The 137,280-nt window shown below is 57.0% G+C and overlaps 5 protein-coding genes and 1 long non-coding RNA gene across 10 annotated transcripts in view; 4 read left to right on the top strand and 2 right to left on the bottom strand.

Moving 5' to 3' along the window:
- SELPLG (selectin P ligand) overlaps positions 1 to 12,166 on the top strand; it is a 17,045-nt gene extending 4,879 nt beyond the window's left edge. The window contains exon 2 of the mRNA XM_062182341.1: positions 9,949 to 12,166. Coding sequence (XP_062038325.1) covers positions 9,954 to 11,210 — 1,257 coding nt within the window. The 5' untranslated portion in view covers positions 9,949 to 9,953 and the 3' untranslated portion in view covers positions 11,211 to 12,166. The remainder of the gene's footprint in view (positions 1 to 9,948) is intronic.
- An 11,616-nt stretch (positions 12,167 to 23,782) lies between these two features.
- Positions 23,783 to 28,537, top strand: TMEM119 (transmembrane protein 119). The gene is made up of 2 exons (XM_062182124.1): positions 23,783 to 23,867; positions 26,714 to 28,537. Exon 2 carries the CDS (start codon positions 26,728 to 26,730, stop codon positions 27,574 to 27,576), a length of 849 nt encoding a protein of 282 aa, XP_062038108.1. The 5' UTR covers positions 23,783 to 23,867; positions 26,714 to 26,727; the 3' UTR covers positions 27,577 to 28,537.
- Positions 28,538 to 37,071: 8,534 nt separating this feature from the next.
- On the top strand, positions 37,072 to 38,776 carry LOC133752213 (uncharacterized). Of its 2 annotated transcripts, XR_009864906.1 has the most exons (4): positions 37,072 to 37,107; positions 37,485 to 37,645; positions 38,354 to 38,473; positions 38,578 to 38,776. It is a non-coding gene; the product is annotated as an uncharacterized LOC133752213 (long non-coding RNA). The 2 variants fall into 2 exon arrangements; XR_009864905.1 differs by lacking the exon at positions 37,072 to 37,107 and having other exon boundaries at positions 37,247 to 37,645.
- A 5,834-nt stretch (positions 38,777 to 44,610) lies between these two features.
- On the bottom strand, positions 44,611 to 50,355 carry ISCU (iron-sulfur cluster assembly enzyme). Of its 2 annotated transcripts, none has more exons than XM_062182311.1 (5): positions 50,210 to 50,355; positions 49,239 to 49,352; positions 48,508 to 48,618; positions 46,543 to 46,621; positions 44,611 to 45,109 (listed from the first exon to the last, which is right to left on the bottom strand). In XM_062182311.1, the coding sequence occupies exons 1-5, from the start codon at positions 50,321 to 50,323 to the stop codon at positions 45,027 to 45,029; spliced, it is 501 nt and encodes a 166-aa protein (XP_062038295.1). In that variant the 5' UTR covers positions 50,324 to 50,355; the 3' UTR covers positions 44,611 to 45,026. The 2 variants fall into 2 exon arrangements, with proteins under 2 accessions (XP_062038295.1, XP_062038294.1); XM_062182310.1 differs by lacking the exon at positions 50,210 to 50,355 and adding an exon at positions 49,457 to 49,647.
- A 1,743-nt stretch (positions 50,356 to 52,098) lies between these two features.
- Positions 52,099 to 91,497, top strand: SART3 (spliceosome associated factor 3, U4/U6 recycling protein). 2 transcript variants are annotated; one of them, XM_062182306.1, is made up of 19 exons: positions 52,099 to 52,451; positions 59,762 to 59,888; positions 61,952 to 62,056; positions 65,938 to 66,122; positions 67,837 to 67,942; positions 69,036 to 69,160; positions 73,289 to 73,444; positions 74,124 to 74,262; positions 75,081 to 75,188; positions 76,367 to 76,444; positions 76,564 to 76,622; positions 77,314 to 77,423; positions 82,693 to 82,805; positions 83,987 to 84,063; positions 84,472 to 84,640; positions 86,769 to 87,217; positions 88,444 to 88,596; positions 89,721 to 89,911; positions 90,513 to 91,497. In XM_062182306.1, the coding sequence occupies exons 1-19, from the start codon at positions 52,134 to 52,136 to the stop codon at positions 90,688 to 90,690; spliced, it is 2,946 nt and encodes a 981-aa protein (XP_062038290.1). In that variant the 5' UTR covers positions 52,099 to 52,133; the 3' UTR covers positions 90,691 to 91,497. The 2 variants fall into 2 exon arrangements, with proteins under 2 accessions (XP_062038290.1, XP_062038291.1); XM_062182307.1 differs by having other exon boundaries at positions 52,100 to 52,451; positions 67,891 to 67,942.
- Positions 91,498 to 92,782: 1,285 nt separating this feature from the next.
- Positions 92,783 to 97,423, bottom strand: FICD (FIC domain protein adenylyltransferase). Of its 2 annotated transcripts, none has more exons than XM_062182308.1 (3): positions 97,332 to 97,423; positions 95,912 to 96,264; positions 92,783 to 95,251 (listed from the first exon to the last, which is right to left on the bottom strand). In XM_062182308.1, the coding sequence occupies exons 1-3, from the start codon at positions 97,376 to 97,378 to the stop codon at positions 94,188 to 94,190; spliced, it is 1,464 nt and encodes a 487-aa protein (XP_062038292.1). In that variant the 5' UTR covers positions 97,379 to 97,423; the 3' UTR covers positions 92,783 to 94,187. The 2 variants fall into 2 exon arrangements, with proteins under 2 accessions (XP_062038292.1, XP_062038293.1); XM_062182309.1 differs by having other exon boundaries at positions 92,783 to 95,248.
- Between the last annotated feature and the right edge of the window lie 39,857 nt (positions 97,424 to 137,280).

The following is a 137,280-nucleotide window of genomic DNA, read 5'->3' as shown; positions in this document are numbered from 1 at the left end:
AAGATGTCAGTTTCACCATCTAGCCCAGGGGGATTTGGGACCTCATGGTGAGCAAGTTCAGCTGTGAAGTTATGATTTAAGCCTTCATTCTGGCTATGCTATCACACAGAAAATGTTAGCCAGTCCTTTCATAAGATCTGAAAATCAAACGGTACCTCTGGGAGACTCGCTGAGCACAGTCCGTTTCCCATCTTAAAGAGAACAGAGAAGTGAGGGACCGAGTCGGGCTTCCCAGGTTGCCACTGACAACAGCAACATCAGATGAAGTCTCAACAGTTCCAACTGTTAAATAACAACTCAGGAAAATATTTACCGGACGGTCCAATGCCTTCTATACATTTTAAGAATACAGGTATTTTAGGCCGGCGCCGCAGCTCAACAGGCTAATCCTCCGCCTTGCGGCGCCGGCACACCGGGTTCTAGTCCCGGTTGGGCACCGATCCTGTCCCGGTTGCCCCTCTTCCAGGCCAGCTCTCTGCTGTGGCCAGGGAGTGCAGTGGAGGATGGCCCAAGTGCTTGGGCCCTGCACCCCATGGGAGACCAGGAGAAGCACCTGGCTCCTGCCATCGGATCAGCGCAGTGTGCCGGCCGCAGCGCGCCAACCGCGGTGGCCATTGGAGGGTGAACCAACGGCAAAAAGGAAGACCTTTCTCTGTGTCTCTCTCACTCTCTCACTGTCCACTCTGCCTGTCAAAAAATTTTTAAAAAAAATTTAAAAAAAAGAATACATGTGTTTGGAAATATCTTTAAATATCTAACATGATATAGCTTGTTTAACCAGCAAACTCAAGCACAAACATATAAAACATTTTTAGTTTCTTTCTACCAACAGATTTAAAACATCTGACAAAGAGATCCAGGTCATGTGAATCAAATGTACCTTCGATTAATTTTATCAGTTTAAATTTATGAGCAATCTTTCATTTATAAGCCAATTAAGAGAGCTCTTATTAAATTTTTCTATGTAGACAAACAATATGCACACACGCATAACACAACATACGAGATAGAACAATAAAGCAGGTTTAGTAATAGTTTCCTAATCTTTAGCTGTTTTTTATTACCATCAACCAATTAGAATTACCTTCTGTTCTTGGTAACCTTGATTAACCATACTTTCTCCCAGTCGGAACCCCTAGGGCGTTACTGGCTTCATCTGTTTACAGAGCCACCCCAAAGCACTGAGTACAATAGCAGTGGCATTAAAGGTCCATTGGAACCCCTAGGAGGACAGCTAAGCACAGAACCAACGATGTTTTAGTTGTATGAGCAGGCGAGCTGATACAAAACTGGATGACAAAGGGTTTCAAATGGCCATGTTTAAAATTATGAACTCATTAACCAACTACAGGCACTTGCTTACTCCCCACAGTATTTTCAAAGCACCTTTTAGGCCTCTGGGCCTTTCTCAGTAAGATAGCCATCACGTCTGGTAACACAAGACCACTCGACTCTTCAACTCTCAGACATTTGTATCAGTAGCATGTTATATTATCAAGACTTAAAAGTTAGCCCCACTTCACATCTTCACAGCACTTCTAACAATCCGAACAGCCTGGCTAGTTGGTGTCCCTGCAAGATGAGAGACACAGGTCCTTTGACATTTCCAGGGGCCCAGCTGGAAATATCAAAGTCCAAATCTTTTGGAACGTTGATTTTTTTGAATGCCTGTCAAGGATGCCAAAGCTTAAAATACGTGGTTGAAATAAGATCCCTTAACATCATGATATAGTATAGACCAGATCTGATCGTTGTGACAAGGTAATACATGTTTTAGAATAAGCATATATTTAACTCCTTCAAAACTCAGTTGTTTTAAAAACAATTAGAGTAGATTCCTTTAACATAACACAAAATCTGTGTCTCTGGTTGTTCCAAAAATCAGAAATAAAACTTTTTTTCTAATTTATTTATTTTTAATTTTTGACAGGCAGAGTGGACAGTGAGAGAGAGAGAGACACACACAGAGAAAGGTCTTCCTTTTTGCCGTTGGTTCACCCTCCAATGGCCGCCGCGGTTGGCGCGCTGCGGCCGGCGCACCGCGCTGATCCGATGGCAGGAGCCAGGTGCTTCTCCTGGTCTCCCATGGGGTGCAGGGCCCAAGCACTTGGGCCATCCTCCACTGCACTCCCTGGCCACAGCAGAGAGCTGGCCTGGAAGAGGGGCAACCGGGACAGGATCGGTGCCCCGACCGGGACTAGAACCCGGTGTGCCGGCGCCGCAAGGCGGAGGATTAGCCTGTTGAGCCGCGGCGCCGGCCAGAAATAAAACTTTAAGAGCTGGTGCATTGAATCAAATGCCATCATTTGGGACCGTTTTAACAGAGTCAGAATTAGGGGAGAGAGAAGAGCTTACTGGAGCTGGCTGGAAAGCTGAGCAGAGTCACCAATTAAACACGGCTATCAAAAGAGATGTTGCAGGTTTTTAAATAGATTCTTAACACTATTTTGGAATATTTACTAACATGCATTGTAAACACCTCATTGTTGTAACAGAGGATCAGATTCTAGTTCTATGTTAGCAGACTTGTAGCTTTTGTCTTCCCTCTGCTGATTTCCTTGATTTACATTTTGAAAGAACCCTTTAAAAATCCTCAAATCAAGACGACATTTTAAAATAAGGTAACACATCTCGGGGCTGGCACCGTGGCTCACTTGGCTAATCCTCCGCCTGTGGTGCTGGCATCCCATATGGGTGCCAGGTTCTAGTCCCGGCTGCTCTTCCTCCTCCAGTCCAGCTCTCTGCTGTGGCCCGGGAAGGCAGTGGAGGATGGCCCGAGTGCTTGGGCCCCTGCACCCGCACTGGAGACCAGGAAGAAGCTCCTGGCTCCTGGCTTCGGATCAGCGCAGCGCCGGCCATTGTGGCCATTTAGGGAGTGAACCAACGGGAGGAAGACCTTTCTCTCTGTCTCTCTATCTTAATGTCTATAACTCTACCTGTCAAATAAAAAAAAAAAATAAGGTAACACATCAAATTTCAAGCTTAGTTTCTTCTGAGTGGTGCTGAGCTATCTTCACATGGACAGTTTATGAAAACGTGCTAGCAAGCCCAAATAGTTTTTCTGTATAGACACATTCATCTCATTCGCTTAACCCAATTTACATACAGCAATTACTCCTAGGTGACCGAAGATGCTGATATTATATCACTGAGGTCAAAGTCACATGTGTGTCAAATTCTACTCCTCTTCATAAAGCCCTAGGTATAAATCAGTGACATTAAACCAGAGATCACAACATTTACTTTAGGGGCCATAGCAAGCCTGATGACCCTTTGTCCCATCACTGGACACCTGTGTTCAGTGACGAGGCAGGGACAATCTGTGACAGTAACTAGAGGGCCAAATTGAAACATCTTTCTCATTTCTGTCCAAACTGGCATCAGCAGGTTGGCATAGGAGCTGGCAGAGCAGGAGGGTTGGGGGGGCCATGGTTGGGCCTGCTGGAGTGGGCACTGCCCCCTTCCCGCAGGGCAGCCTGGGGTCCAGGTGCAGGTCCGAGCGGCCGGAATGCAGGTCGCTGGGTGCTGATCTGCCACCACGTGCCCGGGAGGACTCCACTGCCGCCAGGAGCAAGGTCCCTTCCCCGTGCAGAGGTCGCATGTTGGGGGGAAGCCAATGCAGGTCCCGGGCAGGTCTGCAGGAGCACCCGAGCCCCTCCTTCCCCTCTCCCACCCACAGCCTGGGCGGGGTGGAGAGGGGCGCAGAAGGCTGAGTGTAGGAGGAGGAGCAAAGCAAGAAGACGTGGGCACCCCCTTGTCACCGTGGGGGGCTTGTGACCGCGGCAGACAGAGATCTCTCTCCTATCAGAGTCTTTGGGGCCGGCGCAGGGCAGTGGTCTCTACGAGACGGGGACTCCTCCCTGACAGAGGCCCAGAAGCCCGTGCAGGGCGGGGGTCTCTTATCCCAGGACAAACAGGAGTGTTCTCTTCATCTAGTGGGGGGGGTATCGGGGGCCTGACCGACGGGCGCTGCCTCCTCACCTAGCGGGGGAGGACCCTGCTCTTCACCTGCCTTACACGTTCAGGTCCCTGTTTGGGCGCCAGTTGTTCAAGGCCGCACTGCGGGGGAGAGTGAATGACAGTGTCCTTCCACAAGGAGCACCGGGGACAGGCTTCGGGCCACGTGTCCCCTTTATTCACAGCGACGAACACGTTTAAGGGGCAGCAGAAGGGGAACACTAACTATAGGGCAGAACCGGCACTGGCACCAATATGCCTCTCCTATCAGCTTGAAGGTCAGGTAGCTAAGGTAGCTTTCCAGGTGGGCCTGGGCCACACCTGGGAGCCGTTTACCTGATTGGCCAAAGGTGGGGATGGGGAAATGTGCCTGGGGGTCCCACCGCCTACCAGCAGTCAGGCTAACTGCATGGGCCAGGCAGGCAGCCTCATGGGATCACCCACAGAAAGTCAGAGTTTACAGAGAGAGAGAGAGAGAGCTTCTATCCGCTGGTTCACTCCCTAAATGGCTGCAACAGCCAGAGCTGGGCCTGTCTGAAGCCAGGAGCCAGGAGCTTCTTCCAGGTCTCCCAAATGGGTGAAAGGGCCCAAGCACTTGGGCCATCTTCCACTGCTTTCCCAGGCGCATTCGCAGGGAGCTGGGTCAGAAGTGGAGCAGCTGGGATTTGAACCAGTGTCTGCATGTGATGCTGGTGCTGCAGGCAGCAGCTTAAACCACTGAGCCACAGCGCTGGCCCCTTGCCAGGACTTTTATTGCAAGAGTTAGGGGAGCATTGAGGGTATGGAAAAGAGTAGGGGGTGGGCATCTGGCTTAGCACTTGGGATATTAGTTAAGAGGTCCATGTCCCATATCAGAGGATCTGGGTTCAGTGTTCAGCCCCAGTGCCTGACTCCAGCCTCCCTGGGAGGCAGCAGGTGACGATGGCCTAAGTGCTTGGGCCCCCCCAACCAACAGGGACACTTGGATTGAGTTTTTTGGTTCCTGGCTTCTACAGCCCTGGCTGTTGCAGGCAACTGGGGAGTAAACCTGGGGATGGGAGCCCTGTCTGTCTCTCTGCCTTTCCTATTAATTGATTTTAAAAAGAAAGAAGGGGAGGAGTGGGAGGGCCCTTCTGGATCAGCATGCATATTCATAGTCATACATATTCATGATCATACATATTCATGATCATACATATTCATAAGCTGTGTGTTTAAAACCCTGAGTCAGGCTGGTCTCTGGTGGCTGCAGCCGCTCTGAGTACAAGGTTACAAGCTCCAGGGAGTCCGTGGTGTGTGGCCTCCACCCTGTTCCCGTGTCCCATGCCCTCGGTTACCCTGCCTGGGAACTAAACAGGGGTCTCCCTTCCCCTGGCGGCTGCTTCGGGGGCCACACAGTGCCGGGGTCTCCAGGGCAGGCTGCTCCTCCACACGGCCTGGCTGGCTGGGGCTCAGGGCAGGAGCAACTGGTTTTTGGTTGAAAGCCAGGAAGTGGGCAGCCTCTGACCCACTGAGGCCAGCATCAAGGCCCCGGGGTGTGGCTGCTGTCGCCCCGGTCTCCGAGCCGGCTGGGCAGGCCCCACCGCTGCGGCCAGGGAGGCTTTCCTTCCTCCCGGGGCGAGGAGAGGCGGCGGCACTGCTGCGGGCCTTGCCCTTCTCATCTGTGCAATGGGAATCATCGCGGCCCGCGCTTCCCAGCCGTGCAGGTGAGCGGAGCACCCACGTGGTGAGACCCCGGACGTCTGTGGGAACACGGGGTGAAAAGACGGGAAATGAGCACTGCCTTCGCAACACACATTCTCCGTGCACTTTCTGAAGGCCCTACCGGCCTGCATCGTAGCAAATAGGAAGCAGCCATCGCCCCACCAGCCACGCACGGCGGCCGTTCTGTGACCTCCCTGCCACGCACGTGGCCTCGGCGCAGACGCAGAATCTGGGGGAGCCAGGAGCTTCCTGGCCTCTGTGGCCCTGTCGCCTGTGGGATGGCAGGGACCATGCGGGGGTCACCCACTGTGCCCACCCCCGCCCCGCACCCCAGGTCCACCAGGTGACCAGGGCCCTGTCGGGAGCCTCCCGCGGGGTCTCCCCTTCAAGTCTCCCAACCATGCTGCAAAGCATGAGCACCCATTTTACAGATGAGGCTCAGGGTGAAGAGACCTGCTGAAGGTCTTGCAGCTGCTACATAGTGGTGAACATGGGATTCAGGCCCACGCTCTCTCTTCCTCTGCCTCTGGACCATGGGGATGGGTGCGGGGTGGGGGGCAGCCGACGGCGAGCACCTGTACCAGGAACACAGCCCCAGCCCCCTCCCAGGCCCTCCTCCTAGCCTCTGGGCTTAGATAATCAGGTCCTGACTCACCAAGGTGCCCGCCACCCCCTGGAGCCGGCAGGTGGGGCCTGGAGGCCTCCCTCACACTTCCAGGAAGTGGCCAAGGCCTCTGCCTTCCAGGAACCCGGCGCTGCCCACGTTGGGGGTGGGGTGGGAGCGTTTTCATAATTCGCAGACTGTTTCCGAGGGGGGTGGCTCCTGCCCTGGGGAGGGGGGCCGGGCTGGGGCCGTGGATGCAGCACCTGCTGTGAGCCTGTTGCACCCTCATCTGGTTGCCCTCTCTCAACAGCCTCAGGGGGTGGGTGCTGTTATCCCATTTTACAGATGGGAAAGTAGAAGCTCAGAGAGGCCGGGGTCTGTCTCAAGGCCACACAGCTTGTGAGTGGCACAGCTGGGATTCCAAGCGCCCCTCACAGCTGCCCTGCACCCTGCGTGGCACCTGCTGTGTGTGCAGCTGGCCTCCCTGCGTGGCAAATAGGAAGCAGCCATCCCCCCACCGGCCACGCTCGGTGGCCGTTCTGTGGCCTCCCTGCCACGCATGTGGCCTCGGCACAGACATAGAATCTCAAGCTCCTCCTCCCTCTTACTCGCCCTCCCTCCCCCACCCGGCCTGACCCCAGCCACACCGAGCTCAGCTCTCTCCCAAGCCTGTGCCCCTCCCTGGGGCCCCCTCCACCCCTCCAGAGCCCCCTGAATCCTCACTGGGTTCAAGTCAGATCTGGGCCACGCCCCCGCTGTGTGTCTTTGGGAACGTGGCTCCACGTCTCTGAGCCTCGGTTCTTTTCTATATGAAATGGGGATGATCTCGAGGGCCAAGCGTGCGTGCAGAGGGTGAAGCTTGGTTTAAGAAGTCGTTTTAGGATGTGATCAGATTTGCATTTTAGAATCAGACCTCACTGTCACTAATGTGTCAGAGTTTGGCTCGAGCCTGGAAGCGGAGGGGCCTGTGAGGAAGCCGCAGCCCCCCTCCCCCCACCCAGGGAGGGTGAGCATCATCCATTTGCTCTGTATCGTGTGACTGGCACACAGGGAGGAGGCGGGGAATCACCCAGGCCCCGTCGCTGGGGGCCCGCTGCGCCCCAGACACAGCTCTAGAGGCCGTGTCCACCTGCGACCCGCCCCACCCCGCTGTCACTCACTGCCGGATCCTGCAGAGCAAGGCTTGGAGCTGTATGAACACCAGCCGAGCTGGGGCAAGCGCAGGGAGAGAGAGAAAGGGAGAGGCCCCATCCTGGCTGGCTCCTTGGTAGGGACAGCAGCCCCACTCCCAGACAAACGTGGTGACAGTGAGCTCTGGGGCGGGGGCGGGGCTGCTCTGAACAGGTGGCAGTCCCCTCGGGGCATGGGGGTATTGTTGATGGCTCTAGGCCCTGGAGGACTTAAGAAGAGGGGTGCGCAGTGGCCGAGAGCTTGTCGGGCAGACCGGACGCCCCTTTAATTCCCACTGTAACTCATGGTGCCAGCCAGGAAACAGCCAGACAGCAGGACCAAGCTGAGACACCAAGAAGACGTGAGACAACTGGAGACTCCGAGGACGGGTGTGGGCTGGGGCGGGGCGGAGACGCGGAGGTGGGGGCATCAGGATCTCTTCCACCCGGGGAGCGCTCTGGGGGGCCGCCAATCTGTTTGTGAACTGGATTCAGGGACTCCTGCACACCACCGGTCTCTGTGCCTGGGGCAGGGGCTCCTAGAAACAGTCATGGGAAAATGGAGCGCAAAGATGCGTTTATTTTGGTGCAAAATGAAGTGGAACGCCCGGCGCAGCTTTTTCTTTTTTCTTTCTTTCTTTTTTTTTTTTTTTTTTGACAGGCAGAGTGGACAGTGAGAGAGAGAGAGAGAGAGAGAGAAAGGTCTTCCTTTTTGCCGTTGGTTCACCCTCCAATGGCCACTGTGGCCAGTGCACCGCGCTGATCCGAAGCCAGGAGCCAGGTGCTTCTCCTGGTCTCCCATGGGGTGCAGGGCCCAAGCACTTGGGCCATCCTCCACTGCCCTCCCTGGCCACAGCAGAGAGCTGGCCTGGAAGAGGGGCAACTGGGACAGGATCGGTGCCCCGACCGGGACTAGAACCCGGTGTGCCAGCGCTGCAAGGCGGAGGATTAGCCTGTTAAGCCACTGCGGTGCAGCTTTTTCATAATCCAAGCTTTCCTGGAGCGCTGGGAAGACCCCTCTTACGCACAGACTTCCGGGGACTTTTTGTGATGCGGCCTCCCACAGACTCTCAGGATGTCAATATATGTGGAAACAGAGATTAAGAAGACAATAGAGATTAAGAGGGGCTGGGGATGGTGCTGCCGCTGTCTGGTGCACCCGCATCCCACATCAGAGCGTCTCGTTCGAGGCCTGGCAACTCTGCCTCCAACCCAGCTTCCTGCTAGCGCACCCTGGGAAGCAGCAGGTGATGGCCCAGCTCCTTGGGTCCCTGCCGCCCATGGAGGAGGCGTGGAGATCCCGGCTTCAGTATGGCTGTTGTGGGCGCTTGGGGAGTGAACCAGAGGACAGAAGATCTCTCTGTCTCTCGCGCTCTCTCTCCCTCTCTCTCTCCCACTCTGCCTTTAAAGTAGGTAGAAACATAAGCATTTTAAAAAGGAAACCTGGCCGGCGCCACGGCTCACTAGGCTAATCATCTGCCTGCAGCACCAGCACACCCGGTTCTAGTCCCGGTCGGGGCGCCGGATTCTGTCCCAGTTGCCCCTCTTCCAGGCCAGCTCTCTGCTGTGGCCAGGGAGTGCAGTGGAGGATGGCCCAGGTCCTTGGGCCCTGCACCCCATGGGAGACCAGGAGAAGCACCTGGCTCCTGCCATCGGATCAGCATGGTGTGCTGGCCACAGCGTGCTGGCTGCGGCAGCCATTGGAGGGTGAACCAACGGTAAAGGAAGACCTTTCTCTCTGTCTCTCTCTCTCTCACTGTCCAAAAAAAAAAAAAAAAAAAAAAAGGAGATGTGACACAGATGCTCACTGAGACTGCTTGTTAAGAAGTTCTGATATTTTCTTTCTATACTCTCAATGGATTGTTGTTGTTCTCAAAGCTTTATTTATTTGTTTGAGAGGCAGAGATACAGAAAGGGAGAAAGAGAGAGAGACACAGAGAAAGAGAAAGATCTTCCATCTGCTGGTTCACTCCCCAAATGGCCACAGTGGCTGGGGCTGGACCAGGCTGAAGCCAGGAGCCAGGAGCTTCACCTGGGTCTCCCACATGGGTGCGGGGGTCCAAGCACTTGGGCCGTCTTCCTCTGCCTTTCCCAGAGGCCTTACAGAGAATGGGATCAGAAGAGGAGCAGCCGGGACTTGAACCGGCGCCCACGTGGAATGCTAGTGTCGCAGGCGGAGGCTTAACCCACTAGGCCACAGCACCAGCCCCCACCAATGGATTGTCTGGCCTGTGAATAAGACGTTTGAGCCAAAACTGATAAGGGGGCAAATCAAGTTTCTGTGCGGCGCAGGCAGGAGTGGAAGGACCCCGGATGCTTTTGTTCCCACGGATCAATCACAGTAGTAACAGCTATGGCTGTGCGGGCCTGCCCTGCACCTGCTGGGGGGGGGAGGGGAGGAGAGGGGAATGGGTGAAGCTGCAGTGCCCACCCCCAGCAAGCAGGCCCCTCCCCCCCCCCGCCCCAGCCCCCCGCTGTGGCTGTGTAGAGGTGCAGTCAGGTGGGTTCCTCACTCCCCACTTCCTGTCTCCCCAGGTGCCATGCCTCTGCACCTCCTGCTCCTGCTGAGCCTGCTGGGCCCCGGAGGCAGCCAGCAGTGGCCATCCCCCAAGAGGGGCGACTCCCAGCAGGACTGGGGGCAGAGGCAGAAGGTCCCGGAGGACTCGGAGGACGACTACGCCCTGCACGATGACTACGCCTTGGAGGGCACGGACCCTCCCGATGTGCTTGACAACAGCACCGCGGCTGCGGCCCCAGAGCCCCAGCATCCGACTCTGCCGGGGCAGAGAGGTTCTGAGGGGCCGGGCACGCCCGAGCCAGCCACTGCCGAGGCCAGCACAGGACACGCTGCTGGCCCGGACACAGTGGGGGCGATTGCGGGGAATCTGAGCATGGAACTGGCCACGCAGAACGTGCCTGTCTCCATGGGCCTGCTGGCCACACAACTGGCCTCTGTGATGGTTCCCATGACCCTATCCACAGAGGGGGTTCTGTCCACGGAGCCGGTCACCAAGGAGGCCCAGTCCATGGGACCACCAGCCACAGAGGCAGAAACCACGCAGCCAGCAGCCACAGAGTCTGAGACCACACAGCCAGCACCCACAGAGGCAGAGACCATACAGCCAGCACCCACAGAGGCAGAGACCACACAGCCAGCACCCACAGAGGCAAAGACCACACAGCCAGCACCCACAGAGGCAGAGACCACGCAGCCAGTAGCCACAGAGGCCCTGTCCACAGAGACCACTGCCATGGGGTCCCAGCCCATGGAATCCAGTGTTATTGAGGCCCTGTCCACAGAGCCAGCAGCCAGCACGGAGTCCCCATTCATAGAACCTACTGCGGCACAGGGACTGGCCACGCCCGCGCCTGGCCCCTCTGCCACTCACCTGAGCACCCCCACGGCCACCGGCAGTGTGCCTGCGGTCATCAACATGAAGACAGAGAAGGTTCTTCCCTCCCAGAGCCCCGGGACGCCGGGCCCCGTGGGGATCCCGGACAGCATCCCCGTGAAGCAGTGCCTGCTGGCCATCCTCATACTGGCGCTGGTGGCCACCGTCTTCCTCGTGTGCACCGTGGTGCTGGCCGTCCGCCTGTCCCGCAGGAACCACACCTACCCCGTGCGCAGCTACTCCCCGACCGAGATGGTCTGCATCTCCGCCCTGCTGCCCGAGGCTGGCGACGGGACCCCCGCCATCGCCAATGGGCGGCGCGCGTCCAGGGGCCCCGGCCTCAAGGCGGAGGCCAAAGAGGAGCGCGACGGGGATGACCTCACCCTGCACAGCTTCCTCCCGTAGCCCCTCCCCACACGCATGCCTCCCCCAGGGGGGCCTTCAGGGAGCCCAGTGGTCAGGGCGGTCTCGAGGGACTGGCCCTGGACCATTGCAAACAGAGACGGGAGCTGCCACACGGCACAGGCCCTGTGGCCACCGCCCCTGCCTTCCAGCTAAGAACCCTGGGGGCCCAGGGACACCCTCTCCCCCTCCCCACTCTGCGTGGGGCCTCGGACACCCCCTTCCTCTTTCCTCCTGACCTCTGAGTCTCAGCCCCGCTGGGCTGCCACGGTGGCCACCGCAGAGCCAGGGACCCCCAGGCTACTTGCGTTGGGGCAGTTGGGGTTCTCTTGGGCAGCACTCCGAGGAGCCTGGGGGAGACTCTTCTTGGGGACCGCATGGGCTGATGGAGCCCCTCTCTATCTGGTGACCTTGCTCACCTTCCCCCACGGTCCCCTTCAGGGTGGGCTCCATCCTGTCCACTGCCATGTCCCACTGCCCAGCAGGGGACTGGACGCAGCCCGGGGCCCTTAGTAAATGCATGATCGACAGATGACAGCCTGCCTTGATTTTTCCTCCCCCAGCGCAGGGCGAGGTGTTGGCTCTTGGCTGCTCGCCCTCAGCCCCAAGCCCCCAAGGAAGCCCCTTGGTTGATAGGTGACTCTCAGGAAACAGGTGCACCCAATTACATAAGTGAGGGGTTGGGGAAGATTTTGGGTTGCGGGGTGGGTGGGGGGACCAAGGCTGTCTCCCCCAAACCCACGCCAGAGGTCCATAGTATTCAACTTTCCATGACTCAGATCTGCCCTACAGGAAGTGGTCCCCTCAAAGTCTCAGCCTAGGGCCCCTCTCAGCGTCAATGCCCCCCTCCCGGGCACACCCAGCAGCATCTTGCCATGAGGCAGCGTCCGACAGCTCTGATTGGCTGGCATCTCATAGGTGGGGCTGGTGGAATTTTTCTTAAAGGGCCCGACAACAAATAAGAGGACACCTTAGAAAGTTTATGGGAAAATATAATAAAAAGATGAGTTTATTTTTGATGCAAACATATCTTTAAATGTATTGCTTTTCATTGTATTTGAACCGCAGAGAGACAGGGAGAGGTCCTCCACCTGCTGGTTCACTCCCCAAATGCCCTCAGCAATCAGAGCTGGGATGGGCCAAAAGCAGGAGCCAGGACCTCAATTCGGGTCTCCCACTTCGGTGCAGGGACCCAAGTGCTTGGAAATGAAGTAGCTGCGACACGAACCAGGTGCGCCCGGATATGGAACGTGGGCGCCCCCATGGGGCAGCTTAGCCGCCGTGCCCAGTGCCCACCCTGGGACCCAGCACTTCCAAATCCCTTCTAGTCGGTTTCCCGGAGAGACGAGACAAGACCTTCGGCATGCCCAGGCCTACCCTCTGGAGCAGAAATAAGTTCTTCTCTAGGAAAATATCTGCAGCGGCCCCTTGGGGTAGAGGGCTCGCTGCCTCCCCAGAGTTCACCCAGTCGAGGCTGGCAGGGGTTGGCTGTGGCTTGATGGGGGTCAGTGGGGGGAGCCGTGGGGAGAGGCAGGAGGAACAGGATGGGGGGCCAGGGCCGAGGAGCTGCAGGGGAGATGGTGGCGTTGGCCGTCTCCCCCGGAACCTCTAAGCAGGTCCCCCCACACACAGGGAAGGTGGCTTAGGGAGCTCAGGAGGGCGCTGGGGGGAGAGGGGCAGGGATGCCCAGCCTGGGGGGGGACAGCCAGCCCTGGGGGAGGACTGGTGGGTCAGGAAAAATGGAGGCCGCCTCCTCCTGGGAGAGATCAGAAAATCAGAGCACGAGGTAGGGGGCGGGGTGGGGCCTCGGGGACATCCGAGTGGTCCTCCAGGAGCCTTGTCCCACCGTCCTTCTGGGGTTTCCCGAGCTCCGGGGCTCAGGACGCCATGGGACCGCCCAGGGCTGGGCTTCCATCTGCCTGTCTCTCTCTGTCTCTATGTCTCTTCAAGGTGTGGGATTTAATGCAGTGTGGATGAGGCGGCCTTTTAAGCAGCCACCAGGGGGCGCCCACCATCAGCTCTTAGGCCCATCTGCCTGGTTTTTGAGGACGGGAAAGGGACAGTTCATCTGGGAAGGAGCTCCTAACAGGAGGCGGTGCTGGCCCTCGGTGTCACCTGGTTCCCTGGCGGGGAAGAATGGCCCTGATTCTCATTGCTGTCAGTTTCCTTGGGGTAAACCCTGCTGTGGAGGATCTGAGTTTTGCACCATGTGCAGTAGCTGACTCAAACATGCCAACAACCTCAAGAACACAGAACATCTCAAATCCTTGGTGTTAACAGAATGTAGCTTAATTATTAAAAAAAAAAAAAAAAAAAAAAACAGGGCAGCTCAGTGTCCCACTGGGGGGTACCTGGGTTTCAATGCCAGCTCTGCCTTGTAGCTCCAGCTCCCTGCCAGTGTGCACCCTGGAAGGCAGTGCTGGTGGCTCAAGTAGTTGGGTCCCTGCCCCCCACATGGGAGACCCAGCTTCGGCCCCAGCCCAGCCCTGGCCACTGAGGGCATCTGGGAGCGAGCCGGTGGGTCGATGGAAGGTCTTTGTTTCTCAACCAGGCAAATGAATTCAACTGCAGAATTCTGACAATTTGGCGTTGGCTGCCTCGGGTGGTCCAGCTCCCCCCACGGCAGCCCCTGAGCCTCGCTGTCTGGACCACACCACGCGTGCGCTCTGCTGACCCCACCGGCCCCACGTAGCCACGCTCTCTCCAAGAATCCCCGCCAACAGCCTTGCAGGGAGCTTCTGTGGAGCCATCTCCCCACTTTGCAGAACAGGAAACTGAGGCCCAGAGAAGCGCAGCCCCAGCCTCCCACCCCAGGCCACACGCGAGGATCTGGGATTGAAACCCAGGCCTGAACACCGTGTTGTTACGGCTAAGTCACTCCGTCCTTGCCCTCCCCGCGGGCTTCTGGGGGAATCCCAGCACCCAAACTCCCAGCCCTGGTGACCTGGAAGTCCCCCCTTTGTCACGCTTGGCAACTGGGAGTAGGCACCTTCGCTCAGAGCCAGGCCCCCTCCTCGCAGAGAGCAGGACATAGCAGGGCAGGCGTCTGGGAGCAGGGGCCAAGCAGCTGTATTTACTGAGCGCCTACTGCATGCCCAGCCCCTTGCCAGACACCGCTGCTCTGTCTCACTGAGGCGCCACGACAGCCCCAGGACGCACGTGCGTGACGATTCCACGATTCCACGTGACAACCTGGGGAGCCCAGACTCAGGAAGTGGCACCCCTGGCTCCGGCAGGTTGTGCTGCCGGGGAACCGGAGCCTGCTGACAGCTCTGCCTGCTGGGAGGAAGGAAGTGGGGTAGACAGGAAGTAGGGGGTGGCTCACCCAGCTGCTGGCGCTGGCAGGGGCTCCCCATACTCTCCTATCTGCTCCACTCCACCAAGCTGCGGATGGCTGTGGCAGCCCCTGAGACGCCCCCTGAGCATCCCAGCCCTGGTGATGCTCATCCGGGCTCCTGGCTCAGATCCATCAGGGGACAACCAGGAAGAGGTCTGACAGTGGCTGGGCACAAACACAAACAGTGGCTGGGCACAGGACAGGTGCCGGGGGCCGCGACCCGGCTGTGTGGCGGCTGGGAGTCAGGAGGGCAGAGGCTGAGACTCCACGGGGGCGGGGAGGAGGAAGAATGTCCGGGCACTGAGAATAGCTTGGGGTCCAGGTGCAGGCCCTGGGGGGATGCCCGCGGTGTAGCGGCTGGACCGAGACGGAGGGGCTCAGGGGAGACCGGGAGACTGGGTGAGGACGAGGGCGGAGGTGCGGGGCTGAGCGGCCGCTCTGGAAAGGGAAGGGCAGGAGCTGAAGATGGAGCAGGTGGGAGGCTGAAAAGCCAGAAGCCAGGGCCGGCGCTGTGCCGCAGGGGTGAAGCCGCCGCCTGCAGTGCCGGCATCCCATGTGGGCGCCGGTTCGAGTCCCGGCTGCTCCACTTCCCACCCGGCTCTCTGCTGTGGCCTGGGAAAGCAGTAGAAGATGGTCCAAGTCCTTGGGCCCCCGCACCCATGTGGGAGACCTGGGTGGAGCTCCAGGCTCCCCAGCCCAGGCCGTTGTGGCTGTTTAGGGAGTGAACCAGCAGGTGGAAATTCACTCTCTCTGTCTCTCTCTCTCTCTCTGTCTCCCCCTCCTCCCCGCCCCGTAACTCCTTCAAAAATAAATCTTGGGGAAAAAAAAAAAAGGAATCTCAAGTTCGGCTTCCGCAGCTGTCCCACTGGGCGGCCACGGAGCCAAGGCTCCTCCGGTCGAGGTTTGAGAACACTGGAGGGTGCCCTCCAGCCCCGGGGAAACCCACGGCCCATCCCCATCCGCGCTTCTGGGCCAGCAGGAGGCCCAGGACGGGGCGGGGCAGCCACAGCAGACGCTGGGGGGGGGGGGGGGGGGCCCAGGGCCCAGGCCAGCAGGCTCCTGAGGTGCGGGCGGAGCAGACCCACTCCTGGGCACTCACCGAGGGGAAGTGTGGCCAGACAGAAAATCCCATCTGGGCTACCCTCGGGGGAGGGGAAGGGTCAGGCCCCATGGAACCTTCTGGAATGCGTCACCATGCTGCCCCCCTCCCCCCTGCACAGCCACTATAGACTTCTTGTCACTTCCATTTTTTTTTAGTAACACGTATGTTATTTTAGTGATAAAACATTTATGGGCTTCCTTCATGATAGGATGACAAGATGGGGCACCGGGCTGGCATTGCGGGTTAAGCCACCGCCTGCGACACCAGCATCCCATCTTGAATCTGGGTTCAGGCCCCGGCTCCACTCCTGATTCCCGGTCCCTGCTCATGCACACCCTGGGAGGCAGCAGGGGACAACTCAAGGTCTTGGGTCCCTGCCACCCACGTGGGAGACCTGGACAGAGCTCCTAGGTCTTCCCGGCTTTGGCCTGGCCCGGCTCTGGCTGTTGTGGGCATTTGGAAAATGAACCAGTACATGGGAGATACAATGTTAAATGAACCCCAAGCCTCAGTGTCCTCATCTGAGAAATGGGACAATAGCAGCCTCACCTCCTAGCAGCCTTGGGAGGATCTGGGAGACAGGCGTGGAATGTACTTAGCATAATACCTGGCAGAGGGTAGCTGCTGGATAAATCGCAACTCCTAGGATTATAAAGTGTAGGGGAAAATAGCTCTGAGGGAAGCCCGCCGAGCTATTGTGAGGCGCGGGGGCACCGAATGGAGCATCATGGGTGACCTTGCTTTGTTTCTGCGGATTTTCCCGGGTTTTCCCAGCGTTCCTGGGTGGACAGGACAGAAATATCAAATGCTGGGAAATCGGGGTCACAGCTTCCCTGGTTGCCAAGGAAACCGTGGTCCCGTGGGGATTCTGTCCACACAGCAGTCTGGCTGCCAGTGCTTCTCACCTGGGCCCCCCGCCCCGAGCCCTGGCCATGGTTTGAGGGAGGGGCACTGGGACCCTCGGAATGGGGGTCAGCCACGCTGCTCAGTGTCCAGCTACACACACAGCAGCCCCCAGCCCTGGAAGGATCTGGCCCCAAACGTCTCCCGGGGGAGACGCCTGCCCTGAGGCTCCTACTTAGCCACGTGGAGCCCCCCGAGATTTCTGACCACGGTTCGTGAGCGTCCTCTGGGTCCCCCCAAGGCTGTGGTCATCGCCGCCCCTGCTTTTGCCCCTTCAAGGGGACACTCAACAGCCACCAGGTTCTTGCGATTAAGGAGACGGAGGGGGAAACGGGGCCCCGTGGCCAGGAGCCCCGAGCACAACGGAGCCCCCTGGGGTGAAGGGAGCAGGGTGGCTCCTGGAGCCCGTGGGCCCCTGCCCCAGGACCTTAGCACATGCTGCTGCTTCTGCCTGCCCCTCTCCTGTCTGCCTGGCTGGCCTCTCCTCATCCTCAGAGAGACCCTCTCTCACTCACTCGCACCCCCTCCCCTTGAAGGCACATCAATGATATCCGTTGTGACGTCACTGACCTCTGAGTTGGGGCTGCAGGGGGCGGGGCCTCTGTCCCTGCACATCCCGGGCACACAGGACAGATCCGGGATCCGGGAATCGCAGCGAGGGATGCCCTGCAGAGGCTGTGGGGACTGAGCCAAGGCCATGGGGCTGGCGTGGGCGGAGAAGCGGGAGGCCGAGGTTCCAGGCTTGGGGTCGGGAGCCTGGGTCAAGCCCTGGGCAACTCCCTTGCCCCGGGGCCCTCACTTGCTCACCTGGGAAATGGGGGCAGTGCCCTCCTTCCTACTTGTAGGGCTGTGTGCGCCTGGAGTGCCCAGGACACAGCAGGCGCTGACGAGTGCGCATCCCAGGAGAGAGAGGCCGGCGTGGGCCATCTGAGGGGCGCCGTGGGGGCTTCCGTGTCCCCCCCAGCCCCCTCCCCTGTGGTTTGGGGAGCAAGGCCCCGCCCTGTGGCGCTCTCCATCTTTAGGCCTAAAATTAGCTCACAAATTCCTGGCTGCCTGGCTGGGGCTTGCAGCCGACAATTCAAACCAGATGTTTGCAGCTGCTGGGGCCCAGCCCCCGCCAGCAGCCTCGTGTGTCCCGACTCACGGGGGTCACACCAAGCCTGGGGAGGCCACAGCCTGCCACAGACACCCCTGAGCCCAGGCTGGACCGCGGGGGGCTGGGGCGGACGAGCCCGGGGCCTGCACGTGCGCACCCAGGGCAGGGGCCACTCAATGGGGTGGGGACTGGAGTGGCTCACTGCTCTGTCCCTTCCAGCCCAAAGCCTTATGAGGTGCCTGCTGTATGGACGCCAGGCTTCTGTTAGCCACTACCTGGCTCGGGGAAGGAAGGCTCCCAGCCTCCTGGCCACAGCTGCTGCCTCTGGGACGTGGTCGGCGTGTCGGTTCGGTGCCACGTGCCAAGGCGCGCTGCCTCCTCACAGAAGCCCAGAGGAGAGGCTGCTGTCATCACTCCCATTTTACAGGTGAGAAAACCGAGGCCCAGAGCGGTCACTCAGCCCAGGGTCACCCAGGTCGGGAGCAGGCGGGCGTGGCTGCTCCAGGGTGCTTTTCCCTCCTCTCTCCCCCCCACCCCCGCCAGCCTCATCCAGCTCTTCCCAGCTTGGGGGTGGGGCTGGGTGCTGGGGAGGACCCTCTCTCCCCAGGAGGCTGCCCTGGCTTGTGGTGGCCACACGAGGAGGTGGCGCGGCAAGATTCCAGCCTCTGCTGGCGCTGTGGGCAGAACCGCTACTTGTGACTCCAGCATCCCATATGGGCACGGGTTCGAGTCCCGGCTGTTCCACCTCTGATCCAGCTAGGGAAGGAAAAGGAAGGGGAGAAAGGCTAGGGCGACAGGCGGGTGGGGAAGAAAGCTGGTGGTGTAGGTGACTGGGGGGTCCCTGAAGATCAGCTCCCAGCCGTCCCCACAGGCCCGCCCCTGCTCAGAGGCCATTAGGGTCCCGTTTCCAACCGCAAAGGCTGCTGGGAAGAATCACCTCCACGCATGGTCACGCTGGGGCAGGGGAGGCTCCTGGGGAGGGGTAGCTCCAGGGCACCGAGGGGGCAGCTGGCAGAGCAGGAGTTTGCATTCCCGCTGGCTGCCCTGGCATCTACGTGTGCCTAATAAAACCGTTCCTCGCAGGCCAGGAACGTAAATGTTTACAGGGCGTGCGCAGCTGGCCGGCGCCTTGGCCACAGGAAGCCCAGGACCTGGGCCGTGGCCTGAGAGAGAGAGGGAGAGAGAGAGACACTACGTGCCTTACTTTTTAAAGAGAGCTTTTATTTATCAGGTGCACGCATCTGAAATGCGAAATGAGAGTTTCCTGTTTGAACCCTGCAGCCGCCCCAGGTGCGGGTCATGCTCATCACCCCCCCCCCCCCCACTCCTGAAGGAGCCTCCTGATGACCTCTGACCCCGTTGCCGCTCAGGTTTGCCTTTGTTCTAGAACCATCCAATGTGTGCTGTTTTGGATCTGTGTTTTTTTTTTTTTTTAATTTTTTTCTTTCTTTTCGTTGTATTTGAAATGCAGCCACACACAGAGAGATAGAGACAGACAAGGGATTTTCCACCCTCTGGTTCACTCCCCAAATGCCCACAACAGCTGGGGCTGGGCCAGGCCAATGCCAGGACTGGAAACTCATCCCTGGTCTCCCATGTGGGTGGGCAGGGACCCGACATCACCTGCTGCCTCCCAGGTGGAGCTGGAAGCGGAGCTGGGACTCAAACTCCGTTACCAGAGGAGGGTGTCTCAAGGGGCGTCTGACGGCTGCACCAAATAGTATGACAGAGGGAGAGAGAGCGAGCAAGCGAGCGAGCTTCCGTCCGCTGGGTCACTCCCCAAATGCCTGCAACACGCAAGGCTGGGCCAGGCTGAAGCCAGGAGACTGGAGCTCCATCCAGATCTCCAGGTGGGCGGCAGGGACCCAGCACCTGAGCCCAGAGTCCTCCGCTGTCTCTCAGGGTGCGCGGTAGCAGGAAGCTGGCATTGGGGCTGGAGCTGGGATGCGAACCCAGGCGCTCTGACATGGAATGCGGGCGTCTTGCTCACCAGGGCCAAGGCCTGCCCCGGGGTCTGGTTCCTGTGCCCGGTGCACCTGGGAGACGCCTCCATGGCTGTTCCTCCCACTGCTGAGCCATGTCCCCAAAGGGACAGACCACAGCCTGTGCGGGAGCCCCTGAGGCTGGACGCTCGCCCATGCCTGCTTCCTGCTGGTGTAACTGAAGTGACACGGGTGCTTCTGTGGTCTTGGGTCAATGCCTGGGAGCGACTTTGCCAGGTCACGGGGAAGTGCGTGGCTAATCCGATGGGCGACCTGGTAGCTTTTCTCTCCTAGCAGCCGTGGTGAACATCCGGTGGCTTTACGGGGTGGGAGGTGGCGTGGCACAGGCACAACAAGTGGAAACCTGGCCAAGGATCACAAGGCAGCAGAGCCTGGGGCAGCTGCCACTGACCCAGGCTAGTCTTGGAAGGGAGACTGAGGGTCGGCTCAGAGCCAGGAGCTGCCACGGGTCCCTGGAGAGAACGGAGCCGCATCAGTCTCCTTTCCCCAGAGGAGCTCTCGTGCCAAGCCTTTCCCACCTCAGGGCCTTTGCACCTGCTGTTCCCTGGCCTGGACGCTCCTCCCTCTGCCTTTGCCCGTCTGGTTTCTCTTACCAAGCGAGTATCAGGCCCATTACCTCTCCAGAGAGGCCATCCTGACCACGGTGGCTGCAGCTGCTGCCCCTGTACCTGTCCCACCCCCTCCCCAGCCACTCCCATCCCCCTCAGATGCTCCAAGGTCTTATTTATTTACTTATTAGTTTTTTTATTTTTTGACAGGCAGAGAGACAGAGAGAAAGGTCTTCCTTTTTTTTTTTTGCCGTTGGTTCACCATCTAATGGCCGCCACGGCCAGTGTATCGTGCTGATCCAAAGCCAGGAGCCAGGTGCTTCTCCTGGTCTCCCATGGGGTGCAGGGCCCAAGGACTTGGGCCATCCTCCACTGCACTCCCGGGCCATAGCAGAGAGCTGGACTGGAAGAGGAGCAACCGGGACAGAATCCGGCGCCCCGACCGGGACTAGAACCCCATGTGCCAGCGCTGCAGGCAAAGGATTAGCCTGTTGAGCCATGGCGCCGGCTGCTCCAAGGTCTTGTTCCCTGCTGCTTCCCAGGAGCAGGGGCTGGAGTGGAGCAGGACCCTAATGTCAGGGAATCCCCAGTCCATCCTATCCCCTCCCAGGCCTCAGTCTCCCCATCTGTAACAAGGGCTGATGGTACTGGATGGGTTCAGCCAGTGGCCAGGCCCAGGTGCTGGGGCCCTGGTTCAGACCGGGGAAGCCCGCAGTCTACAGCCATGGTCTAGAGGGGCGCAGGGCTCCAAGGGGGAGCCCAAGGGCTACTGATCTCCCTCCTTGCAGGCTGCGGTTCCCAGGGGGCTTCCTGGAGGTGGTGGTGACTCAGCTACAACCTGGGGAGGGGCGTGGCCCAGCCAAGAAGGCTGGGGCGGGGGTGCTGGGGAATACGTGGACACATCTGGCTTACAGCTGGGGAAACTGAGGCGCAGGGCGGTTTCCTGGCACCTCCAGAGCTCTGGCCTGCCGGGACAGGGCCACTCGGCCACCTCGGAGTGCGGTGCTGGAGGCCGCTCCACGGGCGACCAGTTGAAGGCCGGGTGTCCACCGCCACATGAAAGCCCCAGCTATTTTTGCCCAGGGCAGGCCCTCATGGCCTCGGGGGCTGTGTAATTAGCCCTGGCCCTGGGCCCACCTGGGGCTGGAGTTGGGGGTTCGGTGGCCCCGGGGGCTGCCTGGCCGAGACCCGAGTGCGGTGGGTTTTCCCTCACCCTCCCTGCATCCTTAGCTGGGCGGGGGCTCCGGCTAATTCCGGCTAATTCCACGGAGGGCCCAGGGTGGGGTCTCTGACTTGCTCCTGGGCTGGGCGGAGGCCCAGGCGCTGCTCTGCATCTGGAAATGACAGGTTGCGGGTGGGCGGCCCGGCCCGCCCCACGCCACAGGGTGCAGGCCGTGGGGAGCGTCTGGGCCAGGTCCACAGCAGGCCCAGAACTGGTGAACGGGGCGGGGCGGGGGGCATGCGACCTCTGGGCCGGAGAGGACGTTCAGGGCGAGAGCTGGCCGGCCTCTGGGCGTGCAAGTGCACAGGTTCGAGGGGCCACCCTACAGTAAGCAAGCAGTCGTGGGCCGCTCTGTGGCCCAGGCACTGCCCTAGATGCTAACATCACGGCACGGGTCCCTGGGTGACAGCCTCGGGGGCTGCCCCAACAGGCCATAGTCCTGTTGACCTCGGGGTCTCTGCGTGTGCGGTCATGTTGCTGGGAGCCCTCCTGCATCCTTGCCCTCGTAAATACCTCACCATCTTCGAGGGAAGCCCCTCTGCGGCTCCTTGTTGGGCCCCTGTGCAACCCAGGACCATACCTGGCCCCCCACCGCCCCGACCCTCTCAGGGGCTCCCAGGCCCAAGCCAGCCCCTTCCCACTCTGGGACCTGCAGGGAGAGATCCTCACACCTGTGTGCTCCCCTCTGCCCGGCCCACTTGCTGGTCGCTGTGGCCAGGGCCGGGCTGCGGGCGGGGTGCACAGCGCTGGCTCCATATTACGTGCACCGAGAGACGTCCAGGACGCGCATGCGCAGGGCCTGCGGGCCGGCTACCGGCGCCGAGCGGCGGGTCCGAGGCTTCACTCGGCTGTGCCTGCGGGGCGGTGATCGGCCCAGCTGCCCACAGACTGGAAGCGGGGCTGGGTCGCCGGACGGCTGCGGCTCTGTCCTCAGAGTGTGGACTGGAGCGTTCCATTTAAGGAGAACATGTGTGTGTGCACGCGTGTACTTGTGCGTGGGAGTATGCATGTGTGTGCACGCCTGTCGTTCTGGGTGTGCATGTGTGTTTGTGTATGCATGTTCCTGTACATGTGCGTGTTTGTGTGTCTCTGTGTGGTCGCATCTTTAAATATTTATTTGATTTATCTGAAAGGCAGAGTTACAGAGAGAGAGAGAGCGAGCTGCCGTCTGCTGGTTCACCCCTCAAATGGCTGCAACCGCCAGGGCTGAGCCAGGGCAAAGCCAGGGGCCAGGAGCTCCATCAGGGTCTTGCACGTGCGTGGCAGGGGCCCGCCCTTGGGCCGTCTTCCGCTGCTTTCCCAGGAGCCTTAGCGGGAGCTCGGAAGGCAGAGGAGCAGCTGGGCCCACGTGAGCGCTCTGACCCGGGATCCCGGTGGAAGCCGCTGTGCCACACTCTCCCCGCCCTCTTGCCCACAGCAGATCTGGGCTGCTCTTTGTAGAAGTCATTTCTGGACACTTCCTCTCCCTGGCCTTTTTGGTCTGCGAGCCCCTGGGGGGCTGGGCTGTGTCACCTCCACCCGGCCAGCACCTGGAGCACTCTGGGTGCTCAGGGACCTCTCCTGGATGGATGAATACGTGCATCAGTGAATGAATGCAAGGGGCCCAGAACCCCTGGATTGCTCAGGTCAGGCCGACATCCTGGCTCCAGGGCTGGCCAGTGACTCAGTGCAGGACCCTGGTGGATCCGTTTGAGTCCACTCTGCCTCAGTTTTCCTCGTCTGTGAAATGGGGTCACTACCACAGCGAAGTCCATTTGGGGGCTTTGAGAGGCTGCAGACCCCAGAGTGTCAGAGCCAGAGGGAGCTCAGTGAGCTTCCCTGCCTCCTTGAGAAACGGGGAAACTGAGGCCTGGGGTGAGGAGGGGCCCTGGCCAGAGCAGGTGCCGGAACGGGGCCTCCTGCCTCGGGCCTGGACCTTGCATCAGGCCGGGCCTCCTTCAGCATATCCCGGCCCCCAACTCTGCACTCAGCCTGGAAAACCTGAGTCACAGCTGGAACCAAGGCCCGGGAACTTTCCTTCTCACTTCCAGCGGCCCAGAGCCTCTCTGACCCCGTCCTGTTTGGCGTGTGGGGTGGTGGGAGGGCCCGGCAGGACCCCGGGTTCTGAGAAGGCTGCGGGTGGGCCCCATCTGTCTGTCTGCCTGTCCGTCCATCTCAGCCTGCCCTGTCCCCCACCCCAGGTCAGGGAGGAAGCGCCCCAGCGGGTCCTCCGAGCAGAGTGCACAGCGGCTGGGCCTGCGTGTGGCCCAGCAGCCCCGCCCCTGTCCCCACCCCAAGCCCTCTTAATGAGACCAAGCTGGCCACGAGGAGGGAGCGAGGGAGAGAGGGAGGAGGGGCGGGAGGAGGGAGGGCGCCAGGCGCCAGCCCACAGCAGCCCCGGCAGCCTAGCGGCGCGGACGCTCCCGCTGGCCCCCGGCTGGAGTCCCCAGGCCCGCGCGTGGAGGAGCTGGTGAGTCCCAGGGGCCTGTGGCCGCCGTGGCGTGGAGGGGCCGGCGCCCTCCGGTGCACTTCGCGGGGCCTCGGGAAGTTTGTGTTGATGGGCACACGTGTGTGATGGCCACGGAGGCCCGTGTGTGGGGCTGGTGGCCCTGTGGCAGTGTGTGTGGGCCCGCGTGTGGACGCCAGGGCGTTGCTTCCAGCTCAGGGGGAGGACGGCGGGGCCGGCGTTGTGCTGGGCTGGGTTGGGGGCTGCGCGGCTGCGTGTGTCGTGTGTCCATGTGTGTTCTCTGTGAGTCCACGCTGGGGGCCCAGGGAGCTCTCCTGTGTGTCTCCGGGCTACATCTGGGGCCGTGGGCCTGGGCTGTGTGTCTGAGCTGGTGTCCCCCTGCTCTGCCTGTGTTGTGTGACTGTTTGCGTGTCGTGCGTCCATGCTACCGCTCTCTGTGTGTGGGTGTATGGGGGTGGGTGGGTGTTTGGTTGGAGGGGTTTTAAGTCTTCAGGAACCCCCTCCCCTTCCAGGCCTCCTTTTTTAGGGGCTCGGAGCTCCCCCGTCCCCGGCTGGTGCTCCAGCCATGTCCCCTCCCCCAAGCCACTGATTGGAGCCAGGTTTCCGTGGCCTGCCCCTCCTCCGCTGGCCACAGTCTCTGGCAGTGGGGTGCGCAGCAGCTCCGGCCGCACTCAGCTCTTGGGGTCTTGGGGTTCCCAGGCGTTAGGGGTGGATTTGCATTCCTCTGAGAATCCACAAACGCCAGCGGGGCCCTCTCGCTTCAAATGAGCACACCCCAAGTGAGCCTCCGAGTGTGTGGCACCCGCTAGCCGACACCCATGGTGGCCGGCCCTGCCCTGTCCTGTGCCAGCCACGGGCCAGGAGGTGGCCCTCGTGCCCAGGTCTCAGACATGCTGGCCCAGGATGCACAGCTGGGGTGCGGACTCCTCCCTCCTCCCTAGGGGCTCTTGCTGTGCCGCCCTGGGCAGGCTGCTTGCAGTCTCTGGGCCGGACCCTGCTCCTGATGGCCAGTGAAACTCTGGGCTTTGTAACCAGGAGTGTCCAGGGGCTTGGCAGGCTTCTCCCAGAGGGAGATGGGCAGCGGGTCGATTCCCAGTGTCCAGGCCGGTTCTGCCATCCATGGGCAGAGAGGGCAGGGACACGTCCGGGGCCGCATAGCCATCTCCTTCATGCCCAGCTGGCTTCAGGGTGGCTGGCTGCCCGCACGTACCTCCCCCTTTCTTGGGGAGTCAGGAGCTCATTGCCACGTGCATGTGCCTGTGTTGTGTGTGTGTGCATGTATGTCAGCGTGTGTCTGTGTGTGCAGCTCTGGGCTGTGTGTGCATGTCCGTGTGTGTGTTGCGCATGTCTCTCTCTGTGTACACGTCTCTGTGTGTGTGTGTCCATGTGTGTGCCTGTCTGTGTATGTCTGTGCTGTGTGTGCGTTTCAAAGTTATATGAGTCAGCCCGCCACATCTGTGCGTGTTTCGCATCCGTAACCAATCACGGATCGAAGATATTCAGAAAATAAAAACCATAGGCATCAGAATGCAAGACAAAAACCCGGGAGCACGGCTCGTCCCCCTGGGTGTTGTGGGTGACTCAGGGCAGACTGGGAGTCGGCAGGGGGGTGAGTAGCTGGGGCACCTGCCGGTGTGGGCACCGTGGGGGTCCCTGCAGGTACTGGGGGAGACTGCACCGTTCAGCTCCATCCGTGGCAGGGACTCGAGTCCCCAGAACAAGCCACAGGTGGTGGGCCGGTCTTGCTCCGACCTCACCGGTGCCCCCTTGCTTTGGGAACCGGACCTGAGCTGAGGGTGTGACCTGTCCTCTGAACCTTGCCGGTGGCCGGGGCCAGCCCCTCGCCTGCTCTGCCCGTCCGAAGCCCCGTCCCAGCACCCAGCAGAGCCCCCCAGCCGGGCATCCTAAGGCGTTGCTATCTGGGGCTTCCAGCCCAGCCAGCCTCTAGGACCAGAGATGGGCTCTCAGAGGCAGCCTGAAGGGGCCCCCAGCGAGAGGTCCTGGACTCCCATTGGCCAGGAGAGTCTGTGTGCTCAGCACCCAGCCCCTCCGTGAACTTGGCCGTGAGGAATTTATTACTCAGCCAGGCTGTCTGGGCCAGATGGGGTCTGGGGGTTCACGCCGGGAGCAGCTTTCCCCGCTGCGCCGGAGGCTGGGGCGGGGGTGGGGCGGATGAGGGCTCATCTGGTTCCCATCTGGGGGCGGCAGGAGGGGCGTGGCCTTGTCTCAGCCAGGAGGGTTTCCCCCGGGGTCCTCCTGGCCCGGTGTGGAGCCTGGAGGTGAGGGGCAGCCGCCAGCCGCCCGGCAGCTGGGCTTCCTGCTGAGTTCGGAGACCTCAGAATCTGCGCTCTTGTGGAGCGGGAGGGAAAGTGGGGCTGGGGCAGGGGCCCGGGGAGACTGAAGGAGCCTCTGACTGAGCCCTGTGGCTGCCCAGTGCAGGGGGAACAGCAGCTGGGGGCTGCTGGGGGGCTCTCTTCTGGGCCGATCAGGATTCATGGAGAAATCCCTTGTAAGACATTTGCAGTAGTAGCTGGTGCAGGGCAGTAATTAGATGTCTCCTTATTAACTTCGCCAAGTCCGCCGAGATACATTTATTGAGCGCTGGCTGTATTCCAGAAACGGGGCAAGGCCCTGAAGATGCGGAGGTAAATAAGATTCTGCCCCTTCCTCTCCAGGCCGTCCAAGGATGGCGTTGGAGCTGGCGTGGCCCTGCCCACGAAGAGCTCTGAGGTCAGGGCGGGGTGGTGCCCACACTCTGTGCTCGCTCTGCCTCTACATCCCGAGCCCCTGGGGTCTCCCGAGCCCTCTGGGGTCCCGGCTGACCTCTCCCCTCCCTGGTGTCCCTGCAGGTCCCGGGGACAACATGGTGACGGCCCCCAGCGTCCTCGTCCTCTCTCTGCTGCTGCTCCTGACGTCCGTGCCCGCGGGCGCCCACTCCATGTTCCTGGAGGACGTGGTGGGCAGTGGAGAGGCCGAGGGCTCATCAGCCTCTTCCCCGAGCCTGCCGCCGCCCCGGACCCCGGCACTCAGCCCCACGTCACTGGGACCCCAGCCCACGCCCCTGGCCGGCCCCTCCGCCCCCACCAGCCTCCTGGACGGCATTGTGGACTTCTTCCGCCAGTACGTGCTGCTCATCGCCGTGGTGGGCTCCCTGGCCTTCCTGCTGCTCTTTGTCGTGTGTGCCGCCCTCATCACACGCCAGCAGCACAAGGCCTCGGCCTACTACCCGTCCTCCTTCCCCAAGAAGAAGTACGTGGACCAGAGTGACCGCGCGGGGGGGCCGCGCGCCTTCAGCGAGGTCCCCGACAGGGCTCCGGACAGCCGGCCCGAGGAGGCCTTGGACTCCTCCCAGCAGCTCCAGGCTGACATCCTGGCTGCCACCCAGAACCTCAAGTCTCCGGCCAGGGTGGCCCCGGGCAGCAGGGAGGGAGCCAGGCTGGTGGAAGGCAGAGCAAAGGAGGAGGAGAAGGAGGAGGTGAACGAGGAGGTGGAACAAGGAAGCCAGCAGGTGCACCTGGAAGCCCAGGGACATGGGGTCCCAGCTGAGAAACCAGAGGCGGAGGAGGAGCTGTGCGTGGGGGTAGCCGGGAGCGCCGTGGCAGCCAGCGAGGGCCAAGGGGAGCCGGAAGAGTCGCTCTCGCTAGCGCAGGAGGCATCCATGGGCCCCCCTGGAAGCCCCTGTGCTTGCAGCACCATCTCCCCCAGTGTCTAACAGCCCCCAGGGCTGCTGGCCCGGCTGGCAGAGCCCTGGGGCATGCAAAGGCCTTCAGTCCTGCCTGCTGCTCCCTGTCCCTTCCTGTCCCGTCCTGCAGCGGGTGGAATGCTGGTCTCTGGGCTACCCCAGGAGTCTCACCGAGGGCCTGCAGCCCCGGGGGCACAGCTCCTCCCAGGAGGTAGAGGAGGCCTTGTTAGAGCGAGGACTGGCCGTGCCCGCCAGTCCTCCAGAGGGCGTGGTCGTTGCTGCTTTCCGTCCAGCTGGCAAAGAAAATCCGTGTCACCGGGAGTTTGGGAGAAGGTCCAGCGAATGCAGTCCAGCCCCAAATTCAAACGGTGTCATCCTTGGCCCTGGCATGCCCGTGTCCCTCTGCCTCTTCTTCCGCCGGAAGTGGACCTGGCTGGCCAGTTAGGGAGATTCTGGGAGGAACCCCTGGGCTCCCCAGTGGAAGCAAGATCAAGGTCAAGGCGTCTCAGGAACAGCACCCCAGCCCCCCAGGGCTCTGCCACGTCCGGAAGCGCAGGCTCTGGTCGACTCTGGCTTTGTTTAGTCTTTGCCAAACTTTTAAAATTAGCCACAGCGGGGAATCTGGCCCTGCCCATGCGGCAAAGCCCGGCTCTTAACCATCCCAAAGGCACCCCCGGTTTCTCGTGGGTCCAGGTTAGGGCGTGGGGGGCAGGGGGCAGGGTCTCTTGAGGACAGGGCTGTGTTTGAGGGGCCCGCACCCTGGGGAGGGTCTCTGACGCCCGGCCCGGGGCAGGGGGCCTGGCTGCCCCCTGTGCTCACACGCGTGAGCTGGCAGCCACCTTCAGTCGACAGGGAGCCTGGGCGCCGTCCTCACAAGGGGAGGTTCTGGGGGGGTCTTCTCCCTCATCCCTCTGTCTGGGGTCCCCCAGTCTCTGCATAGCCCTCTGGGCACCGAGATATAACCCACTGGCACAATAAACCCTGATTCTGGCCCCAGGCTCATTGGTTTTCTTGGGTAAAGGGGTGATGCTGGGGGTGGGGGCGCATCTGCAGGGCAGGGGCTGAGCTGTCTTGGGGAGACATCAGCGGTGTCCCAGAGGTAGAAGGCGGGGGTGGGGGACAAGAAGGTGCCCACGGGTGGGCGTGGTTGTCCCCAGGGTACAGCACCAGCCACGTGGTAGTCCCAGATTCCACACCCGCTCTAGGACACAGGAGCAGGGGAGTGGTCCCAGCTGCCTGTCCTGGGCGGGGTGGCCGGGCACTGGTCCATGCCAATGCCACCATCACCAGGCTCCTCCCTGCTCCTGACCGCGCATCCCCGCCTGTCCCTGCTCCGCCCTGGAGCCTCCAGCTGGAACCCCGATGTGACCAGAGTGGGAGCTGCGTCCTTGGTCGTGGGGGTGGGGAGGCCATCCCCTGTAGAGCCTCGCTTCCATGGACCCCACATCCGCCCGCCCGAGGGGACCAGGGTCGGGCTCCATGACACACGATGGCCTGTGTCTAGCTCTGTGGGGCCAGGCCCTCCCCTCTCTGGAGAGCAGAAGAGGAACGCCCTGGACCCCCGCACGCTGTGTGGCTCTGACCGAGTCGCTCAACCTCTCTGGGTCCCGGGCACCTCTCCTCATTCCGGAGCCTTCTGCAGGGCCTCAAATGTCTCCGTGACAGAAGAAAGCCCGGGAAGACAGAAGCCAACACGGGAGACCCTTGGGGAACAAGGCAGGGCCAGTTTCCCTATCAACAGCTTCCCCAGACTCACCGCGGCTGGGCCCTTCCCAGGACTGGTGGAGGCGTGGGGGCCTGAGCAGGAGCCATGCTGCTCTCACCTCTGAACTTTGACCTTTGAGGGGCACTCTTCCACCTCCCGCCCCCCGCGGCTTCGATGTCCCCTCCTCCAGGAAGCCTTCCTGACAGCATCCGCCCAGCTTGCCTTCCACAGTGCCCCGGGCTCCGTTGTATGAGTTCATAGGTCCCGGGCCCTTGCTTTGTTGGACCCTGCCCTGAGCACCTGACATCATCAACTCAGACTCACAACCCCACAACATGGGCCCTGTTGTCATTCCCAAGCTACAGATGTGGAAACTGAGGCCCAGAGGGGCACAGTCAGTTGCCCAGGTCACGCAGCCAGGACTCCAGCCTGGTGCTCCAATGTAAGCATCTGAGTCTGCTGGGCGCCTCTGGTTCCGGCAGGAATGAACGAATGAACGAACAAGTGAGTGCCTCCCTTGGGGAGGTCTCAGCAGGGCTGCACCCCAATCTGGGATGGGGGCTGTGTCATGGGTGTGTGTCTAACCGGGTCCCAGCAAACCGTGAGTCACAGCTGGGTGTGTGGGGGGCTGGGTCAGGGCGCGGGATAGGGGTGTCCCCTGCTCCCAGGGGCCCTAGGAGTCTTGCAGGCCCTGACCAATCCCTCCCCACCCCCCGCCCCAGGACTCAGCTGCCGCCAGCCTGGGAACCCGGCCCTGGGCCAGGCCTGCTGTCACCATAACAGGGGAGGGGGGGGAGCGAGATCGGCTCAGGACGTGACCCCGGGCTCAATGTGGGACCTGGGATGGGGTGGCCCCTGCCCTGCTCTGGATGGCTGGAGTCTTGGCTGGGGTGGGGGCGGGAGGAGGCAGAGGGCGTGTCTCCTTCTCCTTTCCCCTGGTCTGCCTCCTACGGCTGTAGCAGAACCTGTGGGGCAGGGCCATTTACTAAGCTGTGCAGGGACTGGGGCTCCTGGGCAGGCCAGGAGCATGGGGCAGGCATCTGGGAGGGCCTCTCGCTGCCTTGGAGCATGGCAGAGCAGGTCCCCATGCGACAGTCAGGGTGCCCGCCCCACCCTCTCTTCCTCTTCTCCAGCTCTGCCATCCTGGGGCCCACCCCCACGACCCCATCCAAGCCTAGTGAGCTCCCACCCCCAATGCAGGAATGCACAGGAATCCGAACTCCGGGGGACTTGCAGGGGGGCTTGCGCCCTGGGGTCCGACTGTCTGGGTGTGTGGCCCTGGGTCCCCGCACTGGGCAGAGGTCTCCACCCTGCACATCACCATGACCTGCCACTTTCTAGAAATGCTGACTTCTGGGGCCAGCCCTGTGGCCCAGCAGGTTAAGTGGCCATTTGTGATGCCAGCAGCCCGTATCAGAGCGCAGGTTCCAGTCCCAGCTGCTCTGCTTTTCTTTTCTTTTTTTAAAGATTTATTTATTTATTTGAGAGTCAGAGTTACACAGAGAGAGGAGAGGCAGAAAGACAAAGAGAGAGAGAGATCTTCCATCTGATGGTTCACTCCCGGAGCTGTGCCGATCTGAAGCCAGGAGCCAGGAGCTTCTTCTGGGTCTTCCACATGGGTGCAGGGGCCCAAGGACTTGGGCCATCCTCTACTGCTTTCCCGGGCCATAGCAGAGAGCTGGACAGGAAGTGGAACAGCTGGGACTTGAACCAGTGCCCATATGGGATGCCGGCGCTTCAGGCCAGGGTGTTAACCCACTGTGCCACAGCGCTGGCCCCCGTGTTCTGCTTTCAATCCAGTACCTGGGAAGATAGTAGAGGCATGATTGGACTCCTGCACCTACGTGGGAGGCCTGGATGGAGTTCCTGGCTCCTGGTTGCAGCCTGGCCCAGTCCTGTTGCCAACGGAAAGTGAACCAGTGGGTGGAAGCTAGCTCTCTCTCTCTCTCGGACTTTCAAATAAATAAATAAATCTTATGAAAGAAAAAAGTACGGACTCCCCAAGGCAAGTAATGGTCACGGCCAACATTCAGAGTCCCTGGGAAGGGGTGCCTCCCCAGCCGAGCTCCTGGCACACACAGGGTGCACCCGTAACCACATTCAGCCCACGTGAATGCAAGAGGAGCAGCGTCAGGACCTTCATCCTGAAGAGGAGGAAACGCAGCTCAGAGGGGTCCAGGGACTTGCCTGAGGCCGTTCAGCCCAGCAGACTGGGGATTCGGACCCGGATCTGACCAGCCCCTCGGCTCGGGCTCTCCAGCACTGAGCTTCCTGCTCCATTCAGAACACAGCCAGGACCCGAGGCCTAGTCCCTGTGCAGACAGGGGAGGGGCATCTCCCTGCGGCTCATCCCCCGCCATCACTTCCTAGTTGCAATACCGCGTGCCCCTCTCCCCACCTGGAAGTTCAGCTGGGACCCAGCCTTTCTTGGCTCTCGTTCACCGAGGCCTGGAATGGTCAACTCTCCCTCAGTCGGTGTTAGTCAGGCGTCCAGGTTTGGAGGTGGCCTGGGAGAAGGTAGCAGGTGCACTGGCCGCTCTGTTTCCCAAACACAGCTACATAATGAGCTCCTACTATGTGCCTGGACCCTGGGACACACTGTGCACACAGCGGACCCGTGCTGTGTTCCAGTGGAGGAGACGAAAAAGGACCAGAGAATCACCCAAGTGCACCTGCCCTGACCAGCTACAGGAATAGTGGTTGTGTGTCCGACGCTCCATCAAGATGGTTTTCACGGCTTTGCGGAGGGTAACTGACACACAGTAAAAATATTGACCGTGTACAATCTGCTGCTCTACCACACATGTGGATGCTCATTAAACCATCACTGTCACAAGTTCATGAGTGCGTGGCACCTCCAAGTGTTTCTTTGTAGCCCTTCATAATCTCTCCTTACTCCTCCTCCCTTCCCCAGCCCCTCCCTGAATCCACAGGAAACTATTGATCTCCCTTTGTCACTGCGTTTTTATTTTCTGGAACTTTATGTAACTAGAGCCATCTAGGGTGTGCTTTTTTGGGGGCCAGGGTCTGGATTCTTTCCCTCCCTATAATTATTTTGAAGTTTCTTCATGTGATTTTTTTTAAAAAAATTATTTTATTTAGTTGAAAGGCAGGGGCCAGCACTGTGGTGCAGTGGGTTAATGCCCTGGCCTGAAGCACCCCATATGGGAAGCTCCACTTCCGATCCAGCTCTCTGCTGTGGCCTGGGAAAGCAGTGGAAGATGGCCCAAGCCCTTGGGCCCCTACACCCGTGTGGGAGATCCAGAAGAAGCACCTGGCTCCTGGCTTCGGATTGGCGCAGCTCCAGCCGTTGTGGCCAATTGGGGGGTGAACCAGCAGATGGAAGACCTCTCTCTCTCTGTCTCTGCATCTCCTCTCTCTGTGTAACTCTGACTTTTAAATAAATAAAATAAATCTTAAAAAAAAGAAAGGCAGAGTTACAGAGAAAGAGGGAGAGAGAGAGCGAGCGAGCGAGCGAGCTTCCATCCATTGGTTCACTCCCCAAATGACTGCAATGTTTGGGGCTGAGCCAGGCTGCAAGTAGGAGTCAGGAGCTCCATCCAGGTCTCCCACGCGGGTGGCAGGGGCTCAAGCACTTGGGCCCAAGCCCATTAGCAGGGAGCTGGACCGGAAGTGGAGCAGCCGGGACTTGAACTTGGACCCATATGGGATGCTGGTATTGCAGGTGGCAGCTTAACCTGCTGTGCCACAGCACCGGCCACTCTTCGCGACTCAGGTTTCTGCTGGTTGGCATAGAGTCGTGTTCTCCTGCTTGGATGTACCACGCAGTTTGTCTGGCCATTCACCTGCCAATGGCATTTGGGTTGCTCCCTGGTTTGGGCCATTATGAACAAAGCCTCTAAGAACAGCTGGTGTGAATTTATTTCTTCTTCACGACCTTCACCGTGGTCGTTACTTCTCCCCATTACACAGGTGAGGAAAATGGAGACTCCGAGAGCTCAAGGAACTCACACAACCAGAGTTTGTGAGCTGAACCTTCAACAACGGGCTGTGTCAGGTGAAGAGATGTTAGGGCCCTGTGCCCCTGTGAGCCATCAGCTCTGCAGGTGACTGACGCATGTCACAGTTTGAGCAGCACCGAGCCGCAGCGGGCGTGTGCAGAGCTGGGTGTGTGCAGAGCTGGGCGTGTGCAGAGCTGGGTGTGTGCAGAGCTGGGCGTGTGCAGAGTTAGGCGTGTGCAGAACTGGGTGCGTGCAGAGCTGGGCGTGTGCAGAGCTGGGTGCGTGCAGAGCTGGGCGTGTGCAGAGCTGAGTGTGCGAGGCCCTGCGCAGTCCTGTGCAGTGCTGGCCCCCTTGCCGGGCCCTGGTTCTGCACCCGGCTGTGGAAATGATGGGATCGTGCTGCGAGGAGTCGGGCTGGGGTGGGGGCAGAGAGCCATGTTTTCAGCAGGTTTGCATTTCGGGCTCTTCCGGCTGCCGCTCCGAAACAGTAGAGGGATTTGGCGCCGGCTCCAGGGCTGCGCGGTCCCCACCACAGCTGCTCCCCCTCCCCACAAGAGGCCCAGGTTTATGGCGGCAGCTGCAGGGTGAAAAATAGCCCTGCTCGTAAATCCACTCCAGCCCACGAGAGAGATGCCAGAGGCCCCTGCGACGTCTTCTACCCGCCCAGGGCCCTGCAGGGACCTCAGGGGAGCCCTCGGAGGCCTAGGGCCAAGGCCTGGGGTGGCCACCTGCGGTGTCTCCCTTGGGGTCTGGGGAGCCAGATTCAACTGGAAGAGATGGAGTGGGGGAGGCACGGGATTGAGGATGGGGGCTTGCCACGGGCAGGGGGAGGTGGGGGGGGCCTGGGGCTGTTGCTAGCTGCCAAAGGTGGGGTGCACGCAGTCCCCTAGACGAGAGCAGGAGGCTTCTGTCTGCACACACGGGGCTGCTCCAGGGTCACCTCTGCTTCCCAGGTACAGCAGAGCCTCAGGCCCATGGCGCGCAGACTCCTGCACTTGGCAGCTAGCGGCGTTCCTCGGGCACAGGGCACGGGGGCTGGGCAGTGTTGCAAAGCCCAGCCACCAGGGATGTCCTGGGAAGCCCTGGAGGTGCAAAGGACACACACAGAGGACAGAGGCGGGCTCAGAAAGAGCCTCCCGCCTGGGCAGCCCTCGGCGGGGGCCTGGCGCCCACTGCCGCACAGGGGTCGCGTCTCAGCTGTTCCCTGTCTGCCTCCGGGGTGCGGTGACCACAGCCAGGCCTCAGATGCTGTCTGGGCGACGTGAGCAGGGGGCGCCCGGAGGCCTGGGCCCCTCTGTGGCAGACACCAGGGCTATTCAGGGCAGGCTAATGCCACGGTGACCTGAGCGGCTCGTGCTGGTCCCTGTTATGTGCACGTTGACATGAACTTGCCAGCCCAGATTCTGGGGGCTGGGGCCACGGAGCGGAGCGGAGGGGAGGGGACAAATCACCCGCAGGCACAGAGAGGGCAAGGGTATGGATCTGAGAGCCTCGGGATCCCAGGGCCAGGCTGAGTGATCTTGCCTGGCTTCCACTGCTTCTTGGAGCCTCCTGCACCTGCGGAATTACAGGTGCAGCGCCACCAGGAGGCGCCAGTGAGGAAGCGCAGGTGGAGCCTCTGGCCCCTGACAAGGCCGCTGTGTACCCAGTAGGTGGTTAATAAGTGCTGAGAAGGGTGCACTCAGCCTCCTGCAAGGCTGGGATTGAGGGGGAGGGGGAATTCCTCTGCACCTGCCCTTGGGAGGTGCCCCTCCTATAGCCCGTGTTCTCAACATTGCCTAGCGCTGGCCACCATCCCTTTATATAAGCCAGCGAATGGGGGGCCGATGTGTCCAGACCATGCTCCCAGCTGCTCCCAGCTGCCGGGCCCTGCGTCCCTCGTGATCTCCCTGAAGGAGAAGCAGCGCAGAGGTCCCTGACCACAGCCGGTTGCTGGGTCAGGCCCTTCCTGTCTGTCCACAAACAGCCCACGCCGCAGGCACGCAAGCCCCTTGGCCGGAGGGAGACCCACACTGGCGGCGCGTGCATGAGCCACAGCTCGTACGGGGCCCTGCAGGCAGCCGCGCCGGCCCCCTTACGGGGGTGGGGGAGGCTCCAGTGTGCTGGTGGGGCTGCCCAAGGTCATGGAGCCGCCAAAGGCCCAGGCCCGGCACATTGGCCTCTGAGGCCCTTGCTCCTCTCCAAGGCATTGCCCATCAGGAGATGCTGAGAGTCCCAGGGCCTGCAGGACAGGCCCGAGCCCTGGGGGTCTCCAGAGGCCCACAAGTCCTCCTCCCCAGCCCCATCTGGTGTGCAACAGAGCTCTGGGCCGCCGTGGGGCGGTGGGCTAGAACCGCTACTAAATTCTTCCTGTGACCTCGGCTAACTTAACAGCATCACGTCTGTGAACCAGCTGGTTCTCCGTACTGCTGTCACGGACTGGGGTGAAAGCTGGGTGTCCCCTTGTGGAAGGAAACAGGGCAGCCTCTCCCGACGTTGGACCTGGCCTTGCCGTCTAGCCCAGAAGTTCTTTTCTGGAACCTGCCTACAGAAATACCTGTGGCTGGGAGTTCAGCTGGGAGGGCGAGGATGCTTGCGTCAGGGCTGTTTAGAAGAACCATCTGTGAGCTCTTCTGTGCAGAGGGGGGATCTAGTGAGTGATCCAAGGCTCTGAATTTAAAAAAATTTAAATATTTATTTTGAAGGCAGGAGTGGGGGGAGGGAGAAAAGAAGAGAAGAGAAGAGGAGAGAAGAGGAAATCTATCCACTGGTTCACTCTCTGGTCGGCCACAGCTGCCTGGGCTGGGCCAGGCCAAAGCCAGGAGCCAGGAACTGTGTCTGGGTCTCCCACATGGGTGCAGGGGCCCAAGCACTTGGGCCATCTTCTGCTGCTTTCCCAGGCCATAGCAGAGAGCTGGATCATCAAGGGAGCAGCTGGGACATACCTGGTGCTCATATGGGAAGCTGGTGTTGCAGGTGGCGGCTTAACCAGACCCTTCTCTGGCTGATATGGATGTCTTTGAAGACACAGAACGTGCTCCTGCCGGCCAAGCTGCACCGGGAGTACGTGCAGGGCGCAGCACGTGGTGCAGTAGCTAAGACTCTCGGGACGCCTGTATCCTACATCAGGGCACCACGGGTTTGAGTCCCAGCTCCGCTTCCAATCCAGCTTCCTGGTAATGCACACCCTCGAGTGTCTGGGTTCCTGGTCCTGCACCTGCGAGACCCGGATGGAGTTCCCGGTTCCCCGGAGCCATTTCAGGTATTTGCGGGAGTGCTCTGTCTCAAAATAAACAAATTGCTCTAAAAATGTTAGGAAAAGACCGATGTCCGACAGATGACTGGCTGTGGCCCTGATCCCTCTGAGCCCTTTGTCCATTGCTGGGTGTCGTGTTGCAACCATGAGAATGCCTGCAGGAGGAGAGGAGGAGGTGACTGAGGGTCCTAGCATCACAGCGGTCACGGTCACGGTCACGGTCACGAGTTTCCTTATCTTGTTCCCGATCCTAATGAGGACACTTCTGAAGTTTTGCTGGTGGCCACGAGGTTTGCTGTCGTTTCCCAAAAAATGTCCTTTATCAAGTTAAGGAAATGTTTTTCTATTCCCAGACTGCCAGGATGTGGGGTTTACCAAATGTTTGCCAGCGTCTATTACCTTGATGGCTTCCCGGCCCTGCTCCCACACCAGCTGGTTTTGTCCCCAGCGTGGGACCTCTCTGTCCCCTGCACTCTCCCGGCCCCTGTGTCTCTCCCCAGCAGGCAGAGCTGTTCAAGGCCAGGGCGCTGGGCAGGGGCGGAGGGAGCTGCATGGCTACGTCAGCATTTTCTCTCTGCGGGTGTCTCCTTGCTAAGCCCAGGGGGGTGCACATTCCCCGCCCCCCCAGGTTGTTCCAGACGCAGCTGAGACAGTCTGAGGTCGGCTTAAAACGCTGGTGGCAGACGGGCTGGGGGGCTCCCGGGGCCTTGCATTCCTGCCCAGGACACAGGGCTGGGGCCGGGGGGCTGGGCGGGCGTGTGGTGGGGGAAGAATGGCTGGATGCAGGCAGAGATGAATCATGGCCTGGCGCGAGCGGGCTCTGGCCTAAAAGGAGCCGTCCAAGCCGGCGGAATCTTTCTGTTTGAGCTGGAAGAAAATATGGGGTCATGGGATCCAGCGCCGCCCTCGCCCTCCCAGACTCAGAATGCGAAGACCGAGGAGGCCAGGGCCCTGCCCCGAGGGTTAGGAGCGGGCCCTGGCCGTGGGGGAGGGGCGGTAGAGGGGGGAGCCTTAGGAGCACCCCCTGTGCTGTTAGCATGTGCAGGCTGCATTCCATGGTGGCGCCCCGGACCTGAGCAAGACAAAGCCAGGATGATGGGGGCTGTGGGGCCGACACAGGGCAGGGATGGAGTGACGTGGCCGGCGTCCCACCCCAGCTGCAGAATCCGGGAAGCCTGTAACGGAGAGGGCATTGAGGTGAGGCCTGCTTGGAGGTGGCAGCCTTGTGAAGCACTGGGAACAGGGTCAGTAAGTGCAAGGGCCCTGGGGTAGGAAGGGGTTGAGTGAGCTTCAGGGGCCCTGGGGGTGCTGGAGAGACAGGAGCGGGCTGAGATGGGCAGAGCCTGGGTGGGGCTGGGCCTCGGATGTCAGAGAGAGGGAGCATGGATGGGGGAGCTGTTGCTCTGAGTAAAGTGGGGGCTGCACCCCCTCTCGATTCCTTCCCCTACCATGTGGATGAATGAGCGCTTAGTAAGCACCTGCTGTATGCCTGGCTGTGCCGAACACTTGGTCCACATGCTCTCATTCAGTCCTGCAGCCCGTCCCTCTCAGGTGGCCCAAATGAGGACAAATGCGAGACGCGAGGCTTGCCCCGGGGCCCCTCCCGGCTGGGGGAGCGCCGACGGCAACGGCTCATCCACATTGGCTCTGCTTCAGCTCCAAGAAAGGCCTGGGAGAGTTCGAGGAGAGGCTCAGATCCAGCGGCCGCCCAAGCAGGCCAAGCTGGGAAGCGAGGCGGCGCTGTCTGAGCCTTGTGTGTGTGTGTGTGGGGGGGGGGGGGTCCCCAGGGGCCCCGCTGTTGTGGGAACGTGAGCAAGGGCCTGGCGCTGAAGGCCAGCGCGCAGTGCGAGAAGCCGTGCGGAGTCCTTCTGCCCCAGAGGGCCCGACACATGCCTGGGATTCCAGGGGCTTCGTCCATCCGTCCGTGCTGTCAGCCTTGCCATGGGCTCTGTGAAACCCAAGGCTCCTCCGGAAGAAGCAGCAGAGGAAGTCCAGGGCCCGACAGTGTGGCCCATTTCACAGACGGTAAGTGGTGGGGGCCTCACCCCGGGACCTGCGGCCTCCCAGGATGGGCGTCGCTGCTGCCTTCTTGCTCTGCCTGGACCTGCTTTCTTAACCTCTTTCCACAGGTGCTGATCCCAGGAACACTCGTGGGGAAACCCTGGTGTGCTGGGCCCCGCGTCAGGGCTGCACCGGAATCCGCCCTGGAACGGTGGGGGTGGGGATGGTTACGGCGTGGGTAGTAGTAGGATTCCCCCAAAGGCCCCTGTGTTGGGAGACTTGGTCCCCAAAGGCTTACATTGACGGCTAATGGATTAAAGGTGACAATTGAGCTAATTATCTGATTAATCATTACTTAGTCCCCTGGTCCTCAGGGGCTCGCCCCTGGAAAGTAGTTCTCTCTTGGTTCTTTAAGCAAGCTTGGCCTAGCTTCTTTCTCTCTCCCCTCCCTGGCTCGCCCCGTGATGGTTCCTCTGCACGTGTCCATCACTGCCAGTCTCTGCCAGCTGCCAGGCCAATGGGGCTGCCTGGCCTTGGACTGTGACCTCTGACCTCTAAGATGAAATGAGCCCTCCCCTTCTAACTGGCTCCTCCTCGGTGTTTTAGTCAAAGCAATGACGACATGACCAACACAGTGATGGTGGTGATGGTGGTGGTGGTGATGGTGATGATGGTGGTGATGGTGATGATGGTGGTGATGGTGATGGTGGTGGTGATGGTGGTGGCGATGGTGTGGACAGTGGTAATGAAGATGGCATTGACCATGACAGTGATGTTGATGATGATGGTGATGGTGGAATTGATGGTGGTGGTAGTGATGGTGATGGTGATGATGGTGGTGGTGGTGATGGTGGTGGTGATGGTGTGGACAGTGGTAATGAAGATGGCATTGACCATGACGGTGATGTTGATGATGATGGTGATGGTGGAATTGATGGTGGTGGTAGTGATGGTGATGGTGATGATGGTGGTGGTGGTGATGGTGGTGGTGATGGTGTGGACAGTGGTAATGAAGATGGCATTGACCATGACGGTGATGTTGATGATGATGGTGATGGTGGTATTGATGGTGGTGGTGGTGGTGATGGTGGTGGCGATGGTGTGGACAGTGGTAATGAAGATGGCATTGACCATGACGGTGATGTTGATGATGGTGATGGTGACGCTAGCTAGCATTGATGGAGCGCTTACTACATTCCTGGCTCTGCACTTTTCCCCTTTACATTGGACGATTCATTCACTCAATCCCCCCAACAACCCTATGACGTTGCAGCGTCCTGATGTTCAGACAGGAGCTGAGGCTCCTGGAGGTTGGTACTTGGTCACAGGGAGAGATCATGGCACAGCCGGGATCAGAACCTGCGCCCCCAACTCCTTGCCCCAAGTTGCTCCTTGATGGCCTGTGTCCTGCCCCCAGGGGCAGTGACACACAACGGCAAAGCGGGCTGGTGCTGGGGCAGGGATGGTCCATCCCAGTTTCCCCACTGGGGCTTCTCATAACTCATTGGCCTGAGGCCCTGGGGGCAGAATGAGAGGCCCCTGGAAACCCTGGGGCGATCAGGGTTCCCTCAGCTGGGGGGGAGGGGGTTTGGGGCTTCTGGGAGTTGGGTTTCTCTGCTGGATGCGGGGGCCGCAGTGCGTAACGTGGCGTTTCCAGAGAGAGCCGGCTGGTGGAGCTGGCGGTGTTTCAGAGTCGGCCTGGGGGACGCTGAGCCCTGTGGTTGGCTGCAGGTTGTGGAGCAGAGCGAGCTCGCTTATCCAGCCACGTGTGTCACGGTCACGCAGTGTCACCTGCAGGGGTGCAGCCGGGCTACAGCCGAGCCGTGAGGGCTGCACCCACGCCCAAGGCACCCAGGTGGAGGGTGTCTAGGACACACTGACGGTCGCCATGGTAACAGTGGTAGTGACGGGAACAACGGCCGCTGTTACTGGTGGCGGGGACGACACCCACGTTCGTGGTCACAGGGGGAGCAGGGTTCCCACACAGCCTCGGGCCAGGCTCCTGCCTCCACCCCTCCCACCTTTGCAGTCTTGGACACAACATCTTTTACCTTTGACTTTCTTCATGTGTAATACTTTCACAGTGTGAGGAAGTCTTCAAAAAGTTCACAGAAAATGTGCATTATATAAAACTATGCATGGATTTCAGAATTTTTTTGCAGCACCATAGACTTACCTTTTAATTCTATTTCCTTTTTTTTTTTTTTTTAAGATTTATTTATTTAGCCGGCACCGCGGCTCAACAGGCTAATCCTCCGCCTTGTGGCGCCGGCACAGCGGGTTCTAGTCCCGGTCGGGGTGCCGGATTCTATCCCGGTTGCCCCTCTTCCAGGCCAGCTCTCTGCTATGGCCCGGGAGGGCAGTGGAGGATGGCCAGGTGCTTGGGCCCTGCACCTCATGGGAGACGGGGAGAAGCACCTGGCTCTTGGCTTCGGATCAGTGCGGTGCGCCGGCCACAGCGGTCATTGGAGGGTGAACCAACGGCAAAGGAAGACCTTTCTCTCTGTCTCTCTCTCACTATCCACTCTGCCTGTCAAAAAAAAAAAATTAAAAAAAAAGATTTATTTATTTGAAAGTGTTACAGAGAGGTAGAGGTAGAGGTAGAGGTAGAGGTAGAGGTAGAGGTAGAGGTAGAGGTAGAGGTAGAGAGAGGTAGAGAGAGGTAGAGAGGTAGAGAGAGGTAGAGGTCTTCCATCTGCTGGTTCACTCCCCAGATGGCTTCAAAAGCTGGATCTAGGCCAGGCTGAAGCCAGGCGCCAGGAGCTACTTCCAGGTCTCCCATGAGGGTGCAGGGGCCCAAGCACTTGGGCATCTTCTGCTGCTTTCCCAACCACGTTATCAGGGAGCTGGACTGGAAGAGGAGCAGCCGGGACTGGAACTGGTGCCCATATGGGATGCCAGTGCTGCAGGCGGAGGCTTAGCCTACTCACGCCACAGTGCCAACCTCTTAACTCTATTTTCCGATGCACTCTTTGAAGGGCTCTTGTATTTTAGGACTTGTGTGCAGGGCCAAGGAGCGGAACCACATACAGCGCTGGCAACGGTGCGTGGGTGTGGCCAGGGCAGAAACGTTAGCGGTAACCACCACCATGAGCACAGTGGGCTCTTCCCAGGGCCATGTGCTTTCTGTGCAATTCCTCTTTTAGTCCTCACGTCTACCATCAGGGAGGTGGGAGAATCATTCCCATTTTGCAGGCGAATAAACTGAGGCGCAGGGAGGTTCAGTGCCAGCAGCTGAGCCCTCACTGTGAGTTCACTCCTTTTCTGCCCTGAGGCTGCCTCCCTGTGTGCAGGGGTCTTCTCCGGGGAGGTGGCCTTTTGAGGGGGTGGCCGGGGTCATCTTGGAGGGTGGGAAGAGCAAGCAGGCAGCTACCAGGAGCCCTGGGTGGGTGGGGGCTGCCCCACACCCAGCTTCTGCTCGGGGCTGGGGCTCATGTGCAGGGGGCCCCCACCTTGACCATGACTCTGGGACCTCAACATCCTCTGTCCTGACGATGGACATGGCCTGCACTTGGGCCTCAAGTCCAGCGAGCTGGAGGCCATCAGGAGGTGGCCCTCACTCGCTTGGCTTTTTCAGAAAACACGCCAGAGACAAGGTGCCGTCCCCGAAGTCCGGAACTGCATTCTGATCTGGTCGTCAGAGGCCCCAGGCGGGGAGGAGCAATTAGGAAAGGTTACGGCCGGTGCCGTGGCTCAACAGGCTAATCCTCCGCCTTGTGGCGCCGGCACACCAGGTTCTAGTCCTGGTCAGGGCGCCGGATTCTGTCCCGGTTGCCCCTCTTTCAGGCCAGCTCTCTGCTCTGGCCCGGGAAGGCAGTGGAGGATGGCCCAAGTGCTTGGGCCCTGCACCCGCGTGGGAGACCAGGAGAAGCACCTGGCTCCTGGCTTCGGATCAGCGCGATGCGCCATCCGCAGCGGCCATTGGAGGGTGAACCAACGGCAAAAAGGAAGACCTTTCTCTGTCTCTCTCTCTCGCTATCCACTCTGTCAAAAAAATAAAATTAAATTAAAAAAAAAAAGAAAAGAAAGGAAAGGTTATGCGGGAGACCCTGTCACAGCTGCGGCGTGGTGCTCTGAAGGAGGAGAGGCGGCCAGGGAACGCAGCTGGGGCTCTCCCGCCCCTTCCTGCCTGTGTGCCCTGGGGCAAGTCACCTCTCTGAGCCACTGTTTCTCCATTCACCCATCCCTCCATCCCTGCAGCCTCCACTTGTGTATCTGTCCACCCACCCACCTGCCTGTGAACCCACACATCTCATCAGTGGATGCCCGAGATGAGGCTCCAAGGCGGAGTGCAGGTCGAGAAGCCTCGGCCAGGGCGATCCTAGCAGGAGGAATTCAGCGCACTGGGGCAGAGACCCGTGGAGGTGGAAGTGTGCAATGTATCCTAACGGCAATGGGGCACCAAGGGCAGGTTGTAAGAGGAGGGGCAGGGTCACAGTTGGCTTAGGACCCCTTGGGCAGCCCTGTGGGGGCTGGTTCCCGTGAGGCTGGGGGCAGGGAGACCACTGAGGAGGCCAGGGGAGGGAGGACGGAGGCCCCAGCGAAGGCAGAGGTGGAAGCAGGGTTCAAGTGCACCCTTGGAGGTGGGCGGTGCCCCTTTCTCCTGGGACTGAGGATCCCCTGAAAGGATTTTAGCGAATGGCTTTGCAAGGTGCACAGCTCTCCCCCATGGTTGGCACCCATGGCTGCACCCAGGGACTTGAGGCTCGGCCGGGGTGTGTGTGCTCTGTGCACTGACCAGTGCCCAGGCCCCGGGTCCAGAGCGTGGCATTTCTTGGGACACTGGGATTTGATGGGGCTCCTGGATGACTGTGGTGCAGCCAGGGTGAGGCTGACGGGGAGGGCCGTGGCGCTTGCCAGCCCGGGGCCTGCCCTGGGTCGCTTCACTTTCTCCCGGTGAAGGTCCCAGGCACGGATGGGCTCTGAGCTCAGCTGGAATCCTAGGGCAGCAGGGGGCAGCCCGGGCTCTGAGCGGCTCATCCCGGGCCAGCAGGCTCGCGTGAGGTGGCCTTGGCAGCCAGCGTCCTTGACGGGAACAAGGACGTTCAGCTCAGTGGGCTGTTGAGTGTGTGCAGATGGGAGCAAGGTAGTGATGCTGAGACCCTGCTGGGAGGCCGCAAAACCCCTGGACTTGAACTCAATACAGGGCACACGAGGCCCTCGTGTGGCCAGAACTGGACCCGTCCGCGTAAGGGCGCGTCTCTATAATAAACAAAGTCTTTGTAGCCTGAGGTTGGGGCTGCTCTGGTGGGCCTGTTCCGGCTGCTGCCGAGCCACTTGTGAAAGGCAGGATTCACTTTCGACTCCCAGAGGATGCTAACTGGAACAGAACCGTCTCATTATAAGAAAAAAAAAAAAGACAAAAGTGTGTGTGGGTGGGGATCGCGGTGACACCGCAGGGAGAGGGCAGCCGAGCCCGGAGGGCCGGGCAGTAAACAGAACAGGCCACAGCGCCCACTTGCAGGGTTCTGCCCGGGCTCTAATTTGAGAGCTGTGCAGGCTTTGAAGTTCTGTGCCCTCCACCAGAGCGCCCAGGGCAGTTTTTAAACAAAGGCGTGTTTAAAAGGCAGCCGCCTGCGCCTGCGCCGAGCACCAGCACTGGTGAACATGCTCACGCCTGTCTGGAAGTTGCAGATTCAAGGCTGTGGTCGTCTCACCGCAGCGTCAGGCTTTTTCTGGAAAGCTCCGGGGTGTGCGTGTCGGCGCCGTGCTGTGCGGACGGGCCGAGGGGCGGCCCTCGGGAATCGGTGGCTGACGCCGCAGTGGGGTGACTGGCTTCAGACCTCGGGTGTGCACTGCGCAGGGACAGACCCTAACCAACCACGCGCCTCTCCCCAGAGGGCAGGCCACGGACGTGGCACAGGTCCCGCCCCAGGGCCTAGGAGCCTGCATTCCAACTCACTTCCCATTGCTCCTTCCGAGTTTGGTGCGTGGCTTCAGGCCTTGTCCGACGGGTTTCAGGTCTCACAAACAAGTGGAATCCTCACACGAACTGCAACACTCGGACTCCTCAGCGCCTTGTCTGGCCCAGCCCACCGACCGGCTCCCTTCCCCCTTGTTCCACGAAGCGCGGGGCGTGAAAAATCGTCTGGCCGTGACCTCCGTGGCCCTGTGTGCTTGGAGAGGTGTGACGTCATCACGCACGGGATCTGAGACAAGGCTGATGGGAAGCTGGGGCCTTGCGACCTTTTATTTATTACAACACACACTCACATATACACAGCGACTCTATGGACAATCACTGGCTCCCTCAGACAGAGACTAAGGCATCCTAGGGGTGCAGGCTCGGCGACAGGAGATATTTATGAACTTCGCGGCCAGAACGCGAGGCTCCGTGACTGGTTTCAGCTCTGAGGCACACACACAATTCAAAACAGACATGAGCTTGTTAAGGCGAGAAAGGCGGGCTTAAAGAAACCACGGATTCCGAACAAGGACACTGTGTATTGAGCTGGCGTCAGAGCCGCCGGTGAACAGCAGGCAGTGTGCGTGTCGCGGTCTTCTACGTGGCAGCCCAGGGGAGCGCAGTGCAGGTGGGCGAGCCGCGGGCGGCCCTGCCGAGGCCTCGGCCTCGGCCTCACTTCTCCGCCTCGCCTTTCTTGGGCTCCTGCTTCAGCTTGTAGTCCGCCAGCGCGGCTTTGATGGCGTCCTCGGCCAGCACTAGGAGGAACGGACGGAAACAGCCTTAGTCTCGACACTAGGGAAATGGGCTCCGGAACGGGACTGGCGGGAGCCCGGGGAGGCCGGGGCACCTGGCTGCGCGGCAGCTGCTTCCTGGGGGCGACTCTCGCAGGCGGCTCTGCACACAGCCTGGAACCCACCTCCTCCCCTGGGAGACGGGGACACGCACGCTCTTCTTGCAAAAGCGTGGGGACTCGGAGCAGGCGTCTCACATATAGCAGGGGTGTGACACAGGGTGGCTCCTGTCCAGCAGTGCTCGGAGCCGGCCGGCCTGACTCGGGGCGGCTTGACCTGGGGAGGGGCTGCCGCCTGCCACCTCGCCCTCTGGGGGCTCCACGTTTGGAAACTTCTGCTTAGGAGTCAGTGTTAAGCATAAGGCCGAGGGGAACATTGAGAAAGCCGGGACGACAGCCGAAAGCAAGCAAACAAGAGCATCCGCTAAAGGTCCCCGCACCTGAGTGGCTAAAACAGGGGCAAGGGTTTTCTGCAGCTGGCGAAGCTGTCTCCAAGCCACGGCCTCCCCGCGGTACGCGAGAGCCCAGCTCAGGCGGAGGGAGCCGAGTCCCAGTGAGCTGCCTGAGGGCGGCGGGTGCCCCCGCGCCCCAGGCTCTCCCGAGTGTTAGACAGGCGAGAGGCTGGCTCTCCACTTTCAGCTCGTGAGCTCGGGACCCGCAGCGTGCTAGGGCACTGTTTCTCATCCCTCTTTCCCCGGGGAGTTAAGAGAGGCTGGGGAAAGCGTTCGATCTAACACGCAGACCCCAGACAGCAGGGGCGCGGGTCAGGGCACGCGGCTTTCCCCTAGCACGGTGCACGGCGGGCACTGCTCAACCAGGCTCCGTCACTCCACAGACGCAGGCCCCGGCAGGAACAGCGTCTGCCCGGAAGAGACCAGAGACTCAGGGAGCAGGACGCCGGCAAGAGCCCAGTGTTCTCTGCTGGTCCTAACTGAGCTACGATATGAGCTGGCAGGGGACAGCAAAGATTCTGTAATCAAGGCCCGGGGCTGGCCTTGCGGCGTAGTGGGTAAAGCTGCTGCCTGTGACGCCAGCGCCCCATATGGTTGCCAGTTTGAGTCCCGGCTGCTCTACTTCCGATCCAGCTCCCTGCTAATGGCCTGGGAAAAGTAGCAGGAGATGGCCCAAGTGTTTGGGCCCCTGCCACCCATGTGGGAGACCCGGCTGTTGTAGCCATCAGAGGAGTAAGCAGTGGACAGAAGTGATGGCTCCCGCTGTGGACCTGAGGGTGTCCTCAAGGTCTAGAAACGACATCCATGGAGGGCTCGGGACACTGCCAGCACACGGCAGCTCCCAGCTGTGAGACCACGGGCACAAAAGGGCGCTCACTGCTCTCCCGCAGGCGGGCTGACGTCAGAGCCAAGCGCCCCGTGGCTGACGCCGCAGGCAGAAACTTACTGGAGCAGTGCAGTTTCACGGGGGGGAGGCAGAGCTCCTTGGCGATGTCTGTGTTTTTGATGGTCAAGGCTTCCTCCACCTGACAGGCACAAGGGAGATGCATAGGTTTAGTGAGGCTGGGTGACGCAAGGGCCCACGAGTAAGAGGCGGGCCAGGTGGCCTGACACAGGCCGGGTGGGGGACAGCACACACAGACACACACATACACACACACAGATACAGACACACACAGACACACACACAGATACACACAGACATGCACACACGCACACACACTGTTTAGTAACTCAGTTCTCAGGACTCCTGCACCTGGGGCTCTCAAGGACAAAGTACACACACCTGCCCTGCCTGGCCACAGTTCGCCAGGGCGGCCAAGTCCCCGGGATTCTGCCAGGAGCAGAATCCGTGAGAAGCCTCTTAGGGGCCTGTGTGAGACAGCAACAGGGGTCTGCCTTTTCTTTTGGTTTTCTTTGCTGGTTTTGCAGGCCCAGGGCCGAGAGCTCTCTGCAGACAACCCCTCTGCCTGCAGGACTCCCCCCTGCTCCCCAGGGGCAGCCCCGGGCACCATGTGAGGTGGGCAGGAGCTTGCCTGGGGGAACACAGCCCCAGTGCCTTGGGAACCCTGGTGGTTGGGGGAGGGGGTGGAATCTCAAGTTAAAGAAAGGCCTGTGCCCGCTTTTCGCTCACAGCTCGGAGCCTGCTAATGGCCAGGTCCCCGAGCCCAGGGGCCTTGTCTCAGTGCTATCCCCGAGAGTCACTGCTGACAAATAACATGGGGGCCATGCAATGCCAGACAGGTCAGGGAGTGCTCCCTTCGCCAACGGAGTTTGCCAGCTGAGGCCGGGCCACGGGCTGCAGGTGGCACGTGGCCTGGCCAGCACTCCATGACTGCTCCTAAGACTCATTTCCCTGGTCTGTGTCCCTGCAGGCTGGCTTCCGAGAGGTTGTCAGGGTGACGGGGGCCCTCCCCCCGCTGCAGCTGCTGGGGAAGGGGGCTTTGCAGAGAGGAGGGAGGAGGTGCGCCTGCCCTCCTCACCTCTCCCCAGAAGCCTGCGGCAGCCACAACACCCCTGCTCCCGGGGCTGACTCTGCCCTCACCCCCGTGTTTTGAGTCCTTACTCCTTTCAAAGCAGGTGAGTTTATTTCACAAGTTTATGTGAGCTGACTGCAGGCCTCCCAGAAACACAACAGAGCAAAAGCAACCACCCAGCCCACTGCCCTGGGCCTCGGCAGCCTTGTGGGCAACCACGGGAATGTGGCCCCAGGGAAGGCCAGCGTCTCAGCGGTCTCGGCAGAGCAGGCGAACACGTGCACGAACACACGCTGCCTGCCACAGTGGGAATGCCTGGTCGGAACCGGCGCAGGACCTTAACCCCAGAGCTCTAAGTTAAGGGTACCAAGGGGTGGGAGCTTCCTGCCGCTATGGGGCTTAGGCGGTGGCACCAGCGGGAGGCCCTTGGGTCCCTGTGGCCGTGCCCTGGAGGTGGTGCTCACGAGGGTCGGCAGCAAAAGCCCAGCTGGCCCAGCCACTCCCTCTGCTTTCCGGCTCCAGTGTGAGGTGGCCTCCGAGCACCACTGGCCTGCTCCTGCCTCACCACGCGGCTGGCCCCGTGGGGCTGCCCGGCCCTGGACGTGGATCTGCAGACTGGAGGCAAAATCAACCTCTCCTCTCTTCCTAAGTAGCCAGTCCTGATTTTTTTTTTGCTACAGTGATGTTGACAGCCGATACAGCACCCAAACCCCCAGGGAAAGGTGATCAACAACAAAACATCCAAACACCGCCAGACAAAATGTGGAGCAGGCTGGGGTCAACAGTTAGGGAGGGGGGACTGAAATAACACTATACAGGTAAGATTTGCGAACGATCTCGCGACGTGTTGTTCCTCTCGGCCACACTCGCCCCTCCCGCTCCGAGAGGCAGGCTGCGGGCGGTGCTGCCGGAGGGCCGAGGAGCCCCGGCCTTACCGTCTTCCCTTTCACCCACTCAGTGGCTAAGGAGCTGGAGGCGATCGCAGAGCCACAGCCGAATGTCTTAAACCGGGCGTCCACGATCTTCCCCTTCTCATCCACCTGAATCTAGAGGAAAGAGTGAAGTGGTGACTCCCGGGGTCTCCCCCAGAGCTCCGGGCGTCCACGCTGCGAGCGAAGGTGCTGGGCACCTGCTTCAGAGACCAGGGATGATGCAAGAGCTGCAGGGGCCGGTGCCCAGGCCTCGCTGCCGCCCCGGCCTGCTCGGGGCTGGGAGGAAGTCGGCCCAATGCTGCTGGGGCGAGGGTCTCCAGTGCGAGTCTCCCGTGGGCACCCACTGCACGGAGTGGCCCCCTCCTGCCCTGTCTCTGTGTTCCTAGGCGTGTGAGGTCTCTGGTGGGCTTCCCAGCCCACGAGGACGGAGGTCCAGGGCACAGCTGCTGTTACCCAAGTGCCAGCGGTGGCCTTCAGGACGCTTCCAACCTGGGCACACAGTTTCCCATGGATCAGCAAAATTCACAGACCCTTCCAGCTGGCTAACCTGGCGTCTAAGCTGACACAGCGAGGTGGACCGTGAAGTCAGCTCCCTCCTCCAGAAAAGATCTGCATTGCAGGACAGCAGGAGCAGGACGGAGTCCCTGCCCTAATCTGTTATGACAGGGTCCCACCCCGGAATCAAACGGAACAAGGCCAGAGCGGGGAGCTGCCCGGCCTGTCCAGATCCCTACCTGTAACTTCATGACATCCCCACAAGCGGGGGCCCCCACGAGGCCAGTGCCGACATTTTTGGACGTCTTGTCAAGGGACCCCACATTTCTGGGATTTTCATAGTGATCCACAACCTGAAATGAGAAAGCCGGGAAATCGCCACGTTCACCCCATGACGTCGCACCCCGCCCCGGGCAGGCGCCCACTGAACACGTCTCCCATGGGGGAGAGAGCCTACATTCGCATCGACGAGGGCCCTCTGTGTCGCAGGCTCCTCTTCCCCAGCGACATCACCAGATCTGGGCTCGGGCACTCTCTGCTCATCCCCCAATAATATCCACTCTCCAAGGAGAAGGATCACCATTTCAAAACCGTAAAAACAACCACTCACGGCTGTCTCGGAAGCCTCCCCGGGGGCCGCGGCAGAAGGCCCAATGCTATCTACCGGAGGGGTGCGTCTGTCTGCTAAAATAATAATAAACAAAACAGCGCCGGGCAAGGCATCACCCGGAGCAGCCGCGCCCCCTAGCGCGAGCCCGCGTCCCTTCTGCACAAAATGTCAACAAAATGCCACCCGCGAGCCCCGAACCCACGAAGCAGCCAGCACCCCGGCCCTCGGCCCCCGGCCCACGCTGAGGCCTCCCGAGAGAACCACGTGTACTCCGGACTCCGGGCGTCGTTCCGAGTGACTGCGTGTGTGTGTGTGCGCGTGGGGGCCGCGGGAACAGGGCCGGAGGGCGGCGGCGACGGGCCCAAGGTCAGCTGGCCCGGGCAGTGGCCCGAGCCCGCGCCGGGCTGTGTGTCCTCCGCTCGGAAGGCCAAGGATCCCCGCCCAGTGGGCAACGGAGGGGAAGCAACCGGGAGCCGCCGCGCAGCGAGGGGAAGGGGGCGGAGGAGCGGGCGCCGACGGCCACTTCCACCTGCCGTCTGCTGGGGCCCGGGGACGCCTGGGTGCCCTCGGCCGCTCGCGCACCCCTAGGCTCGCCCCTACCTTCTTGTGATAGAGCCGGGCCGGAGCGGACAGCTCCCGGGCGGGCAGGCGCGGGCTCCGCAGCAGCAGCGCCGACGCCGCTCTCCGGAGGCGCCCAGCTCCAGCCGCCGCCATCTTGCCGGCTAGCCCCTGGCCCGCCCCAGAGCGACGCCGAGGGGCGGGGCGGCGTGCGCGCCGGGCTGACGTCAGCGCGCCCGCCCACTCCGTGCGCAGCCCGCGCTCTGGCCTCGCCTTGGCCACGCCCCTCGGGGCGGGGCGCGGGGAGCGCGGGAGGGCCTGCTGCGGCGTTGGGGTCTGGGGAGGCCGGGGCGGTCGGGGCGAGGGTCAAGGCCGCGTTCTGGAGGCGGACCCGGTACAGCCTCGGTACAGCCTCGCAGTGCGCCGCGGCGGAGCCCTAGGCCCGGTGGGGGCCATTGGTGACCCCTGCGGGTTCCGCCTAGGCGGCGGTGCCAGTTCACTGAGCACAGCCCGCGGCCGTCCTAGGACAGCCAGGTGCCGGCGCTGCACAGGAGGGTGTGCGCGGGGGCAGACCACCGTCCTGGTCGTGACGCCCGGCAGTGAGGGAGGAAGGCAGTGAATGAAGGCACAGGCGCAGGCACACACAGGCACACACAGGCACACACAGGCACACACACAGGCACACACACATAGGCACACACACACGCACGCACACATAGACACACACACAGGCACACAGACACACACACAGACACACGCAGGCAGGCACAGGCACACACACAGGCAGGCACACAGGCACAGGCACACACGCACAGTCACGCGCACACAGGCACACATAGGCATAGGCACACATGCACACAGGCACACACAGGCACACACACAGGCACACGCATACACACATAGGCACACACAGGCACACATAGGCACGGGCACACACACACAGTCACACACACACAGGCACACATAGGCACAGGCACACGCACAGGCACACGCACACACACGCACACATAGGCACAGGCACACAACACAGTCACGCACACACACACAGGCACACATAGGCACAGGCACACACAGAGGCACACGCATACACACAGGCACACACGTACACACACAGGCACACACACGCACACACACAGGCACATGCACACACAGGCACACAGGCACGCACACAGGCACACACGTACACACAGGCACACACACGCGCGCACACACACACGCACACCCCGACACTTCCCTATCATAAATGCGAACCTTCGTGAAGGAGGAGTCCAGCACCAACCCTGGTTGTCCACAACTGTGCGGACTGTGTCCGCTGCGATCTCACAGCACAGGACAGGCATGGCGGAGCCGCTAAGGACACGCTTGTCCCTGGACTCCGGCAGTGCTGGCCTGCATACGGCGATGCGATAAAACCGGAAAATGCAAACACTGACCGCGGACCAGGTACGGGCAGCGCACAGCAAGGGCGGCTCCCTTAGCGGAGCGAGTTTGTTCCGCGAATGGAGCAGTCGGTCCTTCCCGGAGGATTTGTTTTCTCAGCGTTGGAGCCCCAGCTGCTGGGAGACCGAGCTCCGCTCCGAGTCCGGCTAGGCTTTAAGAAACCATTTATTTACGGAACCCTTTGACCTTCTCAAGATGGCGCCACGCCCGTCACTGCGGACACCACGCTCGCTCCACGACTTCCTCTATGGCCGCCACTTCCTGTCCCAGGACCCAGCTTCTGTCCGGAGTTGTGCCGGAAGACAGGCCCTGTTAAGGAGCCTTTTCTCCGACGGAGGTTTCTGAAAGTATATTAAAATAATACGAACTGCGTACTTTGGTCTGTTTCCTTGTCCTCTGAGGCCCCCAGTTTCCCTTTCGGTGGCAGGAAAGCGGGGGTTTTGGTCAGGCGCGCGCCGCGGGCAGCCTCGCCCTCAGCCGGGTCTTCGGCGGCCGAGGGAAGACCCGGGAGTCCCTGAAGCGCAAGATGGCGACGGCGGCTGCATCCTCGGCTTCGGAACCCGAGGCTGAGCCCCAGGCCGGGCCCCAGGCCGAGGGAGAGGAGGATGAGGTCAAGGCGGCCAGGACGAGGAGGAAGGTGTTGTCGCGGGCTGTGGCCGCTGCGACGTCCAAGACCATGGGGCCAGGGTGGGACCAGCCGCAAGAGGAGGGCATGAGCGAGAGCGATGGGGATGAGGAGTACGCCATGGCCTCCTCGGCGGAGAGCTCCCCGGGGGAGTACGAATGGGAGTACGACGAAGAGGACGAGAAGAACCAGCTGGAGATCGAGCGGCTGGAGGAGCAGGTGGGCCCTCGCTCCGGGGCCCCGGCCCGCCCCGCGGTCGCGAAAGCCGGCCGGCCGCCGCGCCGGGCATCCCCGCAGCTGGGTCCTGCATCGCCGCCTGCGGCCCCGGTGCTTCGCAGGCGTTGCCCGGTGGAGGCTCGGTGGCGGGAGCGGTGCTAGCCCCGCTTCACCCCGGAGGCCGAGGACGGGTCGGGCCGCCCGGTTAAAGTTGGGTCGTGTTAGGATGGAGTCCTTTTCCTGTGGGCATGGTAACGGGGGTCCAGCGCAGCGTGGGAGGGAAGATAGCGGCGGAGACGGTGGTCGCGGGCGCGGAAAGGGGGAGAGAGGTTTGCCCCGCTTTTGGTAGCTTGGGCGGATTGCTGAACGCCCCTGGGCCCCGGCTGCCCCGGCTGCCGGTTGGGAAACGTTGTGTCCAGGCCCGAGGGGGTGTAGGGAGTGACCGGTCCCGTCGATGGGTGTGTGCAAAGAGCTCCCGAGATCTGCTGAGAGCTTCGGTCGGCGGCTGCACGCCCAGTGTCACAGCAGAGGTTGGGATGGGGGAAGCAGTACGCTAACCTTTCCCCTCCCTCCGAGCTTCTGCTGGGGCGTCCGGCTGGGCAAACCCAACTGGGGGCCCCGGGCGGGGTGGAGAGCGTGGGGCGCCAGCGAGGCGATGCAGCGCTGTCTGGTTTCCTGGGGAAGAAGCCGAGGCTTTGCTCCAAGTCGCTCAGAGTGGGGTTTGGACCCTGGCCGGCTCGGGGGTGTGAGGCTGCTCACCCAGGTTCTCACTCAGCCCCGCCTGGGGTCACTTTGTTGGGATGCCTCCCTCGCACTGATGTTTTTGTTAAGCACTGAATAGCAGTGCGATCCGTGCTCTGGAGCTGTTCCCAGAGGAACCAGTAGCTCCATTTCTGGTCAGTAGGAACGGCCACTGGTTTTGGTATGCGGAAGCGCAGGTGTCTGGTGCGGCCAACCCCGGGCTGTGTTCCCGCCCTCCGACTGCTGGCCCTGGTGCTTTGCTGCACTCCTCCACTAGCTGGGGCGGCGGGGGGGCCCCCTGTTTTAGCAGGAAGGGGCGCCTTGACACCAGGGCCGAGGCTGCTCCGCTCCCTGGGGCGGAGGAGGGGTCAGGGGCCAGGCCTCCTGTTGCTGGTGCCCAGCGGTTGCCCATCCGGCCTGACCGCTCAGGGTGGGTGTGGAAGGCCCACAAGCTGGGGCCTGGCAGGTGGTCTGAGCTGAGCCTTCGGCCCTATCTTTGTCCTGGGCTTTGGAAATGAACTTTGCCAGTTTTTCCAACCCTCTCCCCTTCCTCATTCTGATGCCCCGGCCCCTCGTTTTCCTAGCTGCCTTGCTGTTGGGGCCGTAATTACCGGTAGCTGAGATAGACCCGTTAGCACTTGGCCTGGCTCTGCTTGTGAGTTCTGGATCTCCTCCCTGAGTGTATTTTATGAAAGCTGCTATTTTTTTTTTTTTTTTTTTTGACAGAGTGGATAGTGAGAGAGAGAGAGACAGAGAGAAAGGTCTTCCTTTTTGCCGTTGGTTCACCCTCCAATGGCTGCTGTGGCCGGCGCATCTCGCTGATCCGAAGGCAGGAGCCAGGTGCTTCTCCTGGTCTCCCATGCGGGTGCAGGGCCCAAGGACTTGGGCCATCCTCCACTGCCTTCCCGGGCCATAGCAGAGAGCTGGCCTGGAAGAGGAGCAACCAGGATAGAATCCGGCGCCCCAACCGGGACTAGAACCCCATGTGCCGGCGCCACAAGGTGGAGGATTAGCCTGTTAAGCCACGGCGCCGGCCTTAAAGCTGCTATTTTTAAAAAAAGGTTTATTTTTTTTAAAGACAGAGTTATGGAGAGGCAGGGGTGGGGTGGAGGGAGGTCTTCTGTCCATTGGTTCACTCCCTAAATGGCTGCAATGGCCAGAGCTGGGCTGATCCGAAGCCAGGAGCCAGGAGCCTCTTCTGGGTCTCCCATGTGGGTCTGGGGGCCCAACCACTTGAGCCATCCTCCACTGCTTTCCCAGGCAATCAGTAGGGAGCTGGATCAAAAGTGGAGCAGCCGGGTCTAGAACTACACCCACATGGGATGCTGGCATTGCAGGCGGCAGCTTTACCCACTGCGCCACAGCATCAGCCCTGAAAACTGCTATTTACTGTGGTACCTGCTGTGAACAGAAGCAGAGATCTAGAAGTGGAGTCTCAGATGCCCTGAGCTGATTTCTCCGAAGGGCTCCGGGGTGGTGGCTTTGCAGCCACGTGTGAACCAAGCTCGCACCCGGTAGTGAGGACCTGGCACGAGTGGTTTCAGCTGTCTGAGCCCGGGACATTATGGTTGGTCGATTGAAGGCAGGGCTAGGGCCTCCCTCACAGGACGGCCGTGGCCCGAAGTGACGCAGTGTGCATGTAGCTCCTGGCCCAGTGTGGCACACAGTAGGTGCTGTGTAAAAGCCTGCCCCATCTCCCTCCCTTCCTCCCTGGCTTCTGTGCCGTTTGTAGGCACAGGTGGGCGTGGCACCTTTTCCCCACTTAGCAGATCGTTTTGTGCCTGGGCTGCCTCCTCTGTGTCTGATGGAGCCCCGGGACCGGCGCAGGCCAGCCTGAAGGTGCGCATTTGCCAGTGCTGAGGGCGCTACGCGGCACTGTCTGCTCTCGGTGTGTCTCAGGAGGCGTGTGACACACGGAGTTTCCGACACACTTCCTTACAGAGTGTCTTCTCTAATCGGACCACCTTAGAGCAGGTCCCGCTGTAGCGAACTTCGTGCCCGTTCCTGCTGCTGGCCCACACACGGCATTGCTGCTGTTCCACCGTCACTGGGGGGCTGTCCCCCGCCTCTCGCTCACCCAGGCCGGCTGGCAGAGAGCCTCGCGTGCTCCGGGATGGAGGACTGTCTTTTTTTTTTTTTTTTTTTTAAGAGGCAGAGAAAGAACTCCCAATCCACTGGTTCACTCCCCAGATATCCACAAAACGGGGGTTTGGGAATGCGGTCCGGGTCTCTGAGGTGGCTGCAGGAATCCAGTCACCTGAGCCATCCCACTGCCCCCCCCCCCCCCCCCAGGTCTGTAGTAGTGGGATACTGAAGGCAGCACCAAAAGTGTCATGTCAGACCAGGCCCGGACCCGCTGGGGTCAACGCCCGCCCCTCACAGTTGATTTTGAAACTCGGGGTGGGAATAAAGCTACATGAGAACCAGAGCAGACTGGCAGTCGGCAGAACTGGGAACACTGTGTCCTTACCTAGTCCAGTGAGAGATTGTCCATCTGCTGGCTCACTCCCCAAATGGCCACAATGGCCAGGGCTGGGCCAGGCTGAGCCAGAAACCTGGAACTCCATCCGGGTTTCCTGTGTGGGGGACAGGACTGAAGCACTCAAGCCGTCTGCCGCTGCTTTCCCAGGCACATTCCAAGGGAGCTGGCTGGGGTGGAGCGCCTGGCACCCTGACCAGTGGTCACGTGGAATGCGGTGTGGCGGGCGGAGGGTTAACCCACCGCGCCACAGTGCCGGTCCCAGTTGAGCATCATTTGTTGAAAAGGCCTTTTTTTTTCTCCATTGAATTCCTTTTGCACCTCTGTCAAAAATTACTAGGGCCTGTCTGTGGGCGTCCGTTCCTGGGTTCTGTTCCCACCCGTTGATCTGTGTGTCTTTGCTGGTTTCACACAGCACTGACCATCGGCAATGTAGAATCAGGTAGAGTCATCTCCCACTTTTTCTTCTTTTTCAAGATGATGCTTAGCTCTTTTAGGGCCTGTGCCAGTCCCTGTAAATTTTAGGATAAACTCATCTGTGTCTGCAGAAAGCCTTACTGGGATTTTGGAAAGAGTTTCCTTAAACCTCTACGTCGGTTTGGGGAGAATGTCTTGTCTGTGTTGAATCTTTCAATCCGTGACCGTAGGACACTGCTGCGTTTTTTCAGATCTTTGGTTTCTTTCCTCCGCCTTCTGTGACTTTTCAGCATGCTGGTTCCGTGCATGTTTTAAGCTTATACCTAACTATTTCAGTTTTGGGGTGTGGTTATAAGCGGTATTGTGTTTTTAATTTTGGTTTCCACGTGTTGTTGTTTTGCATGTTTGTCTTATGTTCTGTCATCTTGCTTGACTCATTCTTGGAGTTTTTAGTAAAATTGATTCCTTGGGATTTTTCACACAATCATGTCATCCACAAGTCAGGACCCTTCCTTTCCAGATTGTATGCCTTTAATTTTTAGTTTGTCTTACAGCACAGGCTGGAACTTCCAGGCCAGGGCTCAGCAAGAATAGTGAGGACTCCTTGCCTTCCCTTGATTTTAGGTGGAAAGCATTTGGGTTTGTTTGTTTACCATTAAGAGTGATGTTGGCTGTCGTTTTTATTTATTTATATTTTTTAAGATTTAGTTACTTGAAAATCAGTTACTGAGAGAGGTAGAGACAGAGACGAAGGTCTTCCATCTGCTGGTTCACTCCCCAGATGGCTGCAACGGCTGGAGCTGAGAGCCAATCTGAAGCCAGGAGTCAGGAGCTTGTTCTGGGTCTCCCGTGAGGGTGCAGGGGCCCAGGTACCCAGGCTGTCCTATGGGATGCTGGCGTTGCAGGTGGTGACTTTACTTGCTATGCCACAATGTCGGCCTTGCTAATTCTTTTTTTTTTTTTTTAATATTTATTTATTTATTTATTTGAAAGGCAGAGTCAGAGACAGGCAGAGGCAGAGAGAGAGCGTGAGAAGTGTTCCATCCCTGGTTCAACTCCTCAGATAGCCACAACAGCCAGAGCTGAGCTGATCTGAAGCCAGGAGCCAGGAGCTTCCTTCAGGTCTCCATGCCAGTGCAGGGGCCCAAGGACCTGGGCCACCTGCTGCTGCTTTCCCAGGCCATGGCAGAGAGCTGGATTGGAAGTGGAGCAGCTGGGACTTGAACTGGCGCCCATATGGGATGCTGGTGTCCCAGGCCGGGGCGTCAACCCACTGTGCCACAGCGCCAGCCCCCCAATGATTGGTTTTTAACTTGTCTCCATGTGGTCAGAAAGTGTATCCTGTCTGATTTCGTTCCCTTTGGATTTGTTGAGGTTGTTTTATGGGCTCAGTGACTGTTCCATGGACACTTGAGAAATATAAGGTTTATGCACTTGTTGGTTGAGTGCTGGACGTGTATAGATTAGGTCATGCCCGTGGACGGTGTGGTCGAGTTCTTCTGTGCCCTTGCTGGCTTTCGGTCTGGTGGTTCTGTCAGCTGCTGAAAAGGGGGTGTTAGACACTGCTTTAGGCGTCACTGTGGGTGGGCCGTCTTTGAGCCGCGTCAGGTTTTCTTCATGTGTTTGGGAGCCCTGTGTGGTGCAGGCACATTTTGGATCATTGTATCTTCCTGATCCTTTTGTCATTGCATAATGTCCCTTTTTGTCTCTAGTATTCTTTGCTCTGAAGTCTGTCCGATGTGATATTAATGCAGCCACTTCAATTTCTTTTTAGTTAATGTTTACGTGGCATATCTTTTTCTGTTTTACTGTCAGTCTGTGCTTTCAAATGTGAAGCAAGTTTCTTGTAGTAAGCATGTAGTTGTATTTTTTTTAAAGATTTATTGATTTGAAAGGCAGAGAGAGGGAGAGACAGAGAGATGGTGGGGGAGTGCGGAGAGAGATCTTCCGCTCGCTGTTTGCTGCCAAGTGGCTGCAACAGCCGGGGCTGGGCCAGGCAAAACCAGTGAGGAACTCAATTCGGGTCTCCCCTGTGGGTGACAGGACCAGGTACTTGGGCCGTTATGCGGGTCTCCCCAGTGGGCGACAGGGACCAGGTACTTGGGCCGTTATGCGGGTCTCCCCCATGGGTGACAGGGACCAGGTACTTGGGCCGTTATGGGGGTCTCCTGTGGGTGACAGGGACTAGGTACTTGGGCCTTTATGCGGGTCTCCCCCGGGGGTGACAGGACCAGGTACTTGGGCTGTTATGTGGGTCTCCCCCGGGGGTGACAGGACCAGGTACTTGGGCCGTTATGCGGGTCTCCCCCGGGGGTGACAGGGACCAGGTACTTGGGCCGTTATGCGGGTCCCCCGGGGGTGACAGGACCAGGTACTTGGGCCGTTATGCGGGTCTCCCCCGTGGGTGACAGGGACCAGGTACTTGGGCCATTATGCGGGTCCCCCGGGGGTGACAGGACCAGGTACTTGGGCCGTTATGCGGGTCTCCCCCAGGGGTGACAGGGGCCCAGGTACTTGGGCCGTTATGGGGGTCTCCCCGGGGGTGACAGGGACCAGGTACTTGGGCCGTTATGCGGGTCTCCCCCAGGGGTAACAGGGACCAGGTACTTGGGCCGTTATGCGGGTCCCCCGGGGGTGACAGGACCAGGTACTTGGGCCGTTATGCGGGTCTCCCCGGGGGTGACAGGACCAGGTACTTGGGCCGTTATGCGGGTCTCCCCCAGGGGTAACAGGGACCAGGTACTTGGGCCGTTATGCGGGTCCCCCGGGGGTGACAGGACCAGGTACTTGGGCCGTTATGCGGGTCTCCCCGGGGGTGACAGGACCAGGTACTTGGGCCGTTATGCGGGTCTCCCCGGGGGTGACAGGACCAGGTACTTGGGCCGTTATGCGGGTCTCCCGGGGGTGACAGGACCAGGTACTTGGGCCGTTATGCGGGTCTCCCGGGGGTGACAGGACCAGGTACTTGGGCCGTTATGCGGGTCTCCCCGGGGGTGACAGGACCAGGTACTTGGGCCGTTATGCGGGTCTCCCGGGGGTGACAGGACCAGGTACTTGGGCCGTTATGCGGGTCTCCCGGGGGTGACAGGACCAGGTACTTGGGCCGTTATGCGGGTCTCCCCGGGGGTGACAGGACCAGGTACTTGGGCCGTTATGCGGGTCTCCCGGGGGTGACAGGACCAGGTACTTGGGCCGTTATGCGGGTCTCCCCGGGGGTGACAGGGACCAGGTACTTGGGCCGTTATGCGGGTCCCCCGGGGGTGACAGGACCAGGTACTTGGGCCGTTATGCGGGTCTCCCCCGGGGGTGACAGGGACCAGGTACTTGGGCCGTTATGCGGGTCCCCCGGGGGTGACAGGACCAGGTACTTGGGCCGTTATGTGCTGTCTCCCCGGGGGCTGCGTTAGCGGGAAGCAGGATTGAAGTAGGGTAGCAGGCTCTCTACCCCGGGAGCTCCAGACAGGGGATGCAGGCGTCCCAAGAGGCATCCTCGCTGCTGCCCCACGTCCCCTGCCCCGTCTTCGTCTTTGAGCGTGAATGTTGCATCGCGGGCGTGGCCATTTCGGTGGCTCTCCCGTATAGCCTGGCAGGTAGGTGCGCCGTCACCAGTGGTGACACAAAGCTGTCACTTTGAGGGCAGCATTTTAAGTTCAGCCTCCGTTACTTTTGCTTCTAGCTCTCCATCAACGTCTATGACTATAACTGCCACGTGGATCTGATCAGGCTGCTGCGGCTGGAGGGGGAGCTGAGCAGGGTGCGGACAGCTCGCCAGAAGATGAGCGAGATCTTCCCCCTGACTGAAGGTACGGCCTCGCGTATCTCGGAGCCGAGCCTGGAGCACTGTGCTGACGGGGTGCTCCTGCTGGAGGTCTGCAGCACAGAGCACCTTGGACGGAAGAGAACTCAGCGTTTCAAGTCAGCTGTGTTCACTGAGTTATCTTAGTGTTTTGCAAGATACAGTTGGGATCATATAATATACATGCACATTTTGAATCCTGATTTCTTTGTGCTCATTATGACAAATTATTTTTTAAAGATTTATTTAATTATCACTTGAAAGGCAGAGAGAGAGAGAGAGGTCTTCGATTCACTGGTTCACTTCCCAGATGACCGCAATGGCTGGAGCTGGGTGATCAGGAGCTTCTTCCAGGTCTCCCACGCGGGTGCAGGAGCCCAAGGACTTGCTCCATCTTCTACTGCTTTCCCAGGCCATAGCAGAGAGCTAGATCTGAAGTAGAGCAGGTGGGACTTGAACCGGCGCCCAAATGGGCTGCCAGCACTGTAGGCAGTGGCTTTACCGGCTACACCACAGCACCTGCCCTGACAGAATTTTTTTAATGGAACTAAACTTTTACTCCCGTTCTCTTTTTTCCCCATTCCAGTGTTTCTATATTTAACCTATTCTCTTGGAGCCAGAAATTGCAAATATATTATAATTAAACTTTTAGAGAGAGTTCTTTAGAAGTTTATTTCCATTTTGTTTTGAAAGGTGGGGAGAAATAGAGATGTACCATTTCCTGATTCACTCCCCAGATACCTGCAGCAGTTGGGTAGGACCACACCAAAGCCAGGAGACAGGAACTCATCTCTGTGTGGGTGGCAGGGGCCCAAGGACCTGAGCCATCATTGTTGCTCCCAGGGTGCTCGTCGCAGGAGCTGGAAACAGAAGTGCAGTGGGGACTCGAACGCAGCACTCTGATTTGGGATGCAGGCATCCCCAGCAGTCTTACTTGCTGCGCCAAATGCCTGCCTGGAATAGTTTTTTTTTTTTTTTTTTAAAGATTTATTTATTTATTTGAAAGTCAGAGTTACACAGAGAGTGAAGGAGAGGCAGAGAGAGAAAGAGGTCTTCACCTGGTTCACTCCCCAGTTGGCAGCAACTGGAGCTGTGCCGATCCAAAGCCAGGAGCCAGGAGCTTTTTCTGGGTCTCCCACATGGGTGCAGGGGCCCAAGGACTTGGGTCATCTCCTACTGCTTTCCCAGGCCATAGCAGAGAGCTGGATTGAAAGTGGAGCAGCCGGGACTAGAACTGGTGCCCATGTGGGATACCAGCACTGCAGGTGACAGCTTTATTTGCTATGCTGCAGCAGCGGCCCTGAGTAGTTTTAAGATATATTTATTTTGAGGGGCTGGTGCCGTGGGGCACTAGGTTAATCCTCCGCCTGGGTTGCCGGCATCCCATACGGGCGCCGGTTTTAGTTCCAGTTGCTCCTCTTCCAGTCCAGCTCTCTGCTGTGGCCTGGGAAGGCAGTGGAGGATGGCCCAAGTGCTTGGGCCCCTGCACCTGCACCGGAGACCAGGAAGAAGCTCCTGGCTCTTGGCTTTGGATTGGCTCAGCTCCAGCCGTTGCGGCCATTTGGGGGGTAAACCAACAGAAGGAAGACCTTTCTCTCTGTCTCTCTCTCTCACTGTCTATAACTCTATCTGTTAAATAAATAAATAAAATCTTCAAAAAACAGATATATTTTGAAAGAGTTACAGAGAGAGAGGAAGAGACAGAGAGACTTTCCATCTGATGGTTCACTTCCTAAATGGTGGGGTGTCTCATGTAGGTGCAGGGGCCCAAGCACTTGGGCCATCTTCTGGTGTTTTCCAGGCTCATTAGCAGGGAGTTAGATCAGAACTGGAGCAGCTGGGACTTGAACTGGTGCCCTTATTGGATGCTTGTGTTTCAGGTGGTGGCTTTACCTGCTGTGCCACAATGCTGGCTCCTTGGTATAGGTGTTGAGACTTGAGTTTGTATGGGCTGGGCCAGGCTGTGTGAGATGGGTGTAGCTGCTGGGTGCTGAGGTCTCCTGGTCAGGCGGCTGCTTCGGCGTGCGCTGTGGGGAGGGGCGGTAAGGCAGGAGGTGTGTGTTCTCCTAGAGCTCTGGCTGGAGTGGCTGCACGACGAGATCAGCATGGCCCTGGATGGCCTGGACCGCGAGCACGTGTACGACCTCTTCGAGAAAGCCGTGAAGGATTACATTTGTGAGTTCCCGGGCTTCGTTTACGGTTGAGGGTGGGCGTGGGGTGTTTGGTGGTGACACCTAGATCCATCTGCCATGTGGACTGTGCAAGTTCTGTGAGATGTTGCGACTCAGAAGAGAGCTGTCGTCTAGCAGCTGGAAGATGGAGGTATGTTTGTCTGTGGTCTTCAGGTACTTGGTTTTAAAATAAAAGTGGGAGGAGCATCCGCAGTGCGGGAGTGTATATGCAGAGGATCAAACTGTAAGGTGAGAGCAGCAGCAGTTGAGATGCATGAAAGCCCCCCAGCCCCCCAAGTCCTGTGCAGAGGACGCCACAGAGCGTGGGGGGTTTTCCTTCATGGTCAGGCGGGAGCTGTGGCTGCTGCCGCCCAGCATCACTTGAGAGGATCGTGTTGCACATTGCCAGCCCCAGAACAGATCAGCAGTCAGAGTCTGGCTTCTACTGAGTGCTTTCACGTCACCATAAGGTCGAAAATCACAAGGCACACCATCCTTGGCTGGGGACTGGCTGTACTCAATTTACTTCAATAAGTAAATAAATCTTAAAGACAAAACAAAAAAAGGAATAAAGAGAAGCCACAGATTGGGGGGAAAATATCTATAAAAGACATGTCTGGTAGGGGAGTATTGTAGACTCCTAATAAGAAAGCAGCCTGATTAAAATGGACCAAAGACCCGAACGCGCTCCGCAAGAAGATCTGTAGCTGCCAGGTAAGAGGTGAAGGGATGCTCCGTGTGGTGTGGTCAGGGACATTCAGAGTGAACCGAGATCAGCACTGCACGTGGTAGGGTGGCCAGGGTCCAGAATGCCGGCAGCGTCTGGGCAGGTGAGACTGTGCAACAACAGAGGTTCTCGCTTCTCTAGGAAAGGTTTATTTCTTTGAAAGAGCGAGAGAGAGCGAGAGCGAGAGAGAGAGAGAGAGAGAAGTCTTCCCATGTGCTGCAGGGGCTAAGCTGAGGCTAGAAGCCAGGAACTCCTGGTCTCCCGTGGGTGGCAGGGACCCAGGCGCTTGAGCCGTCGTCTGCTGCCTTCTCATGTGCATTAGCAGCCAGCTGGATTGGAAGTGGAGCAGCCGGGACTCAAACCTGTCCTTCCAAATAGGATGCTGGTGTTGCAAGCATTGCCTTAACCCACTGTACCACAACACCAGCCCAAGAAATTCTCATTTATTACTGGTGGGAATGCAAAATGGTGTAGCCAGTTGGGAAGACAGATGGGCAGCTTTTAGAAGTACTGGTCAGCCGTTCAGTAATTGCATTCCTTGGTTTATACCCAGGAAGAGTTAAAAATGTACATCTACCCAGAAACTGTCACATGAATGTTCACAGCAGGTGTATTCATAATTGCCAAGACTTGGGAGTGACCAGGATGACCTCAGGGAGGTGAATAGGCAGATAAACTGGGACCTCCATACAATGGAGGATTATTTAGTTCTGAAGAGAAATGAGTTACCAAACTTCTAAAAAGACATGGAAGAAGGGCTGGCACTATGGTGTAGGTTAAGCCTCTGCCTGCAGTACTGGCATCCCATATGGGTGCTGGTTCAAGTCCCGGCTGCTCCACTTCCGATCCAGCTCCCTGCTAATGCACCTGGGAAAGCAGTGGAATATGGCCCTAGTGCTTGGGCCCCTGCACCCACGTGGGAGACCTGGACCAAGCTCTTGGCTCCTGGCTTTGGCCTGGCCCAGCCCTGGCTGTTGCAGCCATTTGGGGAATGAATCAACGGATGGAAGATCTTTCTCTCTCCTTCTTGGTATCTATGCCTTTCAAATAAATAAATAAATCTTTAAAAAAATGGATGAAACGTAGCTGCATGTTGCTGAGCAGCCAGTCTGAGGGACTACACACTACGACTTCAGCTGTGTGACAGTCTGGGAAAGGCAGAGCTGGGAGACAGTGGAAAGATGAGGGTTGTTGAAGGCTGGGGATTGAGGGGTGAACAGGCAGCGCCCAGAGGACTTTTAGGGCAGTGGACTGACTCAGTGTGGTGCTGTAATGTGGGTACACGTCACTCTCCATTTGTCCAAACCCATAGAGTGTACAACACCAAGAGGAACTCACAAGTAACTAGACTCTGAGTGATGGTGTGTCAGCCAGGGTTTGTTGATTGTAACACACGTACTGCTTCAGTGGGGGCTGTTGATGGTGATGGTGGGGGAAGTGGTTCGTGTGTGGGGATGGTAGGCATAAGGGAAGTCTCTGTACCTTCCACTCAACTTCGCTGTGCCTTTAAAACCATTCTAAAGAATAAAGGCTTTAAATAGGACTTCATAGCATTTCTCCCTGTGTCCATGGTGTCGTGGGAGGAACGTGATGTGATCTGTTAGAAAGGTAACCTCTGTAGGGGAGGAGCTTTGCCGTAGACCAGGAGCCTCCCTTCAGCAGCCAGCTCATTCCCGTTTTTGTTTTATAGCCGTGTGGCATCTCTGGGTGGGTGGGTGAGAGCAGAGAGCAGGCAGGTTGGCTGGTTTAGAACGAGGTTCCCAGTGGAGAAGCAAGCCTCAGGAAAGCGTGTGCTGCTTTCACGTTGGCCTTTACTCCTTGGTGTTTCTTTTTTAAAGCTTAGAATATAATAGTCTTCACAGTTGTTTTCAAATTCTTGAAAAGTGACTTAAGAGGCAAAATATGCACAGAAGAATTGATGCAATCAGAGAATTGAATTTGTTAGTCTTAAAGGCACAGAAGTATGCAAAAAAGTTAAATTGAAAGAAATAAGGCAGTGAAATTACTTCCTTTTTGTTGAAACATCATTAAAAAGAGACTTAAACTACAAATTTCTGGTAGCAAGATTTGTACTTGTAGCTTTGATTACAGCAGAATACCTGAGGCAGCTAACTTTATAAAGAGAAAACGTTTGCTGTGTAGCTCACAGTTCTGGGGGTTCAAGCCCAAGATTAGGCAGCCCCTTTGGTTTGGTCTCTGTGAGGGTGGTGGAGGGCAGTGGCAGAGCAGGTAGTGAGGCAGGAGCCAGAGACACAGCAGGGAGAGAGAGGGCCTGGGCCCAGACTCAGGCTTTTTTTTTTTTTTTTTTTTTTTTGACAGGCAGAGTGGACAGTGAGAGAGACAGAGAGAAAGGTCTTCCTTTGCCGTTGGTTCACCCCCCCCTCCCCCATGGCCACTGTGGTTGGTGCACTGTGCTGATCCAAAGTCAGCAGCCAGGTGCTTCTCCTGGTCTCCCATGCGGGTGCAGGGCCCAAGGACCTGGGCCATCCTACACTGCCCTCCCTGGCCACAGCAGAGAGCTGGCCTGGAAGAGGAGCAACCGGGACAGAATCCGGTGCCCCCACCGGGACTAGAACACGGTGTGCCGGTGCCGCAGGTGGAGCCACGGCGCTGGCCTGGACTCAGGCTTTTGTAAAAACTGTCTTGGGAGGCATGGCCCCAGCTACCTGAGGACCTCCCTCTGGACCCCTCTCCCAAAGGTCCAACCCAACTTCCCACCAGCACTGGGCGGGGTGGGGGTGCCCTTGACACTGTCCTTTAGGGGATGCCCATGCCGGATCCCAGCAGTGCTTGTCCTTCCACTCTGATTAGAAAGCTTATGTGGCAGTCAGGGTTTCAAAGTAAAAAAAGCCAAGGTCTCGAAAGTTCTGAAGGGTGGCTCAGATTCGTAGCTCTCGTCACTGCAGTCCATTACTGGGTCCCTTCAGTTTTAATAGATTTCTGATTGTGACAATGCAGACTTGCTCGGCAATCACTGTTGGTGCTGTGCTCGCTCACTCAGTGAGAACATACTTGTGAGATAGGTCTTGTAGGCTGCAGTGTCAGGATAGGGACACGGGGTGCTTGCTGATGTGTGAATGCGTACATTTTTGGTGGGCATCACTTTGAGTATTTGGGTATTTTACAACCCAAACTAATAGAAGACGTCTCATTTTTAGGTCCTAACATTTGGCTGGAGTACGGCCAGTACTCAGTTGGTGGCATCGGTCAGAAAGGTGGCCTTGAGAAAGTCCGCTCTGTGTTTGAAAGGGCGCTCTCGTCGGTCGGTTTACACGTGACCAAAGGCCTCGCCGTGTGGGAAGCCTACCGAGAATTTGAGAGTGCGATCATGGAAGCTGCTCGGGTGAGTGAGGCGGGCCTGCCTCGGGGTGGGCGTAACCTGCCCTGGAAGTCTTGAAACACGTGGGAAGTGAGTCTTAGGGTCCACAGTTAGCAAAATGGTCTTTGCCCAAGCCTTAGCTGGTGGACAATAAAATAAACCAAAGTGATCGGCCTTTGTGGAAGAGCAAGACTGATTTCTCTGACTTAGAAGCAGTTGATGCCACAGATTTTTTCCGACGTTTAAGAATAGACTGCTTTACTGAGAGAGTTCAGGAGAATGTAGAGAACTACATGTCGCTCAGAAAACATGTGTAGCACATCCAGCTGTAACCGCTAGGAGGTCTGGCCCTGGCACGGCTGCCTTTTATTTATTTTTTAACTTTTATTTAATGAATATAGATTTCCAAAGTACAGCTTATGGATTACAATGGCTTCCCCCCCATAACTTCCCTCCCACCCGCAACCCTCCCCTTTCCCGCTCCCTCTCCCCTTCCATTCACATCAAGATTCATTTTCAATTCTCTTTATATACAGAAGATCAACTTAGTATATATTAAGTAAAGATTTCAACAGTTTGCACCCACACAGAAACACAAAGTGAAACATACTGTTTGAGTACTAGTTACAGAATTAAATCACAATGTATAGCACATTAAAGACAGAGATCCCACATGAGGATCAAGTGCACAGTGACTCCTGTTGTTGACCCATCAAATTGACACTCTAACGGCTGCCTTTTAGATCGTGATTTGTGGCACCACGAGTTGTTGGCACACACAGGAGCTCTCTGATTAGATAGATGGTTCTTTTTTTTTTTTTTTTTTTTAAAGATTTATTTATTTATTTGAAAGGCAGAGTTACAGACAGGCAGAGAGAGAGAGAGATGTCTTCCATCTGCTGGTTCACTCCCCAAATGGCCGCACTGGCCAGAGCTGGGCTGATCTGAAGCCAGGAGCCAGGAGCTTCTTCCGGGTCTCCCATGTGGGTGCAGGGGTCCAACGATTTGGGTCATCTTCTACTCCTTTCCCAGGTCATATTAGAGAGCTGGATTGGAAGTGGAGCAGCCGGGACTAGAACTGGTGTCCATACGGGATGCCAGCACTGCACACTGGGGCTTTAACCCGCTGTGCCACAGCGCCAGCCCTGATAGGTGGTTCTTAGTTAAGTAGCCCTGGTCTTCAGCCGGGTCCTCAGCTTACCCTGAATAAGGCCCAGGGCATCCCCTCTGTGTCTGACATCGGTGTCACTCTGTTGTCAGAATCCCTGCATGCACTCCGCTCTCAGTGTCCCCAGAACGTTCCTGTGTGCACTTGCCACCAGACTGCTTTTACTCCACTGTTCTTCCACTGGGAGCCTGCAGACGTATCCTAGACGCTCACTCCTCCAGCAGGCTGTCTGATGGCAGCTCTCCCCTGAAGCCAGTGTAGAGCGAGCTTCTGTGCGGTGCCGTGGCCCTTAGCCTGCTGCATGTGTGTGATCCCTAGGGTGTGCCCCGTCACGGTCACTGGGATACGTCTCATACGTGGTTTTTGCTCTCTTCACCGTAAACACTGGAGAGGCAAAGGTAGCATTTATTTTTGTGCCCTTCCCAACCCTTCACAGGATACTTCATGTATGAGAGGTCATAGACAGGTGTTTTTTTTTTTTTTTTGAGCTTGAAATGAAAATTTTTTTGAGATATTTTTTGAAGTAGAAAGATCCAGAGTTTGTCATTTACTACTGATTTGCTTCTTTAGCCCATAGCTGGCTTCCTTTCCCCTTCTGACCGGGAACAAACCTTTGATTCACAGCTTGACAAGGTCCACAGTCTCTTCCGGCGACAGCTGGCGATCCCGCTCTATGGTAAGAGACGCTGCCCTGGCAGTAGCCAGCCCTTGGTGTGTTCAGATGCGTCTCAGAGTGTGTCATGGCACGGGTCCTCCCAGCAGCCTGTGGGGCAGGCAGGGCTGCTGTCCTCATTCTCACTGCACACTGTCACTCTGCACAAGGCCTCCGTGAGAACGCGCTCTGAGCTGTCCATGCCCAAGAGGGATGTAAGGAGCACAGGCCCCTACTTGACGATGCCATCGGAAGGAGGGAGGTGGGCTGCAGCTGCCGGAGGGAGGCTTTACCATCTAAGGGTTCTGTAGGACTAACTTCCGTGACAGAGTAGAGTTTACGTGGGGTGGTTAGGTTTGAAAGTACTGGTGATGGGAAGTACGTGCATTTGAATTTCTTGGGGTTGTTAATAGTCGTGTTTTGGGGTAAGTGTATTTTTGGCAAGCCGCGCCTCAGTGAGTGTTCAGCGCCCAGAGGGCTGCAGAACGTGGGAGGAGTCGGGGACCTTTGCCTTGTCTGTTCCCTGGCTGTGGCTGTGCAGCCTATAGGGCACTTCACTTGACCCAGGTGTTACTGCCTTGGACTCTGTGGTTTATCTGGGTTCAGTTTAACAAATGATAAAATGACAACATTGGATCATGAGGTGACATGCGGGAAAGGCCAGAACTGAGGTGTCTCGTTGATTTTGTCTCAGTACCAGTAAGCGACAACCTCACCTGGTGACCCAAGTGTGAACTTGAGTCAGACTACCTGGGTGCAGAGCCTTGCTCTGCCTTTAACCGTAGCCAAGTGACTTCGCCCTCGCCTTCAATTTCCTGGACAAATGAGGGCCACATTAGGTAGTGCGCTGTGGCAGTGTGGGGGTCAGATGAGTTAATGATGAAAAGTGAGGTCAAGTGGTGCTGATAAGTTCATTGACTCTTGATTAATTAGCCGGTACAGGTGCCTGGGACGTTGATGTGGAAAGGATTCTAGGACCAGCTCGGCTCAGCAGAAGAGCTGCCGTGACCACAGATGAGGGAGGGGCTGGTGGCACCTGAGTCTCCTGGCTCAGTCTGTGTTTGGGTTGGTGCAATGCGAGGGCAAGACCCACGGGGCTGAATCCATCTCTCGGTAGATATGGAGGCCACGTTTGCAGAGTACGAGGAATGGTCGGAAGACCCAATCCCGGAGTCGGTAATTCAGAGCTATCACAAAGCGCTGCAGCAGTTGGAGAAATACAAACCCTATGAGGAAGCGCTGGTAAGTGTTGGCTTCTCGTCCTCAACTCCCCTCTCCACGCATTTCCCTGAGCCTCAGTTGCATTATCTTGAAAACCTGTACTGTTGTGAAATGTAGCGTGTATAAGTGTGTCCGTACAGCTTACATCATAATAATGAAGTGAATGTCCGTGTACCCACCACCCAGGCTAAGAAATAGAACATTGCCAGTACCTTAGAAGTCTCCTATGTGCCCCTCTCCAATTGCTTCCTTCTCGCGAGAGGTAATCACTTTCCTGACTTTGTGATAATCATTTCCTTGCCTTTCTTTATAATTTCACAGCCAGTAAGCGTATCCTGAATTAATACGTTGTGTTGATTTTGCTTGCTTTGGAACCTTTATATAATGAAGTCGTGCATTGTATTTCTTGTGAACATTCAGCATGTTTTGGGGTTTGCTCACGTTGATAAGGATAGTTGCAGTTTGTGTGTTGCCACTGCTGTGACGCCAGCTGTATTCACCACAGGGTCCTTCTTGCCGGGAAGTGGGCTTATCTCCAGGAGCACAGAGCGTCCTCGTCTCTGTCTCCTGGTACATGTGAGAGCTGTTTCTCTGGAGTAGCTGGGAATGAAGTCGCTGGGGCGTGGGTTAGTGCCCAGGGGTTGTCAGCTGTCTGTTCTGTGCTGGCCTCACTCCTGGTTTGTATGGCACCAGCACAAGGACTCGATTTGTGAGAAACTTTGATCTTGGATCCCATGAGTCCCATCCACCTTGTTCCTCTTTGTGAGAGCGTGGCTTTGGGTTTTTTTTTTTTTTTTTTTTTTTTTTTTTTAAAGATTGATTTATTTGAAAAGCAGACTGAGAGACAGAGACAGAGAGGTCTTCTACTTGTTTCATCCCCCAGATGCCCACGATAGCCAGGCACTTAGGTATTGGACGCAGGCATTTCAAGAAGCATCTTAACCTGCAGCACAGTGCCTGCCCCAGCCTCGGCGCTCTTCTTCATCAGGTTGAGAATCAGCTATTTAAGATTCTGTTTGAAACCCAAAAACAAAACCTCTTGTCTTTGATTGGAATTGCTTTGAATCTATGGATCAGTTTGGGGAAGAATTTCCATCTTCTGCTTGCTGGTCTCTGCTCTTCAGGCTCTGTAAAGCTTTATAATTTTACAGTGTATCCAAACTTGATACTTATTTTAAATATATTTTGAAGTGGTTTTTACTGTAAATGATACTTTTTTAATTTAAAGATTTGTTTATTTGAAAGGCAGAATTAGAGAGGGGGGAGACGCAGAGATCTTCCATCTGCTGGTTTCTCCCTAAATGGCTGCAACAGTTGGGGCTGGACCAGGCTGAAGCTAGGAGCCAGGAACTGCATCTGGGTTTCCCACGTGGATGGCAGGGCCTCAAGGATTTGGCTCATCTTCCACTGCCTTCCCAGGTGCATTAGCTGGGAGCTGGGTAGGAAGAGGAACAGCCAGGCACTTGGTGTTATGGTGTAGCAGGTGAAGCTGCCACCTGCAACACTGGCATCCATATGGGTGCTGGTTCATATCCTGGCTGCTCCACTTTTATCCAGTTCTCTGCTAATGAATGGCCTGGAAAAAAGCAGCAGAAGATGGCCTAAGTACTTGGGCCCCAGCAGCCCACCTGGGACATGGAATCTCTCTTTCTCTCTCTCTCTCTCTCTCTCTGTCTCTGTCTCTCTGCTTCTTCTGTCTCTAACTTTGACTTTTCAAATAAACAAATTAAAAAAAAAAATAGAGCACCTGGGTCTTGAACCAGTGCACATATGGGATGCCTGCTTTGCAGGTGGAGGCTTGACCAGCTGTGCCACAACACTGGACCCAGGTAAATGATACCTCTTTAAAGAGTTTTATTTTCTAGTTGCTCTTGGTATATATTCATTTTTTAACTCCCAAACTTGATAAATTCTTAACTTACAGGTTCTTTTGGATACTTTGTTTTGATGATATGAGGGTACTTCCAAACGTTTGTGGAAAAGTGGAATTGAAAGTTTGTTGTAGCTCAAAAATTTTTAAATCTGTATGTAGTTTTCTTCATAATGCACATTTTCCATGAACTGCTTGGAAGACTTTGTATTTTGTAAATGACGTTTTGCCCTTTTTGCTCTTAGAATACTTTTTATTTTTTTAAAGATTTTATTTATTTATTTGAGAGGTAGAGTTACAGAGAGAGGGACAGAGAGAAAGGTCTTCCACCCTCTGGTTCCCTCCCCAAGTGGCCGCTGCGGCAGAAGCTGAACCCATCTGAAGCCAGGAGTGGTCCAGCACTTGGGCTGTCTTCCACTGCTTCCCCAGGCAATAGCGGAGAGCTGGATGGGAAGAGGAGCAGCCGGGACTAGAACCGGTGCCCCTATGGGATGCCAGCACTGCAAGCGGAGTATTAACCTGCGCCACAGCGCTGGCCCCTCGAATACTTTTAAACTTCACTTAGCATTGCTCAGACGTGCTCCTGTTTCCCTGTGTCTGTGTTTGACCAGGTCTGCAGTCAGCGTTTGGGAAATGAGTGCCTGCACTTCCCTCTCCGGGGCCCCTCCTTCCTTCTTGTGCCCTAGCTCTTCTGTCTGAGGGGGCTCCCGTCTCCTGCACTGGGGACCGGCTGTGAGCGGAGGCCGCCGGCTGGGTCTGTCCCAGGGGCCTCCCGTCTCCTGCACTGGGGACCGGCTGTGAGCGGAGGCCGCCGGCTGGGTCTGTCCCAGGGGCCTCCCGTCTCCTGCACTGGGGACCGGCTGTGAGCGGAGGCCGCCAGCTGGGTCTGTCCCAGGGGCCTCCCGTCTCCTGTACTGGGGACCGGCTGCGAGCGGAAGCCGCCGGCTGGGTCTGTCCCAGGGGGCTCCCATCTCCTGCACTGGGGACCAGCTGTGAGCGGAGGCCGCCGGTTGGGTCTGTCCGCAGCTCTTCACTCTGCTCGGGAGTTGCTTTCCCAGGCCGGAGGATTCCAGCCGACCATTAGGTTCTCTGCTCTGCCTTCCGCTGTTGCCGTTGGGAGCTCAGCCATCTGACTCTTGCTACGGTCTCTCCGGCTGGTTGGCTTAGCTGATGTTCTGGACGTGGGTGGCAGCGGGCCCACGTGTGGGTGTGTTTAATTTCTCAGTTTGTGGTTTGGGCTTCTTGGCTGTATTTGGTGTGTTTCTTGACACAGTGGGTCGCAGGGCTGACTGTGGGGGTGGAGCTCTCGGTGTGGATCCTGGCTCTGCTACTTGCTTGCCAGCTTTGTGACCCAGGCCCGTTCTTACCCTGCCATGTCTCAGTTTCCCCGAGTCCAAGTTGGGGTAGTATTGAGCCCTGCCGTAGAGGATTGTTGTGAAGATCGGATTCTTAGTGTATTTGGAACCAAAGCTTACCTTTATGTAGCTTGCCACCTTCACCTAGATTTTGTCTTTAGTACTTCTGTTTCTTTGCCAGTTTGTTGATGGTTTTTTTAAGTTTTTTTTTTTTTTTTTTTTTAATGTATTTAATCCGGTGGCACAGTTCGCCATCACGACTGGTAAGTGAGGCTCTGTTTGGAGGAGGTGCGTTTTGGCAGCCTGCCGTGTCCCCCCCACCCTTCTTTTTCACATGCAAACAGTTTGTGTGTAGTTCTCATTCCCTTTGATTGTGGCCTTCTGCGCCGTGTGGCTCATGAGAAAGCAGGTTGAGGAAGAGGATTGCTTGTGTGTCTGTGGATCAGTAAACGTTCGGCACAGCCTCCACCTTCTGCCTGCCTGGAACCCTGCAGGAACGGAACCTGAAATGGCATGGGGCTCCTGTTTGTCCCCGCTTGGGGGCATCACTGTACTTAGTCGGCCGAGAAAGGGACGTGTGTTCTGGAAGGGGGATTGGCCGTGGCCGTGGGCAAAGGTGTTGCTGTTCCAGTCAGTTCCTGATTGATGGCGAGTTAAGTCCCCTGTGGCCTAGGAATGGATTTAGAAGAGGGTTGTGGAGCTTTTGTAACTTGCCGTGCAGAGGCCCTTTGGGCCAGATGGGAAGCCTCTCAGCGGGCCCATGGCAGTGTAGACGCTGTGGTGCGGTAGCTGGCAGAGTGAGGATCTGTGTTACTCAGCTTGGTGGAGCCGGCTGACCAACAGTTGCTTTTATTAAAGATGTTTTGTGCCTCTACGGTACCAGCTTACTCAATTCCACTTCAATGCCATTTCCCTGTGCTCCAGCTGCAAGCAGAGGCTCCGAGACTGGCCGAGTATCAAGCATATATCGATTTTGAGATGAAAATTGGTGACCCCGCTCGCGTTCAGCTGATCTTCGAGCGTGCCCTGGTTGAGAACTGCCTCGTCCCAGACTTGTGGATCCGTTACAGTCAGTACCTAGTAAGATCATTATCCTGAAGCTACTTCGTCTTCCGTCATGTAGAATCTGTTGAATCAGGAGTTGGTTGCACGCTGCCCGTGTCTGCCTTTCCCTTTCGCCATCCTCCCCTCCCCTTCTTGGCCAGCTCCCCCCTGGGGGGTTCTCCTAGTGCTTTAAGCAATTTAAACCGACCTCTGACTCTAAGACTCGCTTGTAGTCTGGCTGTGTTGAGGGATGTGTCACACATCAGTGTGTTTCTTTCAGCTGTGTCTCATGGAAAAGTGTAAACATCAGACATTCAGTAAATGAACCCTCATGGACCCCTCAGCCACCTGCAGTGAGGCTCCGTCTGGGTTCATGGCTCCTTCTGTATCCACACTTTTCCCCCCTCCCATGTTTTAAAGCAGAAATGTTTTGTCCCTGCTGCATACGTCAGTGCGTGTCTAAAAGGTCCCTTATGTGTATGAGGGCCCAGGTGAGCTCCGTACCTTAGGCCTGGCTCATGTCTCCCAAGGCTGTTTCCCTCCTCCACCTCTCCTCTTCTCCACTCTCCCTGTGGTCTCTCCGTTAAAGAAACCAGGTCACGAGAGACACTTTGAAAGAAGTTTCCCTTGTCACCTGGTTGTGCCGGCAAAGTCTTGTTGATGGCGAAGTCTACTACTAAGACGGGTCTCCTAACCCCGGGGTTCTTTATCACAGGACCGGCAGCTGAAAGTGAAGGATTTGGTTCTGTCCGTGCACAGCCGTGCCGTCAGAAACTGCCCCTGGACGGTTGCCCTGTGGAGTCGGTACCTGTTGGCCATGGAGAGACATGGCGTGGATCATCAAGTGATTTCTGGTACGGCTGTTTCTGTGGGATGGGTGCTAAGTGAGAAACGATTGTGACACAGCCATTAAGTCAGCGCTCCCCAGGGTCTTCTGTGGACTGTTGAGTGTTGATGGCAGAAGAGGCTCTAAGTGGCTGAGCCCTTTGTATTTTTGGCTTCTTAGAGGTTTTTTTTTTTTTTTTTAATTAATTAATTAATTAATTTGAAAGGCAGAGTTAGAGAGAGGCAGAGAGAGAAAGTCTTCCATCTGCTGGTTCACTCCCCAGATGGCTGCAGTGGCCAGAGCTGAGCCAGTTCAGGAGCCAGGAGCTTCTTCCAGGTCTCCCATTTGGGTGGCAGAGGTCCAAGGGCTTGGGCCATCTTCTGCTGCTCTCCCAGGCCATAGCAGAGAGCTGGATCGGAAATGAAGCAGCCAGGACTCGAACCAGCGCCCTTATGGGATGCTGACACTGCAGGCAGCGGCTTTACCCATTTAGCCACAGCACTGACTCCAAAGAGCCTTGAACCATGCTCTATTCACCGTCCTATCCTAGGAAGTTGTGGTCTTTTGTCCAGACTCACTTGAGCTGGGAACCCTGTACGGGCCCTTGTGGAGTGAATAGAACTTCTGAGGTCCCTGGCCGTGCCGTGCTCTGGGGCCTCTGGGACCCCGACTCTGCAGTGCTGTAGGGGCCTCTGTCTTGAGCGTTTCTCTCCAGCCCATTCCACTGTTTTGCGTGTTGCTGTTTCTTACAGTCATGTAGTGTGCTGTCGTTGGTAGAGTTTGACAGCTTTTATGTTTTGCTTCTTTGTGAATTGGCAACAAATCCTGATTTTTCTCCAACTCCAGTGACCTTCGAGAAAGCTTTGAATGCGGGCTTCATCCAGGCCACTGATTATGTGGAGATTTGGCAGACGTACCTCGATTACCTGAGGAGGAGGGTTGATTTCAAGCAAGGTATGTAGCTGTGTGTGTTTCACTTGTGAACTGATTTGTTTTAAAACACATTTTTTTGGTGAGATGGTCCAGTTCCCCAGATATGTTGAATTTGAATAAAGAGTATAGACCAGCCATTTATAACTTTGCTTCCCCAGAAATTCTTCCGTTTACATCTATTTTTTTTTTTTTTTAAGATTTATTTATTTATTTGAAAGGCAGAGAGTTACAGAGAGGCAGAGGCAGAGAGAGAGAGAGAGAGAGAGAGAAAGGTCTTCCATCCGCTGGTTCACTCCCCAGATGGCTGCAATGGCTGGAGCAGGGCCGATCTGAAGCCAGGAGCCAGGTTTCCCATATGGGCACAGAGATCCAAAGACTTAGGCCATCTTCTACTCCTTTCCCAGGCCATAGCAGAGAGCTGGATCAGAAGAGGAGCAGCTGGGACCTGAACTGGGGCCCATAAGGGATGCTGGCACTGCAGGCAGCGCCTTTATCCGCTACGCCACAGCACCGGCTCCCCCATCTACATCTTTAACAAGTCGTGGTGTAGATTCTAAAGAGGAGAGTTAATGGTCCTTATGTCTTTTGCTTGCTCTGGTCAGCTTCTTTTATCTTCCCTCTGATTTTTCACTCTTTTTTTTTTTTTTTTTTTCATATTTATTTAGTTTGAAAGGCAAAGTTAGAGGGAGAGACAGAGATAGAGAATCACCCGTCCACTGGTTCCCTCCCCAAAGTCAGGACCCTGGGTCTCCGAAGTGTTGGTGCTGCTTTCCCAGGTGCACGTGCAGGGAGCTGGATTGCAAGAGGAAGCAGCCCAGGCTCCAGCTGGTTGGTGCTCCTGTGGGACGCCGGTGTCTCGGGCAGCAGCGTCACCTGCTGCACTGCAGCACAGTCCCTCATTCTGCACTTGTGTCCCTTTTCTGTACCTCACATAGTTCTTGAAGTAGAACTGCTGTGTTTTTTTAAATCTTTGAACCCCTTCAGGATCCCCTGCTCTGCTCTTCCCCTGTCCCCACCCCCCCCAAAAAAAAATAACCAAGCACAAGCGCTGCCCTCCGTTGTGCTTTCTCCCTGCTCTGCGGGCAGGGGCTGGCGGTCTTATTTCTGTCTCCCACTGAGGACGGGGTGTGTAGGGGTCTCCCAGCAGGTTAGTGGCGGGCTGCTGTGTTTTCATGGTCTCTCCCTGGCATTTCTGACAGACTCCAGTCAGGAGCTGGAGGAGCTGCGGGCCACGTTCACGCGTGCGCTGGAGCACCTGCAGCAGGAGGTGGAGGAGCGTAAGTCTGCCCAGCCCTGCCCTGCCGGCTGCCGCGCCCGTTCTCGGTCCGTGCAGCTTTTCAGCCCAAGGCTGCTGTCTGCAGGGTCCTTCTCATTCTAACTAATTTCCTCCTTGAAGGTTTCAGTGAGAGTGGAGATCCGAGCTGCGTGATCATGCAGAACTGGGCTAGGATCGAGGTAAATGTTTTTGATAAATCTGTCAGTTTCATCCACCTATCAAACATTAACATGTTACTGATATTAATAATGTTAATCCTGTGAATCCCAGGTAATGGTGCAGGCATCATGAGAATTCGTGTTATCTACATAGCTGGATGTACATTTGTTTATCTCTTAGTGAAAATATTAGCTTCCAGCTGGCCCGCGTGCAGCAGATGCCAGCTACTTGTTGCTGTTTCTTATGCTTGTTCGTTGGCACATTTGTGGGAGCATCAGGAGTATATGCTGAGTGCTAGCGTGTTAGCGGGTGCCCGGGGAGTGGAGTACACAGGGCCTCCAGGCCCGGGAGACTCGCTGTAGGAGATGGCCCCTTGGCCAGGTAATGAGAACATGAAGTAAGCTGTCGTTACTGGCCAAGGACACCAGGCTCCGTGAGACACCGAGACTGAGGGAGAGTCAGGCTAAAGAAGCTGGCGTCTGGCATCTCGTTCCGGACTGTTTGCGGTTTGCAAGAGGCGGAGAGAGATGGTTTGTGCCTTGTCACAGTAGAAAGGCCAGAGTGGTGGGCCTTAGCCTTCAGCACTGGAGGGAGGCCTGGGGGTCACGCGGGCAGTCCCAGGGGCTCACCTCGCGTGTCTGTCTCAGGGTATTTTGTGATGGGTGCTGTTAGCAGGCTTCAGTCCTTTCTAACTGAGCCGATGCATTTTAGGCTCGACTGTGCAATAACATGCAGAAGGCCCGGGAGCTCTGGGACAGCATCATGACCAGAGGGAACGCCAAGTACGCCAACATGTGGCTGGAGTACTACAGCCTGGAGAGGTGAGTACTGGGCCGGGGGCAGAGTACTACAGCCTGGAGAGGTGAGGGCTGGGCGGGGGCAGAGTACTACAGCCTGGAGAGGTGAGGGCTGGGCGAGGCGGGGGGTCAGAGTACTACAGCCTGGAGAGGTGAGTGCTGGGCGGGGGTCAGAGTACTACAGCCTGGAGAGGTGAGGGCTGGGCGGGGGGCAGAGTACTACAGCCTGGAGAGGTGAGGGCTGGGCGGGGGCAGAGTACTACAGCCTGGAGAGGTGAGGGCTGGGCGAGGCGGGGGGGGGCAGAGTACTACAGCCTGGAGAGGTGAGGGCTGGGCGGGGGCAGAGTACTACAGCCTGGAGAGGTGAGCACTGGGCGAGGCGGGGGGCAGAGTACTACAGCCTGGAGAGGTGAGGGCTGGGCGGGGGCAGAGTACTACAGCCTGGAGAGGTGAGCACTGGGCGAGGCGGGGGGCAGAGTACTACAGCCTGGAGAGGTGAGGGCTGGGCGGGGGCAGAGTACTACAGCCTGGAGAGGTGAGCACTGGGCGAGGCGGGGGGCAGAGTACTACAGCCTGGAGAGGTGAGGGCTGGGCGGGGGCAGAGTACTACAGCCTGGAGAGGTGAGCACTGGGCGAGGCGGGGGGCAGAGTACTACAGCCTGGAGAGGTGAGGGCTGGGCGGGGGCAGAGTACTACAGCCTGGAGAGGTGAGGGCTGGGCGGGGGGGGGGGGCAGAGTACTACAGCCTGGAGAGGTGAGGGCTGGGCGGGGGCAGAGTACTACAGCCTGGAGAGGTGAGCACTGGGCGAGGCGGGGGGCAGAGTACTACAGCCTGGAGAGGTGAGGGCTGGGCGGGGGGCAGAGTACTACAGCCTGGAGAGGTGAGCACTGGGCGAGGCGGGGGGCAGAGTACTACAGCCTGGAGAGGTGAGGGCTGGGCGGGGGCAGAGTACTACAGCCTGGAGAGGTGAGCACTGGGCGAGGCGGGGGGCAGAGTACTACAGCCTGGAGAGGTGAGGGCTGGGCGAGGGGTAGAGTACTACAGCCTGGAGAGGTGAGTACTGGGCGGGGGGGGGGGCAGAGTACTACAGCCTGGAGAGGTGAGGGCTGGGCGAGGCGGGGGGCAGAGTACTACAGCCTGGAGAGGTGAGGGCTGGGGCGGGGGGCAGAGTACTACAGCCTGGAGAGGTGAGGGCTGGGCGGGGGGGGGGCAGAGTACTACAGCCTGGAGAGGTGAGGGCTGGGCGGGGGGCAGAGTACTACAGCCTGGAGAGGTGAGGGCTGGGCGGGGGGCAGAGTACTACAGCCTGGAGAGGTGAGGGCTGGGCGGGGGCAGAGTACTACAGCCTGGAGAGGTGAGCACTGGGCGAGGCGGGGGGCAGAGTACTACGGCCTGGAGAGGTGAGGGCTGGGCGAGGGGTAGAGTACTACAGCCTGGAGAGGTGAGTACTGGGCGGGGGGGGGCAGAGTACTACAGCCTGGAGAGGTGAGCACTGGGCGAGGCGGGGGGCAGAGTACTACAGCCTGGAGAGGTGAGGGCTGGGCGGGGGCAGAGTACTACAGCCTGGAGAGGTGAGGGCTGGGCGAGGCGGGGGGGCAGAGTACTACAGCCTGGAGAGGTGAGGGCTGGGGCGGGGGGCAGAGTACTACAGCCTGGAGAGGTGAGGGCTGGGCGGGGGGGGGCAGAGTACTACAGCCTGGAGAGGTGAGGGCTGGGCGGGGGGCAGAGTACTACAGCCTGGAGAGGTGAGGGCTGGGCGGGGGGCAGAGTACTACAGCCTGGAGAGGTGAGGGCTGGGCGGGGGCAGAGTACTACAGCCTGGAGAGGTGAGCACTGGGCGAGGCGGGGGGCAGAGTACTACAGCCTGGAGAGGTGAGGGCTGGGCGAGGGGTAGTGTACTACAGCCTGGTGAGGTGAGCACTGGGCGAGGCGGGGGGCAGAGTACTACAGCCTGGAGAGGTGAGGGCTGGGCGGGGGCAGAGTACTACAGCCTGGAGAGGTGAGCACTGGGCGAGGCGGGGGGCAGAGTACTACAGCCTGGAGAGGTGAGGGCTGGGCGAGGGGCAGAGTACTACAGCCTGGAGAGGTGAGCACTGGGCGAGGCGGGGGGCAGAGTACTACAGCCTGGAGAGGTGAGGGCTGGGCGAGGGGCAGAGTACTACAGCCTGGAGAGGTGAGGGCTGGGCGAGGCGGGGGGTCAGAGTACTACAGCCTGGAGAGGTGATGGCTGGGTGGGGGGGGCGCAGAGTACTACAGCCTGGAGAGGTGAGGACTGGGATGGGGGGGACAGAGTACTACAGCCTGGAGAGGTGAGGGCTGGGCGAGAAGTGGGGGAGGCAGAACTTGTTAGGCCTGCACCTCTCTTTAGTCCTGCCTCACTCTGGCTGGCCTGGGTTTGCTCCTCACAGCTGGGCTGCCTGCCTTCATGCTGGCGCTTTCATTTAATGGTACGTTTTACTGGGCAGGGCTAGGGAACCAAACGTGTAAAATTTGTGTCAGGGGCTCTTACAGCCTGCGTTTCTTCTAATTTGGTTTTTTTTTTTTTTCATTTTTGGACAAGAATGCTTGTTTTAATTTGACTTTCTTGGAGCTGTTTAGTTTATAGAAAAGTAGAATACTAAAAAGCAAAGAGGAAAAAATTCCAATTGCTTTGCAGCTGCTGACCTGGATACACTGTTTTAGGTTATGTGCTTTGAGACTTTCTCATGCTCAGACTTAAAAATGAGGATGCAAAAACAGCATATGTATAGTGTACACATATCATAAGCCTTGAAAACCACTCACAGTAATTACGGTAGTGAAATACTCATAACCTGGAGAGCATAGAAAGTACAGCTAGCTTTTCTGCTCAGTGTGTCTTGAACAGTGCATGCCATCAAATGCATTTCTACACTTTTTTCTTTTTTGAATATCTTGCTTTAGCCCCATTTAAACAATAATATGTGCTTGAATTAAAATAGAGTGTTTACAGAAATGTGTGAGAAGGTGCCAGTTGCCTGCAGTCCCCCCCAGAGGACCCTACCAATGCCTGGCCCCCTCCCCCCCAGAGAGGACCCTAGCAATGCCTGCTCACTGGCCCCCCAGAGAGAGGACCCTAGCAATGCCTGCCCCCCTCCCCCCCAGAGAGGACCCTACCAGTGCCTGCTCACTGGCCCCCCAGAGAGGACCCTACCAGTGCCTGCTCACTGGCCCCCCAGAGAGGACCCTACCAGTGCCTGCCCCCCTTCACCCCAGAGAGGACCCTAGCAATGCCTGCCCCCCTCCCCTCCAGAGAGGACCCTACCAGTGCCTGCTCACTGGCCCCCCAGAGAGGACTCTACCAGTGCCTGCTGACTGCCCCTCCTTGGCTTCAGGGCCCCTTCACACTCGTAACACTCGAGAGCCACCGAGAGCTGTTACCTCTGTGGGTTGTAGTGTTGGATACTCCCAGTATTAGGAGATAACACTGAGAAACTTACAGTGTTTTACTTTTATTAATTTAAAAATAAATCCATTAAATTAACATAAATAGCTTGTTTTTTTTGGAGAAATGTGTTTTCCAAACCCAAAATCATTGAGTGGGAAAAGTGTCACATTTTGTGAACATCTCCAGTCAGTCTTAGCCCCGTGTGTCTGCTGTCAGACTGTTGTGTTCTGTTGTTTCCACTGAAGAGCACGAAGGGAGTGTGGCCTCACCTAGAGGAGAGGTTAGAGAAGAAGGGGCTGTTTTAGAACCCGTCCGGGTCGTTGTGGCTGCTCTTCCATCAGACAGCAAAACTCAGCAGGTGATGGCTTCTTAAAGGCATTTGCAACGTGCTGTATTACAGAACCTTCTCCCGTTGTTACATTACTTCCATTTGTCTGCTTTGTGCTTCGCAAGGGCTTTTTACCTTTTGTGTGGTGCTGTGGTCCTGGGACGTGCGCTGTGCTTGCAAAGTCCATTCGGGCTGAGTTGCTCAGCTCTTCCAGAGGTGGACAGGTGCATCCCCGGCGCGCGACGCCCCGTTGTTCGTCTGCTCCCTGGTCCTAGCAGGACAGCCTGTCACGTAGGAGCTGCCCTACTCAGAGTGGCAGATAGCAGGTTTTCAGACGCTGATTTTCACTTGCAATGACTGATTATGATGCCATAGGTTTCCCAGGAAGTTGCGGGCTCATCCTGAATTCTTGGGAATGTCTTGCCAAATACCCAGGGCCACAGTCGTTTGTCAGGCGGCTCCTCTTTCAAGTAGAAATGGCGTTGCCTGAGCTGAGTGACTCGCTCAGCCTTCAGCCGTAGCAATGACGCACGTGCTTCCCTGTATCAGCCCACGTGCTCGGGGTGCAGGGCGTCCTGTGTGTGTCCCAGCTGTCACACGGCGTTGGGGAAAGGTGCACACTGCCTGATTGGGGCAGGACCACCATTGCCTTTGCAGCACAGTGGAGAAGCCCAGTTATACGTGGCTGCTGTTACGAAAGGACTTTTTGAAAACATTTAAAATTATTCATTTGAAAGGCAGAGGGAGTGCGCTTCCATATGCTGGTTCACTTGCCAAATGCCTGCAATAGCCAGGGCTGAGCCAGGCTAAAGCCAGAAGCCTAGAACTCAGTCTGGGTCTCCCATTTGCATGGCGGACTCTCAGCCACTTGCGCCTTCATCACCTGTTGCCGCCTAGGGTGTACACAAGCAGGAAGTTGAAATTGGGAGCAGAGCTAGGACTTGAATCCAGGGGCTCTGGCATGAGAATGGATGTCTTTGCCGAACGTCTGTCCCCTCTGCCCCATCCCCCACTCCTCACTGCCCAGAGGTGGCACGAATGCAGGGCCCTGAGAGGGGTGGAATGGTGCCTGGGTCATCCTTCAAGACTGCTGCTCTAGTTTTTTTCTGGGTTCCCTAATAGGTATGACGACATATATTTATGATTTTTTAAAACGGAGATGGGAGCCCCCTGTTTTCTAACTGTTGCTTGGTGCTGTGAGCGCAGTGCACCTCTCCACGCTGATGGAGAGGCCACACTACATTGACGGTCCCCTGGCTGAGTGTTCTCCCTCGGGTAGGACTGCACACTGGAGTGTCCTGGGGGTTGCATCAAGTTCATGGAGTTGTTGTCCTGCCCCGCTCCCCAGTGTTGCGCATGTGATCCTGTGAGGCAGAGTGGGTGCGACCACTGTCCCAGAGCATTTTCAAGTAGCACCTTGCTCGTTTAGAGGGAGCCTGCCCTTGTGTTGGAAGAGAGGGTCTCTTCAGAAGTGGGTGTTGTGGGAGAGCAGCCCCCTGGGAGACAGTAGCCTCTGCTGGGTGTCGTGGCAGCACCGACTGTTTGTTTTCTGCCCTAGGGCGCACGGTGACACTCAGCACTGCCGGAAGGCTCTGCACCGGGCCGTTCAGTGCACCAGCGACTACCCCGAGCACGTGTGTGATGTGCTGCTCACCATGGAGAGGACAGAAGGTAGGCCCTCAGCTCTCCGTGGTGACTGGAAGGCAGTGGTGGGCTCTCAAGGGGGGCCCATGTGGAGGCACTGTGGTTGTGGCCCTCGCCCTCCCCTGTGCTGTGTCATTAGACGTCCCACGGTGCTCGCCGGTGGGGCTGAGTCCTCCTGTAGCTCTTGTCAGATTCTCTGGCCACCAGGAGGATTCTCTAAGTGGCGGAGCCCAGGGCCCCTGAATCACTTGTGGGTGGGGGCTGGCCCTTGTGTTGCAGGACACTTAGTGGCATTGTTGGCCTCTACCAACTGGAGGCCAGGAGCCCTCAGCCCAGCCCCGTGTGACAACTCAAACATTGCCAAATGTCCCTTGTTGGGCAAGATTGCCCAGTTGGGAGCCATTTGCGTATCGCAGTGTCTGCACAGCACAGAGGCCCAAACAGGCAGGGTCCAGAAAGACAGGGGCCCAGACAGGCAGGGCCTAGACAGACAGGGCTCAGGCAGGCAGGGCCCATGTGTCCTTTGGGCACATGTGCACTGCTGGTCGAGTTTTAGAGCCTCCAGTAGTAAGTTGTAGCATCAGAACAGCTGGGGAAATGTAAGTGTTCTACGGGCGTTAGTCTGCAGATCGGATGCCCAGACAGCTCAACACACTTCAGTGTCTCTTTAAATTTATTCTTCAGGTCTTTTTTTGTTTGTTTTTGTTTTTTAAGGATTTATTTATTTATTGGAAGGGCAGAGTGACACAGAGACAGATCTTCCATTTGCTGGTTCACTCCACAAGTGGCCACGATAGCCAGGCTGGGCCACATTGAAGCCCAAAGCCAGGAACTCCATCTGGATGGCAAGAACTCATGCACTGCTTCTCAGGTGCATTAGCAGGGAGCTACATCATAAGTTGAGTAGCTGGCACTCTTAACGGAAGGCACACCGACAGGGAATGGTGGCGGCTTAGCCACCTCCGGGTTCTTCAGTCTGAGTATGAATGTACTGTTTGCATTAGAACATTTTCATTTTCTTTGCCATCAAAGGCACATAAGAAGTCCAAACTTCAGGCTGACGCAAATGGAATTTTCTTAAAAAGAGGAGTTGATTGTCCAGGCCTCCTCATCTGAGGGGAGAGCTCTGGAGGTGTGGGGAAGTCGAGGACATTTTAGTGATGTCCTTCCAGACCGAAGGAGCACACGTTTGGCTTCTCTCCCTCCAGGTACTCTGGAAGATTGGGATGTAGCCGTCCAGAAAACCGAGACCCGACTGGCCCGCGTGAATGAGCAGAGGCTGAAGGTGATGGCGGGGTCCGTGTGAAGACCAAACCTGTTTCCAGTCGCCTCTTAAACTGACAGTTCTTTCTCATGTGTTGTCGGGGAGTTTGGGCCCTGAACTTTATTGGAATAGACAAAGAGGGAGTCTTCTTCGCTTAGCTAGTGGAGCATGAGCACTCCCACTTTGTGAGGGCCCTGGGCTGCTGGTGCTTAGCCTTCCTCTCAGTGAGTGATGGTTGGGGATGTTGCTGAAGACCCCGTAGACCTGGTCGGGGCAGCCCCAGGGGCCCTGGCAGTGGGATGTTGTGGGCAGGACCCTCCGTGTCTTTTTCATCATTTGGGAGATGGATTGCATTCTCTCTCCCCTTGTAACTCTCACCTTATCACAAGTCAGGACATGCACCCAAGCGCCCTCCTCCCAATTTCTTAGGCTGCCGAGAAGGAAGCAGCCCTCGCCCAGCAGGAAGAAGAAAAGGCGGAGCAGCGCAAGAGGGCCCGGGCTGAGAAGAAGGCGCTGAAGAAGAAAAAAAAGACCAGGAGCACAGACAAACGCCCCGCCGAGGAGGAAGACGACAAAGAGTGGGGTGACGAGGAAGAAGGTGAGACCGTGCAAGAGCTTCTGTCCTGAAGCAGCTCGGGCTTAGAGAGGCAGGAACAGTGCCGGGGAAGTTTTGTCCTGCACTCTGTGCGGGTCAGTTCCCAGCACGTCCCCGGGCCCCTGCGATGACGTCACGGCGTGTCTTCCCCGTGGCTGTCATCCGGCCATCAGGATGAACGCTGACCATTCCTACCGCCCAGTCCTCAGAGCCCATTCCTGTCCCACGCTCTGTCAAGTAGCGCCCTTGTGACGGGAGGATGCAGTTCAGGATCGCACGTTGTGCGTGGTGGTCTTGTCCCTTGAGTCTCCTTCAGTCTGGAACATTCCTTAGTCGTTCTTTGTTGGCCTTCACGGTTTTCAAGGTCCTCTCTGTCGAGGGCCCCTCTGGCTGTGTGTGTGTGATGCCCCAGGCTGTGCATCTTTGTGGTGAGGCCCGTCCTCGCATCGCAGCCGTCAGGTGGCACGCGGTTGCAGTCGTCACAGGACTAAGGTGGTGCTCCGGAGCTGCTCGTTCCCTCTTCATGGTGGTTGTGTGGTGATGGGTGTTTGCCTCGCGCTTTGAGCCTAGGGCAGTGTCCTAATTCCTCATCCAGCTTGCAGACTGCTGCTTCGTTTATTGCTGTCATGTGGATTCATGGATTCCTGCGTCCTTCAGCAGTTTTAATTTGTAACCATAGTTACTTATGTTGATGCTCTGCTTCTCAGATTTGGCTAACAAGAGCTCTTTGACCTGTCCTTGGTGTGCAACACCCAGGGCTGTCTTGTGCTGTCTGTGACTCGGCCCTGGAGTCCACCCTTCTCCAAGGTTCCTTTGAGGGAATGGTGCTTAGAGGGTGCTGGAGGGCTCACTGCTGTTGGAATGCTATTGCTGCCAGGCCCCGAGCATGGTGGGAGCTAGGGATAGTATGTGTATGGGCATACATGTGCGTTTATAGCCATAACTCTGTGTATACTGAAAACTGCCGGTTCACACCGATTGCTCCATTGCAGTATAACACTCAGGGTTCACTCTGGTTTTCTCCCTTTCCTGCTTGCTGTACTGCTATCCTTAGTATTCCCTAGTCCCCCAGTCCTCTGTGCAGCCACCTGTGGTCCCTGCCTCCCTCCACAGGGGCCCTCCTCACTGTGTGTGGCCTCTCCTCTCACAGTGCCCTCGCTGCCACGGCTTTCCTGTGTGTGCCCACACCCCCATCTTGGGTTCCTGTGTCCTTTACCACACTGCGGTCCCCACCTGCACAGGGCCTGCCTCCGTGGCCCCACTTAATGGTTTGACTTGGTAGGCTCTTCCTGCCAGTGCTGTGTCACCCATGTGATTTCAGGGGTGGGCAGACATAGGTCAGGTTTACATCAGCACAGCCACCCACGGCGAAGACTCGTCTCTGGACATTGGAGGACCACACTTTCTCCTGGTCCAGGGGTGTCGGCCAGGGGACAGTGGTGATAGGGTTGTCATTCAGTCAACCTGGGGCTCCAGGGAGGAGTGACTGGCAGTGAAGGAAGCAGAGGGGGGCACCAGCGTCAGCGAAGCGTGCAGGCACAGAGCAGTCTGGCCTTTGTGTGAGCCGCAGATAATGGGGGTTGAGCTCAGATGACGACAGGGGGACAGCGACAGTGGGCGGGCCTGCCGGCCACGGCCAACCTAGGACACTCTTGAATGCAGTGTGCAGGGCTTAGACTGCACGGGAAGGCCGGGAGGGGAGCAGGCGCCGGCACCAGGGAGGTCAGCGCTCCCACTGCAGGCGGTGGTGAGGGGGCGTTGAGGAGTGTTCTTCCGCCTTCTTACGGGTTCAGGGCCACACACCCGCTGTGGGCTCTCCAGAGTGGGCCATGGAGCACATTCGCCCGCGGTCACTTCCACGCAGACTCCTAGATCCCATCCCGCCCCTGCTGGCCTCCCTTTGTAGCAGAGGTCCCTGGGATTTGTCCTTTAAAGTTTGAGTGGACAAGAGGATTTATGATGTAGCCCACTTAGCCCTTGTCATTGAGGTGGGAGAGTTTGCTGAGTCCCACAGTGCCAGGTCAGAATGGTCCTTGGTGGGGAGGAGCACGCCCATGTCACAGCGACGTGGGAAACCCACTGAAGAGAAGGGTCCCTAAACTGTGGCTGCTTTTCTTTGGAAAACCTGCAGAGCAGCCCGCCAAGCGCAGAAGGGTTGAGAACAGTGTCCCCCCTGCCGGAGCCGTGCACGATGGGGCCCAGGAATCGGCCGTCACCGGGAAACCCATAGACGTCGACCGCTCTTCCAAGCAGAAGGAGAAGGCGGCCTCCCTGAAGAGGGACGTGCCCAAGGTGCCCCACGACAGCAGTAAGGACAGCGTCACCGTCTTCGTCAGCAATCTGCCCTACAGCATGGAGGAGCCGGACGAGAAGCTCAGGCCGCTCTTTGAGGCCTGTGGGGAGGTGGTCGAGATCCGCCCCATTTTCAGCAACCGCGGGGACTTCCGAGGCTACTGCTACGTGGAGTTTAAAGAGGAGAAGTCGGCCCTTCAGGCGCTGGAGTTGGACCGGAAGAGCGTAGAAGGGAGGCCAATGTTTGTTTCCCCCTGTGTGGATAAGAGCAAAAACCCCAATTTTAAGGTAATGTTTCTGGAGAAAATGCCCTTCACGGGGGGTTGCTTTACACAGATGAAGCACTTTGTGCCCACAGCACTCACGTTCAGAGTTCACACAGAAGGTGGTTGTTTGTTTTTTTTTTTTGAGATTTATTTATTTGAAAGGCAGAGTTACAGAGGAAGAGAGGGAGAGACAGGAGACAGAGATCTTCCATTTGCTGGATCACTCCCCAAATGGTTGCAGTGGCTGGGGCTGGGCCAGGCCAAAACCAGGAGCCTGGAACTCTATCTGGTGCTCCCATGTGGGTGCAGGGGCCCAAGCACTTGGGCCGTCTTCTACTGCTTTCGCAGGCACATTAGCAGGGAGCTGGATCAGAAGTGGAGCAGCCAAGACTCCAACTGCTGACCATATGGGATGTTGGCACTGCAGGCAGCAGCTTATCCCACTGTGCTATGGCGCTGGCCTCTCTACACAGAGGGGTTTTTTTTTTTTTTTAAATATTTATTTGAAAGTCAGAGTTACACAGATAGAGAAGGAGAGGCAGAGAGAGGGAGAGAGAGGTCTTTAATCCTCAGGTTCACTTATTGGCTGCAACAGTCAGAGCTGTGCCGATCTGAAGCCAGAAGCCCGGAACTTCTTCCTGGTCTCTGCGCCAGTGCAGGGGCTCAAACACTTGGGCCATCTTCCACTGCTTTCCCAGGCCATAGCAGAGAGCTGGATTAGAAGTGGAGCAGCCGGGACTTGAACCAGCGCCCATATGGGATGCCAGCACCGCAGGCGGTGGCTTTACCCACTACGCCGCAGAGCCGGCCCCTCTGCACAGAGGTTTTTATATCCTATTAGGAATTAAGCTTCCATAGACACTAAGGCCTGCCCTGAGCTGGTTGCCTGAGGGCTGACTCAAGGCCTGGTCACTCCAAGCTCGCAGTAGTTGACTCAGTAGTGATAGGAAAACGGGAACTGTAACGGCGGCTGTTTCCCACGGAATGACCAGAGCCCGCGTTGCCTCCTGGCGTCCTCACCCAAGCTCTGCTTGTGCCTGTTTGCGTTCCTGCCACTTTCCAGAGGAGGAAGTAGAAGCCTGGAGCGGCTACATGACTTGTCCCCGGGGTCCTGATATGAGTGTCAGAGCCCAGATCTGGTGCTGGTCTGCCTGCAGGGGCGGGCTCCCTGGACGGTGCCGGTCCTTTAGGGCTGGCGTGCCAGGCGCGGCCGGAACAGCACGTCTTTTTCTCTCCCTCCTCCGGCAGGTGTTCAGGTACAGCACCGCTCTGGAGAAACACAAGCTGTTCATCTCGGGCCTGCCTTTCTCCTGCACGAAAGAGGAGCTGGAGGACATCTGCAAGGCTCACGGCACCGTGAAGGACCTCCGGCTGGTCACCAACCGGGCCGGCAAGCCCAAGGTCAGCGGGGGGTGCACGGCCGGCCTCGGCTGCCCGTCTGCCGAGGGTTATCCGTTCTGGCGTGGGTTCCCCATGATGATTCAGTGGCAAGGAACGCACGCTGACTCTCCTTCCATGTGGAGGCAGATACTTTTTTCAAGATTAATTTGTGTATTTGGAAAGCAGAGTGATGGAGTAGGATCAGGAGAGGAGGAGAGAGCGAGAAAGATTTTCATCTACTGGTTCATTCCCCGAATGGCTGGGCCAGGCCGAAGTCAGGAGGGAGGAGGTCCATCTGATCTGGGTCTCCATGTGGGTGGCAGGGACCCAAGTGTTTGGGCCATTGTCTGCTGCCTCCCGGGCACAGTAGCAGGAAGCAGAGTAGCCTGAATTGAAATTGGCACTCAGGTGTAGTTCTAAGCAATGGCCTAACTTGCTGTACCACGACGCCTGCCCCATGTAGAGTCAGGTGAAACTATTTGCAGCTGTGTGTATTACAGAGGAATAAGGTATTTAGAAATTAAATTAATCACAAATTCCTAAGAGCCGCAGTGTGGACCCCTGGCTAGAGGCCTCGGGGAGGGGGTCCCTCTGCTGTTACCACTGCTCTCCCTGAGGCCCTCACTGGGCCACCTCGGGGCCTCTAGTGGACTCCTCAGCACATCCTCCTCTGCGGCCCACTCCTTTCTGCTCCACCTGTCAGCAGTTGCTGTTGAGACGTGATTGTGGGCCCCCTCTCCCTTGTCCGCGGCCCAGCCATGCAGGTACATGAAGACTTCGTTGAGGAGTGTGACGGGAAGGAGGGCATGGAGGGGCAGAGACCTTGGCGCTCCCCTGGGCACCAGGGCTGCTCCCCTGTGTCTGTCCCCAGCCACCTCCTCAGTCTGTTGGCTGGACTTAGGCTGGTCTGATTGTTACTTTTTTTGTCTCTTGGGGAGCAAGCTCAGGGTGATCTGAACTTGGCTCCTCTGCACTGCAGTCACTCCCGGCAGGGAGGAGAGGAGCAGGGAGGGAAGTCAAGCTGTGGACAGGGTGGCAGCCGTGGGGAGGGGAGCCAGCTGATGAGGTGCCTGCTTTGCAGAGTGAGGAGGAAGCTGCTCCTCAGTGTGCGGCAGCTAACCTGGCTCTGATCATGTCTCTTCCAGGGCCTGGCCTACGTGGAGTACGAAAACGAATCCCAGGCGTCGCAGGCTGTGATGAAGATGGACGGCATGACCATCAGAGAGAACGTCATCAAAGTGGCGATCAGCAACCCCCCTCAGAGGAAGGCTCCAGAGAAGCCAGAGGCCAGGAAAGCGCCGGGTGGCCCCCTGGTGCCGCGGCAGATATACGGAGCGTGAGTGTTTGTCCTGGCCAGCGCCCGTCCATGAAGGGCTAGACTAGGCAAGTTAGTCCCTGTTAGTAAGAGGAGTTAGGACAAGAGCACGTGGGCCTGCTCTCCCGGCGATGACCCCCGTGGTTCTGCCGGGCAAGGTGTCCAAGGCGAGTCCAGGCTGGAAGGAGGCCCAGGCAGCGGGGCCCTGCCTCGTGTTTGCCAGGTGACACTAGTCTAAGGTCAGATGTTCTGCTGGCCCTGCTGATGTCACCCGCCCCCTGATGCCTGTGCTTGCCGGCCTGTGGTCCCTAGAGAGGCCGCGCCTTCTGCCCGACAGCAGCCAGGCTGCAGGGTGGTTGGAGAGGTCTCGGAGGTGGCAGCCACTTCTCTCACCCCCAGAGTGTAACTTGCTCAGAGTCGGTCCTGGCCAGAGGTAAGCAGGCAGAGCGTCCTGCAGTGGCTTTTAAGTAACAGCCAGGTACAGGGACGGGACTCCTCTGGTGGGTTTTCAGTTTTCATCATGAACTTTGCGTGATGTGCAGGGATCCTGGCTCATCTTCACAGTACCGTGGGGGTTGCGGGTCACTGCTTTGAAGCGTACAGTCAGTGTTTGCTTTTCCAGGCGGGGGAAGGGCAGGACCCAGCTCTCTCTGCTGCCTCGTGCCCTGCAGCGCCCTGGTGCTGGGACTCCTCAGGCTGAGAACGGCCCCGCCCCGCGTCCTGCCAACGCCGCCCCTGAGGCCACAGAGGCGCCCAAGATGTCCAATGCCGATTTTGCCAAGCTGCTTCTGAGAAAGTGAGCGGACTCTGCGAGAGACGGGAAAGGCCTTCTCGCCGGCCAGGCGGGCCGCCTGCCCCCGGCAGTTCTCCGGGGACAGAAGGGACTGGCCCAGTGCCCACCCACGGCCACAGCTCTTCCTCTGGGTCAGACAGAAGGGGAGTCTGTTCCCCGTGAAGCGGCTTCAGTGCTCCCTCACATTGAGGGCGACGGCAGGAACGTGAGCTCCAGGGCGTGGCATCCTGAGGCACGTGGGTGTCTTCCCGAGTGAGGAGCAGCTGGATCTGGGGCAGCGTGGAGACCCGCTCGTCCCCACGCCCCCAGCCAGCCCCAGCCCTTTTTCTAAGTCACTTCTCTCACACCTGCACGGTATACGTGCCCATCACTCTTTTAATTTTTAAAAGATGGACTGGCAGATGCTAGTAACTCACCAGAACGGCCTATTAGGAAGGGTGGGAGCAGGGGAGGCCACGTAGGAGCAGTCCGATGGGTTTTGTTCGGGGGCTGTGTGTTTTTCTATTATGTGTTTGTAAATGACACCTCAGCCTGTGGTTTCGTTTCCTAAAAGCAGTATCCAGATGTTTGTTTTATACCTGCACCGGGGGCTGTGTGCCACCTGCCGCGGGCCACTTCCTCTGCCTGCCGACTGGCTTTTCTTGTCTAAACCCTGAGTTCCAGCCCTTTGGTTTTGTTTAAAAGTGCAAACTTCAGTGCTCCCCGTTTAGCTCTGTTTATTAAACAGAAGTTCTCTTAAACTCTTCTTGCTGAGTGGTGCTCAGAACCTTCCTCAGGGCGGCCTGTAGCTATAAACAGAACTTTTCTAAGTCAAGTCTCGTGGTCATTTTGATTTAAATTATTTCTGCTGTGATGGCTCTTCAGTTGTAAACTTCAGTTTGATGCTTGGGTTTTTAAACTTTCTCTTCACTGTTACCAGGGACTTACTGCTTTGGAAGCAGCATTGCCAGCTCAGTGAGGAAGCTGACGTTCTAGAGGCACCGGGGGTTCGACAGGCAGAGCGTGGGTGCGCCCCTCTCTTCTGATTCAATCCCTAAACGCCCATCGTGGCTGGGGCTGGGGCTGGGAATGCAGTCCAGTCTCTCAGGTGGGTCTGGGCGGCCAGCTGTCTGTTGAGCCATTGCCTGCCAACTCCCAGGGTTTGCCTTGGCAGGAGTAGGGAGCTGGGAGCCAGGTTCTGCTGTAGGACTGACTTGGGCATCTTGACTACTGGGCTGAGCGCCTGCGCCCCCAGGGAGTCTTTTTATACAGTGGTGATCAGTCCTCCATTTGTTTTCAGTTCTTCTGTTGGGACACGTTAAACAGATGACAGAAACAGAGTCCAGCTTGCCCGTCTCCGCGTTTGGCACCTCCCAGCCCTGTCCGTCTTTGACCCACTCCCTGTTCTCTTGTGCAGCGGACAGGCCACAGCACTTCCCCAGCGGGGCTGGGGCCGGTCGGTGTCTCGGGGGTCAGGACTCACCCCTGCAGGTGCCAGCTGTCCACAGGCCAGGCTTTCTGCCCTCCCTGTAAGTTATCGTCTGGTAAGCCTCCCAGAAAGTTTGAGTTCCTCCCCACCGTCTGTTTTTGGGCAAAGCGACACGTGTTTTAGGGTGACCAGTGAACTGGGTGGCAGTGCCTTTGCTCTGTGCTGGCTGGCTGCTCAGCTGATTACGGGAGTGCACAGGGAGTCCAGGTGGCCAGGGCCCGACACTGGAAAAGCCTCAGATATTCCTGTCACTTCAGGCTTCCCTGTCTTCTGACTGGTAGTGTGACCAAACTCCACGCTCTCCAGGGTCAGCACAGCCGTCACACCGGTAGCCTTTCAGGCCTGAGAAGGACCCAGGTTGGGTTCAGAGTGCTGACTCTGGTAGAAATGGAGCTCCTGGACTCAGGATGGGCGCCTCTGTCTTCCTCAACCAAGAACTGAGGGTAAACGCCCATGAACAACCTTTGCAGCTGCTTGTCTCTTTGTAACATAGTCACTCATCCCTGCCAACCGGGTTGGCCGTTTATCCAACCAGTTCTGTCTTGTTTGCCTGCTGAAATGACCACGTGGGATCTGTTCAGTCTATGGAAACATCTCAAATACGACAGCAAAGCCTCATTCATTTATTTAACAAAATACTTTATTAGAATCAGTATTACCTTAAAATAATATCCTTCACATAAAGCTAAAGTGCAAATGCTCTCACTCCGTGGTACAAAGCAAACACTTCATCAGACTTCTGTGGTCTGCTTATAAAACCAAGACAAAAGGATATAGCAAAGGTTTAGGAAAAACCCGTGGTAGGATAAAAATAGCAAATTTGTTATAAAGGCTTGGGTATCACCTGCAGACGTTTTCTGCATCTTTCCACTTCCCCTTCCAGAAGAGCACTGTGGAGCTCGCAAACCTCAGAACAGCAGCCTCTCTGCTCTCGGAGCTGCCTCCTGGCTGCCGTCAGAGGCGGCACTCCATACAGTGCCCAGCACATACACTGACGCACACTGACAGCCCTCGGCGTCGCCGCTGTGCCGCTGGGACCTGAGCCCATGACCCTGACTGGCAGCAGTCCTGTGTGGGAAGCAGGCATTCTACTTCCTGAGGACTCGGGAACTTGGCTATACTGCGTTGTATCATTTTACAAATGGCTAGAAAAATACCGCCCCTCTGAGGCCATGTCTGGCCTCCCAGAGGAAAGCACACTGGGCTGTGGGCCCAGGTCAGGGTAGTGCTATGTGGTAGAGGGGATGCGTGCTCCCTGCAAAGTGCGTGCGTGGGTCAGCGAGGCTGGTGCTGAGGTTCCTGCCCGGTGTGCCCTCTGTTCTCTCGCATGTGTTCCGGGACATGTGCACAGCCCTGGGGCCGTGAACCCAGAGAACCTTCACAGAGAAACACCACAAATGAAGTGCAGGAGACAATGTGGCAACAAAGTGGACCAGGCTGTCCCTGCCCCCCCACCCCCCCAAAAAAAAATCTCAAGGGAAAAGGACAGCCTCTGGTGCTCCACTTGGCGAACTCAATAGTGCTCTGGGCCTGCCTGGGGACAAGCAAGAAAAGTCAGCATTCCTTTCTCTGGCGAAAGTTGCCTCTGCCAGTAAGTCAATCCCCATGCTAACCTCTCGGTGGGAGAGCTCCGAGAAAGCTCTCGCACCTTCCTCACCTGGGACCAGGTGCTCCGCCAGGAGTGCTCCCTTCAGAAAGGCCTGGAAGAGTCATCTCCTGGTTCCTCTCCTCCGCCTTAGTGCAAATTCTGCTCCAGAACCCGGGTTCTGGTCACACAGGAGCATGGCTGCCCCTGAAGCATGCTGGGAAAACCAGCAGACCAGTGGCCACCACCACCAGACGTGGCAGGCGCCACACAGCAGTTAACAGAAAATAAATAACTTTGCTGAATTATAAATTATCTTGAAGACAAGGCTTAATAATTTAGGTTTCCATTTTAACTAAAAAACTTGTGGAGGTAAAGCATGTCTAGGGTCTCCTGTTGCTTTGGGAGGTGTGGAGGTTTCTAGAAATGCTAGCGCCCTTGGCCCTGAGGGTCAGGGCTTCACAGGAAGTGTCTCCTTGCTGGGCGTGGCTTCAGGCAGTGCCACTGGGTACTCGGTCGTGGCGAACAGCAGTGTGTCCAGCATGGTCTCGGTGCACTGGGCGATGAAGCGGATGAAGGGCCTCACGTCGCCCTCGTTGGCGACCTCCAGCACGTGGTAGTACTCCGACCTCTGCTCCTTGCGGATGGTGACGGGCGGGTAGCCGGCCTGCATCAGGATGAGGTTCATGAGCAGGCGTGAGGTCCTCCCGTTGCCGTCGATGAAGGGGTGGATGTGAACCAGCTTGTAGTGGGCCAGCGCTGCGAACTCCACCGGGTGCAGCTGCGTGGCGTCCTCGGAGTTGAGCCACTGGATGAACTCCTCCATCTGCTTCTCCACCTCCTGGGGGTGGGGAGGGATGTGGTGGCCCACCAGCACCTGCGTCGTCCGAAACCTGCCGGCTTCCACGGGGTCCACGTAGCCCAGCACCCGCCGGTGGATCTCCTGCACGTCGCTGATGGTGACGGAGCCTATGCGCGACACCAGTGTCGTGTTGATGTACTTCATGGCCGCGTGCACGCCGATGACCTCGTTCTGCTCCTCCAGGCTCTTGCCCGGCACGGCGTAGCGCGTCTCCAGGATGTGCCGGATCTCGGCGAGGCTGAGGGTGTTGCCCTCGATGGCCACCGTGTGGTAGATGTGGTGGTAGTACGTCTCCTCCATGACCCTGCGCAGGGCCGAGCTCCCCTTGGGGATGGCCAGGACCTTCTTCACCTTGCTGTCGATGGTGCTGAAGTAGCGCTGGTCGATCTCGTCCACCAGCGGCAGCGTGCGGCCCCTGCGGACCAGCGCCTTCTCGTGGTGGGGCGCGATGGTGAGCGCGCGCGTGTACAGGTAGTCCGCCCGGATGATGTCCTTGTCTTCCTCGGAGAAGACGCCGAACTCGGTGAGCGCGTCCACGGAGTCCGGGTCCATCTTGAGCGCGTGCAGGAACAGCCTGCGGGCTTTGTCCCGCTTGCCCTGGCGCTTCATCTCCAGCGCTTGGGTCAAGGCCGCTCTGGCTTCCAGCTTACCTGCTAGCACAGAGCCGGAGAGGCGGCGTCAGGGGCGCAGGGCGTGGCCGAGGCCTGCACAGGAGGCTCGCCTGAGCTGGTGTCCCAGGGACCCGGGCTGAGCAGCCCAAGTCCCTGACCTGCTGTAGGTGGTCCTCCATGCGTGTCCCAGCCCCACTCTGTCCCCACAGCCCCACGTGCTGAGATGCTGGCCCTGTCCACACTTCCCAGAGCCACCACCTTCACTCTGGGGCACCACTGGCGCCCTTGTTCCCTGCCCAGGTGTGGAAAGGGCTGGGCACTTCCTCTCCCGTGCCTTCCCCTCTGGCCCAGCTCCCACGGGTGGCCCGTCCTGCTCTGTGACGCCAGTCCCCGCGGGCATCGGCAGCTCCACTCTTGCCAGGTCACCATCCCTGCACTGACCTGTTTGACCCAGTGGTTTCGCTTTGCCTGCCGGGGGACATGTGCCGTTCGCTATCTGGACACATGTCTGGTCCCTGCCCCCTAGGGCATGGCAGCCCCCACAGCCGATGACTCCGGGGAAGGTGGAGGGTCCCAGCCCTGCCTAGGCACCCAGCTTCCTTGAGCATCACCAGGCTCTAACTCCCCTGATGCCCTCTTCCTTACAATTGGGTTTTAGCTCAGGCATCAAAGCCATGGGGAGAGACGGCCCAGCTGTCTTACCTGGGGAGGGCTTGGTCTTGACCACCAGCAGCCCAGCGTCCCTGGAGGTGACACTGAGCTCGGTGGACCGGCTGGTGCGCTTGGTGACGGCCTGCTGCGCCCTGTCCAGTCTGCTCCTGAGCAGGTAGAAGCCTTTGAGCACAGCCAGGCACTGCTCTTCCATGGCGCCCAGCGGCAGCAGCAGGGCCAGCAGGGACCCCAGCACCGTGCTGAGCAGCACCAGCCACAGGAAGCGGCTCCAGACCGAGACCCATCTCGGCTCTGTCGCCGCCATCACCGAAGCCACGGGCACGAGCGTCATCTGGACCCTGGGAAGGGCCCCTCGCACATGTCCACAGCGGAGACGGCAGGATCTGCAAGGACCCAAGGGTCACGGAGGACGAGGCGGGGAAATGGGACACGTTCAGCCTGGCGCCACTCCAGTGGGCAGGGGGTGGGCTGCGCTGGTGCTGCCCTGCGTGCATTGAACACCTGTCAGGCGGCACGCCCTGTGCTAAGCACCTCACCCCTCACCTAGCTCCCCAGGCTTCATCAGCAACTGTTCCTGTCCCCACTCCACCCAGCACACCCACAGGAGGGGACAGCCTTAGGAGGGTCCCCCTCATCACCAACTCCATGGCCTCTGGACACCCACGGCATGGGAGGACATGCACCCCGCCCCCCACCCCCCAAAGACACCCCAGCCATCCTGAGGCCCATTCTTCAGTCAGCACAATTGAGGTGCTGGCCTCATTTCCTGCCACCTGGGTGCTGCCTCTTCCTGTCCTCGCCCTGATACCTAGGCACAAGGCCGCCGGCCCTGTCTGCCTTCCCTGGCCCGTCCAGCAGGGCTGCGAGCGGCCAGCCAGCTGAGTGTGTGTGTCTGGGGCTGGCGGTGGGGGTGCAGGGCCTAGGGATGCAAGCATCTAACAATAGCATCTATTGGGCAACTGTGGTGTGCCTGGCCCTGAGCTAGGGGCTCACTGTGTCCTCGTGCCGCCCTGCGGAGCGACTGCAGACCCAGGGAGCCCAGGGCTCCAGAGGCCCTCAGGGGGAAACAGAGGCACGGGGCAGAGAGTCCGGAGACCCCATGTCTCAACCCCAGTCTTCACCTCCACCTCGCCACTGGGCAGCGCCCGGGCACCTGCTCCGGCCCCGAAACGCCTGCCCGACCACGGGGCTCCGCCTCTCGGGGGGACCCCGCCGCGGCCCCCCTCGCCGCGGTGGCCGTTCTGGGCGGGCTCCCCGCGGCCCAGGCAAGGAAGGAATTCGCTGCCAAGTCTCCCACCGCTACCGGGCTACCAAGCGGGAAACCGAGGCCCGGAAAGTGAGGTCCAGCTGCCGGGCCGCCCCTCTGCGAACCCCTCCCAGGGCTCGCGGCTCTGCCGTACCCTCCCTGGCTCGCTCCTCCCCGGGCCCCTCAGGTTCTCCCCGTCCTCACCGCTCGCGGCTGCAAGGCCTCCCCGCCACCGCCTGACCAGCGCTCATTAGAGTGCTGGGCCGTCAGCTCCCGGGACCTCCTTCACCGCCGGTCTTCTGGCCCCGCCCCCGGAGACTCTCCATTGGACAGCTCCCCACCCTAGTCGCGGACGATTGGCTTTCCCCACTTGTCCGTCCCTCTTATTTCCGGGTTTCCGCGTCTGCTTCGGCTTCCCCGGGAAAGACGCGCCGTGGGCCACCCCCATTGGCTGGCTGTGGTGTTGGTCTCGTGCCGGCGGCAGCCAATGAGCAACATAAAGGGCGGGGCCTAGGCCGCCGGCGGGAGAAACGCGTGAGGGGGACCCGGCGCCGAGGGCGATGTGGGGCGGGCGGGCGGGCGGCGACGGCCAGAGACCGCGAAGCTCCAGCGCGGACCCTGCCTCCGCCCCACGGCCTGTCAGACGGGGGACGGGCAGCCCCGCCTCGCTTTGCTCCCCAAGTCTGGGGTTCGGACTTCAATCGCCGGCCTCCCCCACACGCACTGCCCCTGGGGACAGCGCCAGGCAGTGAGGACGGCCCAGGGCCGCTGTGGGGTACCCAGGTGCCTGGTAACCCTGGAAGGCAGCAGGTGCGGGCGCGGGTCCCTGGCACCCACGCGGGGCACCTGGGTGGGGTTGCTGGCTCCCGGCCTGGGCCTGGCCCTCCCGTGGCCGTATGAGCATTTTGGGGGTGAACCAGCAGATGGGAGCCCTCTGTCGCTCTCTCTCCCTCAAATAGGTAAGCAGAATCCAATAATGGATGATGCGAGCCCGCCGTGCTGTCACCTTTGGTCGTGTGCGAGCTGGGGACGATGTGACGATGGCAGGCCCTGGGCACGGGGTGTGGAGGCAGGGTGAAGTGTGGCCCAGAGCAATGCTCCGGAAGCCGCTGCAGGTGTTTCTAGAAAAGGCGCCAACTCATGGCTGCTTTGTCGTCCACAGCGGAGAGCTGCAGCGCCTGGGGCTGCGTCCGCCCGGAGGGAGAGACCTCGCTGCACCTTGCACAGGTCTCCTTGTGACTCCTGCGGAGGGAGGCTGCCGGCAGCGCGAGGCCCAGGGCAGAGGTGAGACTGAGCACCAGAGACCCGCTGTCGCGCAGGACGCCAGGGCACGCTGCCCAGTGAGGGACCCGACAGCCTGGCCGATGCCCGCGGGTCTCCCAGCTTGTATCCCGCGGCTCGCTCCTCTCTCCCTCCACATCCAGCCTCGGTGTGGAGAGGTGCTGAGCTTGAGTTGAATACGAAACACGTGAAGCAGGACAAAGCCAGAGGATTATGTTTTTTTTTTTTTTTTTAAGATTTATTTTATTTATTTGAAAGGCAGACTTAAAGAGGAAGGGAGATCGGCCATCCGCTGGGCCAGGCTGAAGCCGGGAGCCAGGACCTCCATCCAGGTCTCCCATGTGGGTGCAGGGGTGCAAGGACTTGGGCCATCCTCTGCTGTTCTCCCAGGTTCTTGGCAGAGAGCTGGATGGGAAGTGGAGCAGCCGGGACTCGAACTGGCGCCCATGTGGGATGCTGGCGCCGCAGGTGGAGGCTTAGCCCACTGTGCCACAGCGCCAACCCCAGCCATAGGTTTTCAAAGGAAGAAGATCGAGATGGTGGTTCTTTCAGTGGCTTCTTGTTTTTAATCTTTTGAACAAAGGGTCTTGGGCATTGTTCTCTTGAAGACATATGTTCGTGTAAATGGTACAAGGGGGCCGGCACTGTGCCACAGCGGGTTAAGCCGCCACTTGCAACGCCAGCATCCCGTGTCTGAGTGCTGGTTTGAGTCCCTGCTGCTCTGCTTCTGATCCAGCTCCCTGCTAACGCACCTGGGATAGGAGAAGATGGTTCAACTGCCTGGGCCCCTGTCACCCACCTGGGAGACCCGGATGGAGTTCCAGGCTCCTTGCTTTGGTCTGTTCCTGTCCAGGTGTTGTGACCATGTGGGTGGAAGACCTCTCTCTGTCTCCCTCCCGCTGTCTCTCCCTCTCTCTGTCATTCTGCTTCCAACTAACCAACTACATCTTTCTAAACAATCGAATTAGAAGTTTATTTTGGTGCGAAGATTTCTTGAAATCCATGCATAGTTTTTCACACTTCCTGTGAACTTTTTGAAGACCCGCATACATATGATTTTCATATTTTTTTGCCACAAAATAAACTTACCTTTTAATTCCATTTCCCGTGAACTCTTTGAGGTGCCCTCATATCATTGTGAATCTTACCCCAGGGGAGAGGCTGGTGTGCAACCAGCTAGGACACAGGGGTTTAGTAGAGAACAGTGGGGCTGTGGGGTCAGACAGATGTGTTCAGGGGCAAAGCCCTCCACCTACGGCCTCTACCTTTAGGGCAAGTCTCCTGGCCTGGAGGTCGGGGCCTGCAAACCTCTGTCCTTCCAGGCTGATCATGTCACCACCTGCTTTTCTTGATGTATGTATGATGGGTGGGGGTGGGGGAGGAACTCTCATTGCTAGTTCATGCCCCCAAACTCCTACAACAGCCAGGGCTGGGCCCAGCAGCTCAGTCCAGGTCTCCCCGCAGGTCTCAGCCCAGGAACCCGTCACTGCTGCCTCCCAGGGTCTGCATTAGCAGGAGACTGGAGTCAGGTGGGACTTGAACCCACGTCCTTGGATGCGAATGCAGGCATCCTAGCCCCCAGTTTGCTCTTTATGTCCAACACCTGCCCCAGATCACCTGCCTTTACAGGCACCCTCCTCACCACTCCTTCTTGGGTGCTGGTGTAAACTCTACTGTGCTTATTAGGCCATGGCTAGCAAACCAGGAAGCTACACAGGAACTGCTGGTGGGTGAAACTGCCTGAGGGTGAGGCACTAGGGAGAGGTGGGGAGCATGGCAGATCTGAGAACTCGTGCCTTGTCCAAAGTGGACGGTCGCTCCTCAGCTCTTGCCCATGTGTATCATGCTGGGATGTGGTCCAAGAGTTAGCAGATCCTCCTGTTTCTCAAAAAAAAAAAAAAGGTCAGATCTAGATTTTTAAAGCAAAATCTCCAGCTTTTTAAACGGTTGGAACGTCTGCCTGCTGGCTACAGGGGAAAGGGACCCAGAACCCCGGGACCAAACATGGCCATGGGCTCTCGGCCACTGAGCCATACTGCTTGTGGACACCAGGGGGCAGCAGTGCGCCCTGCATGACTTCGCTCATTCCATCCCCTTGTCAGCAGGTCGTGCTCAATTCTTGACTTGGTCTGTGCTCAGCTGCGTTGAATGCACAAAACGTGGTCCCTAAAGTGATATTGAAAAATTGGCTTTCTCCACCTGAAGCATTCTGTATTAGGTGGAAATGGCCTCCCTGTGGCCTGTGGAGGACTTTTCTGAATGCTAACCTTGACACATGACGAGAACCAGGCAGGCAGCCGTGTGGGAAATGTGTCCATTACCCAAAACAAAACAACAAGAGCCTCCAGCATCTTTAAGAGGCAGCAGGCCGGGCCGGCGCCGTGGCTCACTTGGCTAATCCTCCGCCTGCAGTGCACGGTTCTAGTCCCGGTTGCTCCTCTTCCAGGCCAGCTCTCTGCTGTGGCCCGGGAGGGCAGTGGAGGATGGCCCAAGTGCTTGGGCCCTGCACCCGCATGGGAGACCAGGAGGAAGCACCTGGCTCCTGGCTTCGGATGAGCTCAGCGCCGGCTGCAGCGGCCATTTGGGGAGTGAACCAATGGAAGGAAGACCTTTCTCTCTCACTGTCTATAACTTTACCTGTCAAAATAAAAATAAAATAAAATTTAAAAAAAGAGGCAGCTGGCAAGGGCTTCTTGCGAGCAGAGTCGGATCCTATTGCTTAGGAGAACTGAAGTGCGCGCTTGAGGCTGCACGGGGCCGGCTGCGCTTGGGCTGGATGTCTCGGCTTCGTTCGGAGGCAAACCACAGCCTTGTTCTCTGTCCTCCCTCCCAGCTTCCTCCCACCGCCCCGGCGCCGGCTTGGCTGTTCTTTCTCCTCCTGGTTTCATGCCCCTGGCTGCCTCCCCCACTGACCACTGGTTAATCTTCCTTGTTAGACACACCTAGTGGGCTCAGACCCAGTTGCTGAGGGGTCCCCAAGAAACAGGGCTTGGGGGAGCCAGCTTAGAGACGCTGGCTGACGGCTTGAGCTGTGGCCTCGGATGTTCTCATGTTGTCATTTCTGCCAATTAAAGAGACAAACAGACCGAGGGCACTCCCATCTGCTGGTTCACTCCCCAGATGCCCACGATGCCCAGGGCTAGGTCAGGTTGAAGTCGGGAGCCAGCAGCTCAATCCAGGCCTCCCAAGTGGCTGGCAGGAGCTCAATTACTTGTACCATCACCACTGCCTCTTGGGGTTTGCGGAGCAGGAAGCTGGAGTGAGAAGCCAGAGCCAGGTGCAGGGCCCAGGGACCCCAAAGCCGGCTGTGGTGTCTTACCCTGCATCCTGACTGCTGGGCTCAGTGCCCGCCCCTTCTGGACGCAGACAGGAAGGGATGTGTAGCCTTCAGAGCACGCTGCTTGGGGAAGGGAGCCTTCATTTCCTCAAAACCAAGATGGGCTCATTACAGACACAAGAGAAGGTACAGATAAGCAATGAAAATTTAAAAAAACTCATCTGCAATGTTAGATATTTTCCTGTGCACATCTATTTTAAAATGATGAAATATTTCAGACATCCAAAAGGCACGCCTACTGCAAAGGGCGTCTGTGTGCCTGCCTCCCAGTTTAAGAAACACCACAGTACTGATGTACTGAAGCCCCCAGTCCCCAATGGCATGCCGCTCTCTGCCCCAGAGGGAAGCGCGGTCTTGGATTTGATGCCCCCGCAGGGCCATTTTTGATGTCTGTGTACGTATTCCTACATAGCGTGTAGCCGTCTTCAGTGTATTTTCCCACGTGACTGTTCTCTACGAATCCTCTGTACTCCAGGGTAGAGATTTACACTGTGGGTCGATACCTGTAGTTCTGGTTCATTTTACATGGCTGTGTAGTATTCCACTGACAATTTATCTCCCGCTTACCTGTTGATGGGCGTTTGGATTGTTGCCGATCCTTCCCTGTTATCAACAGTTGTGCAGTGACATTCTTGTGCGAGCTCTGGGCCCATGAGTGGACGTTCCTCTAGGGCAGGGGTACGCAGAGCCCCTCTGACTCTGTCGCACACCAGCGAAGTGCTCCAGCCTCTCAGATCCTGCTGCATCTTAGCTGCCAGTGTAGACAGTCCTCCCCGCCACGGCCTCTCCTGACTGGCTGAGCTCGTGCTGTGTGCTAGGTAACTTCAAGGTGTGATTTCAGCAACAATTTCATGATTCATTTCATCATTAAACCCACTTCATGGAAGGTGAAACTGAGGGGAACGAGGTAGTTAGCCTGAGGTTGCACAGCAAGCAAGGGGCGGGACGGGGCGGGGGAGGGTTCACCACAGTCCTCCTGACCCAACACTTAGGGTTTCAGTCACTATGAGACCCTAGGATTTCAAAGATGGCCGCTTCTGTGTTAACTCCTCAAGTTTAGGGGTGGGGAAACCGAGGCAGATGGAGGGTGAGAACAGGCCTAGATACAGATCCAAGTCTCTAGACTCCGTATCCACCGACACAGGGTCTTCTGATGTCAAAATGCTTCAGGGTTGGTGGGAGGAGGAATGGAAATTCTCTCAAGACAATTTCTGGTCATTTTAGGGGCATCCACGTCCACTCAGTGCCAGCTGTCCATTGCTGTGTAACAGAGAGCCCCAGAACGTAGCAGGTTAGGATAATAATAAGCATTTATTGCCCTATGTATTTCCTTTGGGCCAAGAATCTGGGGAGGGTGAGTGTTGTGGCACAGTGGGACAAGCCACCGGTTGGGGTGTCCACGTCCCAAATGCGAGTGCCCAGGATCAACTCCCACCTCTGCTTCTGATTCAGCTTCCTGCTGCTGTGCACCCTGGGAGGCATCGGCTGATGGCTCAGGTGCTTGATCTCTGCCCCCCATGAGGAGACCCGGATTGAATTCCTGGTTCCTGGCTTTGACCTGATCCAGCCCAGGCCGATTGGGCATTTGAAGAGTAAACTAGCCAATGGAAGATTTCTCCCTCTCTCCATGTGTGCCTCTCTCTCTGTCACCCTACCTTTAAAACACATACAGAAACTTAAAAAAAACATTAGAGCGTTCAGGGGCAGCTTTGCCCGGGCAGTTTTAGCCAAGGTCTGTCTTGAGACTGAAGGCAGGGTGTCTGAGGGCTCTCCTGGGACTGGAGGACCCACTGCTATGGTGGCTCACCCCCTGGCTGGCGGCTGGGGGCTTCCGTTCCTCGCCTTGTAGATGGCTCCGCAGGGCGGCTTGCGCAACCTCCCAGCAGGGCGGCTGGCTTCTCCCAGCACCAAGGAGGCAAGGCTGTGACCTACTCCGCTGCTCCAACACACGTGCGAATTGAGAAGGGGGCTGCCTGAGCCTCCTAAGCCGCTGGGAGCCGGCCTGGAGGGTCCCACTGTCCCCACTGCCCCTTCTCTCGTTCCCAACAATTCTTTCTAACGCCTGACCACGTGGACGTCGGGCTCCCTGGGTCTCCAGGGGCCTGGAGACAGGCAGCCTCTGCAGCAGTGAGATCCAGCTCTGAGCACCGCGGCTCCCATTGCCACCTCCTTCCTCAGCTGTTGAATGAACCTTTCCTGGCCGCACCACTCCAGGGGGCTCACAAGACCACCCGCTGCTGCCTGGAAATATGCTCACGTTGACATGGAGACCAGCCCGTGTGCCTAACGCACTGTGGGCCGTCACAGCCTCCAGGAGCCGTGATGGTCGCCTTCTCCTCCTTCCTGCATGGGCCGTGGCGGGGGAGCCGAAGAGGAGCTGCCCATGCCCGTCACCTTCTCTAATTCTCTTTCACCCACCTCGAGGCAGCCAGGACCCAGGGGCTGCTGGGCAGAGGGACTGGGACCCCCCCCGGATCGGGGTTCCTCTCAACAGGCCCCAGAAGCTCTAAGAGGTTGCGCTCTGTTGCCATGGTAACAGGGAGACGAGGAAATTAGCATGGGTGCCTGGCTGGCCAAGAACACCAAGCTTTTCATACTGGTTCCTCTCTTTTAAATAGCCAAGAATCCCTAGGGGGGCTTTGGGTGGGCATCAGAAGGTTTATTTCAGGTGTTGAGAAAAAGCTCTCTAGAAAATTATTGTGAAATTGAGCAGTTTTAGTCAGAGAGATGGGGCAGCTTTGGAGTCCTTTGAGGAACTGGATGAGTAAGTTTAGAGACAAAGCAAGTTTTCCAAAAACAAGCTTTATTGATGTATAATTCACATAGTATGCAGCGAGCCATTTAAAGTCCACGATCCATTGGCTTTTCCGCTACTCACAGAGTTGTGCGACTGTCACCACACCAATGTTGGAACATCTTCATTGCCCCTGAAGGAACCCAGCACCCTGGAGCCCATGGGCCTGGTCTCCCCCACCCCCCCCGGCCCTAGCCATCTACTTTCTGTCTGTACAGAGTTCCCTGTTCTGGAGATTTCCTGTCAACAGATCACACGGTACCTGGGCATCTGTGTGTGGCTGCTGACTTCCGCACTTCTATTCTGTGTTCCTTAGGCCCTGTGTACTTCCTCCAACAAAGCTGTTTCCTTTCTTCCTCCCTTTCTTAGAAGATGTATTTATTTTGTTTAAAAGGCAGAGTGAAAGAGAGAAATCCTCCACCTGCTGGTTCAATCCCCCAATGCTTTGCAGCACCTAGGGCTGGGCTGGGCTGAAGCCTGGAGCCGGGAACTGCACCAGGTCTCCCATGTGGGTAGCAGGGGTCTGAGCACTTGAGCCATCACTTGCTGCCTCCCGGGTGCGTTAACGGGGAGCTGGATCGGAGGCAGAGCAGCCGGGACTTGGAGCAGTGCACTGACATGGGATGCCGGTGGTACCACAGCCCTGCTTCCCATTCAGTGCAAAACAAGCTAGTGCAAGACAGATGGGGGAGTGGGTTCCTCTGAGCACCCTGGTCTGGCCTTCCCTGAGCCTCCCGGGACCTTCCTCGCTGCTTCAAGGTTGAGGCAGGGAGGTGGCCCTTTGGGAGCAAGGCTGGCTGGGATCATGCTGGCAGTCAGCTGTTGTGCCCACCGCGACTTCCTATTTGGGGAGAACTGAAGTCACAACATGAGAGACCTACTAGGTGCCAGGCACCTGCTAGGAGCTTCCTTGGGTTCAGATTATCTCATTGTTACAGACATTTCCAGAAAAGCATCTATTTGAGAGTCAGAGCGAGAGAGCGAGAAATCTCGTTTGCTGGTTCACTCCCCAAATACCCACAACATCTGGAACTCAGTCCAGGTCTCTCACATGGGTATCAGGGACCCACGTGCAGGAGCCGTCACCTGTTGCCTCGCGTGCTGCGCATCAGCAGGAGGCTGGAGTGGGAAGCCGAGCTGGGGCTCAAGTTCAAGCTCACGGGATGTGGGCGTTGCAGCTGCCCCTGTAGACCTCCTGTTTCTCTCTACATGGGATTCTGTTCGCTTCGTGCAATGGCTTGCTGAGGCTACACATTTTTTTTTTCTCCGCAATGGCTTGCTGAGGCTACACATTTTTTTTTTCTCCAACATAAACCATGCGTCAGAGACACTGGCTTCTTCCTGCTCTGCAACTGTAGACATTCTGTCTGTATCTTTAGGAAGTGCCCTGCAGCTGCTTTCCCCTACACTAGGCTCCGAGAGGGCAGGGATTAGTGTTTCCCCGGCAGCTGGAGCCACGGTGCCCGAGGCTGGCAGCCCCTCGGGGTGCAGTCAACAGAGGTTGACTGAGTACGTGAGGTTGCTGAGTCCCTCGACACCCCCGAGGAAGGCGGCGTTACAAGGGGTGCATTGCACAGGTGCAGGGGAGCGGAGGGACTTGTCAAAGACCCTCTGGGCCCCAGGTGCTGGAGCTGGGGCTTGAGTTGTACCATACACGTGCGCGGCCGTCCCCAGGACGTGGAAGTCCCAACCCCAGGCCATGTGAGTGTGACCTTGTTTGGAATTAGGGTCTTCACAGACGATCCAGGCAAGATGAGGTCATGAGGGTGGGCGCTCTCCAGGGGGGGTGGACTGCGTTCTTAGAAAGGCAGGCAAGACACAGAGAGGGAAGAAGAAACACAGGCAGGGAGTGGCCCTCTGCAAGCCAGGGAACCCCAGAGCCACTCAAGGCCAGGAGAGAGGAAGGAGCGACCCTGCCGACACCGTGGCCTGCAGAGCTGCAAGACCATGGATTTCTCCTCCAAGCCTCCTGGTTTGCGGTCCTTTGCCCTGGCAGTCGCAGGAAACAGGAAGTGCGTGTTCATTTGCCAAATGCGTGAACCTGCATGTATGCGGCTGAATCCAGGCAGGCTTTTTTTTGTTTTTCTTTTTTTTTAATCCTCTGGGGTGGGGAAAACCCAAGAAGAATAAAATAAATCACTTTTGAAAGAAGATGGCATTGGAGGCGGGTGTTTGGCACAGTGGCGAAGGTGCTGCTTGGGGTACTCTCATCCGAAATCACAGTGCCTGAGTTCTATGCCTGGTTCTGGCTCCTGGCTCCAGCTGGCTTCCTGCTGATGTGGACCCTGGGAGGCAGCAGTGATGCCCCAAGTAACTGGATCCCTGCCACCCACGTGGGAGACCTGGGTTCTTGGCTTTGGCCCAGAATAAACTGAGGAATAAACCAGTAGATGGTTGGTCTCTCTTTCTCTATCTCTCTCTAACAAAAAAGATTAAAAACACAGACTGCTGGACCTCAGCCCGCAGACATTTTGCACTCAGTAGCCCTGGGGTGGAGTCTGGGAGTACATTTCGAACAAGTCCCCGGGTAACACAATGGTGTTGTGGGGCCACAGACCACGCTTCAGGAAGCCCCACCTTGGGGGATGTTAGCTATGTATCCATTTCCTGGGTGGGTGGACCATTTCCACATCTCTGGGAGTTGGTATGCAGCAGGTGTTGAATGAGGTCTGCCCCCAGCCCTCCCCCGCTGCCCCCCCCCCCCCAAGGAGCCTCTGGTTTGAGGGCACTCCAGGTGCCGCCGAGGTGTGGAAGCCTTGGAAGCTTCGGGAAGCACCTGGGCTCCACCTGGGCCACAGCTGGCGGATCCTCCCCAGGGGCTCTGCAGACCCCAGAGCGAAGACCTCTGAGCCCTGCCCTGCCGCAGCTGGAGGAGGAAGGGCGGGCCCCACAAGCTCTCCTAGGGTCCGCAGTGCCGGGCCCCACAGCTGTGTCTGAGGCAGAGCAGGGCACAGCCAGAGTGGCCTTGGAGGGAACTCTGAACCCCCAAGGGTTCTGCAGTCACTCCCGGCACCTGGGTCTGGGATCACAGCGTGGGTTTCCCCCAGGTGAGCAGCACAGAACACAGGAAGCACCCGAAGGGGCGTCCGTGTGCTCGGATGGTCTTCCCTGTGGCTGGAGGAAAAGTTAGGACCATCTTTCCGGTGTTGGCTTTGGGGCTGCGTCTCCCCAAAATGCAAGGAACGGCCCCCAGGGCAGCCCAGGCTCCCATCTAGGGAATCTGACCGGAGAGCACCCCAATCCCACTTGCCTCCTTGTTCACCCTCATCCCCATTTCCCTAAGTTTCCTTAAGGTTGTCTAGAAATTTTGCCAAACCTCAACCAACTGTCTACTCCTGCTATGCCTCAGCGATCCCTTTGGAGACAGCATATTGTGATGGCCGTGAGCATTGCAATGGGGTTCCCTTATTTGACACAGAGCTGTTGAGACCCTACCTTGTGGCACTGTCCTAGGTCCTGGAAAATAGCAGGGAGCTATATCAACAGAGACTGGATTTCCGCCCTCCTATAGCTCACTTTCCCCGGGGGGGGGCGGGGGGGGGGACAGACAGTCAAGGGTAAATGATACAATGTAGCAATGTTGGTAAATGCTCCTGAAGCTCCTGGAAGAGCACAGGGCATGGTTTGTGATCTGAGACCCCATGTGACAGTCTGGAGGGGAGGGCGTCATAGGCAGAGGGAACAGCAGGTACACAAGGCCAGTGGAGTGTAGAGAAGAGCAAGAAAGCCAAGGTGGCGGAGAGGAGGAGCAGGTGGGAGATGGGGTCAGCAAGACGGCCAGGTCGGGGCAGATCATGGGCCGCCTGGTCTCCTGGTCAGGATCTGACGCCTATCAGAGTGAGAGGCACAGCTGTGGAGTGATGTGATCTGGCCCAAAGGTGTGATGATGGCACTCTGCAGGAGTCGTCGCGGGTCTGGGCCTCAGTTTAGCTTTCTCTTAAACGGAGCCACTAATGAGACCTTGAGGATTAGCGTGGAGCCCGTGGCAGGTGTTCCAAAAATCCCCGCAGGTGCCATCATTGCTGTTCTTCTCCAGGTTGCTGGCTCCCCACTGGCCGAGACTCCGGGAGGAGCACGAGGTGGACACCTGGGCTGTCTGAGTCCTCTCTCCAGGTAGGTTGTGTGCGGCCGCCAGGCGCTGCCAGCTAACCATGAAATCCACGAGATCTCGGGGTCTGTGTGCGGGTCAGGGGCCACGCGGCTCCCCTTGCTCTGAAGGGCGGCTGTGCAGGAGTGTACCTGGAACATCCTCCTCTGGCTCCGCTCACTCAGCACAGTCTCATCTCCGAAGGCTCAGCTCCGTCCGCGGGGAGCCCGCCAGCCCCCGACTGAGGGTGGCCCCCGTGCTGTCTGGGCTCCCTGCCCGTCAGGCCCACTTGGACTGAATTCTTCGTTGATGGCTCCCTCCCCAGCGCCCTGTGGGCTCAGGAGGGCAGCCCCTGGACACACTGTGCCCCCCCCCCCCCCCGCCCGCCAGGGAGTTCCGGTTTGGATGGAATATTCTGAGCATCTCTACCTGGAGTTGGGGGGAGACTTTGGAATTGGTTTGCTGAGAGCGCTTGGAGGAGCTTGCAGGAGTGTTGTGAGCTGTTCTGATGAGGTTAGAAGCCCAGAATGCTGCTGGACACGTGGACAGGGCAGGCAGTGCTGTGAGAGTTCATACAGAAGTGAGGGTTGTACTGGGAACCCCAGCCCTGCCGGTGAGGAGTTAGGTGACCTTTAGGGTTCCTCGGCGCTCCCTGCCTGAGTTTCCTCCTCTGTGAGATGGGAATGACCCTGGGGGTTCCCACAGGGATTGCTGGAGGAGCGAGCGAGCTCTGGGCATCCGGTTCACCGGGGGTGTGGGGGTGTGGGGGGGTTCTGCTGTTGCTCGTCTGGAAGCTGGCCTGCTTGTCGAGGGAAGCGAAAATGCTCCGAGTTGCATTCCTGCCTGGGGTCCTGGCAGGCTGGACTGCTGGTCCCAGGCAGGATCCCCAGCACTGCGCTCGAGAGGCAGCCCCATCGGGGCTGGGGAAGTAGCTGCAGGCTGTGAGGGAGAGTGTCCTGCGGTAGCAGCCTGGTCATTTCTACAGGTCTGGAGTGCCCATGCGTCCCCCAGGGAGTCTCGACCTCACCCCGCGACCCTAAACCGCAAGCAAGGGAGCCTGCGCCCCTCTTGGTGTGGCTCCTTGTCGAGGAGACACGAGCGTACTTCAAAAAGATGATGGAACATGGACTGAAATATCAGCTGATTTTGGCATAGACATTGTAGAAGTCCATGCCTACTTTTTTCATAATATGCATCTTTCATGAACTTCGTGACAACCCCTTGTATGCATGGATTTCATACGTATCGTGTGAGTTCATGAGAAATTCTGAAGTCCCTCCTCTCTCAGGCCTCTCGGGAGGTCTTTTGGACCCACCGTGACCCAGAGATTCTGTGACTCCAAGGCCATTTCCCACAAACCACGTGCCAAGTGTTTTTGGCATCTGGTGGCCAGGCCCCCGGTGTTAGAATCGAAGGAGCCCCTCCCCACCAATGTGTTGCCGTGGCTGGTGATGCACACCCCGACTCTGAAGCCCGGCCTAGGGTCAGTTGTGGACTTCGCTGTGTCTCGGCTGTGTGGCTTCCGAAAAGTGACTTCACCTCTCGGCGCTTCAGTTTCCCTGCCTAGCAACTGGGACTCACAATAATGCTGACATTGGATCTCCTGCTTTCAGCCCACTGGGGAAGCAGCCCTATTATTATTTTGTGCATATTTTTCTTCAGACCAAGTTTCCAGTGTATAGTGCCATCCTAAGGCAAGAGTGTTGGTGACAATGTGGGTGTAACACATATCATCACGGGATTTAAAAATGGTGGTTCCCCCAGAAACTCAGCTCCGTGAGGCCAGAGAATTGCATGTATTGCTGCTACATCCCCAGCAGGGGGTCTGGCATATAACAGGGCCTTCATGAATGTCTGTTGAATGAATGAATGACCTCATGTTCTTCATGACCTGGGGGCACGGAGCTGGTGCTCAGTAGCAGTGAGCCTGGCTCGTGGCCCATGGGAAGCCTTTGGTGGGTGTTCGCTGCTATGCTTGTTAGCTTGGGCGGGCAGAGGAACCTGCAGGCCTGGGGCTGGAAGATCCCATAGTGAGTCCACTGCCCACTTCCCATCTCTTTGGTTCCAGATGGGAGGAACCAAACCCAGGGAGCCGGGGATGTCTTTTGGCTACCTCTGAGCGCTCAGTCCAGATGGCCGGACCGGGCCACATCCTGACAATTGGAGGAGAGCTGAGAGCCTAGTGGGAGGTGTTCACAGCGCACGTGGAGCAGGCCAGATCCGTCCTCAGCCGTTATTAATGATCGCTGCAGGCGTTTGGGCACCCAGCGCCTCCAGCTGTCCGCCGTAAACGCTCCGAGGTTGCTGAGTTCCCGGGAACATAAAACCCGCTGTCAGTGGACGTGCCCAGGGCCTGCGTTTGCTGCGTTTCTTGTTCTTGTTTAGTTATTACATTAAGTCTCCTGTGATTACAGAGCTGACAGCTGGTGAGGATTTGCATATGGCATGAAGTTAAGTCAGTTCATTTTAATGTCTAAACTGAGCAGGGCGCGGATTTGTCTGGAGAGAACTCCATCTCCCTTATCTTTGTTTGCACATCTGCTTTCCACACTCACGTCTGATTTCTCAGTTTGACTTCTCCCCACCTCACTCAAGGAAGAGGCGGGTTCAGCTCCTGTCTCTAGGGTCCCAGGAGGGACTCAGCATTTCCCCTTTAAGGTTTCAGGATGGAGGAAGAGCCCAGGGCTACTACCACCAGGAGATCCGGGTGCTAGTCCCAGCCTTGTGACTTTCTTGCTGTGTTAGTTTGGCCAAGTTGGTGTCCCTCTCTGGGCCTCAGTTTCCAATCTGTCACAGGAGAGATCGGAAGTAGATAAGTTAGGAAACTAATTCTATTATGAAGGAATCCGTAGGACGCACAATTTAATCTTTAGACCTTATAAAAGAGATGGCTAACATTTTTCTGTAATAGCATAGCCAAAATAAGAGCTTAAATAATAATCTCATAGCTAGATTTACTTCCCATCAGCGAAGTAAACAGTAAATAGAAAAAACCTCCCTTTCAGACCAAAGGGAAAGAAAGTTTTAAAGTGAGAATATAATTTTTCCTCATGGGCATTGTCTACCTTAGAAAAACTACTACAGAACATGCCTGTGACTATAGACTTGTAGTTCAGGCCACCGAAGATTAGATATGGTACTTGGGCACTCCCTTGACTTGCATCCTCCTGTCTGCTTTAACAAAAACCAGGAGGAAAAGAAAGCTAGGCAACAGAAGCAATGGGTGGCAGGCCTATTAATGGCTGATCTGTACAGTGATCTGCCCTCAAGGAGACCCAACAGGCCAGTCCACTGCAGTGGCTTTCAATGTGGTAAGCCTGGGCTTCAACAGAAGTCAACTTGTGAAGAGCCCTGGCAGCTCTGCCAAGAGTTGGATCACTGGAAATGGACCTGCCCTGGAGTCGAAGGATGCCCAGGTCAGAGCCACAGATCTTATTGGCTCTAAGCTGAAAAGCCCTTCATTCAGCCCAACTTCCAAAGTGACCACTGCAGCTGAGGGGACGGCCAAGTAGGGTCAGCAACATTGCAGGCAGAACTGCAAATTTCCTGTTAGAGATGCCACCTGCCTTTACCTGGCCAGCTCTCCTCCCAGGCCAGCTAGGTAATGAAAGTCAACAGAGTGCCTTCCCCTAGGAGGTTCACACCTCCCTTAGGATATACCCCATGTGAAGAGATAGATAGGTCTGGGCCTCTTAACTTACAAGGCCTAAAGCCCACCAGATTATTATCAAGCCCCGTCTGTCAGGTTCTATTTGCTTCTCAATCAGAAAACTTAATTGTAGCTTAGACAGCACCCTTCTTAGCTCCTCTAATAATGACTCTGTCCTTTGTTCTAGACCCTGTCTAGCGCACTTGGGCCTCATTCCTTCGTAATCATAACCTCTACTCTACCACCAAAGGCTCTACTCCCAACCTGTGTGTACTGATGGTCCTCTTCCCCACTTAATGCTGTATAATTGTTCAGACCTGGTTAATGCCACTCTTAGGATCATTGGTTACTATCCTCACCCTGTCTTTTATGACCTTGTCTAAATATGATCAGAGTCGGCGAACTTGGAAGGCTTCCATAGCCTTGGCAACTCATGAGGAGAGCCTAGGGTGGTTACTGGTGGCATAAACTAGAGTGTCAATTTGTTGGGTCAACAACAGGAGTCACTGTGCACTTGCTCCTCATGTGGGATCTCTGTCCTTAATGTGCTGTACATTTTGATTTAATGCTATAACTAGTACTCAAACAGTATGTTTCACTTTGTGTTTCTATGTGGGTGCAAACTGTTGAAATCTTTACTTAATATATACTAAATTGATCTTCTGTATATAAAGAGAATTGAAAATGAATCTTGATGTGAATGGAAGGGGAGAGGGAGCAGGAGAGGGGAGGGTTGCGGGTGGGAGGGAAGTTATGGGAGGGGGAAGCCATTGTAATCCATAAGCTGTACGTTGGAAATTTATATTCATTAAATAAAAGTTAAAAAAGAAAAAGAAAAAGAAAAAGAAAAAAAAGGAAGTAGATAAGTGTCCATCTATGAGGGCACTTTTGAGATTTGGGGTGGGACGGTTTTCCCCTGTGTGGGACTGGCCAAGGCGTTGTACAGATGTTTAGTGTTCTTGGCCCTTGGGCACCACATGACAACACTTGCAATGACCGACAACCCAAACACAGCTCTACACGTTTCCAAATGCGCCTGCAGCCAACAGCCAATGCCCCACTCACACTCGCTTCCCTGAAGGGCCAGAGGTGCCCTGACTTCTCCTTCTTCCCTCCTTCCAGTCACCCATAGGTGCCTCCCACGGGTCGAATTTACTCAGAAGCCAGAGAACTGAGGGCACTGGGAGAGTTCCCGGGTGAGACTGGGCAGGGCGGGGGTCAGAGCTGAGCACAGAGAAGCACGCGGCCAGCACGGGCGCCAGCGGAAGCTCCCGCAGGAGTGGAGGAGGCTTCTTCTATGAGAAGCCACCACTAGAGAGATAATTACAGCCAACCTCGAGCTGCACAAGCAGCTCCTGCCTCAAAGTCAATCCATGCAGGAGGCCGGTCCACTCACCACGATGGGACCGTCACTCCCATCCCGGCCACAGCTCTGCCCATCAGCTCTGAGCAGGAAGTCTGCCCGAGCTTCTCTGATGCTGCCGTGTGGAACTACGTGGGAACCTGCTGAAAACCCCTGCGCTTGCCCCCTGAGCTTTGAGGCAGTCAGTGGCCTTGACCCGTGGGAGACAGGAGGTGACGCCTCCGTGCAGCTCCTTTCTCCCCTTGGGGAGATGGTTCTGGGATGCGTTTCAGACTCTCAAAGATCCCATGGGTGGAGCTCCCCACCACACGTGGCAGTGGCCAACTGGACACCTCATCCTTCTTGTGTTTGTCTACTTTTTTGTTGCTTTATCTAAAATACCCAAGAGCAGCATCTTGGGAAAGAACCGGTTTATTTCAGCTGACAGTCTGGGGATTGCGATTCAGGATCAGGCGGCTCTGTAGTGTAGCATCCGTGGAGACAGTCTGGCAGATGTAGAGCAACAACTAGATCAAGTAGTCGCCCCTAGGAGACATCAGCCATTAATTAAGATATCAGAGCGTTGGGGCCGCATTGATACAGTGGTCTATGCCACTGGCTGTGACGCTGGCATCTCACGCGGGCGCTGGTTGAGTCCCGGCTGCTCCACCTCTGATCCTCCCTGCTAATGCTCCTGGGCAGGCAGCGGGAAATGGCCCAAGTGTTGAGCCCCTGACACCCATGTGGGAGATTCAGATGTGGCTCTGGGCTCTTGGCTTTGGCCTGGCCCAGTCCTGGCCATTGTGGCCATCTGGGGAGTGAACCAGTGGACAGAAGATCTCTCTCCCTGTCTCTCCCTCTCTCTCTATAACTGCATTCCCAATAAATAAATTGATCTTTTTTTTTTTTTTTAAAAAAGATTGAGGTTTCTGCAGTGTTTCTTAGGGACTGTAGGCGGTGCTTTTAAAATCCCTTTGTCCTGCTGCAGTTTTTCCTCCTCACTTTGTCATTTGCATTGTTTCATGCATTTACATATTTGCTATCTAGGAGTCTAAATTTCGAGGTGCTCAAATACGTCAGGGTCAAATCAGATGTGGTCAAATGTGGACTTCATAGATGCATAAAATGTCCTCACGGAGAGTGTGATTATCAAAGTGTTCTTTGGGAATGATTATAGCTTATAATTTCTTTTAACATCTCAACTGGAATTTATTTTAGATAATCATTTTATTTAATACAACAACTCAGAGAAGTGAATTTATTTGCCTCAAGCCACACAGCTAAGTGTGGAGTCAAGACCCACATCCCAGGGTTCTGCTCCCGATGTTTCTCCCGCACCCTACTGTGCGCTCTGTGGGATGGCCTTGTCTAAGAGCATGCACACAGTCTGGCTAGAGATACTGTCATATGTTGACTGTGTATTTATCCTGGGGCGATTTAAAAAAAAAACACATTGACATATTCTGGAACACTGAACTTTTAAAAATTGTGTAACAACCAACTAATAAAGATAAAAAAGAAAAAAACAGAGAGCTTCGTTCACTTCCCCTGTCCTCTGCTCGAGGGTCTTCACTTGTGCTCCCATCTCTGGCTGTCCCGGCTACATACCTGCTGCCTCTGGGTCCTCCCCAGAGGTGCCCTCTTTAGGCTCTGGACTCTCACTGTACCAAGACATGGGGCAGAAAAATCCACCTCATTGTAGGGGATGAGTCTTCTAGTGGTCTCAGTCTTGGGTTGGGTTTCCCAGAAGGACCCTCTGGGACAAGGGTCTGGGTGTCCCAGGAAGATCAGATAGGGAGTAGCAGAAGCAGGACAGGGAAGGGCGGAAGCCAAGGAGGACACAGTTTTGGTGAAGTCCCTCGGAGAGGGGCCTCAGCCTGATCCCACAGGAGTTACATCTCAGAGTTATCCCCTGCCTAGGAAAGAGGGCGGGGCTTGCACACATGTGCACCTGCCACTCCCCGGCTAAGGGAGAGTCCCCATGCACTTCTGCTTCTGCTGCAGGTGCCGTCGCAGAGCCCCCGCTGGCCAAGGACAGTGCTCCGAGGAAGAGTCACAGGAGCTGGGGTGGACACAGAACATGCAGACACAGTGAGAGAGGGTCTAAGCGGGACTGGCAGAGCCCATCGATACTGCCTAGGCTGACCTGACTAAGGGTGGAGACCCTGGGCCATCCCGACAGTCGCTCTCAGAGTCCGGGCGTGACTTACTTTCCTCTTTTTTCTCTCTGACCTTGAGAAATTCTCTCAACCTCTCTGAGGCCGTGTCTTCTCATCTGAAGAATAGAGGCAACAGTTTGTGTTCCTGACCCAGGGCTTCGTATAGGATAAAATAACATACAAATATGAGGCATTTACCTTTCCTTGGGTTGAGGATTTAGGTTATTTTTTAAATTAAAAAATTATTTATTTGAGAGAGGAGAGACAGAGAGGGAGGAGACCCCATCTGCTGATTCATTCCACAATGCTGACAGCAGCCCTGGGCCAGGGGCTGCAGCTAGGAGCTGGGAACTCACTCCAGGCCTCCCGTTTGGGTGGCCAGGCTCAGGTACTGGAGCCATCACCTGCTGCCTCCCAGGGTCTGCACTAACAGGAAGCTACGATTGGAAGTGGGGACAGGACCTGAACCCAGGCACTCCGATGTGGGATGCAGGTGTCTTTTTTTTTTTTTAAGATTTATTTATTTATTTGAAAGGCAGAGGCAGAGAGAGAGAGAGAGAGAGTCTTCCATCTGCTGGTTCACTCCCCAATTGGCCACAACAACCAGAGCTGTGCTGTCTAAAGCCAGCAGGTCTCCCATGTGGGTGCAGGGGCCTAAGGACCTGGGCCATCTTCTACTGCTTTCCCAGGCCACAGCAGATAGCTGGATTGGAAGTGGAGCAGCCAGGACTCTAACTGGCATCCATATGGGATGCTGGCCCTGCAGACAGGGGCTTTAACCCGCTGCACCACAGCGCCGGCCCCAGTGCAGGTGTAACAGGCATCTTAACTGCCAGGCCGCAGGTCCGTGGTGATGTGTGTTATTCCATGTCTTTGGTCTGCAGTCTCAGGCTGCCCCAAGAGAACACCAGAGACTGGAGGCTGGAAGTCCAAGATTAAGGTGCCACAGGGGTAGCTGCTGCTGCTTCTTCTTCTTCTTCTTCTTCTTCTTCTTCTTCTTCTTCTTCTTCTTCTCCTCCTCCTTCTTCTTCTCCTTCTTCTTTTTGGACAGGCAGAGTCAGACAATGAGAGAGAGACAGAGAGAAAGGTCTTCCTTCCGTTGGTTTACCCTCCAATGGCCGCTGCGGCCAGTGCGCTGCGCCGATCCAAAGCCAGGAGCCAGGTGCTTCTCTTGGTCTCCCATGTGGGTGCAGGGCCCAAGCACTCAGGCCATCCTCCACTGCCCACCTGGGGCCACAGCAGAGAGCTGGACTGGAAGAGGAGCAACCAGGAAAGAATCCTGCGCCCCAACTGGTACTAGGACCCGGGGTGCCGGCGCCGCAGGCAGAGGATTAGCCTAGTGAGCCATGGCGCTGGCCTGGGATGGCTTCTGATGAGGCCTCGCCTTGGCTTGCAGCTGCGTTCCCCTTGTGACCTCACATGGGGGAGAGGGAGGCAGCTTCAGGGCTTCTCCCTCTTCAAGAACACCAGTCCTGTCAGATTAGGACTTCACCCTTGAGATCCCTTAGCCTTCGTGACCACCATAAAGGCGCTGTCTCCAGATGCAGTCCCACTGGAGCCTAGAGATTCAGCCCGAGAATTGTGTGGGGAGCACAATTCAGTCCATAAAACGTATGTTTGCATGAGGCGTGATGCATGCTCTGTAGGTGTTAGCTCCTCCCCTACCCCATCCATTTAGCCTCATTCTCTCTTCCTTCCTTCCAAACAATATTATGTGCTAGGTGCCAGGCAGGGCTGGGACCAGAGCAACAAACAAGACAGCAACACAGCGCCTGCCTTAATTTCCTCTTCGCTTTGATGAGACAAGTTCAGTGAGTTCAAGATCAGGCCCGAGAAGGCCAAAGGCACTGTTTCAGATCAGAGCTGGTGCACCCAACCTTGAAAACTGGGTCTGTCTCATGGATATACTTTGAGGGACCTAGACTGGGTTTTAATTTTTTTTAAAAGATGATCTCACCTAAAAATTCCTATTCCTGGGGCCTGCGCTATGGTATAGTGGGTGAAGATGCCGCCTGCAGTGCCAGCCTCCCATAAGGGTGCCAGTTCGAGTCCTGGCTGTTCCTCTTCCAATCCAGCTCTCTGCTATGGCCTGGGAAAGCAGTCGAAGATGGCCCAAGTACTTGGGCCCCTGCACCTGCATGGGGGACCTGGAAGAATTTCCTGGCTCCTAGCTTCGGATTGGCCCAGCTCCTGCTGTTGTGGCCATTTGGGGAGTGAACCAGTAGATGGAAGACCTCCCTCTCTCTGTCTCTACCTTTCTCTGTAACTCTACCTCTCAAATAAATAAATAAATCTTTAAAAAAGAGTGCGTATTCCCAGCTTCTGTTGAAATAATGAGATGAGTCGGGGGCCCTGGGCCTGTGGTCTTGTGAGGGCTGTGCTGGCTTGAGCTGTGCAGCTTCTCCCAGGGACAGAGGGGAGGTGTTCGCTGGTCACTGCATTCCCCACCTGGCCTGAGACAGTAATTTATACCTATCTACCCCCTGTGGGCATTAGGATTTGCAGCTGCTGGCCTAAACAAGTATGAGACTGACTGGAGAGACTGACTGTGGAGTCTCACTTTCCCATATGGAGAACAAGGCGAGGAGAGTCTTCTATTCTAATCTTTTAAAAAGATTTATTTACTTATTTGAAAGTCAGAGTTACACAGAGAGAGGAGAGGCAGAGAAAGAGATAGAGAGAGAGAGAGGTCTTCCATCCGATGGTTCACTCCCCAATTGGCTGCAATGGCCGGAGCTGTGCCAATCCAAAGCCAGGAGCCAGGAGCTTCTTCCGGGTCTCCCATGTGGGTGCAGGGGCCCAAGGACTTGAGCCATCTTCACTGCTTTCCTGGGCCATAGCAGAGAGCTGGATGTAAGTGGGGCAGCTGGGTCTTGAACTGGCGCCCATATGGGATGGTGGTGCTTCAGGCCAGGGTGTTAACCCACTGCACCACAGTGCCGGCCCCTTCTATTTTAATCTTTCTGTCCTTGAATGTGGAAGAGGGCTTGGCGTGAGGTGGACCGATGGCAACGGGGTTCTAGGGTCATGGTAGGTTGGTTGCATTCATGGTCCTGGTTCATGACCTCCCTCTGTGGGTGCCCTTTGCCTTGTAACTCTTAATTCCCTCCCGCTCTGGCTCTGGAGTGGACCACAGGACTTGCCATGGCCAGTAGGATTTACCAGACAGAATGCAAGCACAGGTCGGGAAAAAAAAAATGCTTGCAGATTTCCAGTGGCTCTCCTGAAACCCTGCAGCCCCCATGAGAACATGCCTGGGTTAGCCTGCGGGGGTGGGGTGGGGTGGTGGACAGGAAACATACATGCATGTGAGGGAGAGATGTGGGGAGCATGCCCAGCTGTCCCAGCTGCGCCCGTCGGCCAGGAGCCAGACATGTGGGTGAGCTCAGTGAGGCAAGAAGGGCAGACCGCGAGCAGTAATAAAAACCACAGTTCCAATGGCGGCGTTTCGGGGTAGCTTGTGTGTGGCATTGTTGTGGTAGATAACAGGTAGAGTCAGCCTCTGTCCAGATGCCCCCACGTCCTCCCACCCTCCCAACCTCCCTCCCCTCCTTCGTCTTTCCTTCCGTTCACACATCACGATCCACCCCCTCCATCTTCCTCCCTCCCTCCCATCTCTTCTCTGTTCTCCCCTCTTCTACCCATGCTCGGAGAGCACCTGCTCTGTGTTGGGGACACCGTGGTGAGCGACCCTGGGTGTGGCTCCTGCCCTCAGGCGGACCACACACCTTGAGGGATGGGAGTTCAACAGGGGGCGGCTGATTCCGCAACAACGCGCTCCACTCCGGACTTTTCTTCCTCACAGAGGGCGTCGCTGCCATTTCTGCTTCCCGTCGTAACTGCTCCCTGAGCCACCGCAGGCATGGCCACTGGTAGCGACAGCTCTTCCCCGCAATGATAGTCTTTCTTTTTTCTTTTCTTTTTGACAGGCAGAGTGGACAGTGAGAGAGAGAGACAGAGAGAAAGGTCTTCCTTTGCCGTTGGTTCACCCTCCAATGGCCGCTGTGGCCGGTGCACTGCGCTGATCCGAAGCCAGGAGCCAGGTGCTTCTCCTGGTCTCCCATGGGGTGCAGGGCCCAAACACTTGGGCCATCCTGCACTGCCCTCCCGGGCCACAGCAGAGAGCTGGACTGGAAGAGGAGCAACCAGGACAGAACCAGCACCCCAGTCGGGGCTGGAACCCGGGTGCTGGCGCCGCAGGCGGAGGATTAGCCTAGTGAGCCGTGGTGCTGGCCACAATGATAGTCTTTCAGGATGATGTGTGTACCTGGGATGTCCTTGAGTTGTCTAAGTAAACAGTGAGCAACCCTTGGCATGTGTTTATGAGGTCGGGAGGGTTTGATGTGCTGTCAAGTCTGATGTATTGTTCTAAGTTACACCTGGGTCTCAGGCCCTCGTGCAAATCACCGTGTCGCTCTGAGTTCTGGGAAATAAGGCTGGTGGTTTACTCCTTGGCTGAGCATTTCCTCTAATCACGTGAACAAGTGTCAACACCCACATCTTACGGACAAAATATGAGGTTCTCGTCTCACTCCATGCAAAGAGCAAACAACCCAGCAGGGGCTGCAGTCCCTTACAGGGAGCTGGGCTTGGTCCACAGCCGGAGTCCTGAGTGGCTAAGGGGGATCTGTGGTCCTCGTGCTCCTAGCCGAGGAGGTCAGGCGTGCTGGAAAAGTCGGTGTCATTTAGCCCTGGGCTCCTGCCACCCCCGTCTTGACTTTGGCTGTTGTTCCCACAAAATGCCATAGACTGGGTGGCGACAGACAACAGAAAGTCTTCTGGAGGCTGAGAAGTTCAAGGCCAAGGTGGCCACAGAGTTGGCGTCAGTGCGGACCTGTATCCTGGCTCCCAGCTAGGACTGCAGCTGGAGCAGGGGGAAAGGTCAGGGGTCTTCCTTGGCCCCCTTTGATGAAGGTACCTGCTTCACTCACGAGGGCTCTGTCTTCCAGGACCGGATGCCCTCCCCAAAGAGGTGAGATTTCAACCCCTGGCTTGGTGTGTCGGTGACAGCGTGTCCGCTTGGCTTTCGGGCTGCTGGCGGCAAATCTGTGCTGCTGGAAAGACCAGCCGTGGTCCCTTGGTCCCTTTCCCAGTTTCCCCCACTGCAGAGTTTCCCGAAGATCAGTGTCAGCTGCTTTCACCCTGCTCGTCTACAAAGCGGCTCACACTCTGAATTTCTCGCCTGGGTTTATGCGTCTGCAAAGGGCATCCTGGAGGCAGGAAGCCGTCCAGGACCAGGTTCTAATGGTGGTATTTTAGATGGGGGAGGAGAGCAGGCAGGCAGACATCCTGGCCTGGCGTGTGTCTGGAGGGAGACTTTTTGGGGTGCCCCTTGAGTGACGCTCCCTACCTGGATTCCCCTGTGTGTAAGGGAGGGGAGGGAGTTCTGCACTAGGTGCTGAGTGCTGGGTTGACCACTGTGCTGGGTAACCACGGGAAAGGTGCGTCCCCTCTCCCGGTCTTGCCTGCTTCCTCTGTGCAGTGAGATGCCTCTCCCAGCTCTGCCATTTGGGAATTTATCGAAGCCAGTGATGACCTTGCCTCTGTGGCTGACAGCACGGTGCAGTGGGGCGGGGGGCGGTGTTTCCTCTAATTCTCCATTCTCCTCTCACGGTTAGAATCCACAGTGCGTGGATCAGGATTCTTTTGATTAAAAGCCCTAGACTCTCAGCTCAAATTGGCTGAGGTAAGGTAATTTTCTGGCTCAAGGGACTGAAAAAGATCCAGGGTGCTGGTGTCCGGCATACTGAGTCCAGGTGTCCACCAGGGGGCATCGCAACCCAGTGTCTTGTCTCTCCTCCGGGTTGATAGGCACCGTTAGGCAGGGGAACCAGCTGGTAGGAAGCATCCACACCCCTGGCAGCCTCGGGGGAGGGAGGGGTGTGGCCCTGTTGCTCAGTGATCTCTCTGTGGGGTTCGAACATCTAGTGGGTGTGGCTTCTTCATTGGCCCCATTTTGGGGAAACGGGAAGCTACTTGGTGTTTTATCAAATGTTTATGGCTTCTGGTTTTCGGGGATGTGTTTACCAGGCTCTGTAGGCTGTGCATGGGAACTTAAAGTGCTTGCATTCTGACTCATTCCTAATGATGCTTCCAGCCATGGGATTTATGAGGCCGTAAAGACCCTAACCCTGACCCTAACCCTGACCCTGACCCTGACCCTAACCCTGACCCTGACCCTGACCCTAACCCTGACCCTGAACCTGACCCTGACCCTAACCCTGACCCTGACCCTGACCCTGACCCTGACCCTAACCCTAACCCTGACCCTGACCCTGACCCTAACCCTGACCCTGACCCTGACCCTAACCCTGACCCTGAACCTGACCCTGACCCTAACCCTGACCTTGACCCTAACCCTGACCCTGACCCTGACCCTGACCCTAACCCTAACCCTGACCCTGACCCTCACCCTGACCCTAACCCTAACCCTGACCCTGACCCTGACCCTGACCCTAACCCTAACCCTGACCCTGACCCTGACCCTGACCCTAACCCTAACCCTGACCCTGACCCTGACCCTAACCCTGACCCTGACCCTGACCCTGACCCTGACCCTAACCCTAACCCTGACCCTCACCCTGACCCTGACCCTAACCCTGACCCTGACCCTGACCCTGACCCTGACCCTAACCCTAACCTTGACCCTGACCCTGACCCTGACCCTAACCCTAACCCTGACCCTGACCCTGACCCTAACCCTAACCCTGACCCTGACCCTGACCCTGACCCTGACCCTAACCCTAACCCTAACCCTAACCCTAACCCTAAACCCTAAACCCTGACCCTGACCCTGACCCTGACCCTGACCCTAACCCTAACCCTGGCCCTGGCCCTGACCCTGACCCTGACCAAAACCCTAACCCAAATCCTAACCCTAACCCTAAACCCTAAACCCTAACCCTGACCCTGACCCTGACCCTGACCCTAACCCTGACCCTGACCCTGACCCTGACCCTGACCCTAACCCTAACCCTAAACCCTAAACCTTGACCCTGACCCTGACCCTAACCCTAACCCTAAACCCTAACCCTGACCCTGACCCTGACCCTGACCCTGACCCTGACCCTAACCCTGACCCTGACCCTGACCCTAACATCACTTGCTGGAGGCCTTGCTTAGGCTTGCCTGTCCTGGAGCGAGAGCCATGTTCCAGGAGCTCCGGACTCTGCTGCCCACGTGGTGAACAGACGCAGGCCAGGCTTCTACTGTGTGCTGGGGGCCGGGGGTGCCCTGAGGAGCAGCGCAGACGTGAGATCTGTGTCCTATGGAGACAGACATGCCAAATCCTTTCCTAAACAACCACACAGCCACAAACTGTGGTTGGGGGATTGAGGGGTTAGAAGCTTGGTCCACAAGGGGGTGGTGTAGAGAGATGGAACATTTTAACAGGTGCATGCGAATGGGAGGTGCTTAGGTCCCGGGGCACATGCCCCAGAAGGGCTCAGTGTGGTTCTTCCGGGGCCCAGGTGGTCCTTGTGAGAGTGTGTTGTTAGGCGAAGAGCGAGATGGGCTTGTCCCTGCCCTGGCCCCCTTCCTGCCTCACGTGGGCTCTCCCTCTGGCCCCGGCTCCTGCCACAGCCCCATCTGCCACGGCGATGCAACTGGGGGGGCCTCCCTAGAACCAGCACCGTTCTCTCTGGGTGGTCAGCCTCCAAAACTGTGAGCTTAACCAATCTCTTTCATTTGTGAGTACCCAATCTTCAGCTATTTCAGAAGCCAGACAAACGTGCACGGAAAGGTGGGAGATGCTATTACAATGTGTCGTGAGTTGACATCCACTCTATGGATTAGCTTCCTCACATCAGAGAAAACACGATGTTTGTCTTTCTGCGTCTGGCTCACTTCACTCAGCACAGTGATCGCCAGTTCCTTCCATTTTGTTTCAGATGTTAGGATCGTGTTCTTTTCTGTGGCTGAGTAATATCCCACGGTGCATTTATACCACGCCTTCTTTATCCAGCTGTCAGCTGATGGACGTCTCGGTTGATTCCACGTCTCTGCTGTTCTGAGTTGAGCTGTTATAGCTTGGGAGTTGTAAATATTGCTTCAGTAGACCATGCCATGTAAATGACAGTAGGATCAGTGTTGGGGCCAGTGCTGTGGTGCAGTGGGTTAACCCCCTGGCCTGCAGTGCTGGCATCCCATATGGGCGCTGGTTCAAGACCCGGCTGCTCTACTTCCAATCCAGCTCTCTGCTATGGTCTGGGAAAGCAGTGGAAGATGGCCCATGTCCTTGGGCCCCTGCACCCACATGGGAGACCTGGAAGAAGCTCCTGGCTCCTGGCTTCGGATTGGTGCAGCTCCGGCCGTTGCGGCCATCTGGGGAGTGAACCAGTGGATGAAAGACCCCTCTCTCTCTCTCTCTCTCTCTCTCTCTCTCTCTTTCTGCCTCTCCTTGTCTCTCTGTGTAACTCTGACTTTCAAGTAAATAAATAAAATCTTTAAAAAAAAGGATCAGTGTTGTGGATCCTGCATTACTCTCTGATATTAATATCTCTGTTTTCAAGAAAAGTAGTATACACGTGTAGGGATATAATGTCTACATTTGAAGCGAATGTGGCAAGATGTTAAAAAGTTATTAAATAATAATAATAATAATAATGAGACTGAAGATACATCATAATTAAATATGGAACAGAAAGAAAATGCATGGTGAGTTAAATGGTAACCCCACTCCCCAAGAAAGATATGTCCATGCCCCAGTCCCTGGGGTCCATGGAAATGACCTTATTTGGAAAAAGGGGTCTTTCCAGGTGGAACTGGGGATCTTGAGATGAGAGCATTTTGGAAGACCCAGCTGGGTCCTGAGTCAGGTGACAAGGGTCCTTGTAGGAGACACGGAGGAGAGCCTGTGTGATAGTGGAGACAGAGCTTGTCCCAAAGGACACTTGGGGCCACCCACAGAGGGTGCTCGCCTGGAGCCTCCAGAGGTCACAGCCCTCCTCCTCTTGAAACACCTTGATTTTCACCTCTGTCCTCCAGAACCCTGGGCTGCCATGTGTGTGACAGTTTGCTATGGCAGCTCTAGGAACCAAAACTTTTCTGGGAAATCAAGGAAGGCTTCCGGGAGGAAGTGACTTTTGAGCTGGCAAGTGCGGGATGCGCTGGGGTTTGGCTGGCTGAAAGGGCTGGGCTGGAGGTGGAGGTGGGCCTAGGGAGGGGGAAGTGTGTGCAGAAACAGCCTGTGCAAAGGCACTGAGGAGGGAGGAGCTGCCCTGGCCCCGCCCATGGCCCTCTCAGCTGGTCTTCCGAGGCTACAGACGCGTCAGGCCCTGTCCCACCTCAGGACCTTTGCACTTCCTTCCCGCAGCCTGGATGTGCCCTCCTTAGCTCTTCCACATACCCGGCTGCTTCTCACCTTCCAGGTCCCAGCTGAAGTGAAATCCCGATGAAGCATTCATGACAAGCCCAATTCACCATGCTCCCCCCTTTCTGTATCCCATCACTGATTGGACCCCTTCATAGTCCTTTTTTTATTTTATTTTTATTTTTTGACAGGCAGAGTGGATAGTGAGAGAGAGAGACAGAGAGGAAGGTCTTCCTTTGCCGTTGGTTCACCCCCCAATGGCCGCTACGGCTGGCGCACCACGCTGATCCGAAGCCAGGAGCCGGGTGCTTCTCCTGGTCTCCCATTGCGGGTGCAGGGCCCAAGCACTTGGGCCATCCTCCACTGCACTCCCGGGCCACAGCAGAGAGCTGGCCTGGAAGAGAAGCAACTGGGAGAGAATCCGGCGCCCCGACAGGGACTAGAACCCGGAGTGCCGGCGCCATAAGTGGAGGATTAGCCAAGTGAGCCGCGGCACCGGCCCCCTTCATAGTCCTTATCATAACAGTAATAATGATAATAGCCAAGATGGCTGGAGCCCTGGCCTTGTCCTAGGCTTTGTGCACAGTGTCTTAGAGGTATTATCTCATTTCATTGTCACCGTAAGCCTATGGGATGAAAGCTATTTTTTTTAATTGTCACATCCCCATTTCGCAGACAGGAAAACTGAGGCATGGAGTGGCTAGGTGACAGGGGTGCAGTGACTGGGATTTGAGCCCAAGCAGTGTGGGCTCGGGAAGCTTTGTAAAGGGGTGCTTGTTGGCTCGTGCGCTTGCTCTGTCACTCTGCTCCACTAGACTGAGCCCCAGGACAGGGGCTGCGGGCCCGGCTGGCTCTCCGACGCTGCCTGGCACAGTCCCAGCAAATCCTTGGGGCTGCTCGCTGCCTCCTGACTTCCCCTGAGCCTCGAGCCCGCCCACAGCAGGATTCCCCACCCCCCTCGGGATCACAGGTCCACAGGCTGAGTCCTGGGGCCCTCCGCTCCCCGTCCTGCTTCCCTCCTGCCCCAGAGTCCTCAAGGGAAGCGTGTGGCTGCTCACAGCCTCCGCTCACACCTGCTCACAGTGGGGAGGAGGCCCTGATGCAAGGCTGAGATGCCCGGGGGGATCACTGTCTGCCCGGGGGGTCACTGTCGCCCCGAGTCACCCCTCTTCTACCCTGAGTGGCCAGGGCGTGTGAGGGCTGGCGGGACTGCAGCCCCTTCTGGAAGCCGAGGCTGGCGTGTGGGCATCTGGACTGGAGGCCCTGTCTGTGTAGCTGCAGGTGTCCTGGCGCATCGGTCAGCGAGAGCCCCCACAGTGCCACCCCCAAGTGCGGTGGCTTCCAGCCTGAACACATGTGGGTCACTCATGCGGTTCAGCCCACTGGGGCTCTTCCGGGCTTGGTTCAGGCTTCCTCCAGGTCTCCTGCTAACGGCTGACGCACGGGAGGCCAGGCAGTTCCAAAAGCGTCTCTCAGGCCTTTGCCCGAGTCAGGTCCACCCACATCCTGCTGGCCCAAACCCAAGCCACATGGCCAAGGCCAACAGCAGTGCAGGGCCCATGCAGTGGCTGGGGGGAGAGGGAGGATCGGGGCCAGTGTTCAACCTCCCTCCCGTGCAGAGCCGCGGAGGGGGCCCCTTGTCCTCTCTGTTGGGGGCTGTGGCGTCTGGATTTTTGCAGCCAATCATGCATGTGGGTGGGAGCTGGGAGCTGGGTGGGAGAAAAAGGTGCCCGAGCTCCTCTGTGCCCCTGTGGTATGAGCTGTGACACAGCGCTCAGTGAGTGACACCATCCACAATGGAAGTGCAGGGCCGTGTCCCTCCTAAGGGAATGTCTGCGCCTGGCAGGGAGGCAGGGGACCACGTTAGCCAAGTAGGTGTATCACTTGTATCTATACGTCGTCTGTCTGTCCATCCATCTATAGAATTTCCCTATGTTTGTGTCTATTCCCCTGTATGTATTTCTATTGAGGTATAATTCACATATCATAAGATTAACACCTCTAATGTACATAACCCGGTGGGTTTTAGTGTAGGCGAAGGGTGGTGCGGCCCTCACCACCAGCTAATTCTGCAACAACTTCGCCAACCCTAAAAGACACCCACTGCCTATTAGCAGCCCCTCCTCATTCCTCCCCCATCTCCCTGTTCCCCGGGCAAACTCCAGGTGGCATAGTTTCTCCTATTCTGGACATTTCACTTAAGGGGACTCATACAATGTCTGTTCTCTGTGCCTGGTTTTTTGCACTTGGCCTACTGTTTTCTTTCTTTCTTTTTTTGACAGGCAGAGTGGACAGTGAGAGAGAGAGAGACAGAGAGTAAGGTCTTCCTTTTCTGTTGGTTCACCCCCCAATGGCCGCTATGGCCCGCGCACTGCACTGATCTGAAGCCAGGAGCCGGGTGCTTCTCCTGGTCTCCCATGTGGGTGCAGGACCCAAGGACCTGGGCCATCCTCCACTGCCTTCCCGGGCAATAGCAGAGAGCTGGCCTGGAAGAGGAGCAACCGGGATAGAATCCGGCGCCCCAACTGGGACTAGAACCCGGTGTGCTGGCACCGCAAGGCGAAGGATTAGCCTCTTAAGCCGGCCGGTTTTTTAGGGTTTCTTTCTGGTGGCTGGGCAATGGGGTTGGAGGGAAGTGTGGTTGTCTTCTTAGAACTGTGCATATGAGGCTGGCGCCGCGGCTCACTAGGCTAATCCTCCGCCTTGCGGCGCCGACACACCGGGTTCTAGTCCCGGTCGGGGCACCGATCCTGTCCCGGTTGCCCCTCTTCCAGGCCAGCTCTCTGCTGTGGCCAGGGAGTGCAGTGGAGGATGGCCCAAGTTCTTGGGCCCTGCACCCCATGGGAGACCAGGAGAAGCACCTGGCTCCTGCCATCGGATCAGCACGGTGCGCCGGCCGCAGCGCGCTACCGCGGTGGCCATTGGAGGGTGAACCAACGGCAAAAGGAAGACCTTTCTCTCTGTCTCTCTCTTACTGTCCACTCTGCCTGTCAAAAAAAACAAAACAAAACAAACAAACAAAAAAAAAGAACTGTGCATATGAAATGCATGAAATTTGTTTGCTTTATCTCAATGAAAAGTTTTAAAATATTACATCCAGCCCCCACTGGATGCAGCAAAGGGCACGGAGAGCTGTCCGAGCTCAGCCCTGACCCCAGAGATCCTTAGCGTCCAGCTGGGGAGGTGAGATGAATCCAGCCAGAGGCTTACACAGTGTGCAGAGATTCAGGAGTGACCAAGACCTTCACTGGCCAAGGAAACCGAGTCAAGGGGGGCTCCCCGGAGGAGGTGGCCCTGAAGCAAGGGCAGCAATTGGCTTCTAGAGAAAGGGGACTATCCTGATGTCAGGAGCGGAAATGGCTCCCAAATGTGACAGCCCTTCCCAAGCACGAGCGCCTGCCTCGTGTGTCAGCCTCATTTGTGTCCCTCGTGCAGATGGGAAACCCGAGAAGGTGGTTGTCACCGGGTGGGTTTGGTGCCCACACAGGTAACCCCACGTGGGCCTCCCACCCCACGACACACCTCCTCCCTGGGGCCACAGACACAGGCACAGCCAATCAGGAGGGCGTGTCCTTTTGATTCTGTCCCTACCAAAACTCTGCGGTTGACAGAAGTGGTGATTTGTCCGCCTTAGAGATTCCACGGCCTCCTGACCTTGGTCACAGCCAGGCCCTGGGGAAGGGACCAAGGAGGAGGAAACAGATGGGTGGCTTGTCCAGGAGGAAGCACCAGTGGCTGCTCTACTCTCTCCGAGTAGTAGAGATGCACCTGCCATGCTCACGGGTGCTTTAGGGGACAGGGTGGGAGCAGAGTGAACTCCTCCGGCTCACGTCGCTGCAGACACCCCTTTAGCCCCACAAGGGCCCTGTGTGACAGGTGCTCACGGTGACTTCCTGTTGTTCTGCACACCGGCACCTCTCCTGTTTGGCACCAGGATCTCCAGGTCCCGCTGCGGGCAGGCAGTGTTGGTGGTGCCGTGTCTTGGTCTGCCCCACCTCTCCCCTGGGAAGCAGAGCCTCACATAAGGTTGAGTGCTAGGTGTTCGTTTGGGAGGGGGCCAGGGAGCAGCGTGAGGAGCAGTAAGGGGAGGCAAGGAAGGGAAAGGCGTTGACGAGGTATCGCAGGTAACAGGTGATGAGGGTAACAGGTATCGACAACCTGTAACAGGTGACCCCGGGGACAACTGGGCCTGGGGGCTCAGGGTGACCATGCAGAGCACATGCCGCCCAGAGGGGCGCTGAAACACCACCCCCTGTGTTGACGGAGGGCCGGCCCAGGGGTGCTAATTCCTCAGCACTCTTGGCTGAGTGTGGGCAAGAGACCCCTCAGGCTCAGAAACACAGATGGATGGTGGAAGCTGGAAATGGGTACGGGAAGTGGGAGGCCACCCCTTGTCCTTGTCCACTGCAGACCATGAATTAAGAACAAGCGGGCTGGCCAGCGCCACAGCTCACTAGGCTAATCTTCCGCCTTGCGGCTCCGGCACACCGGGTTCTAGTCCCGGTTGGGGCGCCGGATTCTGTCCTGGTTGCTCATCTTCCAGGCCAGCTCTCTGCTGTGGCCCAGGAGTGCAGTGGAGGATGGTCCAAGTCCTTGGGCCCTGCACCCCATGGGAGACCAGGATAAACACCTGGCTCCTGGCTTCAGATCAGCGTGGTGTGCCGGCCGCAGCGCGCTGGCCGCAGCAGCCATTGGAGGGTGAACCAACGGCAAAGGAAGACCTTTCTCTCTGTCTCTCTCTCTCACTGTCCACTCTGCCTGTCAAACAACAACAACAACAACAAAAACAGCAAAAAAAAAAAAAAAAACAAAAACAACAAAACACAAGTGGGCTGACCAGAGGCTGCCTCCTTGGATCTTCGACCTTGAGCACAAAGACCGAAAACCAGGGGGGTTCATGAGTCCCAAGGTTGATGTCTCAGCTGCCAGGGTGACACCTCTCTCCTGCTCCTCACGCTGCCTGTATGGAGCCCGGCGTTTCCGTCTTTCAGCTCTGTTTTCATTCATTCAACAAGCACTTGGGATGCTGATGGCTGTGGTGGGGCTGCCTGTCCATACATGGATCCCCGAGGGGAGAGTGGCTCGCCTGCACTCGAGATATGAACATGAACCTGCCCCGTGACACCGGGAGCACAGGATGCCTCATTTCTTCATTTTCCAAGTCAAGGGAACCCTGGCTCTGCCCTGGCTGGTCGATGGGGTGTTTGAAGGGACCTTCTCTCTAAGCTGTCAAGGGCCCCGTGAGCTCATGCCTGGCCCCCATACGCCTTGTTGACTGTGAGGTTTCTCCTTGCCTTGTCTGTTGTATCCTCTGGGTGATGCCCAGGGCTTGGCCATGAGGCACCTGTTAGCTGAAAGATTTCCAGAGCTGTCTGGAAACCCCTCAAAAGAGAGTCCCATGTGGCGTTGTGGTACCGTGGACACCCGGGGGCTGTGATCGTCCCCTTGTCTGGGCTGTGAGCATGGTGAGCAGGGACTGGGGGGGTCTTGCTCAGTTCTGTCTTTCCAGCCCTACGTGGCACATGATAGATTCTTTAGAAATATCTAATGCCGTGGCGCAGTAGGTTAATCCTCCACCTGCAGTGCTGGCATCCCATATGGGCACTGGTTCTAGTCCCAGCTGCTCCTCTTCCCATCCAGATCTCTGCTATGGCCTGGGAAAGCAGTGGAAGATGGTCCAAGTGCTTGGGCCCCTGTACCCACATGGGAGTCTGGGTAAAAGCACCTGGCTCCTGGCTTCGGCTAGGCGCACCTCCCGCTATTGCAGCCATTTGTGGAGTGAACCAGTGGACAGAAGACCTTTCTCTCTTGTCTCTCTCTCACTGTCTGTGACTCTACCTCTCAAATAAATAAATCTTTAAAATAAAGAGATATCTAATGGTGATGAAAGGGCCTCTGGATGTGCAGCTGGAGCTCCATGCCTTCTTTGCCCTGCTCGGGGACAGCCTGCTCGGGGAGGCCTCTGGGCCTCACTTTTCCTGCTTGTGGAATGAGCCAGGTGCCCTAGATACGCTCTCAGGTGCCACCCCCAGCCCGGCTGTCGCCATCTGTGCATTCGGGGAACAAGGGGCTTTCCCTTTCCACCCTCCTGTTGCTGGGAGGGGTCCTGCAGCTGCTTCTGGCCCAGGAGTTGCGAGTGGCAGTGATAGAAGTCGCTTCTGGGCTCGAACATTGAATTGACAATGGGAGAAGCTACTGGATTCTTTCCCTCTGCCATGGGCCATGGCACTCGTCAGTGTTGGGGGTGGTAGCTGAATCCTGCAGGTGGGGACATGGAGCAGGCGTCTGAGCTGAGTGGAGCGCTAGCAAGAAATAGACCTGGCTATTCTAAGTCGCTGACTTAGATTGGTGGTTACTGTACTCAACAGACGGTATTGGACGGTGTGTGGGAGGGGGTGGCTGAGGGCAGCAGGGAGATCTTGCAGAGGCCACTTCCTTTCTCTGCTGGCAGAGGGCGCCCCAGAGGCGCCCAGGCTCCGGGGTGGTGGAGGAGGTGGGGAGGAATTACACCCGGGAGCCCAAGAGGCCATGACTTGATCACGGATGCTAAGAGATAGGGAGCCTGTGACTCTCCGCGCCAGGAGCTTTCAGACCACAGGATTGGGCAGTTAGGGGAGAATAAATTCCGCTCGCCTTCTCCCAAGAGATGGGTCTCTGCTCCCACATCTCAGGGCCCAAGAAAGTTCATGCAGCAGCAGCAAAGGGCCTGGGCCGGCCTCTCCCCATGCCAGGGCGCTTTCTGCTGGCCACGGCATTAGTTATAACCGACCACGGCACATGCCGGTCAGCTGGCCTCCCAGCGGGCGTTCAGGAAATCAGTTTTGGCTTCATTAGATTCCCTGGCTCTCCCCAAAGAAGGGAGAAAACAGACTGCAATCCTGCTGGCTTTGGGCCTCATGTTCTCCTCATTGCCTCGTGGGAGTCTCACCTCCATCAGAAGATGGCTCTTGAGAGCAGCGGCAATGAAAAGGGGCTAGCTGGGAAAACCTTAGGTCGGGAGGGAAGGAAGAGGGAAATGCAGCCGAGTGCTGTGAGTTCTCCTTTAAGAGAACTTTAGGGCCGGCGCCACGGCTCACTAGGCTAATCCTCCGCCTTGCGGCGCCGACACACCGGGTTCTAGTCCCGGTCGGGGAACTGATCCTGTCCCGGTTGCCCCTCTTCCAGGCCAGCTCTCTGCTGTGGCCAGGGAGTGCAGTGGAGGATGGCCCAAGTGCTTGGGCCCTGTACCCCATGGGAGACCAGGAGAAGCACCTGGCTCCTGCCATCGGATCAGCGCGGTGCGCCGGCTGCAGCGCGCCTACCGCGGCGGCCATTGGAGGGTGAACCAACGGCAAAAGGAAGACCTTTCTCTCTGTCTCTCTCTCACTGTCCACTCTGCCTGTCAAAATAAAAAAAAAAAAAAAAAGAGAGAGAGAGAGAGAACTTTAATGGAGCAGCACGGTTTAGACAGCACAAAGGAGAAGGGAGCCCTCTGTGCTGTTTTGGGGACCCAGGGGCAGGGTCATGGTGGTGTCTGACGTGGTAGCCACTAGTCCCATAAGACTCTGCCCCTTCGAATCCATCACAATTAAATAAAGCGAAGACTTCAGTCCCTACGTCACCCTGGCACGTTCAAGGGCTCGGCAGTCCCAGGTAGCTAATTGCTACCATATTGGACAATGCAGATGGAGAATTCTTTTATCATCACAGTGAGTTCTGTGGGACAAGCTGGTGTAAGCTGTTGGGAGGGCTTAAGATGGAAGATATTCAGATATAAAAGGAGAGAAGGTCTCTCCTGGCTCCAGTTTAAGCGAGCCTGAATGCTTCTCACCTTTGTGCCCCATTAAGTGGGAGAGCTGGACTTAGATCTGGACCAGATCTCTCTGAATTCCAGAGCCACCTCTGCTTCCCCTCGTCTTTCTGCGACACGGAATCCTTGAGGCTGCCGTGAAGCAGCTCATTTTGCTCAATTTTCCTTGAGTGAGGAAACTGTAGTGTGAGGGGACTTCCAAAAGCTCATGGAAAAATGGAACGAAAAGATACGTTTATTCTGGTGTGGACAATTTTCGGATCCTTGTGTAGCTCTTCCATGGTGCCCATTTTCCACTAATCTTGCCAGCTGTCAACTGGACACTGTCTCGGCGGAGAAGGTGGCATTAATTCTGGGCACTGCTGGCCTTCCGGGGATGATCAGATGTACAACAGGAGGGAGGAAAAGGCAGCAGCAAGGAGCCTGCTCCAAGTGACAGGCAGATCTGGGGCGGGGCCGCGCTGGCTCTGCCCCTCCCCAGCTTGTGGGCCCGCATCTTCCCTTCTTGTGCCTGAGTCCTTCACAGGTAGAGAGTTCCATGAATCCGATGACGTTGCTGCCCTGTGGAAATCACGCCCAGGGTTTCCCATGGATGTAGAATAAAACCCAAATTACACTAAGGTTCCCAAGGGCTCAGTGACCTGGCTCGTCCTCTGCTCCCAACAGCGTCTTCCTTCCGCACCTCTCATGCCCCCATGGCCCTCACCGCTGCCTGAAGCCATCTCCCTGTTGGCTTTCCTCCTTATCTCCTAGAACCCCCCTGAGCTGTCAGCTTCAGGGGAGAAGGCCATGCATATTTTATTCCTCACTCTATGTGCAGTGTCTGGCAAAGTCCCCGGTGGTGCAAAATGGTCTTGTACAGCCAAAGAAGGAATGATCTTCTGCATGGTGCTTAACCTCTCCGAACCTCATTATCCCATCTGTAAAATGGGAATGCATCAGCATGATTCTGTAAGGTTATCACAAGGAAGAAAAGGAGTTAAGGAAAGTGCAAAGCATACAGTAGACATTCAGATTGTCAGCTATTATTACTCATTACTGCAGAGTTACGAGTTCAACACTTTTTTATTCCAGAATCCTTTAAAGTAAGTTGTCAGCCTCTGTCCTATCACCCCCAGGGTCTATTTGCTTCATTTTATTAACACAAGGGCATGATTCCGGTAATCCCAACAAAACTGTTAGGATTGGGACATTAACCCTGAAACAAGACTCCCATCTAATCCTGACTCCAGGCCAGGTTCATCATTTGTTTCAATACTGTCCTTTGGGTAGAAGACTCAAGTTCAGGATCGGGTGTCCTATGTGGTTGTCCTGTCTCTTGGGCGTCCTTCAGTCTGGAACACTCCTCGGTGTTTCTTTGACTCTCATGACCTGGACACGCTTGGGGAGGACTGGTCTTCGTGTTGTAGAATGTTGGTCCATGTAGTGTGTGCCATGCTGCCACATGACTGGATTCAGGTCGCACGTCCTGAAGGTGCACGACAGACGCCATGTCCTCGGTGAAGCACGTCGGGTGACATGTGACTTCAGTTAGTCCCATGATGATCACTTGATGAAGGGGGTGCCCGCTCACAGGTGGCTCTGTCCACCGTGAAGCTATCCTCCTCTTTGTCGTCAATATTTCTGTGGAGAGGTTCTTAGAAATGAGGTGAATATCCCTCTTTTCAAAATTTATTTTATTCATTCATGTATTTATTTATTTATTTTAAATATTTATTTTATTTATTTGAAAGGTAGAGTTACAGAGAGAGAGAGGTCCAGACACATAGAGAGAGGTCTTTTATCCACTGGTTCACTCCCCAAATGGCTGCAGTGGCCAGAGCTGGGCTGATCTGAAGCCAGGAACCAGGAGCTTCTTCCAGGTCTCCCATGTGGGTTCAGGGGCCCAAGCACCTGGGCCATCTTCCACTGCTTTCCCTGGCCACAGCAGAGAGCTGGACCAGAAGTGGGGGAGCCAGGACTCGAACCAGTGCCCTTGTGATATAGCGGCACTTCAGGCAGTGACTTTACCCACTTCACCACAGAGCCGGCCCCATTCATGTGTTTGTATCAGATGATCTCATTCACTGCTATTGTCTTGGGTGAGTTATTATCTATTCCTGTTAGCATTTAGTTTGGTGTTCAAATGGCCCCAGCTTTGGCCAGGGACAGCCCCTTCCATCTGGCTTCCATGCCCTTTGACATGACCCCAGTGAATGGTGGTGCACCCCTTACTTTGTGGCACAAATGTTTCCAGGTTCATTGTGTACTTTCTCTGAGTCAGTCCTGGAGCCAACCATTGCTAAATGGAGCTCTGACTCTATTTAGAGGAGAATATTTGTAAACAGACATTAATTCTTGTATTTATTGCTATTGAGGTATTACTGCTTCCAGACTCCTTCAGTGGGCAGAGTAAGGGGAGGTATGTGGTGGGGGGAGGGACATGCGTGCAAGCATGTGTCTGTGTGTATAGGAACATGTACACATGCTAACCTTTACATAAATGCTACATTACATAAATAAATGCTACATTTATTTCTAGATTTTTCTTTATATTGAAAACCATCAAGTCACATGGCTACCTTGGATGTGAATCCATCACCCTAGAGTTCATTCTGTTTTGTTCCCTCTCCATATTTGTGGCTCTCTCTCCTCTGATCATGCTCAAGGTGTTTGATGGTTGGATCAACATCATGTTCCTGCTTTTACAGCTGCCACCTCTGCCTGGCATGGCCAGCCCCACCCACCTGCCCAGGCGCTCTCATTTCTGCTTAGCTGTACCTTCAGACAGAGCCCCTCCTCATCCTGCTCGGTCTCTGATGGTGGTTGTCATGGTGATCGTGGTTGTTATGGGCATCCTTGGTGGGCCAGGGGAGTGGGTGGGAAGCAGTCTGCCCTGATCTAACCAACGGGCCAGTTCTGGAGGCTCATGGGTGCATGCATCCTGTAATAGTCACAGGTGCTCCCACCCATCCGCCTCCAAGAGGTCAAAGTGATTAAGAATCCAACCTTCAGAAATTGATGGCTGATTCCAGTTTCACCTCCCCCGCAGAACTCTAAGGGAGGAAAAAGTAAGTAGCAGCTGAAACGTCCCCCACTCACTTTCTATAAAGAGGAAAATTAGCTGCTCTAATAATCATGAATATTAATGTATAGCCAATTTCACTCAATTAAAATGATGATCTATAATTTTGACTCAGAGCTCTATGGAGAACGTTTCAATGACTGCTGAGTGGGATGGGGTGCTTTTCAGGGTTCACAGGTTTGGCTTAACTCTCTCACTCTCATCATGGGCTTCCATACAGGGTGGACCCCAAGCCCTTCCTCCACCAAATGTCCCAGTCCTTAGCATAAGCACGTTGTCTGCTTTTAGGAGCCAGGGTGTATCATTGTCTTAGTGAGTTGGTGAGATTCTGTGCAGCTCACATGAGTTCCCTTTTTCATTGAGATTTCTCCCCATGGCCCTCTGGCACAGGGTGCCTGGGGTGTATATCCAGTGGCCTCATTCATTCAATGAAGTTCCACTTTCCTTGGCCACAGTGAATTGGCCAAGGGGGAAGCACTGCCCCTAATAGACACTCTTCCCTGGGAATTCAGGATAGAGGCTGAGAAGAACCAATGCCACAAGGATGCATTTGAACAAAATTGCAAAACTCAGGCTGTGTGGGCCTCCAGCTTATGTTCTACCACAGAAACTAGACTCCTCAGAGGGAAATAGGCTGAGGGGCAGAGGTGGGGTCGGGGGGAAGCAGGGCTTCCAGGGGCTTGGTGCCCACCTATTTAGATTTCTCCTGAGACTAGTCAGCTGACCCACCCTGAGTTCCTTGAAACCACTCTGCATCCTTATAGTAGAATCCCCTTTATGTTTCTATTTTTTAAAAAAATATTTATCTATTTGAGAGGCAGAGCTGTAGACAGAGAGAGAGGTCTTCCATCCACTGGTTCACTAGCTGTAGACGGAGAGAGAGGTCTTCCATCCACTGGTTCACTCCTCAAATGGTTGCAACGGCCACAGCTGAGCCGATCCAAAGCCAGGTCTCCCATGTGAGTGCAGGGGCCCAAGCACTTGGGCATCTTCCACTGATTTCCTAGGCCATTAGCAGGGAGCTGGATCAGAAGAGGAGCAGCTGGGAGATGAACCAGCACCCATATGGGATGTTAGCACCTCAGGCAGAGGTTTAACCTACAATGCCACAGCACCAGCCCCTCTGATGTTTATTTTAGAAGGCTTCTGTCACCTGCAGCCCAGGAGTTCCGACCAGCACTGTGTCATGGGCAGGCCTTAGATCTTGTCCCTGCTTCCCAGGAAGGCAGCTGCCAATCTTCTCTATTCACAGCAGTGCTGTCATAGTGGGAGAAAGTCCAGACTGGGGGAGAATGGAGCATCTGTCATGCTTCCACCCCCAGGTGTTGCTTTTCTATCTGA

The sequence above is a fragment of the Lepus europaeus genome, chromosome 23, assembly GCF_033115175.1.
Source record: "Lepus europaeus isolate LE1 chromosome 23, mLepTim1.pri, whole genome shotgun sequence".
Lineage (NCBI taxonomy): Eukaryota > Metazoa > Chordata > Mammalia > Lagomorpha > Leporidae > Lepus > Lepus europaeus.
Note: the sequence above shows the minus strand (reverse complement) of the source record. Positions and strands in the feature narration are given on the sequence as shown.

What these genes read in the sequence shown, in the direction of transcription:
- FICD (XM_062182308.1), bottom strand. Translation starts at nt 97,378, where the DNA reads ATGAGCGCTGGTCAGGCGGTGGCGGGGAGGCCTTGCAGCCGCGAGCG. An exon ending in AGGCCTTGCAGCCGCGAGCG is followed by an intron (nt 96,265 to 97,331) that starts GTGAGGACGGGG and finishes GGGTCCTTGCAG; the next exon opens with ATCCTGCCGTCTCCGCTGTG. An exon ending in CAAGACCAAGCCCTCCCCAG is followed by an intron (nt 95,252 to 95,911) that starts GTAAGACAGCTG and finishes GCTCTGTGCTAG; the next exon opens with CAGGTAAGCTGGAAGCCAGA.
- TMEM119 (XM_062182124.1), top strand. Translation starts at nt 26,728, where the DNA reads ATGGTGACGGCCCCCAGCGTCCTCGTCCTCTCTCTGCTGCTGCTCCTG.
- SART3 (XM_062182306.1), top strand. Translation starts at nt 52,134, where the DNA reads ATGGCGACGGCGGCTGCATCCTCGGCTTCGGAACCCGAGGCTGAGCCC. An exon ending in GCAGCAGGAGGTGGAGGAGC is followed by an intron (nt 76,445 to 76,563) that starts GTAAGTCTGCCC and finishes TCCTCCTTGAAG; the next exon opens with GTTTCAGTGAGAGTGGAGAT. An exon ending in AGAACTGGGCTAGGATCGAG is followed by an intron (nt 76,623 to 77,313) that starts GTAAATGTTTTT and finishes GATGCATTTTAG; the next exon opens with GCTCGACTGTGCAATAACAT.
- ISCU (XM_062182310.1), bottom strand. Translation starts at nt 49,582, where the DNA reads ATGGTGATCCTTCTCCTTGGAGAGTGGATATTATTGGGGGATGAGCAG. An exon ending in GGGCCCTCGTCGATGCGAAT is followed by an intron (nt 49,353 to 49,456) that starts GTAGGCTCTCTC and finishes TTCTCATTTCAG; the next exon opens with GTTGTGGATCACTATGAAAA. An exon ending in GGGATGTCATGAAGTTACAG is followed by an intron (nt 48,619 to 49,238) that starts GTAGGGATCTGG and finishes TCTTTCCTCTAG; the next exon opens with ATTCAGGTGGATGAGAAGGG.